We start from the raw sequence: 144,179 nt of genomic DNA on the forward strand, positions 1-144,179 counted from the left end.
CAGTGTGATTAACATGACACACCACTAGTAGATCAATAATACAGTGTGATTAACGTGACACACCACTAGTAGATCAATAAAACAGTGTGATAAACATGAACCCCCCTAGTAGATCAATAATACAGTATGATTAACATGACACACCAGTAGTAGATCAATAATACAGTGTGATTAACATGACACACCACTAGTAGATCAATAATACAGTGTGATTAACATGACGCACCACTAGTAGATCAATAATACAGTGTGATTAACATGACACACCACTAGTAGATCAATAATACAGTGTGATTAACATGACACACCACTAGTAGATCAATAATACAGTGTGATTAACATGACACACCACTAGTAGATCAATAACACAGTGTGATTAACATGACACACCACTAGTAGATCAATAATACAGTGTGATTAACATGGCACACCACTAGTAGATCAATAATACAGTGTGATTAACATGACACACCACTAGTAGATCAATAATACAGTGTGATTAACATGACACACCACTAGTAGATCAATAATACAGTGTGATTAACATGACACACCGCTAGTAGATCAATAATACAGTGTGATTAACATGACACACCACTAGTAGATCAATAATACAGTGTGATTAACATGACACACCACTAGTAGATCAATAATACTGTGTGATTAACATGACACACCACTAGTAGATCGCTAATACAGTGTGATTAACATGACACACCACTAGTAGATCAATAATACAGTGTGATTAACATGACACACCACTAGTAGATCAATAATACTGTGTGATTAACATGACACACCACTAGTAGATTACTAATACAGTGTGATTAACATGGCACACCGCTAGTAGACCAATAATACAGTGTGATTAACATGACACACCACTAGTAGATCAGTATTACAGTGTGATTAACATGACACACCACTAGTAGATCAATAATACAGTGTGATTAATATGACACACCACTAGTAGATCAATAATACAGTGTGATTAACATGACACATCACTAGTAGATCAATAATACAGTGTGATTAACATGACACACCACTAGTAGATCAATAATACAGTGTGATTAACATGACATCACTAGTAGATCAATAATACAGTGTGATTAACATGACACATCACTAGTAGATCAATAATACAGTGTGATTAACATGACATCACTAGTAGATCAATAATACAGTGTGATTAACATGACACACCGCTAGTAGATCAATAATACAGTGTGATTAACATGACACATCACTAGTAGATCAATAATACAGTGTGATTAACATGACACATCACTAGTAGATCAATAATACAGTGTGATTAACATGACACACCACTAGTAGATCAATAATACAGTGTGATTAACATGACACACCACTAGTAGATCAATACTACAGTGTGATTAACATGACACACCACTAGTAGATCAATAATACTGTGTGATTAACATGACACACCACTAGTAGATCAATAATACAGTGTGATTAACATGACGCACCACTAGTAGATCAATAATACAGTGTGATTAACATGACACACCACTAGTAGATCAATAATACAGATTGATTAACATGACACACCACTAGTATATCAATAATACAGTGTGATTAACATGGCACACCGCTAGTAGATCAATAATACAGTGTGATTAACATGACACACCACTAGTAGATCAATAATACAGTGTGATTAACATGACACACCACTAGTAGATCAATAATACAGTGTGATTAACATGACACACCACTAGTAGATCAATAATACAGTGTGATTAACATGACGCACCACTAGTAGATCAATAATACAGTGTGATTAACATGACACTGCTAGTAGATCAATAATACAGTGTGATTAACATGACACAACACTAGTAGATCAATAATACAGTGTGATTAACATGACGCACCACTAGTAGATCAATAATACAGTGTGATTAACATGACACACCTCTAGTAGATCAATAATACAGTGTGATTAACATGGCACACCACTAGTAGATCAATAATACAGTGTGATTAACATGACACACCACTAGTAGATCAATAATACACTGTGATTAACATGACGCACCACTAGTAGATCAATAATACAGTGTGATTAACATGACACACCACTAGTAGATCAATAATACAGTGTGATTAACATGACACACCACTAGTAGATCAATAATACAGTGTGATTAACATGGCACACCACTAGTAGATCAATAATACAGTGTGATTAACATGACACATCACTAGTAGATCAATAATACAGTGTGATTAACATGACACACCACTAGTAGATCAATAATACAGTGTGATTAACATGACACACCACTAGTAGATCAATAATACAGTGTGATTAACATGACACACCACTAGTAGATCAATAATACAGTGTGATTAACATGACACACCACTAGTAGATCAATAATACAGTGTGATTAACATGACACACCACTAGTAGATCAATAATACAGTGTGATTAACATGACACACCACTAGTAGATCAATAATACAGTGTGATTAACATGACGCACCACTAGTAGATCAATAATACAGTGTGATTAACATGACACTGCTAGTAGATCAATAATACAGTGTGATTAACATGACACACCACTAGTAGATCAATAATACAGTGTGATTAACATGACACACCACTAGTAGATCAATAATACAGTGTGATTAACATGACACACCACTAGTAGATCAATAATACAGTGTGATTAACATGACGCACCACTAGTAGATCAATAATACAGTGTGATTAACATGACACACCACTAGTAGATCAATAATACAGTGTGATTAACATAGCACACCACTAGTAGATCAATAATACAGTGTGATTAACATGACACATCACTAGTAGATCAATAATACAGTGTGATTAACATGACACACCACTAGTAGATCAATAATACAGTGTGATTAACATGACACACCACTAGTAGATCAATAATACAGTGTGATTAACATGACGCACCACTAGTAGATCAATAATACAGTGCGATCAACATGACACACCACTAGTAGATCAATAATACAGTGTGATTAACATGGCACACCACTAGTAGATCAATAATACAGTGTGATTAACATGACACACCACTAGTAGATCAATAATACAGTGTGATTAACATGACACACCACTAGTAGATCAATAATACAGTGTGATTAACATGACACATCACTAGTAGATCAATAATACAGTGTGATTAACATGACACACCACTAGTAGATCAATAATACAGTGTGATTAACATGACACACCACTAGTAGATCAATAATACAGTGTGATTAACATGACACTGCTAGTAGATCAATAATACAGTGTGATTAACATGACACCACTAGTAGATCAATAATACAGTGTGATTAACATGACACACCACTAGTAGATCAATAATACAGTGTGATTAACATGACACCACTAGTAGATCAATAATACAGTGTGATTAACATGACACACCACTAGTAGATCAATAATACAGTGTGATTAACATGACACACCACTAGTAGATCAATAATACAGTGTGATTAACATGACACATCACTAATAGATCAATAATACAGTGTGATTAACATGACACATCACTAGTAGATCAATAATACAGTGTGATTAACATGACACACCACTAGTAGATCAATAATACAGTGTGATTAACATGACACATCACTAGTAGATCAATAATACAGTGTGATTAACATGACACACCACTAGTAGATCAATAATACAGTGTGATTAACGTGACACACCACTAGTAGATCAATAATACAGTGTGATTAACGTGACACACCATTGCCTCCTTGTGGTCTTCAAGGAGAAGTTGAAGAAGATGAGAGGAGAGGAGGATGTACACTATTGAAGCCAACGAACAAGAGGAGCAGAAGAGACTCCAACCTGACAGCTGGAAGAGAGAACCAAGTCGGTGAGGGGAGGACACACACCAATTCAATATCTAACTAAATGTCTGTTGTAGTTACTGGTAAAGAGATGATGAGCTGTAGTAACAAGGTGAGGTAGATCTCTTACTGGTGCAGATAGTTGTAGAGACTGGTTCACTCTGTTCCCCATTGTTCAGCACAGTTGAGATGCTGACAGTGAATTCAGTACCAGGTTGCAGGTTTGAGAGAGTTTTGTGTTAGTCTTAGTATTCGCTGCGCTGGTCTCTGTTCCTGGTCTACAGTAGGATATGAGGAAGCGTTGTGGGACTTTCTCAATTCCTCCAGTCTTTGTCCAGCTGAATGAAGGAGGTCTCTCCCAATCGTCTGTCAACTTTTAAATCTCTAGGTGGAAGATTTGTTTTAAGAATATTTTCACTTTGATAGATGAATCCATAACAATGTCTCTCTTAAAACAAGACTAAAAGCAAACTCTTTACCTGTGAATAGAGACCCGGAGACATGGATAGCCAGGGGCTACATAACCCCATCGCTATTGACATAGTAATGTGTGTAACGTATGAACTGAGATCGCTGGTTAACTTGTGTCTCTCCACATTGCTAACGGAGCAGGGAGGGGGAGATGAGTGTGTGTTTTCTCTTACCAAATGCTGCCTGCAGCCAGTGATGTTCTTCTCCATCACAACTACCATTTATCAATCGCTCATTAAATAGCTAACAATTCTCAAAAGTAAATAGACATGTAGTCTGACAGTATGGGTAGGCTACAATATTGCTGTGCAATGAACATGACATAAATTAGCATTAAGGCCCGATGGGGTGTGATATCAGGCCAATATAATGTACCATGGATAAGGGCTGTTCTTAAGCACGACACAACGCTGAGTGCCCGGATATAGCCCTTAGCCGTGGTATATTGGCCATATACCACAAACCCCCGAGGTGCCTTATTGCTATTATAAACTGGTTGACAACATAATTAGAGCAGTAGAAAGTAATGTTTTGTCATACACCTGGTATACAGTCTGATATACCACGGCTGTCACCCAATCAGCATTTAGAGCCCGAACCAGCTAGTTTATAATAGCCAATTAATCCCAGAGCTGGAACCAGCTAGTTTATAATAGCCAATTAAGTCCAGAGCTGGAACCAGCTAGTTTATAATAGCCAATTAATCCCAGAGCTGGAACCAGCTAGTTTATAATAGCCAATTAATCCCAGAGCTGGAACCAGCTAGTTTATAATAGCCAATTAATCCCAGAGCTGGAACCAGCTAGTTTATAATAGCCAATTAATCCCAGAGCTGGAACCAGCTAGTTTATAATAGCCAATTAATCCCAGAGCTGGAACCAGCTAGTTTATAATAGCCAATTAATCCCAGAGCTGGAACCAGCTAGTTTATAATAGCCAATTAATCCCAGAGCTGGAACCAGCTAGTTTATAATAGCCAATTAATCTCAGAGCTGGAACCAGCTAGTTTATAATAGCCAAATAATCCCAGAGCTGGAACCAGCTAGTTTATAATAGCCAATTAATCCCAGAGCTGGAACCAGCTAGTTTATAATAGCCAATTAATCTCGGAGCTGGAACCAGCTAGTTTATAATTGCCAATTAATCTCGGAGCTGGAACCAGCTAGTTTAAAATAGCCAATTAATCTCAGAGCTGGAACCAGCTAGTTTATAATAGCCAATTAATCCCATATATACTTATACGCCTATAACGGTGTTATACTTATACACCTATAACGGTGTTGTACTTATACACCTATAACGGTGTTATACTTATACACCTATAACGGTGTTGTACTTATACACCTATAACGGTGTTATACTTATACACCTATAACGGTGTTGTACTTATACACCTATAACGGTGTTATACTTATACACCTATAACGGTGTGATACTTATACACATATAACGTTGTTGTACTTATACACCTATAACGGTGTTATACTTATATACCTATAACATGTTATACTTATACACCTATAACATGTTATACTTATACACCTATAACGGTGTTATACTTATACACCTATAACGTTGTTATACTTATACACCTATAACGGTGTTGTACTTATATACCTATAACATGTTATACTTATACACCTATAACATGTTATACTTATACACCTATAACGGTGTTATACTTATACACCTATAACGGTGTTATACTTATACACCTATAACATGTTATACTTATACACCTATAACGGTGTTATACTTATACACCTATAACATGTTATACTTATACACCTATAACGGTGTTATACTTATATACCTATAACGGTGTTGTACTTATATACCTATAACATGTTATACTTATACACCTATAACATGTTATACTTATACACCTATAACGGTGTTATACTTATACACCTATAACGGTGTTATACTTATACACCTATAACATGTTATACTTATACACCTATAACGGTGTTGTACTTATACACCTATATCGGTGTTGTACTTGTACACCTATAACGGTGTTATACTTATACACCTATAACGGTGTTATACTTATACACCTATAACGGTGTTATACTTATACACCTATAACATGTTATACTTATACACCTATAACGGTGTTATACTTATACACCTATAATGTTGTTATACTTATACACCTATAACGGTGTTGTACTTATACACCTATAACGTGTTATACTTATACACCTATAACAGTGTTGTACTTATACACCTATAACGGTGTTGTACTTATACACCTATAACGGTGTTGTACTTATACACCTATAACGTTGTTATACTTATACACCTATAACAGTGTTGTACTTATACACCTATAACGGTGTTGTACTTATACAACTATAATGGTGTTGTACTTGTACACCTATAACGGTGTTGTACTTATACAACTATAACGGTGTTGTACTTATTCATCTATAACATGTTATACTTATACACCTATAACGGTGTTATACTTATACACCTATAACGATGTTGTACTTATTCACCTATAACAGTGTTGTACTTATACACCTATAACATGTTATACTTATACACCTATAACGGTGTTGTACTTATACACCTATATCATGTTATACTTATACACCTATAACATGTTATACTTATACACCCATAACGGTGTTGTACTTATACACCTATAACATGTTATACTTATACACCTATAACGGTGTTGTACTTATACACCTATATCGGTGTTGTACTTATACACCTATAACATGTTATACTTGTACACCTATAACGGTGTTGTACTTATACACCTATAACGGTGTTGTACTTATACACCTATAACGGTGTTATACTTATACACCGATAACACGTTATACTTATACACCCATAACGGTGTTGTACAAATACACCTATAACATGTTATACTTATACACCTATAACGGTGTTATACTTATACACCTATAACGGTGTTGTACTTATACACCTTTAACGGTGATGTACTTATACACCTATAACGGTGTTATACTTATACACCTATAACGGTGTTATACTTATACACCTATAACGGTGTTGTACTTATACACCTATAACGGTGTTGTACTTATACAACTATAACGGTGTTGTACTTGTACACCTATAACGGTGTTGTACTTATACACCTATAACGGTGTTGTACTTATACACCTATAACAGTGTTGTACTTATACACCTATAACAGTGTTGTACTTATACACCTATAACGGCGTTGTACTTATACACCTATAGCGGTGTTATACTTATACGCCTATAACGGTGTTGTACTTATACACCTATAACGGTGTTATACTTATACACCTATAACGGTGTTGTACTTATACACCTATAACGGTGTTGTACTTATACACCTATAACATGTTATACTTATACACCTATAACGGTGTTATACTTATACACCTATAACATGTTATACTTATACAACTATAACGGTGTTGTACTTATACACCTATAACGGTGTTGTACTTATACACCTATAACGGTGTTGTACTTATACACCTATAACATGTTATACTTATACAACTATAACGGTGTTGTACTTATACACCTATAACGGTGTTGTACTTATACACCTATATCGGTGTTGTACTTGTACACCTATAACGGTGTTATACTTATACACCTATAACGGTGTTATACTTATACACCTATAACGGTGTTATACTTATACACCTATAACATGTTATACTTATACACCTATAACGGTGTTATACTTATACACCTATAACGTTGTTATACTTATACACCTATAACGGTGTTGTACTTATACACCTATAACGTGTTATACTTATACACCTATAACAGTGTTGCACTTATACACCTATAACGGTGTTGTACTTATACACCTATAACGTTGTTATACTTATACACCTATAACAGTGTTGTACTTATACACCTATAACGGTGTTGTACTTATACAACTATAATGGTGTTGTACTTGTACACCTATAACGGTGTTGTACTTATACGACTATAACGGTGTGTTACTTATTCACCTATAACATGTTATACTTACACACCTATAACGGCGTTGTACTTATACACCTATAGCGGTGTTATACTTATACGCCTATAACGGTGTTGTACTTATACACCTATAACGGTGTTATACTTATACACCTATAACGGTGTTGTACTTATACACCTATAACGGTGTTGTACTTATACACCTATAACATGTTATACTTATACACCTATAACGGTGTTATACTTATACACCTATAACATGTTATACTTATACAACTATAACGGTGTTGTACTTATACACCTATAACGGTGTTGTACTTATACACCTATAACGGTGTTGTACTTATACACCTATAACATGTTATACTTATACAACTATAACGGTGTTATACTTATACACCTATAACATGTTATACTTATACACCTATAACGGTGTTATACTTATACACCTATAACGTTGTTATACTTATACACCTATAACGGTGTTATACTTATACACCTATAACGGTGTTATACTTATACACCTATAACATGTTATACTTATACACCTATAACGGTGTTATACTTATACACCTATAATGTTGTTATACTTATACACCTATAACGGTGTTGTACTTATACACCTATAACGTGTTATACTTATACACCTATAACAGTGTTGTACTTATACACCTATAACGGTGTTGTACTTATACACCTATAACGGTGTTGTACTTATACACATATAACGTTGTTATACTTATACACCTATAACAGTGTTGTACTTATACACCTATAACGGTGTTGTACTTATACAACTATAATGGTGTTGTACTTGTACACCTATAACGGTGTTGTACTTATACAACTATAACGGTGTTGTACTTATTCATCTATAACATGTTATACTTATACACCTATAACGGTGTTATACTTATACACCTATAACGATGTTGTACTTATTCACCTATAACAGTGTTGTACTTATACACCTATAACATGTTATACTTATACACCTATAACGGTGTTGTACTTATACACCTATATCATGTTATACTTATACACCTATAACATGTTATACTTATACACCCATAACGGTGTTGTACTTATACACCTATAACATGTTATACTTATACACCTATAACGGTGTTGTACTTATACACCTATATCGGTGTTGTACTTATACACCTATAACATGTTATACTTATACACCTATAACGGTGTTGTACTTATACACCTATAACGGTGTTGTACTTATACACCTATAACGGTGTTATACTTATACACCGATAACACGTTATACTTATACACCCATAACGGTGTTGTACAAATACACCTATAACATGTTATACTTATACACCTATAACGGTGTTATACTTATACACCTATAACGGTGTTGTACTTATACACCTTTAACGGTGATGTACTTATACACCTATAACGGTGTTATACTTATACACCTATAACGGTGTTATACTTATACACCTATAACGGTGTTGTACTTATACACCTATAACGGTGTTGTACTTATACAACTATAACGGTGTTGTACTTGTACACCTATAACGGTGTTGTACTTATACACCTATAACGGTGTTGTACTTATACACCTATAACAGTGTTGTACTTATACACCTATAACAGTGTTGTACTTATACACCTATAACGGCGTTGTACTTATACACCTATAGCGGTGTTATACTTATACGCCTATAACGGTGTTGTACTTATACACCTATAACGGTGTTATACTTATACACCTATAACGGTGTTGTACTTATACACCTATAACGGTGTTGTACTTATACACCTATAACATGTTATACTTATACACCTATAACGGTGTTATACTTATACACCTATAACATGTTATACTTATACAACTATAACGGTGTTGTACTTATACACCTATAACGGTGTTGTACTTATACACCTATAACGGTGTTGTACTTATACACCTATAACATGTTATACTTATACAACTATAACGGTGTTGTACTTATACACCTATAACGGTGTTGTACTTATACACCTATATCGGTGTTGTACTTGTACACCTATAACGGTGTTATACTTATACACCTATAACGGTGTTATACTTATACACCTATAACGGTGTTATACTTATACACCTATAACATGTTATACTTATACACCTATAACGGTGTTATACTTATACACCTATAACGTTGTTATACTTATACACCTATAACGGTGTTGTACTTATACACCTATAACGTGTTATACTTATACACCTATAACAGTGTTGCACTTATACACCTATAACGGTGTTGTACTTATACACCTATAACGTTGTTATACTTATACACCTATAACAGTGTTGTACTTATACACCTATAACGGTGTTGTACTTATACAACTATAATGGTGTTGTACTTGTACACCTATAACGGTGTTGTACTTATACGACTATAACGGTGTGTTACTTATTCACCTATAACATGTTATACTTACACACCTATAACGGCGTTGTACTTATACACCTATAGCGGTGTTATACTTATACGCCTATAACGGTGTTGTACTTATACACCTATAACGGTGTTATACTTATACACCTATAACGGTGTTGTACTTATACACCTATAACGGTGTTGTACTTATACACCTATAACATGTTATACTTATACACCTATAACGGTGTTATACTTATACACCTATAACATGTTATACTTATACAACTATAACGGTGTTGTACTTATACACCTATAACGGTGTTGTACTTATACACCTATAACGGTGTTGTACTTATACACCTATAACATGTTATACTTATACAACTATAACGGTGTTATACTTATACACCTATAACATGTTATACTTATACACCTATAACGGTGTTATACTTATACACCTATAACGTTGTTATACTTATACACCTATAACGGTGTTGTACTTATACACCTATAACGTGTTATACTTATACACCTATAACAGTGTTGTACTTATACACCTATAACGGTGTTGTACTTATACACCTATAACGTTGTTATACTTATACACCTATAACAGTGTTGTACTTATACACCTATAACGGTGTTGTACTTATACAACTATAATGGTGTTGTACTTGTACACCTATAACGGTGTTGTACTTATACGACTATAACGGTGTGTTACTTATTCACCTATAACATGTTATACTTACACACCTATAACGGTGTTATACTTATACACCTATAACGATGTTGTACTTATACACCTATAACAGTGTTGTACTTATACACCTATAACATGTTATACTTATACACCTATAACGGTGTTGTACTTATACACCTATATCATGTTATACTTATACACCTATAACATGTTATACTTATACACCCATAACGGTGTTGTACTTATACACCTATAACATGTTATACTTATACACCTATAACGGTGTTGTACTTATACACCTATATCGGTGTTGTACTTATACACCTATAACATGTTATACTTATACACCTATAACGGTGTTGTACTTATACACCTATAACGGTGTTATACTTATACACCTATAACACGTTATACTTATACACCCATAACGGTGTTGTACAAATACACCTATAACATGTTATACTTATACACCTATAACGGTGTTATACTTATACACCTATAACGGTGTTGTACTTATACACCTATAACGGTGATGTACTTATACACCTATAACGGTGTTATACTTATACACCTATAACGGTGTTATACTTATACACCTATAACGGTGTTGTACATATACACCTATAATGGTGTTGTACTTATACAACTATAACGGTGTTGTACTTGTACACCTATAACGGTGTTGTACTTATACACCTATAACTGTGTTGTACTTATACACCTATAACAGTGTTGTACTTATACACCTATAACGGCGTTGTACTTATACACCTATAGCGGTGTTATACTTATACGCCTATAACGGTGTGGTACTTATACACCTATAACGGTGTTATACTTATACACCTATAACGGTGTTGTACTTATACACCTATAACGGTGTTGTACTTATACACCTATAACATGTTATACTTATACACCTATAACGGTGTTATACTTATACACCTATAACATGTTATACTTATACAACTATAACGGTGTTGTACTTATACACCTATAATGGTGTTGTACTTATACACCTATAACGGTGTTGTACTTATACACCTATAACATGTTATACTTATACAACTATAACGGTGTTGTACTTATACACCTATAACGGTGTTGTACTTGTACACCTATAACGGTGTTGTACTTGTACACCTATAACGGTGTTGTACTTATACACCTATAACGGTGTTGTACTTATACACCTATAACGTGTTATACTTATAAACCTATAACGGTGTTGTACTTATACACCTATAACATGTTATACTTATACACCTATAACGGTGTTGTACTTATACAACTATAACGGTGTTGTACTTATACAACTATAACGGTGTTGTACTTATACACCTATAACAGTGTTGTACTTATACACCTATAACAGTGTTGTACTTATACACCTATAACATGTTATACTTATACACCTATAACATGTTGTACTTATACACCTATAACGGATGTATAAAGGGTGAAATAACAGCTCCGTCTGAAGGTTGCATTGCCAAATGCAAAAACATAACCCACTATGTGAATTCTCAAAAAGCTGTGCTTTATAAATAGTGACATAATGCATGCTAACTAATGCCTAATGTATGTAAGTACGCAACACAAGAATGCAGGTGAAGTTACATTTTGGGTGGCACAATTTTACATAATTGTGTAGTGCAAGTACACTGGACAACACATAGCTCATTGCGTTTTTGCGTTGTAAACTTGCATAATTCGTCTAATGCTTTCATTGCAGAGCCAACAGGTTCCATTGGAGCCTCTGTTTCCTTTGATAAGGGGTCTCCAGCCCTCTCCTCTGGTCCCTGCATGAAGGCTCTGATGTCAACAACAGTTTGACATGATTGTCACAAACACTGTCACAAAGTAGCATTGTTTTACTCTTTATGGACTGAAATACATTTAAAAATGAAATGAAGATCAACAATATAATAATTACCAGAGCATATTAATGTTCCTTGAATAGTTCATGTTGAATTGTCTACATGCACAGTATATCTTAACTTTTAACAATCTTTGCCATTCTCCCTGGCACCGTTTTGACGGTAGACTGAGGGTCACTTTCAATGACACGTTAACTGTTTGATCAACAACAGTAAACAATTGACTAATTACAAAACACGTTAGAAACGCATTAGAAACAATAAATAAGATGAAATACCTATCATGAAGGTCAAGTTGTAGTAGTAAATGTAACAATCACTTTAACAATCAACTACATATAGTTCATGTTAATGTCAAATTATTTATCCCATACAAACCTGAGAAGCCCACCCGGTGCCATTTCCTCTTGACTGACTAGATGGACTTTCCATGCCAGTTCTCTGCTAACATTGAGTGTAAACAGAGCTCTAGAAACTGTAGAGTATGAAATGTGTTCCTTTAAAACAGGTTGGGTTCATGAGACTTTGTACCACCATAAATGTTATCTGTTATGGTTAACTCATTTTTCTCCCTCACTAATCCCTCTCTGCTTCCAGTCAATGGAATTTTCCCTCTAGGTGGCGGCAGAGTGACCTTTGTGGGCTTTGTGGAGCTAATGGGTCAGAACTTAGATGTTGGCAGACCCAACAAACATGATAGGAGCAGTGGTGACCCGTCGTTTTTTTGGAGGGGGGGCTTACCTGTTTTGCATGTTATTCAAAACAATATCCCATAAAACACAGGTGGAAAAAATGCTACTTAAATATGATCCCCAATTAGAGACAATGATAACCAGCTGCCTCTAATTGGGAATCATACCAAACACCAACATAGAAAAACTAAACTAGATCCCCACATAAAATAATAATAACTAGAAAACCCCCCAGTCACGCCCTGACCTACTCTACCATAGAAAATAAGGGCTCTCTATGGTCAGGACGTGACAACCACGAATGACCGCCGTGCCGCCTTCCTGTTCAAGTGAGCACAGCACAACAAGGTGAGCCCAAAAATGACTTGCATGCTGCTGCATAAATAATGTAATATGCCAGGGAGATATGTATAGTGTAGCTAAGAAAGTAACACTAAGTGTATGTTGTGTAGTAAGCTGTTAGTATCCCATGTGCCCCACCCTAATCGTTTGGTCTATTTACCCCTCTTAATTTTGCCTACTGTTCTGACTTGGTGGTGCACATGTAGCCTATAACCTGTTTTAGAGAAATGTAATCATAAAATGTTGCTTTCATTGTCTGCTTATATGCCTCCTTTATTTATCCTATGGTTCTGACTTGGTGTAGAGGGAGAACACTGTAAGAATGGCCCATGTTCTGAATTACGTCGCTGTACATTTCAAAATTGCTGAACAAATAGTTATATTGATTACGTCCATCCTAGCTCGCTCATTAATGTCTTAATCGAAATTACAGATTGTCTCTTATCGTCCCCTTATGCCATAGTTTGTACATCTCAATTGTCATTAGAAACCACATTTGTTTAAGCAAGTCAGCCTTATCAGCTATGTTTTTTAAATGGCAGTAAATGAGGCTGAATTAACTGTTTCACTGCCAGACAAGGCTCTGCTGATAGCCAGGTGTAGCAGTTGTAAGATGTTGGGACAGCTTTATGTAGGCCCTAACAGTTTGTGTGTACCGTTTGTTACTGTTATAGTGCAATTAATGTATTGTTTAGTGGTGTGTTGTGTGGTGTCTTTGCTGGCATGCAGCCCACTTCTTTTTCTTTTTTTTGCCCCACCAAGATTTACCTGTTAATTTCCCCACTGGATAGGAGTGAATGGATGCTTTCAGAGGTATGGAGTCAACATGCCTGTTTAAATCTGTTGTCAGTGTAGAATCACCTAATATCAAAGCAATTCACTTATTTCCTCTCTCAACCTGCTCTTCCTCTACTTCTCTTCTTCTCTCACTCACTTTCATACATTTGTGGGTGTATTTGTTCTTACTGATTTTCATTGCTATAGAAACAATCCCTAACAATACTTAATATCTGTTTTAATTGCATAACTTACATTCTAATAATACATTTATTTTTAAAGCAACTTTCATGCATTTTGTTGATAGCGCTACGCCATATAGTCAATTAACAAATATTGATTCATTATTTAAAGAAAAGGTCTGTGGTATGATTATATAATATAAGGTAGATTAGGAGGGGGGATTCATCCTACTGTATCATACAAATATTTCAAGAGTATTAAAATATTCATTCTAATATTTTTATTAACTTAAAAAATATCTATGAGGGAATGAAGTAAAATAAACGTAATCTCAATTAACAGTTTTTATTTAAAAAGTCCTTCAAGGATAAGTGGTATACATCATTGTTGGTATGATGATGAGTAGATTAATCATAGGATAATCATAGGATATGATACATGTATTTTTCTACAATAAAATAATGCTGAGATTTTGAAATGAGGTATATAAAAAGTATTTCAATGATAAATGTTGTACATTTGATGTTAAGTAGGTGATGAATCATTGGTTATGCATTTTTCTAAAGTAAAAGAATAAAGATATTTTTTTATGAAATCAGATTTGTATACATTCTTTACATTTGACAAATCTGAGAAAAATAAACAAACAATGGAATAATTAACTTGTTACATGACGGAAATGAATATTTTAACATGCATGCAACTAAAGTAGCCCTTAAAGCAACTTCATTTCATAAGATGAGGACTAAGATGGTCTCTTCTTACAAACATACAAAGCCTTTCACAATGTACAGTATGTATGCATCTGTTTCAGAGGCTTTTTGTAAAGGTGTAAAACATAGCATTACATATAGAATCACATCTCTATGGATGTAAATCTCTAATGGACAATATTTACAGTCTGCACTGATCTATGGATCCCTTTAGTCCATCACTGGGCTAGTCCTTCAAAGACTGTATGAATGATATACAAGATTAAACTAAATTAAACCAAAGATAATATAGAACATCTAAGATCAAACAAACAAAATGACCTTTCTTTCATAATTAGTTACACGTCTCTCTTGTAGGTATATCCTTGTTTCATTATATTCATCCCAATGAGCATAATCTTCATTCAATTCTAATACAGCTGTTTATACAAATTATGTGAATATATTTTTCTAATGTTGAGATTAGACTTCATACTCCAGTCAAAGTCAACTAGTAGTCAACACAGTGATTATAATCTCTACCAGGCACAGCAAGAGGAGGACTGGCCACCCCTCAGAGCCTGGTTCCTCTCTAGGTTTCTTCCTAGGTTCCTGCCTTTCTAGGGAGTTTGTTCTAGCCACTGTGACTCTACGTCTGCTTTGCTTGCTGTTTTGGGTTTTAGGCTGGGTTTGTGTATAATTATCTGCTGATGTAAAAGAGCTTTATAAATACATTTGATTTAATATAATATCATTTTTAATTTTTTTAATCATCATTTTTAATGATATTTTTTAATATAATATCTGAGTTAGACTGACTAACAAAATCAAAAGGAGACCCCAGCAGATAATTCAACCATAATAGTTTAGATAGCTGGCCGCTAAACTAACTTAGCAATCTAAAAATGTTTTGCTGACATGGGCTAAATGACTGACTATCAGTGACTTACATAACCAGAGAAAAACTGTGGATGCAAAACCAAATTTCTAAATTGCACCTTGTGTATTCTACTATTCTAACTGGCAACTTAAAACACGTAGAACCTGATGGGCAGGGATTCTGCTGTCCTAGTGACAGTAATAAACTGCTTCCACCATTGGGATGACAGGACAAGTCCTTCAGCATGATTCTTATGCTCATTTGGGGGTTTGGATCTGTTTTATATTCTGCTTTCAGCACCCATTATCCAGGAATAAATGTCCTTCTGGAATGACCGTTCCCAACCATTGTACTCAGAGCATTAACTGGTGTATGCATCTGCAATCAAGCTGTTTCTGACACTGAAAATTCATTTCTCCGATTTCACAGACTCCCACAAGCTTTCTGTCCACTTCAGGAAATGTGTAATGTCATCATTACTCTGGCATTTTATTAAGTCTTGCATCAAGCTCTTTTTTAAATCATACACAGCCTCACTGTATCCAGCATTGACTGGAGCCATAGGTGGAGTCCCATGCCAGAGGCCTGGGATGTAGCAGCTGCTTGTGTCTGGATCATACTCCATCACATCAGTGAACTTGGTGATATTCTCCTTCTTCTCCATTCTGGCTGCTGCCTGGGTCATTTCATTCAACTGTTCCAACAACTTCTTCCGCTCTCTCATGTTGTTGTCATGAGCAGACATGTCTGACACATTCTGGTGCACAAAATGACATACTGGCTTCTTCCCCAATTCCTTCATCCTGAGGAAGGTATGAACAACAATCTGTAGAATGTCTTTCATCTCTGTGTTGTTCTCCATGGACATGCTGATAATTGTGACATCACTGAGTCCAATCACCAGTGTTGCCAGTTCATTGTCATGTTCATAGCTATCATCTAGTTGAGACAACTCTGGTGATTTCAACCCCTCTGTGTCAATGATCATGATGAAGTCACATTTCAGCTCCTCCTTGAGTTCTTTGTTGACTTTAATCAGTAGCATGAAGGCCCCTCTGGTGCATCTTCCACTGCTGACAGCAAACTGGACCCCAAACATGGTGTTGAGGAGAGTGGACTTCCCAGTGCTTTGGACCCCTAAAACTGAGACAACCAGGATCATGCTGTTAGAGTCCACAAGAGTATGAAGCTGAGTCAGAACAGCTGAAATCCATTTCAGAGGGATATTTGATGCATCTCCATCCACAAGCTCAATGGGGAAACCATCCAACAGCATCTGAGCACACAATCCAGGGAGATGCTCCATCTGTTTCCTTTGAGGACTGTCTTCAGGGAGGGAGCAGGCAGCTTCATATAACTGGCCCAACTCACGCAGGAAGTGTTCAAGACCTAAGGAACAATCAGATAATTGCTTATCCAAATCTTTAATGTCGTCTTTTCTCTCCGGAGAATATTGGCAAAGATCTTTGTACCGGTCCCTTAAACCAGACAGGTTCTTCGGTGACAGATTGTCCAGATTTATCCGCATCCATTTGAGGAAATAGGAACGCTCCGCTCCTGAACCTGACAATCCTGAAATGAAGCTTTCCATTGCATCTGACATGTCACATGTTTGTTGCTTCTCTCTCAGCCCTTTCTCCTTTTTCTTCAGAGAGCTCTTGTAGTGTTCAATGTCTTGATCCCCTTGTTTTCTCTGTCTACATCTCTCTTTCTCCAACTGGGAAAGCTCTTTCCAGATTTTCCCTTGTAAGGGTAGTTGTTTGTCTTTGAATTTGACTGTGTCTGTGATGTTGCTGGTGATTTCATCTGCCATCTTCCTGGCACTCTGACATTCATTGCGGTCTTCATCAACCAGAATCCCACTGTGACGAGCTATGTCAGTCATGTTTTCCACTGTCAACCAGTTTTGAGTATTTTCAATGATGGCACCAACAGATGATTGCAGGGTTTTGACAAATTCTGCATCGTTTTTCTTTTTCTTCACAATCACATTTTGGTCATTGATACTGCAGTTTGTGGTCATTTCTTTCAATGTGTCTACTCTGAACGATTTTCGTTGAGAGTTGACGACTAGAATTAACTCTGCTTTTGTGTTTTTGCTTTTCAACAAATTGAGATCTGACTCTAAATCATCAGTGAAAATGTAAACTGCAGCTGATGTTTGACACAGAAAGGAGAACTGTTTTTCAAAGGACCTGATGTCTCCTCTGAGATTGGCCACCACCACAGGCTCTGTGAGCATGTCTATGTTTCTGTTCCCACATGGAAGGTACCAGCTGATTTCAACCAGACCATCTGAGATTCTATGAGGGATGTCACCACATTCCATATCATGATGAACAAATGTGTCATGGTACTGCTGAGGGTTACTAAGCAACTTGTTCAAGATCTGAGACTTAGACACTCTAATCTCCCCTAACCTAACAAAGGACACCATAGGAATATCAGAGAGTACAATTCTCTCCACCACAAAAGCCTTTGTGGATGTTTGGGAAGAGAGTCTAAACTTCTTCACTATGTCCCTCAAGGCCCACAGCATCAAAGTGATTTGTTCTGTGTCACAGTTGGGCAGCAGCAGAGGAACAGCAAACTGACACATGGACATTTTCTGGACCATCTCCTGCTGCAGGAAACTGTCTGAGCACAGAAACAGGGCTGTAATCAGGTCCAGTGGATTAATCACATTACTGTTATCAGAGTCACTTTTTAGATTGTCAAAATGGTTTGTTCCCCAAAATGAACCACCTGTATCAGTGGACATACATTTGACACTCCTAGCATTCAGATTTGCCATCATTAATTTCTTAAGGAAGGCCCCTGGAATTGACTGCATAGTGGTAAGAGGTTCATCTGATGTAGTATCAGCATTTATCTCAAGGACAGTACTTAACGTCAGCTTGTTTTCATTATGATCTTCTAGTCCAGTCTTTGACAACACCTCCATCAGGTAGGATCCTGTAGATAGAAATGAAGATCAGGAAACAGGAAATGATCCAAGGAATCACCATCATATATTTCTCATCAGGGAAGATACTGTACCTTTACATCCCATATTGACACATCTGCTATGATTAGTTAATTTACATTACAGTAATTTACAGTTGAAGTCGGAAGTTTACATACACCTTAGCCAAATAAATTTAAACTCAGTTTTTCACAATTCCTGACATTTAATCCTAGTCAAAATTCCCTGTCTTATGTCAGTTAGGATCACCACTTTATTTGAAGAATGTGAAATGTCAGAAAAATAGTAGACAGAATTATTTCTTTCAGCTTTTATTTCTTTCATCACATTCTCAGTGGGTCAGAAGTTTACATACACTCAATTAGTATTTGGTAGCGTTGCCTTTAAATTGTTTAACTTAGGTCAAACATTTTGGGTAGCCTTTCACAAGCTTCCCACAATAAGTAGGGTGAATTTTGGCCCATTCCTCCTGACAGAGCTGGTGTAGCGGCGTCAGGTTTGTAGGCCTACTTGCTCGCACACACTTTTTCAGTTCTGCCTACACATTTTCTATGGGATTGAGGTCAGGGCTTTGTGACGGCCACTGCAATACCTTGACTTTGTAGTCCTTAAGCCATTTTTCCACAACTTTGGAAGTATGCTTGGGGTCATTGTCCATTTGGAAGACCCATTTGCGATCAAGCTTTAACTTCCTAAATTATGTCTTGAGATTTTGCTTCAATATATGCATATAATTTTCCTTCCTCATGATGCCATTTATTTTGTGTAGTGCAGCAGTCCCTCCTGCAGGAAAGCACCCCCACAACATGATACTGCCACCCCCGTGCCTCACGGTTGGGATGGTGTTCTTCGGCTTGCAAGCATCCCCCTTTTTCCTCCAAACATAATGATGGTCATTATGGCCAAACAGTTCTACACTGCTCAAAAAAATAAAGGGAACACTTAAACAACACAATGTAACTCCAAGTCAATCACACTTCTGTGAAATCAAACTGTCCACTTAGGAAGCAACACTGATTGACAATAAATTTCACATGCTGTTGTGCAAATGGAATAGACAACAGGTGGAAATTATATGCAATTAGCAAAACACCCCCAATAAAGGAGTGGTTCTGCAGGTGGTGACCACAGACCACTTCTCAGTTCCTATGCTTCCTGGCTGATGTTTTGGTCACTTTTGAATGCTGGCGGTGCTTTCACTCTAGTGGTAGCATGAGACGGAGTCTACAACCCACACAAGTGGCTCAGGTAGTGCAGCTCATCCAGGATGGCACATCAATGCAAGCTGTGGCAAGAAGGTTTGCTGTGTCTGTCAGCGTAGTGTCCAGAGCATGGAGGCGCTACCAGGAGACAGGCCAGTACATCAGGAGACGTGGAGGAGGCCGTAGGAGGGCAACAACCCAGCAGCAGGACCGCTACCTCCGCCTTTGTGCAAGGAGGAGCACTGCCAGAGCCCTGCAAAATGACCTCCAGCAGGCCACAAATGTGCATGTGTCTGCTCAAACGGTCAGAAACAGACTCCATGAGGGTGGTATGAGGGCCCGACATCCACAGGTGGGGGTTGTGCTTACAGCCCAACACCGTGCAGGACGTTTGGCATTTGCCAGAGAACACCAAGATTGGCAAATTCGCCACTGGCGCCCTGTGCTCTTCACAGATGAAAGCAGGTTCACACTGAGCACATGTGACAGACGTGACAGAGTCTGGAGACGCCGTGGAGAACGTTCTGCTGCCTGCAACATCCTCCAGCATGACCGGTTTGGCGGTGGGTCAGTCATGGTGTGGGGTGGCATTTCTTTGGGGGGCCGCACAGCCCTCCATGTGCTCGCCAGAGGTAGCCTGACTGCCATTAGGTACCGAGATGAGATCCTCAGACCCCTTGTGAGACCATATGCTGGTGCAGTTGGCCCTTTGTTCCTCCTAATGCAAGACAATGCTAGACCTCATGTGGCTGGAGTGTGTCAGCAGTTCCTGCAAGAGGAAGGCAATGATGCTATGGACTGGCCCGCCCGTTCCCCAGACCTGAATCCAATTGAGCACATCTGGGACATCATGTCTCGCTCCATCCACCAACGCCACGTTGCACCACAGACTGTCCAGGAGTTGGCGGATGCTTTAGTCCAGGTCTGGGAGGAGATCCCTCAGGAGACCATCCGCCACCTCATCAGGAGCATGCCCAGGCGTTGTAGGGAGGTCATACAGGCACGTGGAGGCCACACACACCACTGAGCCTCATTTTTACTTGTTTTAAGGACATTACATCAAAGTTGGATCAGCCTGTAGTGTGGTTTTCCACTTTCATTTTGAGTATGACTCCAAATCCAGACCTCCATGGGTTGATAAATTTGATTTCCATTGATCATTTTTGTGTGATTTTGTTGTCAGCACATTCAACTATGTAAAGAAAAAAGTATTTAATAAGAATATTTCATTCATTCAGATCTAGGATGTGTTATTTTAGTGTTCCCTTTATTTTTTTGAGCAGTGTATTTTTGTTTCATCAGACCAGAGGACATTTCTCCAAAAAGTACGATCTTTGTCCCTATGTGCAGTTGCAAACCATAGTCTGGCTTTTTTATGGCAGTTTTGGAGCAGTGACTTCTTCCTTGCTGAGTGGCCTTTCAGGTTATGTCAATATAGGACTCGTTTTACTGTGGTTATAGATACTTTTGTACCTGTTACCTCCAGCATCTTCACAAGGTCCTTTGCTGTTGTTCTGGGATTGATTTGCACTCTAGGAGACAGAAGGCGTCTCCTTCCTGAGACGGCTGCGTGGTCCCATGGTGTTTATACTTGCATACTATTGTTTGTACAGATGAGCGTGGTACCTTCAGGCGTTTGGAAATTGCTCCCAAGGATGAACCAGACTTGTGGAGGTCTACAATTTTTGGGGGGAGGTCTTGGCTGATTTCTTTTGATTTTCCCATGATGTCAAGGAAAGAGGCACTGGGTTTGAAGGTAGGACTTAAAATACATCCACAGGTACACCTCCAATTGACTCGAATGATGTCAATTACTCTATCAGAAGCTTCTAAAGCCATGACATTTTCTGGAATTTTCCAAGCTGTTAGGCACAGTCAACTTAGTGTTTTTTTTTTACTTCTGACCCACTGGAATTGAGATACAGTGAATTATAAGTGAAATAATCTGTCTGTAAACAATTGTTGGAAAAATTACCTGTGTCATGCACAAAGTAGATGTCCTAACCGACTTGCCAAAACTAGTTTGTTAACAAGAAATTTGTGGAGTGGTTGAAAAACAAGTTTTAATGACTCCAACCTAAGTGTATGTAAACTTCAGACTTCAACTGTAGATAACTAGTCAGTTTGACACCAGAGATAATACTTAAGTAGGTTACTTCATTACAACATTCACTTAAAATGAATCTTACAAATAGCAGTGTTGGGTGATATGGAAAGCCATATTCAATAAATTATATAAAAATACTCGTAGGAAAGGTTTTCATCTTTAGCTCAAAATCTGTGGATACTATTTGACTAGAAAGGTTCTAAATGTTTGTAAAACATCACAGCACAATTAAAAAATATATGACACATGGAAACCAAACGAGGGTGGTCTATGGTGATGGGTGGGATGGGCTGAGAGTGGCTGAGGGGTGGGATTAAAGAGCTTATGTTTGGTCATGTATTATGTTGATTGCTGTATATAAAAGTATCAGGTATGTAAAATGTATATGTAGAATGTATATGTAAAATGTATGTATACGTAGCAGAAAAGCTGTAAAAAAAAACAAAAAGATGTCCTCCGAAGAGGTGGGTGGTGGATGGGTTAACATGCTGACCAGACCGGACACGTCACGTGCGCGAGCGTCGGACTTTTTTTTTAGAAATCCATGTTATTCAATTATTGCACCCACACTGCTCGAGCGTCAGCGACGCCTAGGGCTAAAATTGTCACGCCCTGGCCTTAGTTATCTTTGTTTTCTGTAATATTTTGGTTAGGTCAGGGTGTGACAGGGGGGATGTTTGTGTATAGTTGTCTCGTCTGGGGTGGTTGTATGGTATAGGGGGTTTTGGTAGAGTGTATGGGTTTGTGTTGAGTGTAGGTGTCTAGGTAAGTCTATGGTTGCCTGAATGGTTCTCAATCAGAGACAACTGTCATTCATTGTCTCTGATTGGGAGCCATATTTAAGGCAGCCATAGACAGTAGGCTTTTGTGGGTAATTGTCTATGTGTAAGTTGCCAGTGTCTGCACTTATTGTTTGTTATAGCTTCACGATCGTTTGTTGTTTTTGTAGTAGTTTGTATAGTGTTCGTTTTTCGTCTTCATAATAAAAGAAGATGTATTTCTATCACGCTGCGCCTTGGTCCTCTCTTCCAAGTTACGACGATCGTGACAAAAATAGAACTCCTTTCTATTTCTGACGCAGATCGTGCTGCAAGTCTTGCCTCTCCCATCTCCTCATTGGTTTATAGAAGCAGGTACCCACGTGCCATCTCCTCATTGGTTATACCCACGTGGGTGATTGAAAGACGAAATGTTTTGCCGGTTGTCGTGGTAATACTATGAACGTTTAGATGCCAATCCCCATATAAGTTCAAAGATGAAAAAGCCTGGAAGGAGGAGAGATGACTAGAAACAATTCGGTTGGCCGTTTTATGTGTGGATTAATTGTCGGAGTAGAGGGCCTTGTGCATTTCAGGTAAAATAACTCAATGTTTATATCACAGGACAAATTAGCTAGCAACAGCATGCTAGTTCAATAGGACAAATTAGCTAGCAAGAGCAAGCTAACCAGCTAAATTGCCATACTTCTTGCAACTATAGGGGGTGCTGTTCCGCATTAGCATTTTTTGGTCTCCAAATTAAACGGCCTATTGCTCAATTCTTGATCGTACAATATGCATATCCTTACTAATATTGGATAGAAAACACTGTCTAGTTTCTAAAACCGTTTGAATTATGTCTGTGGGTGACCCAGAACTCCCTCTACAGCAAAAATCCTGACATGACTTGCGAAGGTCTGAGAATTATCCTCTGATCTGGGTTCAGTTTTAAAGCCTGTGTATATCCTATGGCTGGAATTGAACTGCACCCGCCTTCCCCTGGATGTCAGTAACCAATGAGAAGTGGAATGGTCTGTCTACGTAGCTGTCCGAGGTTATAAAGCCGGATGGAACGAGAGTACCTTTCTTTGTCTCGTTCGTCATGGCGCCTGGCAAGAAGTCAGGATGAAATTTTGGAACGCTCAGTTATCGACCAGAGATGTATTGTAAGGAATTGTATTAGATATTGGTAACTTGTTTTGACAACTTCTCAACATTAGCTATGGATGACATAATATACACACTCCCTCTTTCTATTGGACATATGCTGGACTCATTGGACACATGCACGACACCCACAACTCCCCTCCCCCATGACAATCACTCAGACACACACAACTCAGGGTTGGAGCTCCAGACAAAGAACTATGTCAAGAACCAATGGAACGTCGACACCGGGTACGAGCAGGACTACCCACGACCCAGATCGACCAATCGGAAGGCCAGACGACAAGATCAACCTACTTTGCTTGTTGCCTATATAATCTGTATGTACTGCTTAGAGCGGCCTCTTCTCCGACGATTTCATAAGAATCTGACAGAAAGGGGCCGTGCACGTTTTTGCCTGATATCTTTACACTTGAATAAAACGGCCTTATTATAAAATTATCCACCTCGTCCTATGTCTCCACTTGTTCTCCTGTCTCAAGTAAACGTTTTATCAACAGTATCCGTCTGTAATTTAATTAAATATAGGTGTTAGAAACATCATAACGATGTTATTTGAAACCGATTTATATCAGTTTATGCGAGTATAGTGCTATTTTTCTGAATTTCCTTTGTATCTAGTTTGAGGATTTGGACATGTGTGTGCGACATAGCTAATGGTAGCAGCTAGTTCCAAAGGTGAAGAGGACGTTTTACAACAAAGCAACTATTCTTTTGAAGAAAAGACACATTGCCCAAGATACTGATGGAAGCTCGTCCAAAAGTAGGAACTATTTATGATGTTATTACGTATTTATGTGGAAAAATGTCATAGTGTTTGCGCTCCACTTTTGCAGGCACTGGTCTGGCTGCAACGCACACTATATGTCTAGTAACGTTAATTTAAAAAATCTAACATAGCGATTGCATTAAGAACTAATTTATCTTTCGATTGTTGTCCAACTTATATTTTTTAGTCAAGTTTATGAATAGTATTTTTATAAGAATAGGCGCTAATCCAAAATGGCGCCGGCCAGAATACATGCAATGTTTGTAGTGATTACATAGTATAACCACGATTTATGCTGCTAAATATGCACATTTTCGAACAAAAGCTATATGCATTGTGTAATATGATGTTACAGGTCTGTCATCTGATGAAGTATATCAAGGTTAGTCAAATTATATATCTTTTGTTGGGTTGTTACGATCGCTAACATTTACAGCTGGTAAATGCGGTTGTGATTCTGGCTATTGTGGTACGCTCATATAATGCTATATTGTGTTTTCGCTGTAAAACACTTAGAAAATCTGAAATATTCTCTGGATTCACAAGATCTGTGTCTTTCGATTGCTGTAGGCTGTCTATTTTTCTGAAGTGTTTTAGGATGATTCTTTTGGTAATTGACGTCGGTCTCTGTAATTATTCCGGCTGCTTCCAACGCTATTTCAGATTGCAGCTGCAATGTAGAACTGTGATTTCTACCTGAAATATGCACTTTTTTCTAACAAAAACTATCCTATACCATGAATATGTTATCAGACTGTCATCTGAAGAGGTTTTTTCTTGGTTAGTGGCTATCAATATCTTAGTTTAGCCGAATTGGTGATAGCACCTGATGGAGTAAGAAACTGATGGAGTTAGAAAAGTGGTGTATTTTGCTAACGTGTTTAGCTAATAGATTTACATATTTTGTCTTCCCTGTAAAACATTTTAAAAATCTGAAATGGTGGCTTTATTCACAAGATCTGTATCTTTCATCTGGTGTCTTGGACTTGTGATTTAATGATATTTAGATGCTACTATCTACTTGTGAAGCTATGCTAGCTATGCTAATCAGTGTGTGGGGGGGTGGGGGGTGATCCCGGACCCGGGGTAGAGGCTCGTTAGAGGTTAATGCTTTTCGACCTGTCCCCAAATTAATGTCATTGGTTCAGAGTTTGTTTTGATATTTTAACCTGCGTGTCGTGATCAAGTTTGGTGGAGGGGTACAAAATACATTTATGCACGATGGCGCACGCGCGCAGCCAGTTTGGGTTCCGTGTAATAAACATCTTACTTTTTACATTTTTTATAATTAGGGTACATCCTTACTTGTAATGATGGTTGTTGACACCAGTTGACTTTGCCTTCCATCTTCCAGCACAGTGCAGACAGTGACAGAGTACTGACTACCACCTTGCAGGTCAGAGAGAGTGATGCTGTGTGAAGACGTGGTAGTGGTGTGTGGTTCTGTCCCTGGACAGTGGTAGGAGATCTGATAATGATGTTGGGTTTGGTCCAATCCTGGTGGCAGGCTCCAGCTAACAGCAGCTGATGTGGCGGCCACTGAGTCAACAGTCAGCTGGTCTGGAGCAGGGGGTACTAAATGAAAATACATTATTGTCAGGGCTACAGTTTAACTCCAGAAACATATTACAGGAGTGTTATACGCAGGTTTTGGGGTTTTGCTCATTTTTGTTTTTGAGGTTGGTTCTGTTTGGGTGTGGTTTGACCTGATTGAGGGAGCGGTGAGATACACAATGGGGGGAACCATACAGTACCTTTCTCGTCAATGATTTTGAAAAAACTTCTACTTTAAAACTGGAAATCAAATGATGCTCCATCACTAAAACAGTGGATGAATGAAATGTATTATTATTTAAATATTGAAAAGGTGTGGGCTCCAGAGAAAAGTAGAACAGTGTAATTTGAGGCCATATAGCATAGAGTGCTACATGCACTGTAACGTTCCAGGAGATGAAAGGGGAGGGGTTGTGAGACATACATGATGTGTATGGGTGGGAACATGTGGGTCTGAGCAGGTGTGATGTCATTGATCTTTGTTGAAATTTCTGTGCGTCTGTTTATTGTATTTTGTTTCGTTGTTATTGTTTGAGAAAATACACTGAACAAAAATATAAAGGCAACATGTAAATTATTGTTCCCATGTTTCATGAGCTGAAATAAAAGATCCCAGAAATGTTCCGTTGCACAAAAGTCGCATTTTTCACAATTTTGTGCACAAATTTGTTTGCATCTATATTAGTGAGCATTTTTTCTCCAAGATAATCCATCCACATGACAGGTGTGGTGTATCAAAAAGCTGATTAAACAGTATGATCATTACACAGGTGCACCTTGTGCTGGGGACAATAAAAGGACACACTAAAATGTGTAGTTTTGTCAAACAACACATTGCCAGTTGTCTCGTGCTTTGAGGGAGCGTGCAACTGGCATGCTGACTGCAGGAATCTCCACCAGAGCTGTTGCCAGAGAATTGAATGTTCATTTCTCTACAATAAGCCGAGACGGCTTATGGTAGAGAAATTAACCTTTGTTGTTTTAGAGAATTTGGCAGTACATCCAACAGGCCTCACAACCGTTGTTTTCTGGGCGAGCGGTTTGCTGATGTCAACATTGTGAACAGAGTGCCCCACGGTGGCAGCGGTGTTGTTGTATGGGCAGACATTAGCTACGGACAACCAACACAATTGCATTTTATTGATGACAATTTGAATGCACAAAACTATCGTGACGAGATCCTGAAGCCAATTGTGAGGCCCATTTTTGTACGGTATCGGTGACCAACAGATGCATATCTGTGTTCCCAGTCATGTGGAATCCATAGATAAGGGCCCAATGAATTTATTTCAACCTACTGAATTCTCATATGAACTGTAACTCAGTAAAAGCAATGAAATTGTTGCATTTATATTTTTTGTTAAGTGTATATATAAAAATGTAATCGTACAAAAAATATAATTACGATGTCACCAACATAGTGTATTATAAGCCGTTTTAGGAGGACATATCCTCCTCCCCCTGCCCTTCCTTCATCCGGCTGCACATCTGACTAATAGCCCATCGAAACTACACATCAACTATATTGAAACTAATAACATAATAGTAACATAATACAAATCCTATTCTGTTCTTTTTAAAAACATCTAGTTGAATAATATTTCTTAAGACCTGCCTAAACAAAATGATGATGGTGTAGTTCACCCAAGTTACAAAATTAAATATTGTTTTCCTTACCCTCTAATCAGTCTATGGAAAAGGTATGACAGCAGTCAATGCTTTGGTTTAGCTTCATTGGCACTGTTGACACATGCTAACATTTTAGCAATTGTTGTACACATCTCATTAAAGTTATGGGACACATATTAGCCTTGTTCACACATCATGTTCAAATCATCTACAAGTGACCTTGTTGAGCTTCACAATCAATGATAGATACAGTACTTTTGGATGATTTGGACATGATACACGTAAAATGCTAATATCGGTCCCATGACTTGAATTGGATTTGAGCCACAAATGCGAAAAAACACTTGCATGTGGAAACAGTGCCAGGAAAACTGAACCAAAGCATGGATTGCTGTCATACTTTCAAATAACGGAAGACATATTTCAGTTTAATGCGTTCAGTTGTACAACTGACTAGTTATCCCCTTTCCCATGTAATTTGGGATAGCAATAAAACCAGATTGAAAACCAGATCAAATAACCCCTTACAACAGGGACTGTGAAGAGACAGACATTCTATATTTTGTTTTGTATTGTATTATGTCTGCCACGTTATTTAATTGTAACATAAATATAGTGCAATATATACTACTTTGTGTTTTGCTTCCTGTTTGGACCCCAGGAAGAGTAGCCACTGCCTCAGCAGCAGATAATTGCAGATCCTAATCAGAACTAATAAAATACTAAGACCTTCATAACACAGCCAAAGGATTATTGTTGCCGTAGCACATATGAAATGTTTTTATTAGGCTGTTAGAATGTTGACGGCCCAAACTGGGATGCCTCGAGTCCCAACGGTTCTAGTGTTAATTAAGGAGCCTTCAGACATGTACTGTTCAGAAATGTACTGACACTGGAACTGCACTGTACAACCCCGAAAGAAAAGAGAACCCCAGTAGTTACCTGTCTTCCAGATTAACCACAGTAGTTACCTGTCTTCCTGATTAACCCCAGTAGTTACCTGTCTTCCAGATTAACCCCAGTAGTTACCTGTCTTCCTGATTAACCCCAGTAGTTACCTGTCTTCCAGATTAACCCCAGTAGTTGCCTGTCTTCCTGATTAACCCCAGTAGTTACCTGTCTTCCAGATAAACCCCAGTAGTTACCTGTCTTCCAGATTAACCCCAGTAGTTGCCTGTCTTCCTGATTAACCCCAGTAGTTACCTGTCTTCCAGATAAACCCCAGTAGTTACCTGTCTTCCAGATTAACCCCAGTAGTTGCCTGTCTTCCTGATTAACCCCAGTAGTTACCTGTCTTTCAGATTAACCCCAGTAGTTGCCTGTCTTCCTGATTAACCCCAGTAGTTACCTGTCTTCCAGATAAACCCCAGTAGTTACCTGTCTTCCAGATTAACCCCAGTAGTTGCCTGTCTTCCTGATTAACCCCAGTAGTTACCTGTCTTCCAGATTAACCCCAGTAGCTACCTGTCTTCCAGATTAACCCCAGTAGCTACCTGTCTTCCAGATTAACCCCAGTAGCTACCTGTCTTCCTGATTAACCCCAGTAGCTACCTGTCTTCCCGATTAACCCCAGTAGTTACCTGTCTTCCCGATTAACCCCAGTAGTTACCTGTCTTCCCGATTAACCCCAGTAGTTACTTGTCTTCCCGATTAACCCCAGTAGATACCTGTCTTCCCGATTAACCCCAGTAGATACCTGTCTTCCCGATTAACCCCAGTAGTTACCTGTCTTCCCGATTAACCACAGTAGTTACCTGTCTTCCCGATTAACCACAGTAGTTACCTGTCTTCCCGATTAACCACAGTAGTTACCTGTCTTCCCGATTAACCACAGTAGTTACCTGTCTTCCTGATTAACCCCAGTAGTTACCTGTCTTCCAGATTAACCCCAGTAGTTGCCTGTCTTCCTGATTAACCCCAGTAGTTACCTGTCTTCCAGATTAACCCCAGTAGCTACCTGTCTTCCAGATTAACCCCAGTAGTTACCTGTCTTCCAGATTAACCCCAGTAGCTTCCTGTCTTCCAGATTAACCCCAGTAGTTACCTGTCTTCCAGATTAACCCCAGTAGTTACCTGTCTTCCAGATTAACCCCAGTAGCTACCTGTCTTCCAGATTAACCCCAGTAGCTACCTGTCTTCCAGATTAACCCCAGTAGCTACCTGTCTTCCAGATTAACCCCAGTAGCTACCTGTCTTCCAGATTAACCCCAGTAGTTACCTGTCTTCCTGCTTTCTTTATCTGATGGAGGGTGGTATCATGTCCTTTGTGGTTTGTCTCTGCACACTGACTACAGATCAGCATCTGGTCTGTCCTGCAGAACACCTCCAGAGAACTGTAGTCATGTTGGCAGAGTTTCTGCACCAGGTCTCCAGTCACATCCACCAGTGTGTGTCTCTTTAGTTTAGGTATTGTATAGTGCTGTCTGATGTGGGTCTCACAGTAGGACACACTGCAGGTCTGACAGAACTTCACAGCTTGGACCTCAGAGCAGATATCACAGGGTACCTCTCCTGGCCTGATGGGAATTGGAAATAACAGTTATTAAATACATCGATCAAAAGAACCTCATCCATTCAGAAGCTCCAGGTGGTATCTGATTTTAAGTACCTTGGCATCATACTTGATTCCAACCTCTCTTTCAAAAAGCATGTGAAAAAGGTCATTCAGATAACCAAATTCAACCAAGCTAATTTCCGATTTATACGTAATTGTTTGACTACAGAGGTAGCAAAACTGTACTTAAAATCTATGATACTCCCCCACTTAACATACTGCTTGACTAGTTGGGCCCAAGCTTGCTGTACAACATTAAAACCTATTCAGTCTGTCTACAAACAGGCTCTCAAAGTGCTTGATAGGAAGCCCAATAGCCATCATCACTGTTACATCCTCAGAAAGCTTGAGCTCCTGAGTTGGAAAAATCTTGTGCAATACACCGACGCATGTCTTGTATTCAAGATCCTAAATGGCCTGGCTCACGCTCCACTCAGTATTATTGTTAAATGGAAACCCCAAACATATGGCAGCAGATCCACAAGGTCTGCCATGAGAGGTGACTGTATAGTTCCCTTAAGGAAAAGCACCTTTAGTAAATCCGCATTCTCTGTAAGAGCTTCCCATGTCTGGAACACACTGCCATCAGACACACATAACTGTACCACCTATCATACTTTCACAAAATGCATGAAGACATGGCTAAAGGTCAATCAGATTTGTGATCATAATCCCTAGCTGTGTATTGCCGCTTTCCATGTTGTCTGTAGCTTGTGAGGTGTGGAAACACTTTGTTGCTTTTATGAATTTTGTCTTGCTGCTTTTTGTTCTATGTTGCTCTGTCTGTATGTTACGTCTTGCTTGTCCTATGTTGCTCTGTCTGTATGCTATGTCTTGCTTGTCCTATGTTGCTCTGCGTGTGCTCACTGCTCAATGATTGTCTATACTGTAATTGTTTTTAATAACCTGCCCAGGGACTGCGGTTGAAAATTAGCCGTCTGGCTAAAACCGGCACTTTTACTGAAACGTTGATTAATGTGCACTGTCCCTGTAAAAACACAAATAAACTCAACTCAAACTCAAACACATAATGGCCTGATAATATAACACATGGTAACCTACCTATAACTATCTGTTATCATGATAATATAACACATGGTAACCTACCTATAACTCTATGCTATCATGATAATATAACACATGGTAACCTACCTATAACTCTATGCTATCATGATAATATAACACATGGTAACCTACCTATAACTATCTGTTATCATGATAATATAACACATGGTAACCTTCCTATAACTGTTATCATGATAATATAACACATGGTAAACTACCTATAACTATCTGTTATCATGATAATATAACACATGGTAACCTTCCTATAACTATCTGTTATCATGATAATATAACAACACATGGTAACCTACCTATAACTATCTGTTATCATGATAATATAACACATGGTAACCTACCTATAACTATCTGTTGTCATGATAATATAACACATGGTAACCTACCTATAACTATCTGTTATCATGATAATATAACACATGGTAACCTACCTATAACTATCTGTTATCATGATAATATAACACATGGTAACCTTCCTATAACTGTTATCATGATAATATAACACATGGTAAACTACCTATAACTATCTGTTATCATGATAATATAACACATGGTAACCTACCTATAACTATCTGTTAACATGATAATATAACACATGGTAACCTACCTATAACTATCTGTTATCATGATAATATAACACATGGTAACCTACCTATAACTATCTGTTATCATGATAATATAACACATGGTAACCTTCCTATAACTGTTATCATGATAATATAACACATGGTAAACTACCTATAACTATCTGTTATCATGATAATATAACACACGGTAACCTTCCTATAACTATCTGTTATCATGATAATATAACAACACATGGTAACCTACCTATAACCATCTGTTATCATGATGTGTATTTGTGCTTTAAATTAAGTCACAGATCTTTTATTTCATGAGGTCAGCATTTTTTACAACAGTGGCCTGTATTTACAGCTGGGTGCACATCATAATCTCACCCTTTGTTTTGTAGAGAGACCCCTCCTTTGAAATGAAGAGGGTATTCCATGGATCGGTCAGTCTTCATTGATAGAATACCAGAGGAAATAGACTCTGCTCTCTCTGATTGGCCCCTAGTAGTACAAGACAGACACACAAAACACACAAAAAATGAATAAAACACTAAATACTAAACACACAAAACAAATACAATAAACATTTATTATATTCCTCTCTTCCACATAATTATGATCTGAATCACCATGATGTGATATTTAGCTTCTCTTATTCTAGCCAACTACATAAAATAACAATCATTATAGGAACTTATTGACTTTTCCAGGTAGAACATAGAACGTGGAATCTAACTCTTCATTTTACTGTAAGGTCCCCTCCTTGAAACTAATAGGGATATTCATTGATCTGTTACTCTTCATTAAAATATACAACCAGAGGAAAGAGACTGCTCTTAAAACGTTGCAGCGTCATAGGATGCCACCTTTCCAATAAGTCAGTTCGTCAAAAATCTACCCTGCTAGAGCTGCCCCGGTCAACTGTAAGTGATGTTATTGTGAAGTGGAAACGTCTAGGAGCAACAACGGCTCAGCCGCGAAGTGGTAGGCCACACAAGCTCACAGAAAGGGAACGCCGAGTGCTGAAGCACATAGCACGTGACAATTGTTTGTCCACGCTTGAAACACTCACTAATGAGTTCCAAACTGCCTCTGGAAGCAACGTCAGCTCAAGAACTCTTCATCGGTAGTTTCATGAAATGGGTTTCCATGGCCAAGCAGCCGCACACAAACCTAAGATTACCATGTGCAATGCCAAGCGTCGGCTGGAATGGTGTAAAGCACACCGCCATTGGACTCTGGAGCAGTGGAAACGCGTTCTCTGGAGTAATGAGTCACGCTTCACCATCTGGCAGTCCGACAGACAAATCTGGGTTTGGCGGATGACAGGAGAACGCTACCTGCCCCAATTCATCGTGCCAACTGTAACATTTGGTGGAGGAGGAATAATGGGCTGGGGCTGTTTTTCATGGTTCGGGCTAGGCCCCTTAGTTCAGGTGAGGGGAAACCTACAGCATACAATGACATTCTAGACGACTCTGTGCTTCCACTTTTGTGGCAACAGTTTCGGGAAGGCCCTTTCCTGTGTCAGCATGACAATGACTCCGTGCTCAAAGCGAGGTCCATACAGAAATGGTTTGTCGAGATTGGTGTGGAAGAACTTGACTGGCTTGCACAGAGCCCTGACCTCAACCCCATCGAACACCTTTGGGATGAATTGGAACGCAGACTGCGAGGCCTAATTGCCCAAAGTCAGTGCTCGACCTCACTATACTCTATGTGGCTGAATGGAAGCAAGTCCCCGCAGCAAAGTTCAAACATCTAGTGGTAAGCCTCCCCAGAAGAGTGGAGGCTGTTATAGCAGCAAAGAGGGGACCAACTCCATATTAATGCCCATGATTTTGGAATGAGATGTACTTTTGGCTATGTAGTGTATCTACCTCAAATATCTCGTACTTCTGCACATTGATCTGGTACTGGTACTCCCTGTACACAGCTCCACATTGATCTGGAACTGTTAATCCCTGTATATAGCTCCACATTGATCTGGTACTCCATGTACAGTGGATTGGGGAAGTATTCAGACCCCTTGACTTTTTTCGTTACAGCCTTATTCTAGAATTGATTAAATAGTTGTTTTCCTCATTAATCTACACACAATGTCCCATTATAACAAAGCAAAAACATTTTTTTAGACATTTTTGCAAATGCATTAATAAAAATAAAAATAAATATCACATTTACATAAGTATTCAGACACTTTACTCAGTACTTTGTTTAAGCAACTTTGGCAGGGATTACAGCCTCGAGTCTTCTTGGGTATGATGCTACAAGCTTGGCTAACCTGTATTTAGGGGGTTTCTCCCATTCTTCTCTGCAGATCCTCTCAAGCTCTGTCGGGTTGGATGGGGAGCGTCGCTGCACAGCTATTTTCAGGTCTCTCCAGAGATGTTTGAACGGGTTCAAGTCCGGGCTCTGGCTGGGCCACTCAAGGACAGAGACTTGTCTCGAAGCCACTCCTGCGTTGTCTTGGCTGTGTGCTTAGGGTCATCCTGTTGGAAGGAGAACATTCGGCGAAGTCTGAGGTCCTGAGCGCTCTGGAGCAGGTTTTCATCAAGGATCTCACTGTACTTTGCTCCGTTCATCTTTCCCTCTACCCTTACTAGTCTCCCAGCCCCTGCCTCTGAAAAAAATCCCCACAGCATGATGCGGCCACCACCATGCTTCACCGTAGGGATGGTGCCAGGTTTCCTCCAGACGTGACACTTGGCATTCAGGCAAGAGAGTTTAATCTTGGTTTCATCCGAGCAGAGAATCTTGTTTCTCATGGTCTGAGTGTCCTTAAGGTGCCAAACTCCAAGCGGGCTGTCATTTGCCTTTTATTGAGAAGTGGCTTCCATCTGTCCACTCCACCATAAAGGCCTGATTGGTGGAGTGTTGCAGAGATGGTTGTCCTTCTGGAAGGTTCTCCCATATCCACAGAGGAAGTCTGGAGCTCTGTCTTAGTGACTATCGGGTTCTTGGTCACCACCCTAACCAAGGCCCTTCTCCCTCGATTGCTAAGTTTGGCCGGGCGGCCAGCTCTAGAAAGAGTCTTGTTGGTTCCAAACTTCTTCCATTTAAGAATGATGGAGGCCACTGTGTTCTTGGGCACCTTCAATACTGCAGAAATGTTTTGGTACTCTTCCCCAGATCTGTACCTCGACACAATCCTGACTCGGAGCTCTACGGAGAATTCCTTACATGCTGACCACACCACTCACGTCGCATCGCGAGAGCGAGCGTTGCAAAATAAATGTACACATTCAATCATTGCACCCACACTGCTCGCATGCGCCAATGAGCGTCTATATTGCCAGGTGCTAAAATAGAAGTCAGTTCTATTTGTGAAGCTCATCGCGCTGCAAGTCCTAACTCTCCCATCTCCTCATTGGTTTATAGAAGCAGATACCCATGTGCCATCTCCTCATTGGTTATACCGACGTGGGTTTCTGAAAGATGAACTGAGGTTGATCGGTCGTCATGGTAATACTAGATGCCAATCGCAATAAAAAGTCAAAAGAAGAAAAAGCCTGGAAGGGGGAGAGATGACAAGAAATGATTCGGTTGACCATTTTGTGTGGATTAGTTGTCGGAGTAGAGGACCTTGTGCATTTCAGTAAAATAACAACTCAACGTTTATCTCAGGACAAATTAGCTATCAAAAGCAAGCTAGCTAGCTTGCCATAAATGTTTAATGCTTTTTGACGGACAACGGAATGAGTCTGTATACTTTCCAAATGCACTGTATATATATATTGTGTATTTTATTTTATTTCTCGTGTTACTACTTTATTTTATTTGTTGTTTTTAGTATTATTTTCAAACTGTATAGCTCGTAAGCAAGCATTTCACGGTAAAGTCTACACACGTTGTATTCGACGCATGTGACAAATAACATTTGATTTGCACTACCACTGGCCCTTGATTTCTCCACAGTTATTTACACCAACTATATTGATTAGAATTAAAGGAATTAAAACATCTCATCATGCTTAGAGTCATTATAGGGGCAGCAGGCAGCCTAGTGGTTAAAAGCATTGGGCCTTTAACCGAAAGGTCGCTGGTTTGAATCCCCAAGCCGGCAAGGTGGAAAAATATGCTGTTCTGCCCTTGAGCAAGGCAGTTAACTCCCAACAACAACTGCTCCCTGGGCACCGCTGACGTGATGTTGATTAAGGCAGCCCCCCGCACCTCTCTGATTCAGAGGGTTAAATGTGGAAGACACAATTCAGTTGAATGCATTCAGCTATGCAACTGACTAGGTTTCCCCTAAAATAAAATGTTATATTTACTATGCAGTAACTCAATATCTTTCATAGAAATCATATGAACATATTATTATATATTTGAGAGGTGTTTTGTATTTCTGGTCAAAATCCTCACGTTAATCTATTACATAATTATAGCATAGGATCTAAAAGTATTCAACAAGAACACAAACACACCTCATATACTGACAACTGCAATGGAAACAGACATCATGAGAAGTGCTACACATGCTTAATTGGACACACCCACCTCTTCATTTCAGGGTCCATGGTCTCATCAAGATCCTTGTTTGGTGACACAACTTTACGTCTTTTTTAGGGATGGCTCCACCCTCAGCCCCCTGATGATAACTCATTATAACTCTCAGGGAGGAGGTCTCACAATCCTGAAGAGGACTGGTCTGGTCCCAAATGAATCTGTAAATAAGATGAGTAAACACCATTATATTAAAACGTTTAAATACAAAAGCAGAGTAGGCCTACTGTTGGCCTGCAATGCTGGGGATTTAAATTGACATTGTAATGACATTCTGTAAAGCATTTTGTACCGAATGCAATTGTGAAAAACACTAAGGGCGGAATGTTCTTATTTATTTATTATTATGTAAAATAAAATAAATTAAAAAACGATTTAACCCAGCAATGTGGCATAATTATAGTGATCATGTAATCAGGTTATTTCGTTGTCTTTTTCGTGTCGGTCTTCATTTAGGATATTGAATTATGCCTTGGCTGGACACGCCCCAACCTGGTCATGGCTAGACGGGATACAGTTTATGCCAATTTGACATCAAAAGTAAATTTGTGCATTTTAGTTACCCCTAACCCTTTTCTTAACTTTAACCTAATTTCCCCAACCTACTACGCCAATTATACTAACCTGCGAAGTAATTTCTCCTATCCTGCTAGGAAAAGTAAATCCTGTGGTCAATTCTGACATAAACTGTATCCCTTCTAACCAAAAGGCCTCAACGTGCCCCAACCATAGAGAATGTTAGAGGCCAAAACGCTGTATCAGCATGGGCAGCGCTTCGAGCATTTTAATGTAGTCAACTGGGTGGGACTTCCAACTTCATTGGCTTACCCTTCCTGGTGACCGTGTTGGAGTCATGTCCAGCCGGGTCATCAGGAGGGACCAGCCAGTCCTGAAGAAGAAAATGTACTACTTAAAAAAAGAGAGACAGCAAGGGCAGTGCCAGTGATGTTATCTCTATGGCCAAACGCAAAACCAAAGTGGCTGCCTTTTTAGGAATCCATTTTGTCAAGGTTGGATGGGAGTAATAGGCTCTGTCCAAAATCTGTATTGCCTACTACTTACTAAAACGACATAATGTGTACTACTATATACTATTTAGAAACGTACTATTTGCTAAACATGTATGCAGTAAGCACCAAATAACAACTCCTAGACTCACCTTTCATTTGGGTACAGTGCGTCCTACCTCAAAAGTGTGCAGCGAATTATAGCCGAAATTTGTACAACATCATTGCATTTAAAGTATACTCCATTTCCAAATTTCACATATAAAACGTTATATTTTCGCATAGCTAAAATGCCTACTATTTACACCGCAAGTATGGGTATTCGGACATAACAGATGAGAAAAATGTAACGGGACTCAATTAGGCCTATGACCGCCTATCAAAGTTCGGGAAGAAAAACATGTATACAATACACACGATTGTCTATTGTTTCTTTCCTCACAATCAACTCTTATTTTAGGATAAATATATTAATATATCTGCTAAATAGCTTAAATCTCAGCGTCAGGTAGCTGTGTAAAAGAGAACACTTTTCGTGGTCTTCCTTGTGCGCACTGGGCTTAGTGGGGTACTAGATTTTTTACTTGGCATTTAATTAGAAAGAATTTGAAAAATCGGGCCTGTATTATATATGTTTCGTTGGATAATAATCGACTCACAAAGAATCTTACACCTGACTTTCATATTAAAAACATGAACCTACCATTTCTCCTGCTGTCTTGCAAGTCGAACAACCTGACGGGTGAAGCCACAGAAAGAGAGAAAAGTTGTCGAATTTACTTTCAGTTTCTAACAGGAAAAAACTTCAGGAATAGGAATTGACACAAAGAAACAGAACAAAATATAGCATTTAGTTATTTAAGAACCCTCATTTGTCATAAATTAATATTCAATTGTTGAAGTTGATTTACTTTGTATAATCTGTGTAAATCATTAGAATGTGTCCACAGATAGTCCTTAGACGAACTGTGAATCAAACACCAAGCAACCAACCAGCAACCAACCAGCCAAAATAATGACAGATGGGAATGTTACAGACTCAGTGTACACAGCATTCCCCTTGTTTTACTACTTCCCTCTCTCAGCCTCTCGAGAACATCTCATTGATGTAGTGGCTTGTTCTCCAGCATTAAACAGGAACAGGCAAAACAGAGACACTAGTCAAAGTCAGAACATTGACTGATATATTAATGTAGACTAAATATCAGCACTGTTAACTATTGACTCTCATTGAGTCCTGCATCTATTCACTACAGCTTCCACTGTAGTTCCCTCCACTGCCATCAAAACTGTACTTTCAACACCAAATGATGTGATTATATTGGAGACAGGTTTATAGCAGTGACAGTCATCTCTTCATTTACTCATAGTATTTATATGTAGAAGCCATATCAGACAGGGAAACTAATTGTTTTCACTTTATGATAGAAGATTCAGATTTGTCTGCCTGCCTGTGGAGCTCTTTACTTAAATTATTAGTATTGTATTGTGATCACAACTAGGTATTTTGCTCAAATAGAGATATAATAAAATTGTATTTTCTTTGAAAAGATGGGCCTGGCTGAGAATATAACATTCAGTGTGACCCTGTTTACTAAAATTTTCTGGATTATCTTGTGTCCAGAACAAAACGATGTATTTTCCTCAACTAGAGATTGAAATAAATGGTGTTTCAGAAAAGTAACATAATTAGGCCTACAGTATCACAGAGAGGTCAAACAGGTGTGGCCTGAGGCCCATGGACCGTGACTGAGTACACCCTGGCCTGACATCTGGACGTGCCTGGCCCAATCCCACCTAGCCACACTCTACCTCATACCTGCCTGTGTCTTCCCCTCAAGAGAGAGCATGACTAAGACCATTGTACACCATATGCACTGGGGGTAGAGAATAAACAGTAGTGTTGCTGTGGACACTGGATAATCTGACTAACACACACGTGTTTGACCTCTCTGTGATACTGTATTCCTACTTATGTTACTTTTCTGAGTTAGTTCAGGTATCATTCAATGTCCCGTGTTACATTATTTTTAAGAAACACAATTTATTTCAATCTCTAGTTGAGTAAAATAAGTAGTTGTGTTCTGGTGACAAAATAATCCAGAAGAAAACAGCAAACAGCGTCACACTCAGGCAGAAAAGTGAGAACAATCAGTTTCCCTGGCTGATATGGCTTCTACTTAGAAATACTATACGAGTAACTTAATCGATGACATTCACTGCTGTAATCCTGTCTCCAATATAATCACATCATTTACACAGACCCACCGCAGACCTTGGTCTGAAAAGGCATTCCATGGTCTGTTTGGTCAACGAGCTCAATGTATTCCAAACCCTTGTGGTGACCAGATGATCTCAAGTAATGTAGGTAGCCTAGTAATCTATGACCTTCTCTGGTATGTTCTATTGTGATCTGGAACTCGTTGTTTCCCTGTTTACTACTCAAAGATATTTTACTTATGAAGTCAAATACGAAATTAACTGCAATACACTGGTCTCGAGCATATTAGCATAACTAGGCTACACAGAACCAAGGTGAACCCATTGTAAAACGAGGCTTTTCAACATATTAAAATGTGTCCCAGTCCAACATGCCTAGCTCTGCCCACTGGGGCGTGGCTTACAGAGAGCTCTCTGAAATAAGAGCTCGTATCGTCGTCTTCCATCGGATCGAGTTATCTCATCACACCGGAGTCTGCAGCTTAAACATCTCCCATCCACAACACCCAACCTGGTTATGTTTTCATTGGTTCTCAGAGCAGCTCATATCCACCGGGTGATGTCTTGAGGAATACTGACTAATCAGCTGTTATTCATGATATGCAGCCAGGTGATGCAATCACAAGTTGCAGTCTTTGGAACTCACACCAATCACGTTAGTTCTGCCCTAATGAGATTGACTGAAGATAAACTCAACTGAGCAAGAAATATGTGATGGGAGACTTGTGATTCATTAAGCATCTGACCCATTTCAGTTGAGAGAAAGGTAATGTTCCAGGTCAGCTGTTTTTGCAGTCTTGTTGAGCACATTATCTGATGTCACAACACCTGGAGAAGAGTTTTCAGCAACCCCATTCATATGATATAACACTCTTCTGAGACATTCACGTAACTGCTAAAAATATTATCAGGAACGCCAACAATTTCTTTTACTGTTAATAGAGTCTCAAACATGGCTAAATAACAGTTGGCAAGTACAATCAAATCATCATCTTTTATTGTATTTTTTTGCCAGTCAGCTTGCAGGCACCAAGCCCTGTTACAAGGAGTAGCTAGAGCATGGTGAGCCAAGGAAAGCCCCACTGGCCAACCCCTCCCTTACCTGGACGGCGCTGGGCCGAACCCCAGGCTGTAGTGGTGCCTCACTGCGGTGCAGTGCTTTTGATGGATGAGCCACCCGAGACTCAGCCCAAATCATCTAGTAGATTAAAACCAGTTCATTGAATAACACGATCCATTTGAGATGATTTGGGTATGACATTTAAAACACGCTCAACAGAGGAGATTGACTTGCAAGGGGATTGATCCTAAAATACAGTTTTTGTTTTATGTGTCTAGTTTAACAAAACCAGTGTGAATTGCACTCATTCTCCATAGACTGCTTTCAGGGTAAGAAAACACAATTCTAAATAAAAAAAATCTGACCTACTCTATAAAGGGTGTATGAAGGGTGAAATAACAGCCCCCTCTGAAGGTTGCACTGACAAATGTTTGTGATATTTTTGTGATGCAACTACACTAGACAACCAATAGCTAATTGCAGATAGCTAATTGCAGATAGCTAATTGCAGATAGCTAATTGCAGATAGCTAACTGCATTCTGGCAACGCTCACCTCCATAATATCGGAGGTGCATAAAGATGGCGGCCCCCATGCACTTACCACAACTTCCTTGTTTGCTAAGTTCTCTGTATTGTACATTGCTCTCCGTTACTCTTTATTTTCTATGGTCATTAGCAGAGTATACATGATCCCAATTTTAGCTCCCAGACGGCTGCAATTTGAAAAAAACAAAAAAGTAGATTGTGCTGCTTTATAGGCACATTGAACCATGTCGCACGCCGTAGTTTAAAAACTATATGAACAGAGCTAAAACAATGACTTCATATCTGAATTATGCCACCCTTTTGCACGTTCACCATTGGTCTAAAGCTTTGCTTGCAGAGCCTATTGCTTCTTCAACAGGTTCCATTGGAGCCTCCATTTGCTTTGTTAGTACGTCTCCAGCCCTCTTCCCTGGTCTCTGCTGCACGAAGCTCATTTAACCTTGAGACCATGGAAGATAGATCACAGTGTCTAGATTCCACATATTCCAGCATTCATATTACTGACATTACAAAGTACAGTACATGATAGCATGTACAGTGTATGTTATAATACCTGACCATATAATCATGAAGCCATTTGAACACATGATAACTTTACTATGTCTTCTATGATTCTGATTAGGTAAAGCAACGATATGTCTAAAGTATTTTAACGTATTAAGAAATATTATGTTATTTCTAAATACAAGACTCTGACCAATAGTTTTATTTATGAGGGAATAAAGTAAAATGAACTTAATGTCAAAACAGTTTTTATTCAAAAAGTCCTTCAATGATAAGTGCTGTACATCTTTGTTCGTATGATGATAGGTAGAAAAGTCATAGAAATGTGGTACATGCATTTTTCGTCAATAAAATAATGCTGAGATTTGTAAATTAAAATATAGGTGTATACATTCTTTACATTTGACAAATCTGAGACAAATAAACAAACAATAGCATAATTAACTTGTTACATGATGGAAAGGCATACATGCAACTACAGCAGCCCTTAAAGCAATATAACTCAACTATATAAGATGCGCTCTAAAAAGAAAATGTTCCTGGAAGATCCTTTAGGGGTTCTTCAAATTGAAACTGTGGGGGATACCCTATAAGTTCTTTGAAGAACCTTACAAAAGCATTTCACAATGTACAGTATGTATGCATCTGTTTCAGAGGCTTTGTTGTCATGGTAATCTGAACATAGAATTACATGTAGAATCACATGTCTATATTTCTATATAAAACTCTAATGGACCATTCACAATAATAATATGTACATACTGCATGGTTTTTGGATCCCTTTTAGCCCATCATTGGGCTGGTCTTTCAAAGACTAAATGAATGATACATACAAGACAAACTAAATCAAACCAAAGACAATACACAATATCAAAGATTAAGCAAAGAAAAAGGACCTTTATTTTATGTTTAAAGAGTTTCACTTCTAAGAATGTTTATCACACTGAACATCGTATTCATTCAATTCTGATTAAGATCTTTATACAAATAGTGTGATCATGTAGTATGATCATATCTTCTAACATTAACATGAAAGACTATACTCTAAATCAAATGATATTTGTTACATACCCGTGTTTAGCAGATGTTATTGTGGGTGTAGCGAAATGCTCCAGTCCAGGTGATATAGATTTGTTAACATGAAAGACTATACTCCAGTCCAGGAGATGTAGTACTGTTAACATGAAAGACTATACTCCAGTCCAGGTGATATAGTGCTGTTAACATGAAAGACTATACTCCAGTCCAGGTGATATAGTGCTGTTAACATGAAAGACTATACTCCAGTCCAGGTGATATAGTGTTGTTAACATGAAAGACTATACTCCAGTCCAGGAGATATAGTGTTGTTAACATGAAAGACTATACTCCAGTCCAGGTGATATAGTGCTGTTAACATGAACGACTATACTCCAGTCCAGGTGATATAGATTTGTTAACATGAAAGACTATACTCCAGTCCAGGTGATATAGTGTTGTTAACATGAAAGACTATACTCCAGTCCAGGTGATATAGTGCTGTTAACATGAAAGACTATACTCCAGTCCAGGTGATATAGTGCTGTTAACATGAACGACTATACTCCAGTCCAGGTGATATAGATTTGTTAACATGAAAGACTATACTCCAGTCCAGGAGATATAGTGTTGTTAACATGAAAGACTATACTCCAGTCCAGGTGATATAGTGATGTTAACATGAAAGACTATACTCCAGTCCAGGTGATATAGTGTTGTTAACATGAAAGACTATACTCCAGTCCAGGAGATATAGTGTTGTTAACATGAAATACTATACTCCAGTCCAGGTGATATAGTGCTGTTAACATGAAAGACTATACTCCAGTCCAGGAGATATAGTACTGTTAACATGAACGACTATACTCCAGTCCAGGTGATATAGTGTTGTTAACATGAAAGACTATACTCCAGTCCAGGTGATATAGTGTTGTTAACATGAAAGACTATACTCCAGTCCAGGTGATATAGTGCTGTTAACATGAAAGACTATACTCCAGTCCAGGTGATATAGTGTTGTTAACATGAAAGACTATACTCCAGTCCAGGTGATATAGTGTTGTTAACATGAAAGACTATACTCCAGTCCAGGAGATATAGTACTGTTAACATGAAAGACTATACTCCAGTCCAGGTGATATAGTGTTGTTAACATGAAATACTATACTCCAGTCCAGGTGATATAGTGTTGTTAACATGAAAGACTATACTCCAGTCCAGGAGATATAGTACTGTTAACATGAAATACTATACTCCAGTCCAGGTGATATAGTGTTGTTAACATGAAATACTATACTCCAGTCCAGGTGATATAGTGTTGTTAACATGAAAGACTATACTCCAGTCCAGGAGATATAGTACTGTTAACATGAAAGACTATACTCCAGTCCAGGTGATATAGTGTTGTTAACATGAAATACTATACTCCAGTCCAGGTGATATAGTGTTGTTAACATGAAAGACTATACTCCAGTCCAGGAGATATAGTACTGTTAACATGAAATACTATACTCCAGTCCAGGAGATATAGTGTTGTTAACATGAAAGACTATACTCCAGTCCAGGAGATATAGTGCTGTTAACATGAAAGACTATACTCCAGTCCAGGTGATATAGTGCTGTTAACATGAAAGACTATACTCCAGTCCAGGAGATATAGTGTTGTTAACATGAAAGACTATACTCCAGTCCAGGAGATATAGTGTTGTTAACATGAAAGACTATACTCCAGTCCAGGTGATATAGTGCTGTTAACATGAACGACTATACTCCAGTCCAGGTGATATAGATTTGTTAACATGAAAGACTATACTCCAGTCCAGGTGATATAGTGTTGTTAACATGAAAGACTATACTCCAGTCCAGGTGATATAGTGCTGTTAACATGAAAGACTATACTCCAGTCCAGGTGATATAGTGCTGTTAACATGAACGACTATACTCCAGTCCAGGTGATATAGATTTGTTAACATGAAAGACTATACTCCAGTCCAGGAGATATAGTGTTGTTAACATGAAAGACTATACTCCAGTCCAGGTGATATAGTGATGTTAACATGAAAGACTATACTCCAGTCCAGGTGATATAGTGTTGTTAACATGAAAGACTATACTCCAGTCCAGGAGATATAGTGTTGTTAACATGAACGACTATACTCCAGTCCAGGTGATATAGTGTTGTTAACATGAAAGACTATACTCCAGTCCAGGTGATATAGTGTTGTTAACATGAAAGACTATACTCCAGTCCAGGTGATATAGTGCTGTTAACATGAAAGACTATACTCCAGTCCAGGTGATATAGTGTTGTTAACATGAAAGACTATACTCCAGTCCAGGTGATATAGTGTTGTTAACATGAAAGACTATACTCCAGTCCAGGAGATATAGTACTGTTAACATGAAAGACTATACTCCAGTCCAGGTGATATAGTGTTGTTAACATGAAATACTATACTCCAGTCCAGGTGATATAGTGTTGTTAACATGAAAGACTATACTCCAGTCCAGGAGATATAGTACTGTTAACATGAAATACTATACTCCAGTCCAGGTGATATAGTGTTGTTAACATGAAAGACTATACTCCAGTCCAGGTGATATAGTGTTGTTAACATGAAAGACTATACTCCAGTCCAGGAGATATAGTACTGTTAACATGAAAGACTATACTCCAGTCCAGGTGATATAGTGTTGTTAACATGAAATACTATACTCCAGTCCAGGTGATATAGTGTTGTTAACATGAAAGACTATACTCCAGTCCAGGAGATATAGTACTGTTAACATGAAATACTATACTCCAGTCCAGGAGATATAGTGTTGTTAACATGAAAGACTATACTCCAGTCCAGGAGATATAGTGCTGTTAACATGAAAGACTATACTCCAGTCCAGGTGATATAGTGCTGTTAACATGAAAGACTATACTCCAGTCCAGGAGATATAGTGTTGTTAACATGAAAGACTATACTCCAGTCCAGGAGATATAGTGTTGTTAACATGAAAGACTATACTCCAGTCCAGGTGATATAGTGTTGTTAACATGAAAGACTATACTCCAGTCCAGGTGATATAGTGTTGTTAACATGAACGACTATACTCCAGTCCAGGTGATATAGTACTGTTAACATGAAAGACTATACTCCAGTCCAGGTGATATAGTACTGTTAACATGAAAGACTATACTCCAGTCCAGGAGATATAGTGATCTACAGCAGATATGACAACTTCACCTTCCGTTCTATATCAGCCTGCTGGTAGCTGTCAGTCAGTGATGTCACTATCCTTAAAGCCATCCCTGATTGTCACAGGTGGAGCCTCTGATAAACAACAGTTCCTTTCTTTAAAGCTACAGTTTGATATTTGGGAAGCTGTTCAATGGTCATTTCAGTTTTCTGTATTTACCCAGTGGTTGAATATAAATGCCTCATGACCTGAACTGTCTGTCTTAATCATAACCCAAAAATTAATGTTTTATTTCCATAGCCCCATCCTTCAGCTGACTATCAAAACGAGTGGCGGGGGCCCCATTTTGTTGTTTTTTAAATCACAAATTAATTTGGAATTGCAAGATTCGCTATTTATTACAATAGTTCTTGATTGAATTGACTGTATCTTGGCTTTGTGTTGCTGTGTTGTCACATTCATGCTTGGTGAGTTATTTCTGGTTGAAATGTCTGAAATCTTTGATTGGCCAATTCTATGTATAGGTCAAGAATCATGATATCGTTTCCCACTTTATTTCATGTTGAATGCGTTTTTCAAGCTCTTCAATGCGTCATCACTTGTTAATGTCTTCCAGTCCTCTGGGATATCAGCAGGTCGTGCATTTGTGTCTTTAGCAATTCTCTCATTGAATGTGGTCATCACATACTTCCAGTAGTCTGTAGCCTTAATGCTGGGATCTCCAGTTATCATCCAGTCAGGGTAATATGTCTGGTAGTCCTTGTAGGGGTGAAATTTGCCTTCAGTCAGTTTTGTCTTGAATTGTCTGTCACTAATCACAGAGGATGAACATATGTCAGTTCCTAACACAGCTGTAAACAAATTCCTCCAACCACAGACTCCTTGTGGACGGTGAATGGAGGTAAAGTGTTGGGTATGCTCCTTACCTCCTGCTTCACATGGTGCACTGCAGAAGGGACATTGCTCTCCACATCCAAACAGACTGGTGAACATCTTGTCCTGAGGCTTGAATGGCAGAGATCTTAGTCTCTCTTCGATGTCTCCATCCTTGTCATACTTAGGTGCCAGTGACTGCTCCATTTCCTCCACAAACTCTGTGATGTAGTCAGCAAACTGTTCTGTGTTTGCAGTGTTCAGAATCATAATGGAATCCAGAGCATCCTTTGGAAAGACAAGCTTTTCTTCAAGGGCCCTGCAGATGTTATGAATAAAAGTCTTGATATTTTTTATAGGGCTATGTGTTTTTTTGATGTTAGAAATTGTATCAGTGATTATCTTGACTATCTCTGAAAGATGTTTGTTCTCCAATTTCTCTAGACTGCGGTCCTTAGAGAGTTGATTGGAAATTTGGTCAAACAGCCAGTCCTTCACAAAGTTTACATACTGGTTAATGTACTCTCTATATTGCTCATATTCTCCATCCATCAGGAGCTGTTCCAAAACAGAGAACTGGAAAGCCCCTCTTGTGCTGTAATCCTTTGACCCTTCACCTGTCTTCACTTCATCAACCACATCAGGACCAATCATTTTGGTCACATAGTCCTGTACAGCTGGCCGTAAGAGCTTTGTGAACTCCTCAGCTTTCTTTAGGCACTGGTCTCGGTTATGAAACAAGTCTATGAACTCAGTAAGGTACTTGTTCTTAGACTGTTCCAGACATAGTCGTGGGTCGTTGACTGCAATGAAATCATCATGCTTCTTCTGAAACTCTCTGGCTGCTATGCCACAGATGTGCAGCTTTAGATCCACCTCACATTCCTCACTTACTTTAAGTTTGTTGTTTTGTTGCCATGTTTCATCAATTATTCTAAGCAGCTCTTTGATGTAAGTATCATGGTAATCTGTTTTGCTTTTCACCTTCTGTGTTATAAAGTCCTGACACTTCGTTATTATGTTGTCACACAACTGTTGCATTTTCTTCGTTTGGTCTAGATCCCAGAACTTTAAAAAGCCTATAAACTTCTGCCACCTCCCTGATTCCACAATAAGGGCTGTCTTCCCACAATCAACCAACTTGTTTTCATCCAACATACTTTTGACATGAGCCGGCCTTGTAGATAAATGGTCACGTAAAATGTTGAAGGCATCATCAGCAACATTTCTTCTTCTGAGTCCTCTGAATTTGATCTCAGACAGAGTTTCCTTCCACATTCTTTCAAACTCTTTTCTGAGGGCCTCATCTGATAAATCAGATTTGTTCTGTCTACAGGTCTGCAGCAAAGCCAGCACCATGTTCTCCATTGTATTTGCCTGTGAACTCTTGATGTCATCCAGTTGGGCCATTCCCTCTCTGATTTCAACAGCTCCATGTAGAACGTTACTCACTGTGTTTTCTGTCTCTCGTCTCAGTGTTTTAGCACTGGCAACAAAGCCTTCCCTGTATTTTTCCACCAGATTGACATGGCCATCTTGCTTTTTAAAGTATGTAATTAGATTGTTTTGGATTTCCTTTTCCCCCACTGACAGCTTATCCGATGCTTCCCTCATCAGGTCATTAAGCATTTCTCTGATGGTGATCTGGGGATTAAGAACTGTCATGCCAAAATTAGACATTTTTGTTTCAGCACCCACCATCCATTTATACATCTTTTTCTGGAAGGCCCATTCCCAACTATTGTACTCAGTGCATAATTTGGAATATGCATCTGCAACCAAGCTGTTTCTGAAATTAAAGATGAAGTTCTCTAATTTAACAGACTCCCACAAGCTTTGTGTCCACTTCATGAAATGTGTCAAATCATCATTTCTCTGACAGTTTTTAAAATCTTGCATCAAGCTCTTTTTGAAGTCATACACAGCCTCACTGTAGCCTGCATTGACTGGAGCCATAGGGGGAGTCCCATGCCAGAGTCCTGGGATGTAGCAGCTGCTTGTGTCTGGATCATACTTCATAACGTCAGTGAACTTGGTGATATTCTCCTTCTTCTCCATTCTGGCTGCTACCTGGGTCATTTCATTCAACTGTTCCAACAACTTCTTCCTGTCCCTCATGTTGTTGTCATGAGCAGACATGTCTGACACATTCTGGTGCACAAAATGACATACTGGCTTCTTCCCCACTTCCTTCATCCTGATAAAAGCATGAACAACAATCTGAAGAATGTCTTTCATCTCTGTGGAGTTCTCCATGGCGATGTTGATGATAGTGACATCACTGAGTCCTATCACCAGTGTGGCCAGTTCATTGTCATGTTCATGGCTGTCATCTAGTTGAGCCAGCTCTGGTGATTTCAACCCCTCTGTGTCAATCACCATGATGAAGTCACATTTCAGCTCCTTGAGGTCTTTGTTGACTTTAATCAGTAGCATGAAGGCCCCTCTGGTGCATCTTCCACTGCTGACAGCAAACTGGACGCCAAACATGGTGTTGAGGAGAGTGGACTTCCCTGTGCTTTGGACCCCTAAAACTGTGACCACCCGGATCTTGCTGTTAGAGTCCACAAGAGTATGAAGCTGAGTCAGTACAGCTGATATCCATTTCAGAGGGATATTTGATGCATCTCCATCCAGAAGCTCAATGGGGAAACCATCCAACAGCATCTGAGCACACAATCCAGGGAGATGCTCCATCTGTTTCCTTTGAGGGCTGTTTTCAGGGAGGGAGCAGGCAGCTTCATATAACTGGCCCAACTCACGCAGGAAGTGTTCAAGTCCCAGGGAACAGTCAGATAATTGCTTATCCAAATCTTTAATGTCGTCTTTTCTCTCCGGAGAACATTGGCAAAGATCTTTGTACCGGTCCCTTAAGCAAGACAGGTTCTGCCGTGACAGATTGTCCAGATTTATCCGCACCCATTTGAGGAAATAGGATCGCTCAGGTCCTGACCTAGACAATCCTAACATAAAGCTTGCCATTGCATCTGACATGTCAAATGTATATTGTTTCTCTCTCAACTCTTTCTCCTTTTTCTTCAGAGAGCTCATGTAGTGTTCAATGTCTTGATCCCCTTGTTTTCTCAGTCTACATCTCTCTTTCTCCAACTGGGAAAGCTCTTTCCAGATTTGCCCTTGTAAAGGTAGCTGTTCATCTTTGAATTTGACTGTGTCTGTGATGTTACTCGTGATTTCATCTGCCATCTTCCTGGCACTCTGACACTCATCACTGTCTTCATCAACCAGAATCCCACTCTGACGAGCTACGGTAGCCATGTTTTCAACTGTCAATCTGTTTTTACTTTTTTTGATGATGTCATCCACAGATGACTGCAGGGTTTTGACAAATTCTGCATCATTCTGCTTCTTCTTCACAATCACATTTGTTGGGTTGATATTGTAGTTTGTGATAATTCTTTTCAATGTGTCTTTTCTGAATGTTTTTCTTTGAGAGTTGACGACCAGAAATAACTCAGCTTTTGTGATTTTTCCTTCCAAAACCTTGAGATCTGCCTCGAAATCATCAATGAAAATGTAAACTGCAGCTGATGTTTGACACAGAAAGGAGAACTGTGTTTCAAAGGACCTGATGTCTCCTCTGAGATTGGCCACCACCATAGGCTCTGTGAACATGTCATTGTTTCTGTTCCCACATGGAAAGTACCAGTTGATTTCAACTAGACCATCTGAGATTCTGCGAGGGACATCACCACATTCCATATCATGATGAACAAATGTATCATGGTACTGTTGAGGGTTACTAAGCAACTTGTTCAAGATCTGAGACTTGGACAAGCTACTCTCTCCTATCCTAACAAAGGACACCATAGGAATATCAGAGACAACAATTCTCTCCTCTTTGAACGACTTTGAGTCTGTTTGGGAAGAGGGTCTAAACTTCCTCACTATGTCCCTCAAGGCCCACAGCATCAAAGTACTTTGTTCTGTGTCACAGTTGGGCAGCAGAAGAGGAACAGCAAACTGACACATAGACATTTTTTGGACCATCTCCTGCTGCAGGAAACCATCTGAACACAGAAACAGGGCAGTTATCAGGTCCAGTGGATTAATCTTATTGGTGTTTTCAGAGCCACTTTCCAGATTGTCAAAACTGTCTACTCCCAGAAATGAAACACCTGCATCAGTGGACATACATTTGACACGCCTAGCATTTAGATTTGCCATCATTAATTTCTTAAGGAAGGCCCCTGGAAGTGACTGCATAGTGGTAAGAGGTTCATCTGATGTAGTATCAACATTTATCTCAAGGACAGTACTTAACGTCAGCTTGTTTTCATAATGATCTTCTAGTCCAGTCTTTGACAACAGCTCCTTGAGACTGGGTTCTGTAAATAGAAAGGATGTTTTGGAAAAAGCCAGGATCTAGGGATCTGGAGAATTCACCATCATATTTCTCATCAGGGAAGATACTGTAGCTGTTTAAAGAGTAATTCTGATAACTAGTTAAAGTTTAATAAACTTTGACACCAGACATAATATTTAAGAAGGGTAATTCCTTACTTGTGGTGAGGATTGTTGACACCAGTTGACTTTTCTTTACATTTTCCAGCACAGTGCAGACAGTGAGAGAGTACTGAGTACCACATCGCAGCTCAGAGAGAGTGATGCTGGGTGAAGATGTGGTAGTGATGTGTGGTTCTGTCCCTGGACACTGGTAGGATATCTGGTAATGATGTTGGGTTTGGTCCAATCCTGGTGGCAGGCTCCAGCTAACAGCAGCTGATGTGGTGTCCACTGAGTCAACAGTCAGCTGGTCTGGAGCAGGAAGTACTAAGGGAAAATACATTATTGTCAGTGTTACAGTTTAACTCCAGAAATATACTACAGGAGTCCACATTCATCCCTACCGGGACAGGGATCACTAGGGGAGGGGTTTAATATAGTTAATAGTAGCTGATGTGGTGTCCACTGAGTCCACATTCAGCCCTACCGGGGCAGGGATAACTAGGGGAGGGGTTTAATATAGTTAATAGTAGCTGATGTGGTGTTAACTAAGTCAACATTCAGCCCTATCGGGGCAGAGATAACTAGGGGAGGGGTTTAATATAGTTAATAGTAGCTGATCATTTGTAGCCCTGTTGACTTCCATTCTACTGTTAATATTCCTCTATAGGAGAATATCCCACCTCTACTACTTAGTCACTACTCACTACTTCTATCACACTAGCCTACATGTTATAACACTAGTGTCTAACAATTACAAACACTACTACTATTACACTAGCCTACATGTTATAACACTAGGCTCTAACCATTTCAATTCTAAACTTCTTAGACTACCATAAAAATACTTTTACAGCTGAAACAAGACACAATTTCTCTTCAGGAAAAAGGTTCAGATTTGTCCGATTATGCCCCCCAGAATTGAAGTGAGTCGTACAGTTGGTTGTACGTACTTGTACAGATGGTTGTAGAGAGAAGTTTGCTCTGTTTCCCATTGTTCAACACAGTTGAGACACTGATGGTGTACTGAGTACCAGGTAGCAGGCCAGAGAGAGTTCTGTAGCAGTCTTTAGAATTGGCTGAGTGGGTCTCTGTTCACGGGCTGAAGTAGGATATGTCAAAGCGTTGTGGGAGTTCCTCTGTCCAGTGTCTGTGTTCTTTTGCCCATCTTAATATTTTCTTTTTAATGGCCAGTCTGAGATATGGCTTTTTTCTTCTTCTTTGGAACTCTGCGTAGAAGACCAGCATCCCGGAGTCTCCTCTTCACTGTTGACGTTGAGACTGGTGTTTTGCGGGTACTATTTAATGAAGCTGCTCTTGAACTCTCTTGAACTTGCAGACGTGTTGCTGTGCGTTTTGTTGCCAACCTTACTTTGCTACCTGACAACTTTACGGTTTTTACTTTTTAATTACCGTTTATATTTTGCTGTGTTGCTGTGCGTTTTGTTGCCAACCCTACTTTGCTACCTGACAACTTTACTGTTTTTACTTTTTAATTACCGTTTATATTTTTCGTTTTTTCCCTCAACTTTTTTTCTCATTCAACCTTTTCACTCCGGACGCTTTATCTGGACATGGTTCGTCAGCATCTTCAACAGCCAAAGCTAAGTAGTAACATTAACATGATGCCTTCTAATTGCAGTCGCTGTACTCATAATATACAGGAGAACGATCGCCTTACGGCGAGGATAGCTGTGCTGCCAGCCCAGCTTCAGACGCAATCGTTAGGTAAGGGTAATTTCAGTGTAGGAAAGGATGAAACAGCGTCTGTGCCACCAGTAAGTACAGATAGTAGTATAAATCCCCTCGCACAGTCCCCGCAGCAGGACAACTTTCTCATGGCTTCTGGAGGGAAATGCTGTAGGAATGCTCAACCGGTATCGCTCATTCAGCCGACAGAAACTTTCAACCGGTTTTCCCCATTAAGCAGCGAGTCGGAGTCTGAGGCCGAGTCTTCTCTTGTCTCTACTCCTCCCGTTACGGGGTCTGAGAAGCCGAAGCTTCCCACCATTAGCTCTGACAAATTGAAAACCCTAGTCATTGGCGACTCCATTACCCGCAGTATTAGACTTAAAACGAATCACCCAGCGATCATACACTGTTTACCAGGGGGCTACCGACGTTAAGGCTAATCTGAAGATGGTGCTGGCTAAAGCTAAAACGGGCGAGTGTAGAGAGTATAGAGATATTGTTATCCACGTCGGCACCAACGATGTTAGGATGAAACAGTCAGAGGTCACCAAGCACAACATAGCTTCAGCGTGTAAATCAGCTAGAAAGATGTGTCGGCATTGAGTAATTGTCTCTGGCCCCCTCCCAGTTAGGGAGAGTGATGAGCTCTACAGCAGAGTCTCACAACTCAATCGCTGGTTGAAAACTGTTTTCTGCCCCTCCCAAAAGATAGAATTTGTAGATAATTGGCCCTCTTTCTGGGACTCACCCACAAACAGGACCAAGCCTGGCCTGCTGAGGAGTGATGGACTCCATCCTAGCTGGAGGGGTGCTCTCATCTTATCTACCAACATAGACAGGGCTCTAACTCCTCTAGCTCCACAATGAAATAGGGTGCAGGCCAGGCAGCAGGCTGTTAGCCAGTCTGCCAGCTTAGTGGAGTCTGCCACTAGCATAATCAGTGTAGTCAGCTCAGCTATCCCCATTGAGACTGTGTCTGTGCCTCGACCTAGGTTGGGCAAAACTAAACATGGCGGTGTTCGCCTTAGCAATCTCACTATGATAAAGACCTCCTCCATTCCTGCCATTATTGAAAGAGATCGTGATACCTCACATCTCAAAATAGGGCTACTTAATGTTAGATCCCTCACTTCAAAGGCAGTTATAGTCAATGAACTAATCACTGATCATAATCTTGATGTGATTGGCCTGACTGAAACATGGCTTAAGCCTGATGAATTTACTGTGTTAAATGAGGCCTCACCTCCTGGTTACACTAGTGACCATATCCCCCGTGCATCCCGCAAAGGCGGAGGTGTTGCTAACATTTACGATAGCAAATTTCAATTTACAAAAATAAAAAATGACGTTTTCGTCTTTTGAGCTTCTAGTCATGAAATCTATGCAGCCTACTCAATCACTTTTTATAGCCACTGTTTATAGGCCTCCTGGGCCATATACAGCGTTCCTCTCTGAGTTCCCTGAATTCCTATCGGACATTGTAGTCATAGCAGATAATATTCAAATTTTTGGTGATTTTAATATTCACATGGAAAAGTCCACAAACCCACTCCAAAAGGCTTTCGGAGCCATCATCGACTAAGTGGGTTTTGTCCAACATGTCTCTGGACCTACTCACTGCCACAGTCATACTCTGGACCTAGTTATGTCCCATGGAATAAATGATGTTGATCTTAATGTTTTCCCACATAATCCTGGACTATCGGACCACCATTTTATTACGTTTGCAATCGCAACAAATAATCTGCTCAGACCCCAACCAAGGAGCATCAAAAGTTGTGCTATAAATTCTCAGACAACACAAAGATTCCTTGATGCCCTTCCAGACTCCTTCTGCCTACCCAAGGACGTCAGAGGACAAATATCAGTTAACCACCTAACTGAGGAACTCAATTTAACCTTGCGCAATACCCTAGATGCAGTCGCACCCATAAAAACTAAAAACATTTGTCATAAGAAACTAGCTCCCTGGTATACAGAAAATACCCGAGCTCTAAAGCAAGCTTCCAGAAAATTGGAACGGAAATGGCGCCACACCAAACTGGAAGTCTTCCGACTAGCTTGGAAAGACAGTACCGTGCAGTATCGAAGAGCCCTCACTGCTGCTCGATCATCCTATTTTTCCAACTTAATTGAGGAAAATAAGAACAATCCAACATTTATTTTTGATACTGTCGCAAAGCTAACTAAAAAGCAGCATTCCCCAAGTGAGGATGGCTTTCACTTCAGCAGTAATAAATTCATGAACTTCTTTGAGGAAAAGATCATGATCATTAGAAAGCAAATTACGGACTCCTCTTTAAATCTGCGTATTCCTCCAAAGCTCAGCTGTCCTGAGTCTGCACAACTCTGCCAGGACCTAGGATCAAGAGAGACACTTAAGTGTTTTAGTACTATATCTCTTGGCACAATGATGAAAATAATCATGGCTTCTAAACCTTCAAGCTGCATACTGGACCCTATTCCAACTAAACTACTGAAAGAGCTGCTTCCTGTGCTCGGCCCTCCTATGTTGAACATAATAAACGGCTCTCTATCCACCGGATGTGTACCAAACTCACTAAAAGTGGCAGTAATAAAGCCTCTCTTGAAAAAGCCAAACCTTGAACCAGAAAATATAAAAAACTATCGGCCTATATCGAATCTTCCATTCCTCTCAAAAATGTTAGAAAAAGCTGTTGCACTGCAACTCACTGCCTTCCTGAAGACAAACAATGTGTACGAAATGCTTCAGTCTGGTTTTAGACCCCATCATAGCACTGAGACTGCACTTGTAAAGGTGGTAAATTACCTTTTAATGGCGTCAGACCGAGGCTCTGCATCTGTCCTCGTGCTACTAGACCTTAGTGCTGCCTTTGATACCATCGATCACCACATTCTTTTGGAGAGATTGGAAACCCAAATTGGTCTACACGGACAAGTTCTGGCCTGGTTTAGATCTTATCTGTTGGAAAGATATCAGTTTGTCTCTGTGAATGGTTTGTCCTCTGACAAATCAACTGTACATTTCGGTGTTCCTCAAGGTTCCGTTTTAGGACCACTATTGTTTTCACTATATATTTTACCTCTTGGGGATGTAATTCGAAAACATAATGTTAACTTTCACTGCTATGCGGATGACACACAGCTGTACATTTCAATGAAACATGGTGAAGCCCCAAAATTTCCCTCTCTAGAAGCCTGTGTTTCAGACATAAGGAGGTGGATGGCTGAAAACTTTCTACTTTTAAACTCGGACAAAACAGAGATGCTTGTTCTAGGTCCCAAGAAACAAAGAGATCTTCTATTGAATCTGACAATTAATCTTGATGGTTGTAAAGTCGTCTCAAATAAAACTGTGAAGGACCTCGGCGTTACTCTGGACCCTGATCTCTCTTTTGACGAACATATCAAGACTGTTTCAAGGACAGCTTTTTTCCATCTACGTAACATTGCAAAAATCAGAAACTTTCTGTCCAAAAAAGATGCAGAAAAATTAATCCATGCTTTTGTTACTTCTAGGTTAGACTACTGCAATGCTCTACTTTCCGGCTACCCGGATAAAGCAATAAATAAACTTCAGTTAGTGCTAAATATGGCTGCTAGAATCCTGACTAGAACCCAAAAATTTGATCATATTACTCCAGTGCTAGCTTCCCTACTGTAACGGTCGTCCTCCTCCTCTTCGGAGCCTGGCGGACGGCTCTGCAGGCTCATGGAAGACGGGCGGCTTTGCAGGCTCAGTACAGACGGGCGGCTTTGAAGGCTCAGTACAGACGGGCAGTTCATGCGGCGCTTGGCAGACGGACAGTTCAGACGGCGTTGGGCAGACGGGCAGTTCAGGTGCCGCTGGGCAGACGGGCAGTTCAGGCGCCGCTGGGCAGACGGCAGACTCTGGCCGGCTGAGACGCACTATAGGCCTGGTGCGTGGTACCGGAACTGGAGGTACCGGGCTAAGGACACGCACCATCAGGCTAGTGCGGGGAACAACAACAGGGCACACTGGACTCTCAAGGCGTACTATAGGCCTGGTGCGTGGTACCGGCACTGGTGGTACCGGGCTGAGGGCGAGTACGGGGAGAAGGAACAGTGCATACAGGGCTCTGGAGACGCACAGGAGGCTTGATGCGTGGTGCCGGAACTGGAGGCACTGGGCTGGAGACACGCACCACAGGGAGAGTGCGTGGAGGAGAAACAGGGCTCTGGAGACGCACTGGAAACCTGGTACGTGGTGTAGGCTCTGGTGGTACTGGCCTGGAGCGGGGAGGTGGCGCCGGAAATACCGGACCGTGCAGGCGTACTGGCTCCCTTGAGCACTGAGCCTGCCCAACCTTACCTGGTTGTATGCTCCCCGTCGCCCGACCAGTGCGGGGAGGTGGAATAACCCGCACCGGGCTATGTAGGCGAACCAGGGACACCATGCGTAAGGCTGGTGCCATGTAAGCCGGCCCGAGGAGACGCACTGGTGGCCAGATATGTAGAGCCGGCTTCATGGCACTTGGCTCAATGCTCAATCTGGCCCGGCCGATACGAGGAGCTGGTATGTACCGCACCGGGCTATGCACACGTACAGGAGACACCATGCGCTCTACTGCGTAACACGGTGTCTGCCCGTACTCTCGCTCTCCACGGTAAGTACAGGGAGTAGACGCAGGTCTCCTACCTGACTTCGCCACTCTCCCTTTTATCCTCCCCCCAAGAAATTTTTGGGGTTTACTTTCGAGTTTCCTACCGCGTCTTCGTGCTGCCTCCATTCGCCGGTATCCCTCCTCGCACTGCGCCAGAGAATCCCAGGCGGGCTCCGGCACTCGCCCTGGGTCGATCGCCCACCTGTCGATCTCCTCCCACGTAGTGTAGCCCAGATCCTTCTCCTGCTTCCGAGCTAGCTCCTCAAAACGCCGCCTCTCTGCTTTCGCTGCCTCCAGCTCAGCTTTGGGGCGGCGATATTCTCCTGGTTGAGCCCAGGGTCCCTTTCCGTCCAATATTTCCTCCCAAGTCCACGAGTCCTGGTTTTTAGGTCGCTGCTGCTGGTTCCTCTCACGCTGCTTGATCCTATTGAGGTGGGTGGTTCTGTAACGGTCGTCCTCCTCCTCTTCGGAAGAAGAGGAGGAGTAGGGATTGGACCAAAGCGCAGCGTGATAGTTTGACATAATGATGTTTATTAAAGTAAAGACGAAAACCGAAAACACTTCAACAAACTACAAAATAACAAACGAACGTAGACAGACCTGAACTATGAGAACTTACATATAACACGAAGAACGCACGAACAGGTACAGACTACAACAAACGAACGAACAAACCGAAACAGTCCCGTGTGGTGCAACATACACAGACACGGAAGACAACCACCCACAAACAAACAGTGTGAACAGCCTACCTTTATATGGTTCTCAATCAGAGGAAACGTCAAACACCTGTCCCTGATTGAGAACCATATAAGGCTAATTACCAATGACCTAAACATAGAAACACAAAACATAGAATGCCCACCCCAACTCACGCCCTGGCAACTAAACACATACAAAAACAAGAGAAAACAGGTCAGGAAATTGACACCTACACTGGCTTCCTGTTAAGGCAAGGACTGATTTCAAGGTTTTACTGCTAACCTACAAAGCGTTACATGGGCTTGCTCCTACCTATCTTTACGATTTGGTCCTGCCGTACATACCTACACGTACGCTACGGTCACAAGACGCAGGCCTCCTAATTGTCCCTAGAATTTCTAAGCAAACAGCTGGAGGCAGGGCTTTCTCCTATAGATCTTCATTTTTATGGAATGGACTGCCTACCCATGTGAGAGACGCAGACTCGTTCTCAACCTTTAAGTCTTTACTGAAGACTCATCTCTTCAGTAGGTCATATGATTGAGTGTAGTCTGGCCCAGGAGTGTGAAGGTGAACGGAAAGGCTCTGGAGCAACGAACCGCCCTTGCTGTCTCTGCCTGGCCGGTTCCCCTCACTCCACTGGGATTCTCTGCCTCTAACCCTATTACAGGGGCTGAGTCACTGGCTTACTGGTGCTCTTTCATGCCGTCCCTAGGAGGGGTGCGTCACTTGAGTGGGTTGAGTCACTGACGTGATCTTCCTGCCTGGGTTGGCGCCCCCCCTTGGTTTGTGCCGTGGCAGAGATCTTTGTGGGCTATACTCGGCCTTGTCTCAGGATGGTAAGTTGGTGGTTGAAGATATCCCTCTATGGGTGTGGGGGCTGTGCTTTGGCAAAGTGGGTGGGGTTATATCCTTCCTATTTGGCCCTGTCCGCAGGTATCATCGGATGGGGCCACAGTGTCTCCTGACCCCTCCTGTCTCAGCCTCCAGTATTTATGCTGCAGTAGTTTGTGTCGGGGGACTAGGGTCAGTTTGTTATATCTGGAGGACTTCTCCTGTCTTATCCGGTGTCCTGTGTGAATTTAAGTATGCTCTCTCTAATTCTCTCCTTCTCTCTTTCTTTCTCTCTCTCGGAGGACCTGAGCCCTAGGACCATGCGTCAGGGCTACCTGGCATGATGACTCCTTGCTGTCCCCAGTCCACCTGGCCTTGCTGCTGCTCCAGTTTCAACTGTTCTGCCTGTGGCTATGGAACCCTGACCTGTTCACCGGACGTGCTACCTGTCCCAGACCTGCTGTTTTCAACTCTCTAGAGACCGCAGGAGCGGTAGAGATACTCTTAATGATCGGCTATGAAAAGCCAACTGACATTTACTCCTGAGGTGCTGACTTGTTGCACCCTCGATAACTACTGTGATTATTATTATTTGGCCATGCTGGTCATTTATGAACATTTGAACATCTTGGCCATGTTCTGTTATAATCTCCACCAGGCACAGCCAGAAGAGGACTGGCCACCCTTCATTGCCTGGTTCCTCTCTAGGTTTCTTCCTAGGTTTTGGTCTTTCTAGGGAGTTTATCCTAGCCACCGTGCTTCTACACCTGCATTGCTTGCTGTTTGGGGTTTTAGGCTGGGTTTCTGTACAGCACTTTGAGATATCAGCTGATGTACGAAGGGCTATATAAATACATTTTATTTTATTTGATTCAGCCTTGGACCAACGGAAAGTGAAGGAGGTCGCTCCTGACTGGTTTATTTGTAAGTCCCTGGGTGCTGGGACCACTAGGAAGAAATATAATATGTTTGATGAAACAAAATATAGGATAGGCCTATAGCTAATGTCTTGTTTGGACATCACATGAAAAACTACATCCTTAGAAGCACATAAACAAAAACAAACTCAAGTTACTGTACCAGTAAATACAGATGCTGAGACCCGTCTGCTTTGTCTGCCATCTTCTCCCTCTGTAGTCACACTGAACTGGTACTTTTTACCAGGCTGTAGTCCATCTATTTCAACATTACACCCATCTTCCACCCTCAGGCTCCTCTCTTCTCCATCACATTCCCAGGTCACGCTGAACTTCTGTGGTCCCGTCAGTCCTTCAGGAGAAGCCCAGCTCAGAGACACAGAGTCTGACGTCACTGACAGGAAATGGATGTCAACAGGAGGGGGCAGCACTTCTAAAGAAATAATGGAAGATGAAAAATAATTACTTTAATTGCCCCGAAACACACTAAAAAGAAAAATAAATATTAATCAAACAATCATTATGGAATAAGAATTATTAATCGAAACACATTCATCTTCCTCTTTTAATGGTCTTACAATTGTATGTATGTTGTTGAACACAATGTAAAGGTCTCAAAATACACTTTTTGGGTAATTCTTGATTGTACACCTACCGTCAACTGAGGCCAGCTTTAGTCTTTGACATTGATCTCTATCAAAAGTCTTGAAAACAGAGTAAGAAGCCATTATTTTGATGAAAAACACAGTTGTTTCTTTGCAGAACATACGATGAAAAAGCTTGTTTGACTATGAACATCATTATTATCAAATGTAATATCTTCTTTAAAGAGCATCATCAGGTACAAGAAAAGAAAACAGAACCTACCTGTCTTCCAGCTTGTTTTATCTCTTCAATGATCGTGTCATGACCTTTGTGCTTTGTCACTGAACACTCCAAGCAGATCAGCATCTGGTCTGTCCTGCAGAACACCTCCAGAGCTCTGTGGTGTTCCTGACAGAGTCTCTCCTCCAGGTCTCCAGTCACATCCACCAGGGTGTGTCTCTGTAGTTTAGGTACTGTGTAGTGCTTCTTAACGTGGGTCCCACAGTAGGAGAGAGTGCAGGTCTGACAGAACTTCACAGCTTGGACCTCACAGACATCACAGACCACCTCTTCTGGCCTGATGATGCTAAGTCAATTACATACATTAAAACTTAAACATTAAAACATAACAAAATACATGACCTTATTAGATTTACCAAGCAACTTTAAATTTCACAAGAAAAATGTACTTTATATACCTGTCAAACATGTACACTGTATATACAAAAGTATATGGACACCCCTTCAAGTGAGTGGAGTTGCTGACAGGTATATAAAATCGAGCACAGTGCCATGCAATCTCCATAAACAAACATTGGCATTAGAATGGGCTTACTGAAGAGCTCAGTAACATTCAACATGGCACTGTCATAGGATGCCACCTTTCCAAAAAGTCAGTTAGTTAAATTTCTGGCCTGGTAGGTGCCCCGGTCAACTGTAGGTGCTGTTATTGTGAAGTGGAAACGTCTAAGAGCAACAACGGCTAAGACGCAAAGTGGTGGGCCACACAAGCTCACAGAACGGGAATGCCTAGTGCTGAAGCGTGTTGCGTGTAAAAAACGTCTGTCCTCGGTTGCAACACTCACTACCGAGTTCCAAACTGCCTCTGGAAGCAACGACTGCACAATAACAGTTCATCAGAAGCTTCATGAAATGGGTTTCCATGACCGAGCAGCCGCACACACAACCTGATCAACCTGATCAGGCACCGTGTTATGCCGTGAGGTGCATGGTGTCCCCGGTGAGCAGACATAGCCCGGTGCAGTACATAGCAGCGCCTCGTATCGGCCCGGCTAGAGTGGGCATCGAGCCAGGTGCCATGAAGCCGGCTCAGCGCATCTGGTCTCCAGTGCGTCTCCTCGGTCCGTGGTACATGGCACCAGCCCTACGCATGGTGTCCCCGGTTCGCCAGCACAGCCCAGTGCGGGCTATTCCACCTCGCCGCACTGGCCTGGCTACGGGGAGCATTCAGCCTGGTAGGGTTGGGCAGGCTCGGTGCTCGAGACCTGTAGTGCGCCTCCATGGTCCGGTCTATCCGGTGCCTCCTCCACGCACCAGGCCTCCGGTGGCAGCCCCCCGCACCAGGCTGTCTCTCTGTCTCCTCACTACAGGTGCTTCCTCCTGTCCAGCGCCGCCAGCGTCTTCCTCCTGTCCAGCGCCGTCTGAGTCTTCCTCCTGTCCAGCGCCGCCTGAGTCTTCCTCCTGTCCAGCGCCGCCTGAGTCTTCCTCCTGTCCAGCGCCGTCTGAGTCTTCCTCCTGTCCAGCGCCGCCTGAGTCTTCCTCCTGTCCAGCGCCGCCTGAGTCTTCCTCCTGTCCAGCGCCGCCTGAGTCTTCCTCCTGTCCAGCGCCGCCTGAGTCTTCCTCCTGTCCAGCGCCGCCTGAGTCTTCCTCCTGTCCAGCACCGCCTGAGCCGCCCTTCAGTCCAGAGGCGCCCTTTATTAGGGTCCCCAGTCCAAGGTCGGCGGCGAGGGTCGCCGCTCCAAAGACGCCACTTAAGCGGGCTAAAACTATGGTGAAGTGGGGTCCACGTCCCGCGCCAGAGCCGCCACCGCGGGCAGATGCCCACCCAGACCCTCCCCTATAGGTTCAGGTTTTGCGGCCGGAGTCCGCATTTTTTGGCGGATTATTTGTTATTTGTTTTCTTCATTATTTTTGGTTAGGTCAGGGTGTGACAAGGGGGATATATGTTTTTTGTCCTTTCTAGGGTTTTTGTATGTTTATGGGGTTGTAACTAGTCTAGGTGTTTTTATGTCTATGATTGCCTAGATTGGTTCTCAATTAGAGGCAGCTGTTTATTGTTGTCTCTGATTGGGAACCATATTTAGGCAGCCATAATCCTTGAGTATTTCGTGGGTGATTGTCTATGTTAGTTGCTTGTGTCAGCACTATTCTTATATAGCTTCACGTTCGTTGTTTGTTGTTTTTTTGTATAGTTCGTTCAGTGTTTACTGTTTATTAAATTCATGATGAACACATACGACGCTGCACTTTGGTCCTTCTCAACTCTTTCTACAGACGACGATCGTGACAAACATTCAATGTCAAATGAATGGGGACAAGGCCAGTATCCAAGTGCATTGCTAGAAGCCTAGCCTACCCCACTTGGTGATTTCAGTCTTAATGTGAGCAATGGGTCTGGTAACCTCTCTTGTAAAGGGCATCAAAAGCTGGTATTACTTCTGAAGTAGAGATCCTCAGAACAGCTGACAGGTGGTTTGTTAAATTTGACCTGTGACGGGATGTCTTGTAGTTCATGGCTGAGAAAGTTTGTTCACACACATATGTGGACCCGAATAAAACCAGCATCCTCTGGGTGTGATTTTTCATGTCCGGAAACAGTGTTTCATTCAGTGAGCCATAAAACTGGTATTTTGTGTCTGTTATACTTCTCCTTCAAAGCACTGTGACACTGGATGTCAATGAGCTCCAGTTGTGTGTCAGGTGGTGCTTTCTTGCTGTCGAAAGACAGGGGGCATGATACAATCTCCAGCTCAGTCTCAATCTTGCCAAAGTCTACTGTATGTCTCAGTGCAGCACTGCAATGTGGGTGCATTCAGTGCGGCCAGTGTCGGGAAATGAGCGAGAGATCGGGGGCTCATTTGTCTGGAGAACATACCTATCTCCCTTCTCAGTTCTCACACGGTGAAATACTTTCCCCAGGCTTAGCCAGCGCACATTTGAATGGTACAGCAAGTCCTGGTGCTCTGCCTCTATGTCATTGAGCAGCTGAATGAACTGACGATGGTAAAGCCTCATTACCCGTTTAAAGTTGTACAACCACTTTGACAACATTTTCCAGCTTTAACACACTTTTACACAGGGCTTCCTGATGAATAATACAGTGAAGAAATATACATTCCTCAGAGTTAGGGCTTGCTTCTTTTACATTGTCTTGTAATCTTTTTATTAGGCCAATGTTTATACCGGTTAGAATTGGTGATCCATCTATTCTGACATTTGCTCCATGGTAGATTCATTTTTTCCAAGCATGCAGACACCCTGTTAGCATGCTTGCTTGAAAAATGACGATTGAGATTATATTCCTTAAAGAAGAATGGACAGCAAAATACTTTTTAATAATATTGGACATAAGGCAGTATGGTATGTCTGATATGCCAAGAAAGTGTTGACGTTTTTAACCTGTTGGGGGTGCAGCCCGACACCGGTACACTTATGACAACATCCAGCTCAAAGTGCAGGGCGCGAAATTCAAAAGATATGTTTTTAAAATATTTAACTTTCACACATTAACAAGTCCAAGACACCAGATGAAAGGTGCACATCTTGTGAATCAAGCCAACATGTCCGATTTTTAAAATGTTTTACAGGGAAGACAAAATATGTAAATCTATTAGCTAACCACGTTAGCAAAAGACACAACTTTTCTAACTCCATCAGTTTCTTACTCCATCAGGTGCTATCACAAATTCGACCAAATAAAGATATAAATAGCCACTAACCAAGAAACAAATTCATCAGATGACCCACCCTACTACTTCCGGACTTGGAGAGTCCGGTCGCATTCCGCTTCGCTCCACAGGTAGTATCACATTTCACTTCATTTCATTACAGTACAACGGTTTGATTTGTTTGATCTTAGCTAGCTACATAGCCGTCTTTGTATCAAAGATAATTGTGTAGTTTAGAGCGATTTTCTAGGTTAGCTAGCCAGCTATTTTCGTCCTTTTAACGTAACGTAACGTAATCAACACTGCTAGCTAGCTAGTTAGCTACCGAATAGCAGCACTGTAGAATCTATTACATTCAACGGAACAACGGAACGACTTGATTAGTGTAGTGTTAGCTAGTTACACAGTTGTCTTTGCTGTCCTTGTATCTAAGATAACTGTGGAGTCTAGAGTAATTTTCGGTTAGCTAGCCAGCTATTTTCGTCCGCCGCGCTGCCGTTCCCCTACCTAGTCAACACCGCTAACACTGCTAACACTGCTAGCTAGCCAACTTCTATCGAATAGCAGCACTGTAGAAACTATTACATTACAACGGAACGATTTGATTAGTGTAGTGTTAGCTAGCTAGTGTTAGCTAGCTACATAGTTGTCTTTGCTGTCCTTGTATCTAGGACAATTGTGTAGTTAGAATAATTATCTGGCCAGTTACCGAGGTTACCTAGCCAGCTATCGAGGCTACCTGGCCAGCTACACTTTCAAACAAAGTCAACAACGCAGCCACTGCTAGCCAGCCTACTTCAGCAGTACTGTATCATTTTAATCATTTTAGTCAATAAGATTTTTGCAACGTAAGCTTAACTTTCTGAACATTCGAGACGTGTAGTCCACTTGTCATTCCAATCTCCTTTGCATTAGCGTAGCCTCTTCTGTAGCCTGTCAACTATGTGTCTGTCTATCCCTGTTCTCTCCTCTCTGCACAGACCATACAAACGCTTCACACCGCGTGGCCGCGGCCACCCTAACCTGGTGGTCCCAGCCCGCACGACCCACGTGGAGTTCCAGGTCTCCGGTAGCCTCTGGAACTGCCGATCTGCGGCCAACAAGGCAAAGTTCATCTCAGCCTATGCTTCCCTCCAGTCCCTCGACTTCTTGGCACTGACGGAAACATGGATCACCACAGATAACACTGCTACTCCTACTGCTCTCTCTTCGTCTGCCCACGTGTTCTCGCACACCCCGAGAGCTTCTGGTCAGCGGGGTGGTGGCACCGGGATCCTCATCTCTCCCAAGTGGTCATTCTCTCTTTCTCCCCTTACCCATCTGTCTATCGCCTCCTTTGAATTCCATGCTGTCACAGTTACCAGCCCTTTCAAGCTTAACATCCTTATCATTTATCGCCCTCCAGGTTCCCTCGGAGAGTTCATCAATGAGCTTGATGCCTTGATAAGCTCCTTTCCTGAGGACGGCTCACCTCTCACAGTTCTGGGTGACTTTAACCTCCCCACGTCTACCTTTGACTCATTCCTCTCTGCCTCCTTCTTTCCACTCCTCTCCTCTTTTGACCTCACCCTCTCACCTTCCCCCCCTACTCACAAGGCAGGCAATACGCTTGACCTCATCTTTACTAGATGCTGTTCTTCCACTAACCTCATTGCAACTCCCCTCCAAGTCTCCGACCACTACCTTGTATCCTTTTCCCTCTCGCTCTCATCCAACACTTCCCACACTGCCCCTACTCGGATGGTATCGCGCCGTCCCAACCTTCGCTCTCTCTCCCCCGCTACTCTCTCCTCTTCCATCCTATCATCTCTTCCCTCTGCTCAAACCTTCTCCAACCTATCTCCTGATTCTGCCTCCTCAACCCTCCTCTCCTCCCTTTCTGCATCCTTTGACTCTCTATGTCCCCTATCCTCCAGGCCGGCTCGGTCCTCCCCTCCCGCTCCGTGGCTCGACGACTCATTGCGAGCTCACAGAACAGGGCTCCGGGCAGCCGAGCGGAAATGGAGGAAAACTCGCCTCCCTGCGGACCTGGCATCCTTTCACTCCCTCCTCTCTTCATTTTCCTCTTCTGTCTCTGCTGCTAAAGCCACTTTCTACCACTCTAAATTCCAAGCATCTGCCTCTAACCCTAGGAAGCTCTTTGCCACCTTCTCCTCCCTCCTGAATCCTCCTCCCCCCCCCCCCTCCTCCCTCTCTGCAGATGACTTCGTCAACCATTTTGAAAAGAAGGTCGACGACATCCGATCCTCGTTTGCTAAGTCAAACGACACCGCTGGTTCTGCTCACACTGCCCTACCCTGTGCTCTGACCTCTTTCTCCCCTCTCTCTCCAGATGAAATCTCGCGTCTTGTGACGGCCGGCCGCCCAACAACCTGCCCGCTTGACCCTATCCCCTCCTCTCTTCTCCAGACCATTTCCGGAGACCTTCTCCCTTACCTCACCTCGCTCATCAACTCATCCTTGACCGCTGGCTACGTCCCTTCCGTCTTCAAGAGAGCGAGAGTTGCACCCCTTCTGAAAAAACCTACACTCGATCCCTCCGATGTCAACAACTACAGACCAGTATCCCTTCTTTCTTTTCTCTCCAAAACTCTTGAACGTGCCGTCCTTGGCCAGCTCTCCTGCTATCTCTCTCAGAATGACCTTCTTGATCCAAATCAGTCAGGTTTCAAGACTAGTCATTCAACTGAGACTGCTCTTCTCTGTATCACGGAGGCGCTCCGCACTGCTAAAGCTAACTCTCTCTCCTCTGCTCTCATCCTTCTAGACCTATCGGCTGCCTTCGATACTGTGAACCATCAGATCCTCCTCTCCACCCTCTCCGAGTTGGGCATCTCCGGCGCGGCCCACGCTTGGATTGCGTCCTACCTGACAGGTCGCTCCTACCAGGTGGCGTGGCGAGAATCTGTCTCCTCACCACGCGCTCTCACCACTGGTGTCCCCCAGGGCTCTGTTCTAGGCCCTCTCCTATTCTCGCTATACACCAAGTCACTTGGCTCTGTCATAACCTCACATGGTCTCTCCTATCATTGCTATGCAGACGACACACAATTAATCTTCTCCTTTCCCCCTTCTGATGACCAGGTGGCGAATCGCATCTCTGCATGTCTGGCAGACATATCAGTGTGGATGACGGATCACCACCTCAAGCTGAACCTCGGCAAGACGGAGCTGCTCTTCCTCCCGGGGAAGGACTGCCCGTTCCATGATCTCGCCATCACGGTTGACAACTCCATTGTGTCCTCCTCCCAGAGCGCTAAGAACCTTGGCGTGATCCTGGACAACACCCTGTCGTTCTCAACTAACATCAAGGCGGTGGCCCGTTCCTGTAGGTTCATGCTCTACAACATCCGCAGAGTACGACCCTGCCTCACACAGGAAGCGGCGCAGGTCCTAATCCAGGCACTTGTCATCTCCCGTCTGGATTACTGCAACTCGCTGTTGGCTGGGCTCCCTGCCTGTGCCATTAAACCCCTACAACTCATCCAGAACGCCGCAGCCCGTCTGGTGTTCAACCTTCCCAAGTTCTCTCACGTCACCCCGCTCCTCCGCTCTCTCCACTGGCTTCCAGTTGAAGCTCGCATCCGCTACAAGACCATGGTGCTTGCCTACGGAGCTGTGAGGGGAACGGCACCTCAGTACCTTCAGGCTCTGATCAGGCCCTACACCCAAACAAGGGCACTGCGTTCATCCACCTCTGGCCTGCTCGCCTCCCTACCACTGAGGAAGTACAGTTCCCGCTCAGCCCAGTCAAAACTGTTCGCTGCTCTGGCACCCCAATGGTGGAACAAACTCCCTCACGACGCCAGGACAGCGGAGTCAATCACCACCTTCCGGAGACACCTGAAACCCCACCTCTTTAAGGAATACCTAGGATAGGATAAAGCAATCCTTCTGACCCCCCCCCCCCCCCCCGCCCCCCTTAAAAGATTTAGATGCACTATTGTAAAGTGGCTGTTCCACTGGATGTCATAAGGTGAATGCACCAATTTGTAAGTCGCTCTGGATAAGAGCGTCTGCTAAATGACTTAAATGTAAATGTAAATGTAGATGACAGTCTGATAACATATTTATTGTATAGCATATGTTTTGTTCGAAAAATTTGCATATTTCATGTATAAACCATAGTTTACATTTCAGCTACAATCAGAAATTGCACCGAAAGCAGCCATAATATTTACAGACACCAACGTCAAATAGCTAATTACTCATCATAAAACATTTCTGAAAAATACATAGTCTGCAGCAATTGAAAGACAGGCATCTTGTGATTCCAAACAATATTTCCGATTTATTAAATGTTTTACAGCGAAAACAAAATGTATCGCTATATTAGCGTAGCTACAATAAACAGAAACAATTGGGCGCCCACGGCCAGTTCACATGCACGACAGATATATGAAATAACATCATAAAATGGGTCTTACTTTTGCTGATCTTTCATCAGAATGTTGAAGAAGGTGTCCTCTGTCCAGATGAGTCGTTGTTTGGATTCAGAATGGCAAATTTCCCTCTTCAATTAGCATTGGCACTAGCCGAGTGGCACAAATTTCTCCAACGTAAACACAGTCAGAGGACGGAACACGGCAAAACTCCCGAAAAAATTTCAATAATCTGATTAAACTATATTGAAAAAACATACATTACGATGATATGGTCACATGTATCAAAAAAAATTCAATCCGGAGATGTTAGTCGTTCGTTACGGCAGCAAAACAGAAGTCAATCCCACTTCCTTCAGAGTACCGGAAGTGGACGGTCACGTCAAAGAAATAGTTTTTTTTCCACCACAGACCAAGATGAGCACAAAAATTTCTTCTCTCACATCCTCTTTACACCAATAGGAAGGCGTATGGAGTGTAAGTAGACTCCTAAGTGTCAAGACCATGTATAGGCATCAAGTTGAAAAGAGCATCGATTTCTGACATTTCACTTCCTGGTCAGGAAAAGTGCTGCAGAAGGACTTCTGTTTCACTCAGAGAAATAATTCCAACTGTTTTAGAAACTAGAAAGTGTTTTCTATCCAAAAATAATAATAATATCCATATTGTACAAGCAAGATTTGAGTAGGAGGCCGTTTGAAATGGGCACGATTTCACTGGCTACTCAACACCGGGCACAATATGACAACAGCCACTTCAAGTGCAGGGCGTGAAATTCAAAATATATTTTTTAGAAATATTTAACTTTCACACATTAACAAGTCCAATACAGCTTTTGAAAGATAAACATCTTGTGAATCCAGCCAACATGTCCGATTTTTTTAATGTTTTACAGCGAAAACACCACGTATATTTATGTTAGCTCACCACCAAATACAAAAAAGGACAGACATTTTTCACAGCACAGGTAGCATGCACAAAACCAACCTAACTAACCAAGAACCAACCAAACTAACCAAGAAACAACTTCATCAGATGACAGTCTTATAACATGTTATTCAATAAATCTATGTTTTGTTCAAAAAATTTGCATATTTGAGCTATAAATCAGTTTTACATTGCAGCTACCATCACAGCTACCGTCAGAAATGGCACCGAAGCAGCCAGAGTAATTACAGACACCAACGTCAAATACCTAAATACTCATCATAAAACATTTCTGAAAAATACATGGTGTACAGCAAATGAAAGACAGGCATCTTGTGATGCCAGCCAATATTTCCGATTTCTTAAGTGTTTTACAGCGAAAACACAATATAGCATTATATTAGCTTACCACAATAGCCAGAAACACAAGCCATTCCCCAGCAGCAAAAGTTAGCGATCGTAACAAACCAGCAAAGGTATATAATTTTTGACTAACCTTGATAAGCTTCCTCAGATGACAGTCCTATAACATCAGGTTATACATACACTTATGTTTTGTTCGAAAATGTGCATATTTAGAGCTGAAATCAGTGGTTATACATTGTGCTAACGTAGCATCTTTTTCCCACAACGTCCGGATATTTTTCTGGCACTCACATATTCTGACCAAATAACTATTCATAAACATAACTAAAAAATACATGTTGTATAGGAAATGATAGATACACTAGTTCTTAATGCAATCGCAGTGTTAGAATTCTAAAAATAACTTCATTACGATATGCAGTTTACGTTATGGCGAGAGCGTGCCCAAAACCTGGCCGCAAACTACTAGTACAACATGTTCGACAGATATATGAAATAACATCATAAAATGGGTCCTACTTTTGATGATCTTTCATCAGAATGTTGTACAAGGGGTCCTTTGTCGGGAACAATCGTTGTTTGGATTTAGAATGTCCTCTTCTCCAGCACGGAAAGCTAGCAAAGTGGCGCTAAGCTCTCCTTCGTGAACAAACGCAGACAACGCAACACGCCTAACGTCACGAAAAAAATTCAATAATCTAATAAAACTATATTGAAAAAACATACTTTACGATGATATTGTCACATGTATCAAATAAAATCAAAGCCCGGAGATATTAGTCGTCTATAACGACAGCTGTACAGAAGGCAAAACCAGGTCCCTTCACGCGCTCTCCAGAAAACAGGAAACTGGTGACACGTTATACAAAGAGCATTTATTCGACCCCAGATCAAGTTATACACTCAATTTCTCCTCTCACTGCCTGTCGACATCTAGTGGGAGACGTATGAAGTGCATGTATACTGATATATATCAAGGACATTTATAGGCAGGCCCTAGAACAGAGCATCAATTTTAGATTTTCCAATTCCTGTCAGGAAGTTTGCTGCAAAATGAGTTCTGTTTTACTCACAGATATAACTCAAACGGTTTTAGAAACTAGAGAGTGTTTTCTATCCAATAGTAATAATAATATGCATATTGTACGAGCAAGAATTGAGTACGAGGCCGTTTGAAATGGGCACCTTTTATCCGGCTACTCAATACTGCCCCTGCAGCCCAAACAGGTTAAACACATGACATTCAGAGTCCACTTTTCTCATTTTCGCAGCACTCATTTTTCACGTCAAAAGTCGTCAAGCAATGAAGTGGCTATGATTAGGCTGGACACATGACATTATTAACAACGCTTTTTTCAGATGAAAACTAGTTCATTGCATCCGCAGTTGAGCCCAGTTTCATAATATTACCTACGGTCCCAACTGCTTGCCTTGGGTTCGAAGTAATCACAAAAAAACAGGCCTTATTTTAGGGCATTTTTCACCCTGCCAGCTCCTATTCGTTCTATTGAGCACCGTTGAGTACTCTCTGGCATATGATTACACGGGGTGCTTTATATAATTAACATTCAACTATTTATTTATTCCATATTTTCCTCATTGTTTCTGTGATCGAAAAAAATACAATTAACATTTAAATTAAATTCTTTAAGAGTCCTGTGTAGTATTTTAAGCATTAAAAACTTTGTGGCTGGAACCTTCCAAGTGGCGCAGTGGTTTAAGACACTGCATTGCAGTGCAAACTGCGTTTCTATAGACGCTGGTTCGAGACCCGTGCCGGCCGCGACTGGGAGACCCGAGGCGACGCACAATTGGCCCAGTGTCGTCCGAGTTAGGGGAGGGTTTGGCCGGCTGGGAAGTCCTTTTCCTATTACGCTGTAGCAAATTCTGTGGCGGGCTAGACGCTGACACGGTCACCAGGTGTATGGTGTTTCCTCTGACACAAATAGTTTTTTTGTGGATGTGTATAATTTGTATGTATAAAATGTATAATAGTCATATTTAAAATGACTAAATCGGGTCATTTTGTATACCTTTATTTAAATTTGCATCGGGCTGCTTCTGTTAAGATGCTGGCAAAGTCGGCTGAATTCCGGTAGACGGAAACGACCCAATGTACTTGGGCCGATTCTGGGCAGTCATTCATTTTGATTGCGGGCCGAGTACGACACCCAATTCCGGGCCAATTCCTCATTGCTAGCTGGGATCACTCCAGTCAGAAGAGGCTCGGCAAAGGTTAGTTTCAATTAATTTGCTATGGCCTCGAGCTAGCGTTCCAGCTCAGCCGTTTTGCCGTTTTTCAGCCTTGTGTGAATTTGGACTCGTTCTATTGTCCAGCCTACTATGCGCATGCGACTGAGCGCATTCTGAATCTGACTGTAGGCCCAAATATAGAGTGTGCTGTCAGGCTACAGCGCCATCTATTGGAGGTTGTTTGTATATAATGGAATGAGTAATTTTAGGCCAAATATTCGTAACTCAAATACGCAGACTTTACTTTGCCCCCCTTGTTCTAGACGATTAGGTGCTTCCAACTTTGTGGCAACAGTTTGGAGAAGGCCCTTTCATGTATCTGCATGACAATGCCCCCATGCACAAAGCGAGGTCCATACAGAAATGGTTTGTCGAGATTGGTGTGGAAGAACTTGACTGGCCTGCACAGAGCCCTGATCTCAACCCCATCGAACACCTTTGGGATGAATTGGAACTCTGACTGAGAGCCAGGCATAATTGCCCAATATCAGCGCCCGACCTCACTAATGCTCCTGTGGTTGAATGGAAGCAAGTCCCCACCGCAATGTTCAAACATCTAGTAGAAAGCCTTCCCAGAAGAGTGGAGGCTGTTATAGCAGCAAAGGGGGGACCAACTCCATATTAATGCCCATGATTTTGGAATGAGATGTTCGACAAGCAGGTGTCCACGTACTTTTGGTGATGTAGTGTATGTCATACAACTCCATGTAATAATGCATGTGTTGTTGGTTTACCTTCCATCCCTGGTTTGGTCTCCATCATCACTTGGGTCTATGCTTGAATTCAATGACTGGTCATTCTGGACATTCGTAGACATATGACTAGCTGTACGTAGCTGGAGATGATTCAAATTGTTCCTGTAAATAAATAAAGTTTTCTTCACAGTTGATCCGGTTGCTGTTGGATCCTAACTACTATCTCCTACTGTTGTGCCCTTGCTCAAGCACACAACTTCTCCGTGGTCACTGCACAGCGGCTTGACCCTGCGCTCCTCTCAGTGTGTGTGTGTGTCTGTGTGTGTCTGTGTGTGTGTGATGCAGTGGCGTGTATTTATGGATGCTTCCCCCAAAAATGTACCCAAAATAAATTTTAATATATCAAATAATGTATCTTTCGTCTCTCTGTAATTCATAATTTTCCTTCAATTTGCAAGAGGCTGAATGTATGTCACAGGAGAAAGCATCTGAGTGAGCGAAACAGCGCACCTCTGTCTCTGTATGTATAGCCCATCTATCTGATGCTGTCTGGTCAAAAAGAGTATGACATTGTTGCCACCTGTAGTGTTGAATGCAAGGGAAGCCAGCAAGCATTTGGCCTCCCTTGATATATATTTTCTACGATAATAGCCAATCAGTGTTGAACTAAACTGAGTGAGCTCAGCTGTGAATGGTGCTGGCAAACCCCAAAAAAGTGTGAAGGGAAGGCGGTTTGGATTAGGCTTTACACCAATCACATCAAACCAAACGTAATTTGACAGAAAAAACACTTGAATTGTTACATCTCGTTGTGTTGTTGTCCTCCGATGGCTAGTTAGCTAATTAAAATTGTCCGTTTCCTAAGTTAGCCATGGACGGAGATATGGATTTAGACTTTTGGTTTGACTTAATTCTCCGTATTGGCCAATGATTATAACGGCGATTCTGATCCAACCATTAATTCATACATTGTTGTGCCCCTGGCCTGAGAGGATGGAAGTTCAATATGTAGCTAGATGTAGAAGGCTAATGTTAACTAGCTTGCTAATCATTTCCCATAAAAGGAAGCTAGGCTAGCGAGAAATGATTTTAGCCAGGTAGCCTAGAACAACAAAAACTGAACGTGTGTACTGTATGACATACTCATAGGAAAGAAAGTAGGATGGCATGGACGTTTCTTTACCAGTAGGATGAGTCAACATGTTTTTCTACTTACGCACACAAACACTCACACACAGAGAGAAATCAGAACCATGGACAGCCACATGATATTTAGCTTACGTTGATTGGACTAAATAGTTTTTTAATCTTTTAGTTGTCACTGTATTAAACTAAGCATAGCTGATTTGATGATGTTTAAATGTTAAAGTTGAAATGGTGCTGGAAGAGTGAAGGCAGCTACCGTTTTCTTTGCGACTTCCAGTTAATTACTTAATCCATTTTAGAATAAGGCAGTAACCTAACAAAATGTGGAAACATTCAAAGATTTTATTACTTTCCGAATGCACTGTATCACGGAGGCAAGGCATATGAACTAATGGGTTATACAGCAAACAACACAATTATTACAACACAGTAAATTGTAATTATAACATAGCTTTTCTTTCCTTGCTCGTGATTTTAAATCAGTAGTTAGGATCCTTTAGCTAAAGGATTGCCAGCGCTACTGTTGTGGGTGGGGTTAGGAAACAAGCAGAAGATACATTTGTTGTCTTATGTGGAGTGGTGAACAAATATGGACTACTTAAAGCTACAATATGTAATTTTTTGGGCGACCTGACCAAAATTCACATAGCGATGTGAGTTATAGACATAGTGTTCCCGTTGAAAGCAAGTCTAAGAAGCGGTAGATTTGTTCTACGTGTGCCATTTCTATGCATTGTGAAGTTTTGTTTTTGTATATTTTACTTTTGGTTTTGTACACCAGCTTCAAACAGCTGAATATACAATATTTTTGGTTATGGAAAAGTTATTTCACCAACAATGCCTTAGTGTACGTCATGGAATTTTGAGTCAAATACATACTTGTCACGCCCTGACCATAGAGAGCCATTGTTTCTCTATGGTGTAGTAGGTCAGGGCATGACTGGGGGGTGTTCTAGTTTATTATTTCTATGTGGGGTTCTGGTTTATTTTTCTATGTTGGTGATTTGTATGATTCCCAATTAGAGGCAGCTGGTAATTGTTGTCTCTAAAGGGGGATCATATTTAAGTAGTGTTTGTTCCCACCTGTGTTTGTGGGATATTGTATTTTGTGTTTTGTGCACCACGTAGTCACGTATCTTTGTTAGTGTATTGATTTATTTGTTTCGTTATTGCTAAGGTTAACTTTTTTAATAAATATGTGAAACTCAACATCCGCTGCGCCTTAGTCCGTCTCTACACACGACCATGACAGAACTTATTATTTAAAAATTATTTTGAAGTTGGTTTTGTAGCATAAACTGGGAATTTGATATTTTTCACTGATATTATGATTGTCTGTTTCATATCTGCAAAGTAGTTTAAAACGCTGTCAGTTCCACTTTAAATAAGATGTTTATGGACATTTTACTGCAGTTTAGGCTGGTCAACTTCGCCTAGCAAAAGTGGTAGTGTAGTCAGCTAGACATAGTCAGGCTGCTCCTTTGCTACAGTATGCAGAGGGAAGTGAGACAGATGAGCCGCATGTACCTGAATGACAGACTGTCAAGAGGAGAGAAGAGCTACGGTAAAACTAGACAGACTTCACCTGTCAAGAGGAGAGAAGAGCTACGGTAAAACTAGACAGACTTCACCTGTCAAGAGGAGAGAAGAGCTACGGTAAAACTAGGCAGACTTCACCTGTCAAGAGGAGAGAAGAGCTACTGTAAAACTAGACAGACTTCACCTGTCAAGAGGAGAGAAGAGCTACAGTAAAACTAGACAGACTTCACCTGTCAAGAGGAGAGAAGAGCTACTGTAAAACTAGACAGACTTCACCTGTCAAGAGGAGAGAAGAGCTACAGTAAAACTAGACAGACTTCACCTGTCAAGAGGAGAGAAGAGCTACGGTAAAACTAGGCAGACTTCACCTGTCAAGAGGAGAGAAGAGCTACGGTAAAACTAGGCAGACTTCACTTGTCAAGAGGAGAGAAGAGCTACTGTAAAACTAGACAGACTTCACTTGTCAAGAGGAGAGAAGAGCTACGGTAAAACTAGGCAGACTTCACCTGTCAAGAGGAGAGAAGAGCTACGGTAAAACTAGGCAGACTTCACCTGTCAAGAGGAGAGAAGAGCTACTGTAAAACTAGACAGACTTCACTTGTCAAGAGGAGAGAAGAGCTACAGTAAAACTAGACAGACTTCACTTGTCAAGAGGAGAGAAGAGCTACTGTAAAACTAGACAGACTTCACTTGTCAAGAGGAGAGGAGAACTACGGTAAAGAGCTGCGCACTTCGCCTGCCAAGAGTGAAGGGCAGAGAGAAGGACACACAGTGCAGTCATCATACAGACTTAAGATATGTGCACTTAAAGGAACTTAATTTATTTTACGCGCACTTTCCTCTCTGAGTTACGTGTATTCTGCCTTTGGCTTAATTTCTATAGAATTGCACCACCCCTGTGCATCTGGAGACTATGTATAAATGGAGCAAACCTGTTGTTTGCATGATGTGGTAAAACCACTTTCTGTTGAGTTTTCACCTAACTTTGGCATAAGTAGGTAAAGTAAACAGCCTTGCATAAGCCTTAGCTTGTACGAGCCGGAACGACTCATAAGAGCAGGAGCCTATCTCCTGTTTCTGTAGTGTGAGTCAGCTTGATGTACACCTCTGGACAGGACACTAGTCTATCGCAGGGCCTTAGCCCAACTATATCTCCTTCCTAATGAGTGCCAAGCGGAGACGATACAGTCTATGGTATGACTAGGCCGGGGATCGAACTCCCAACCTTCCCACGAGCAATGCAATGCAACTCGCTGCACAATTTGATAATTATTATAATGGAGAACTGGATTGTGCATTGTGGATAACCCAAATACTGCATATTGGTATCTACACATACAGTATGTATTTCACGTCATATATTGTATACAAAAATATAAACGCAACATGCAACAATTTCTAAGATTTTGCTGAGTTACAGTTCCTATAAGGAAATCAGTGAATTTAAATAAATGCATTAGATCCTAATCTATGGATTTCACATGATTGGGAATACAGATATGCATCTGTAGGTCACAGATACCTTAATAAAAAAAAAGGTAGGGGAGTGGATTAGAAAAAAGGTCAGTATCTGGTGTGACCACCATTTGCCTCATGCAGTGCAACACATCTCCTTCACATAGAGTTGGTCAGGCTGTTGATTGTGGCCTGTGGAATGTTGTCCCACTCCTCTTCAATGGCTGTGCAAAGTTGCTGGATATTGGCAGGAACTGGAACACGCTGTCATACACGTCGATCCAGAGCATCCCAAACAAGCTCAATGGGTGACATGTCTTGTAAGTATGCAGACTATGGAAGAAGTGTGGCATTTTCAGCTTCCAGGAATTGTGTACAGATCCTTGCGACATTTGGCCGTACATTATCATGCTGAAACATGAGGTGATGGTGGCGGATGATAGCACGACATTGGCCCCCAGGATCTTGTCACAGTATCTCTGCGCATTGAAATTGCCATCAATAAAATGCAATTGTGTTCGTAGCTAATGTCTGCCCTTACCATAACCCCACCGCCACCATGTTCACAACGTTGACTTGAGATAACCATTCGCCAGGGTTACTTTCTAAATGTAATCTGTTACAGTTACTAGTTACCTGTCCAAAATTGTAATCAGTAACGTAACATTTGGATTACCCAAACTCGGTAACATAATCTGATTACGTTCAGCTACTTTTAGATTACTTTCCCCTTAAGAGGCATTAGAACAAGACAAAAATGTATTTTACCAATTGACGACATCTATTGCAGGATAAATCAATGCTAAAGTTTACATTGCTGGCCATATATGGATGTTCAATTTTACTTTATGGGTTGGTTAATTAGGCTTCTTCTAACCCATCGCTTTCTAATACATATTATAATATGATTAAGTTATATCTTTACATTAAAAAGCAAAGTCTATCAGAATTTCAGTCATTCCAATAAATGTTATACTCCTTGATCTTCCAGAATAGGACCTGGAAATAAAGAAGTATAGATTAGCCACATTGTTTTCCCTGAGCAAAACCCCAAAACTAAGGACTTATTAGCCAGCCCTACTCTGTTGTTTATGATGTGGTTGTCATGGAGGACTGATTGGGCTCATTGATATGAATTGAAAAATAAATGCTGCGCTCATGGAATGGCTTTGAGCACTACTGAAAAGTGCTATTTACATGTGAAGAATGAATGCCATATACTGCATTTGCTATAGGCCTATTGTTTACCTTTTAGTTGGTGACACTTTGATATCTTGATAATATGGAGCTGTTTAAAGGGCAAATCCACAGATGAAACAATTACAAAATGGTCGCCCCGCCTCTGTTTCGGTAAAAAGCTGAGGGATGGGCCTGGAGAAATGTAACCACTCTCAGATTAATAGACAGCGCTATGGATGCAAGGACTGACCATACATGATTTCAAAATTATTGTTTTAACCAGGTTATGAGGCTGTACGGTGTTTGTTTACATTTATAATGTTTACAAACATTGGAGGAAAACAAGCTTATATTTTGTGTTCTCATAGTGTGTGACAGTTGAACTAAGCTCATGAGGCATTTTTAAGTTATATTCTTCAAGAATCCATGGGTGTAATTTATAATTCCAAAAATAGATGTAGCAACTACAGATTGCCCCTTTAAGTGTATCAAAAGTGTGCGAGTTTGAGCATGTGTCCATTAGGCCTATAGATTTTTAAAAATGTATCAGCATGAATTAGATTGACTCCCCAACCCTGCCGTTCGACCACACAATGCCATACACAACGCCGGTTGGATGTACTGACAAATTCTCCAAAACGACGTTGGAGGTGACTTATGGTAGAGAAATTAACATTACATTTTCTGGTGGACATTCCTGCAGTCAGCATGACAATTGCAAGCTCCTTCAAAACTTGAGACATTTTAGAGAGGCCTTTTATTGTCCTCAGCACAAGGTACACCTGTGTAATGATCATGCTGTTTAATCAACTTCTTGATATGCCACACCTGTCAGGTAGATGGATTATCTTGGCAAAAGAAAAATGCTCACTAACAGGGATGTAAACAAACTCTTCACATGCTACAGGGAGACAGGACGGACAGCTAATCGTCCTCGCAGTGGCAGACCATGTGTAACAACACCTGCACAGGATCGGTACATCCGAACATCACACCTGCGGGACAGGTACAGGATGGCAACAACAACTGCCCGAGTTACACCAGGAATGCACAATCCCACCATCAGTGCTCAGACTGTCCGCAATAGGCTGAGAGAGGCTGGACTGAGGGCTTGCAGGCCTGTTGTAAGGCAGGTCCTCACCAGACATCACCGGCAACAACGCCGCCTATGGGCACAAACCCACCGTCGCTGGACCAGACAAGACTGGCAAAAAAGTTCTCTTCACTGACGAGTCGTGGTTTTGTCTCACCGGGGGTGATGGTCGGATTCGCATTTATCGTCGAAGGAATGAGCGTTACACCGAGGCCTGTACTCTGGATCGGGATTGATTTGGAGGTGGAGGGTCAGTCATCGTCTGGGGCGGTGTGTCACAGAATCATCAGACTGAGCTTGTTGTCATTGCAGGCAATCTCAATGCTGTGCGTTACAGGGAAGACATCCTCCTCCCTCATGTGGAACCCTTCCTGCAGGCTCATCCTGACATGACCTTCCAGCATGACAATGCCACCAGCCATACTGCTCGTTCTATGCGTGATCTCCTGCAAGACAGGAATGTCAGTGTTCTGTCATGGCCAGCGAAGAGCCCGGATCTCAATCCCTTTGAGCACGTCTGGGACCTGTTGGATCGGAGGGTGAGGGCTAGGGCCATTTCCCCCAGAAATGTCAGGGAACTTGCAGGTGCCTTGGTGGAAGAGTGGGGTAACATCTCACAGCAAAAACTGGCAAATCTGGTGCAGTCCATGAGGAGGAGATGCACTGCAGTACTTAATGCAGCTGGTGGCCACACCGGATACTGACTGTTACTTTTGATTTTGACCCCCCCTTTGTTCAAGGACACATTATTCACTTTATGTTAGTCACATGTCTGTGGAACTTGTTCAGTTTATGTCTCAGTTGTTGAATATTGTTATGTTCATACAAATATTTACACATGTTAAGTTTGCTGAAAATAAATGCAGTTGACAGTGAGAGGACGTTTCTTTTTTTGTACCATTCAAAGGTTTGGACATACGTACTAATTCAAGGGTTTTTCTTTATTTTTACTATGTTCTACATTGTAGAATAATAGTGAAGACATCACAACTATGAAATAACACATATGGAATCATGTAGTAACCAAAAAAATGTTAAACATATCAAAATAGATTTGAGGTTCTTCAAAGTATCCACCCTTTGCCTTGATGACAGCTTTGCACACTCTTGGCATTCTCTCAACCAGCATTTCAATTAACAGGTGTGCCTTGTTAAAAGTTAATTTGGGGAATTTCTTTCCTTCTTAATGCGTTTGAGCCAATCAGTTGTGTTGAGAGGGCAGCTTGATGAAAACTAGTCAATATTCAGGTCCCCAAGAAAGTAGACCTCTTTTTTTACATCACATACACTATCAAGCATTTCACACACATTATTTAGATACTGACAATTAGCATATGGTGGCCTATAGCAACTCCCCACAATTATAGGCTTTAGATAAGGCAGGTGAACCTGCAACCACAAAATTTAAATAACACTTGACATGAGATTTTCTCTAAGCATTATAGGGATATGGCTCTGAATATACAGTGCCTTCAGAAAGTATTCATACCCATTGACTTATTCCACATGTGTTGTGTTACAGCCTGAATTCAAAATGGATAAAATATATATATATATATCTCACCCAGCTACAAACAATACCCAATAATGACAAAGTGAAAACATGTTTTTAGAAATGTTTGCAAATGTATTGAAAATGAAACACATAAATATCTCATTAACATAAGTATTTACACCCCTAAGTCAATACTTTGCAGAAACACCTTTGTCAGTGATTACAGCTGTGTCTTATTGGATAAGTCTCTAAGAGCTTTCCACACCTGGATTGTTTGTCCATTATTCTTTTCAAAATTATTCAAACTCAGTCAAATTGGTTGTTGATCATTGCTAGACAACCATTTCCAGGTCTTGCCATAGACTTTGAAGTAGATTTTTAAAAAACTGTAACTCGGCCATTGAAAATTACTGACACCTTGGTAAGCAACTCCAGTGTAGATTTGGCGTTGTGTTTTAGGTTATTGTCCTGCTGAAAGGGGAATTAATCTCCCAGTGTCTGGTGGAAAGCAGACTGAATCAGGTTTTCCTCTAGGATTTTGCCTGTGCTTAGCTCCATTCTGTTTATTTTTTATACTGAAAAACTCTCCAGTTCTTAACGATACCAAGCATACCCATAACATGATACAGCCACCACTACGCTTGAAAATATGGAGAGTGGTACTCAGGCATGTGTTGTATTGGATTTGCCCCAAACATAACACTTTGTGTTCAGGGCAAAAAGTGATTTTCTTTGCCACATTTATTGCAGTATTACTTTAGTGCCTTGTTGCAAACAGGATGGATTCTTGGGATTTTTTTTTATTTGATTCTGTACAGGCTTCCTTCTTTTCACTCTGTGAATTAGGTTGGTGTTGTGGAGTAACTACAATGTTGATGCATCCTCAGTTTTCTCTATCACAGACATTGAACTCTAACTGTTTTAAAGTCACCATTGGCCTCATGGTGAATTCACAGAGCGGTTTCCTTCCTCTCTGGCAACTGAGTTAGGAAGGATGCTTGTGGTGACTGAGTGTATTGATACACCATCCAAAGTGTAATTCATAACTTCACCATGCTCAAAGGGATGGTCTTTGTGGTTGAATCTGTGTTTTGAAATTCACTGCTTGACTTAGGGACCTTACAGATAATTGTATGTGTGAGATGAAGTAGCCATTAAAAATCATGTTAAACACTATTATTGCACACAGAATGAGTCCATGCAACTTATTATGTGACTTGTTTAGCACATTTTTACTCCTGAACTTATTTAGGCTTGTCATAACAAAGGGGTTGAATACCTATTTACTCAAGACATTTCAGTTTTCCATTTTTAATCAATTTGTACAAATTTTGAAAAACATAATTCCACTTTCACATTATCTCAATTTGAAGTTCAGGCTGTAACACAACAAAATGTGGAAAAAGTCAAGGGGGGTGAATACTTAATGAAACTACTGTATCCAGCAACACCTCCCCCCCGCATTCCTGTCTCATCTATAAATGTTATATCCTTGTATTGCTACTGCTGTATTATCAAAGGAATTATCTAAGTGAGTCTCAGAAATTGCTAATATATGAATGTTATCTGATGTTAGCAAGTTATTGATTTCATGAACCTTATTTCTAAGGCTACATATATTAATATGGGCTATTTTCAGCCCTTTCCTGGGTAGCTTATCAGAGATAGACATAATATAGAAAAGTACAAACAAAGCAAGAGAAACAAATATTCAGCAGTCCATTAATCAGTTGGTGTGTGTGTGTGTGTGCTGCGGGGTTGAAGCTACGAACCCATAGGCTTGGATCTCTCATCCCTTACAGGCTTTTGTGAGGGAGGGTGGACAATGAGCCTGTCATATCAGATGTAAGCAATGTCTCCACACGCACTGGCAGTTTTCATGGCTGGGATAACTTCTTTCCTCTTCTGGCGCACAGCTTCAGGATAGTCCTTGTTGAGGAAAATGTACGTTCCTCTCAAGTTCTTGGCTCTTTCCAGAACAGCTACCTTTTCATTGAAACTCTGAAATTTGACCACTATCGGGCTTGTCACCTGGGACTGTGGTGGGTTTTCCAGTCCTGTTGGTGCACTCCACCTCAATCTTCCTGTAGTCCATCTTCAGTTTCTCTGAGATAATTTCCCTCTCTTTGTCCACTACAACATGGTTCCGACATTGGTCGTTCCTCGAGATAATCTGATTTCTTCATCATTGTTATCATGGATTCACATACAGAACTGGTGTCCTCTCTCAAAGACTTAAATATTGCTGTCATTTTTACGTTCTCCTGCTAAACTCATCGATCTGACCCTGGGAGAACTGCAAACTGTTCTTCAGGTCCTGGACCTCTTTGTAGCAACTGATAATGTTGCTCTGTCGATTCCCTCTCCCAGCACCACCGCTCCGTTGCCTATGGAGCTGGGAGGTGCTGCGCTCAGGGAGGCCGGAAGAGGGTGGTGCTGTGTACCATCTGTGGCCGCAGAGGTCACACTGCTGGTCGGTGCCGTGTTGGTTCCTCTAGGGGTCGAGGCAGCAGGCTGGGCACTCTGGCGTTGCCCCAGGTGAGCCTGCACCACTCTCATCCAGAGCCCTCTCTTGTACACCTGTTTGTGCATGTTTACTTTCCTGAGTTTTCCCCGCTTTTCCAGCACAAGGCGCTCGTCGATTCAGGCGCGGCTGGGAATTTTATCGACAGAGCATTCGCCCATAGGTTAGGGATCCCTATTGTTTCAGTGGTTAGGCCTTTCCCAGTTCACGCTCTGGACAGTCGACCATTAGGGTCTGGGGTGATTAGGGAGGCTTCCATTCCCTTGGGCATGGTGACACAGGGGGGTCAAGAGGAGAGAATCAGTCGCTTCCTCATTGACTCTGCTGCGTTTCACGTGGTACTAGGCCTTCCCTGGTTAGCTGACCCCACCATTGACCCCTCATGACCCCACCATTTCATGGCAACAGAGGGCTCTCACTGGGTGGTCGCGAGAGTGCTCAGGGAGGTGTTTAGGGGTTTCCGTTTACGGTGGAAAGTCCAGACCAGGTCTCCACCGCGCGCATTCCCCCTGGAAATGCCGATTTGGCTTTCGCCTTCTCCAAAAAGAAGGCGACTCAATTACCACCCCATCGACGGGGGGATTGTGCGATAAATCTCCTGGTAGACGCCGCACTTCCCAGGAGTCACGTGTATCCCCTTTCACAGGCGGAGACGCCGGTTATGGAAACATATGTCTCTGAATCCCTGCGTCAGGGGTACATTTGGTCCCCCACTTCACCCGCCTCCTCGAGTTTATTTTTTGTGAAGAAGAAGGAGGGAGGTCTGCGCCCGTGTATTGACTACCGAGGCCTAAATCAGATCACGGTGAGGTACAGTTACCGCTACCTCTTATCGCCACTGCAATTGAGTCAATGCACGGGGCGCCCTTCTTCACCAAACTAGATCTCAGGAGCGCTTACAACCTGGTGCGTATCCGGGAGGGAGACGAGTGGAAGACGGCGTTCAGTACGACCTCAGGGCATTATGAGTACCTCGTCATGCCGTACGGGTTGATGAATGAATGATCCATCAGTCTTCCAAGCCTTTGTAGACGAGATTTTCAGGGACCTGCACGGGCAGGGTGTAGTGGTGTATATTGATGACATTCTGATATACTCCGCTACACGCGCCGAGCATGTGTCCCTGGTGCGTAAGGTGCTTGGTCGACTGTTGGAGCATGACCTGTACGTCAAGGCTGAGAAATGCCTGTTCTTCCAACAGTCCGTCTCCTTCCTAGGGTACCGCATTTCCACCTCAGGGGTGGAGATGACCGCATTTCAGCCGTGCGTAATTGGCCGACTCCCACCACGGTAAAGGAGGTTCAGCGGTTTCTAGGGTTTGCCAATTACTACCGGAGGTTTATCCGGGGTTTTGGTTAGGAAGCGGCTCCTATTACCGCACTGCTGAAGGGGGGACCGGTACGTTTGCAGTGGTCGGCTGAGGCGGACAGGGCTTTTGGTCACCTGAGGGCTCTGTTTAGCTCGGCTCCCGTGCTGGCCCATCCGTATCCCTCTTTGGCGTTCATAGTGGAGGTGGACGTGTCCGAGGCTGGGATAGGAGCCGTGCTCTCTCAGAGCTCAGGTACGCCACCGAAGCTCCGACCCTGTGCCTTCTTCTCGAGGAAGCTCAGCCCGGCGGAGCAAACTATGATGTGGGGGACCGGGAGCTGTTGGCTGTCGTCAAGACTCTGAAGGTGTGGAGACATTGGCTTGAGGGGGCTAAACACCCTTTTCTCATCTGGACTGACCACCGCAATCTGGAGTACATCCGGGCAGCGAGGAGACTGAAAAACATGGCCAGGCAAGGTGGGACATGTTTTTCACCCATTTTGTTTTCACCCTTTCTTACAGACCAGGTTCCCAGAACATGATGGCAGACGCACTGTCCCGGCTGTATATAAACAGAGGAGCGGCCCATGGATCCCACCCCCATACTCCTGGCCTCCTGCCTGGTGGCACCGGTAGTGTGGGAGCTGGACGCGGACATTGAGCAGGCGTTACGTGCAGAGCCCGCTCCCGTCCAGTGTCCCGCTGGGCGTCTGTACGTTCCGTCTGCTGTCCATGACCGGCTGATCTATTGGGCCCACACGTCACCCTTCTCTGGTCATCCTGGGATCGGTTGGACGGTGAGTTGTCTGAGTGGGAAGTACTGGTGGCCCACTTTGGCTAAGGACGTGAGGGTTTATGTTTCCTCTTGCTCAGTGTGCGCTCAGTGTAAGGCTCCTAGGCACCTGTCCAGAGGTAAGCTACACCCCTTACCCATTCCACAACAGCCATGGTCGCACCTGTCGATCGATTTCCTGACCGATCTCCCCCCAACACAGGGAAACACCACGATCCTGGTTGTTGTGGATCGTTTCTCTAAGTCCTGCCGTCTCCTTCCTCTGCCCGGTCTCCCTACGGCCCTACAGACTGCGGAGGCCTTGTTTACGCACGTCTTCCGGCACTACGGGGCGCCTGAGGATATAGTGTCTGATCGGGGTCCCCAGTTCACTTCGAGGGTCTGGAGGGCGTTCATGGAACGGCTGGGGGTCTCGATCAGCCTTACCTCTGGTTTTCACCCTGAGAGTAACGGGCAGGTGGAGAGAGTTAACCAGGATGTGGTTAGGTTTCTGCAGTCTTTTGGCCAGGACCGGCCAGGGGAGTGGGCGGCGTTCGTGCCCTGGGCAGAGATGGCTCAGAACTCGCCTCGCCACTCCTCCACTAACTTCTCCCCCTTCCAGTGCGTACTGGGGTACCAGCCCAGCCCATGCTCCTTGGCATCAGAGTCAGACCGAAGCTCATGCGGTGGACGACTGGTTCCGGCGCGCGGAGGAGACATGGGACGCATGTTCACCTTCAGCGCGCTGTGCTGCGCCAGAAAGCCAGCGCAGACTGTCACCGCAGTGAAGCCCCGGTGGACCGGGTCTGGCTCTCAACCCGAAACTGCCGGAAGCTGGGTCCGCGGTTTGTAAGGCTGTTCAAAGTCCTGAGGAGCCTGAACGAGGTGTGTTACAGGTTACAGCTCCCCCCCGATTACCGTATTAACCCCTCGTTCCATGTGTCTCTCCTCAGGCCGGTGGTGGATGGCCCGCTCCAGGAGTCTGAACATCAAGGGGGCCCCGGCGTACGCCGTTCGCTCCATACTGGATTCGAGGCGTCGGGCGAGGGGCCTTCAGTACCTCGTGGAGTGGGAGGGGTACGGTCCGGAGGAGAGATGCTGGGTTCCGGTGGAGAACGTGTTGGACCCTACAATGCTGCGGGAGTTCCACCGTCTCCGTCCAGACTGCCCCGCACCTCGCCCTCTGGGTCGCCCCCGAGGACGGTGTCGGAGCGCAGTCAAGGGGGGGGGGTACTGTCACGACTTCCGCCGAAGTTGGTTCCTCTTCTTGTTCGGGCGGCGTTCGGAGGTCGACGTCACCGGTTTTCTAGCCATCGCCGATCCACCTTTGATTTTTTCCATTTGTCTTGTCTTGTTTTCCTACACACTTGGTTTCAATTCCCTCAGTATTAGACGTGTATATAACCCTCTGTTCCCCCCCATGTCTGTGTGTGGAATTGTTTGTTGTTTCGTGTATGTGCACGCTAGCGCTGGGTTATGTCAACCCATATTGTGTTTAGTGTTCTTAGTGCCGGGTGTTTTGTTCGCCAAAATAAAAGGCTCCTTTGGCTACCCAACTTCTGCTCTCCTGCGCCTGACTCCCTTACAGCCAGTTACGCATACCTAACAGGTAGGAAAAGTCTGATAAGGTCACGCAGCTTCTGCTTAAATAAAATGTATGACCTTACTTCTCTTTTTGAGCTGAGTCCTCCTCCTCCGTATCCATTGACTGGTGACTATTTTCTGATGCATAACTCAGAGTCGGTGACTCTGCACTCTCCAGAAGGACACTGAAAGTAGAGTAATTCATAACTTTGAGGAGTAGAAGCATCAAAAGTCAACCAATTAGCATTGATATCAACTTCAACAAAATTTCATAAAGTAGGGGCATATTTGACCGGCAGATTTGGTTAGGATTAGGCCTTAGAGATCGAAATGGCTTAAGTTTAGGATCAAGGTTAGGTTTTTTGACCAAGAAGGAGAGTGATGGAGTGCTGCATCAGATGACTTGGCCTCCACAATCCCCCGACCTCAAACCAATTGAGATGGTTTGGGATGAGTTGCACCACAGTGTGAAGGAAAATCAGCCAAACAAGTGCTCAGCATATGTGGGTTCTCCTTCAAGACTGTTGGAAAAGTATTCCAGGTGACTAACTCATGAAGCTGGTTGAGAGAATGTGTGTGCAGAGCTGTCATCAAAGCAAAGGGTAGCTACTTTGAAGAACCTCAAATATAAAATATATTTTGATTTGTTTAACACTTTTTTGGTTACTACATGATTCCATATGTGTTATTTCATAGTTTTGATGTCTTCACTATTATTCTACAATGTATAAAATAGTAAAAATAAAGAAAAACCCTTGAATGAGTATGTGTGTTCAAACTTTTGACTGGTACTGTATATATAAAGAAATTGTGCGTATTTAATTTCCATAATTAACAAATAATATGTGTAATAATGTAGGCAGTTCATGAGAAGGATTGTTACCTATATCCAGGATTGCCATTACAAAAATCCAATTTTTGGCAAGCAATTATTATTTTAGCAAATAATTATTTGGATTCATCCTATATTGTCCCTAACTCATTACCCCATTGAAACAGATGTGGGATACATACACATAATCATACACACAAATCCTTTTTCCCCCACAAACAACCACAAGCTCAGATGTTGAACAGTTGTTCCATCCCCGAGCCCAACTCAAGAAAGGACTTGATGTGCGAATGCATATACATTCGGCGTATGCCGTTCGCTTGAGAAGGCATTGAGAACATTGAGAAGGCATTGAGAACATTGAGAAGGCATTGAGAACATTGAGAAGGCATTGAGAACATTGAGAAGGCATGCAAAATGTTGCAAAAACTGGCAAAAAATGTAAGATTTGATTATTAACCAATGTCATGTCCAAGCTGATGGACATCAGATACACTCCCTTCCCCTGAAACTCACATACTCTGGTCGCCCGTTGTAATCGTTTTCCAAAGCATCTCTGTGCAATCAGACCTATGATTATTTTGAGCCAACAGGGCAATAATTTGCCCGCTCTCTAATTGTCAAAGTGTGAACCCCTCCCCATGGGTTACTGCAGCTAGAGTTGCCAGCACTGCCACTACCTGGGTGGGGGCACCCCATCGGAATCCCCAACGGCTAGGTACAAGGTCGTCAAGGTTCTCATTAGCAGCTTTGAAAAATTCCTTGTATATTATGCTCACCAATCAGGGGGCTTTGTACGACCAACCCTGCCAGGCAGGCTCAGAGTCTTGAGGGGGCGGTGCTACTTTAGTGGGTCACTGACCACATGAATCCTTCTGTTTTAGCTGCATATAGGCTACTTATAGTAGGCCCATAAAACAGATAAGGACTTCTCCTTATTGTATGGGTCGCTCTGGTGGATGTCTAGGGTATATGGTTGGGGACCACTCAATCATGATAGGACAATAAATTATAAATCTATTTCATTTATTTATTTTAAAATGTATATCCCATATCGACACAAAATTGAAAGCTCTCTCTCACAACCCCTGCTCTCAGACTGTCACACCCTGGCCTTAGTTATCTTTGTTTTCATTATTATTTTAGTTAGGTCAGGGTGTGACATGGGGAATGTATGTGTTTTGGTTTGTCTAGGGGTTTGTACGTTTAATGGGTCAGTGTCTTGTCTAGGTGTTTTTATGTCTATGGCTGCCTAGATTGGTTCTCAATTAGAGGCAGCTGTGGTTTATTGTCTCTGATTGAGAGCCATATTTAAGGCAGCCATAGGCATTTGGGTTTTGTGGGTAATTGTCTATGTTGAACGTTTGTTGCTTGTCTATGCACTTACGTCGTTAGCTTCACGTTTGTTGTTTAGTGTGTATTCAGTGTTCGTTTTCGTGTTTTTTCCCTTCTCTAAATAAAAGAGAATGTATTTTGCACACGCTGCGCCTTGGTCCACTTCTTCCACTCAAGACGATCGTGACACAGGCACACATTCAATTGTTTCCATACAGAGCTGGTGAGTCTGTTGCTAGGTAACTAGATAATGTTAGCTAATTGTTTGCTAGCTGGTTTAAGCTAATTTAGGGATTGAATGCCATGTAAAAAAAATTGTCATTAAAATTAGTACTTCACATAAACACTCAGAGAACATTGAACTATTAGTTTTAGGTCAATGGTGACTTGCTTACCTTGAAATAAAGCTTAAAATTGTGTTAATTAGGAGTTTTTTTATTCTGTCTTCATAGCTAAAGTTAGCTTGCTGTTCTCAACCTCCTGAAATATCTAGCGCGATCTTACAGAAGAAACAACCTACAGTCCTTCCAGGATTTAGTGATTCTGCGTTCACAATTTTTCATTGCAAAATCAAACATTTGCTGCATATTATGCGAGGGCTTGCAAATTTAAACAATCACGCACTATTACCGCATAAAACAGTAAAATCACTGCAATATTACTGTATAATACTGTCTCACAATTTTAACCAATCACCACACTTTGACTGCATAAAATAGTTAAATCAAGCATCACGTCAACAAACGTTTTCCCTTGTCAGCGCATTTTTGTGACAAATAGCACAAAATCATTATAAATTGCCATGCAAAATGTAATTATTGCCGAAGCAGAATCAAACATTTTGGCCTGGAACTATGACAAAAACAAACTGTGAAATCCTGGGGGGACTGTCATAACAAGGCGAATGGGGACTTCTTGTGGCGGACACACAATGAACAAAACACTTTTCTATAGACCTGAATAGTATAATAACAATATAATTGGTCTGCTATATTCTACGGCACAACTTTTGCTTGTAGTAGACAATAATTGGTTAATACATTAATTAGTGACATCAAATTAGATAAAATGCCATAAATAAAATGTATTCTCACCCCTCTTTCTGAGTCAAGTCTTCCTCCTTGAATACAGGAGGGTTACGCATTGATTTGTCACTCTTCATTGATAGATAACTGGAGGTTGGTGACACTGGTCTCTCCAGATGGACCCTGAAAGCAACAAAAGACCGTCCCACAATTCACTTGAACATACAATAAACATATACAGTACATGATACACATGTCACACAACAATACTACTCTGCATAGGTTGTACTGGTTTACCTTTCATCCTTGCTTTGGTCTCCATCACTTGGGTCTACGCTCAAATTCACTGACTGGTCACTGTGGTCACTATGACTAGCTGTACATAGCTGGAGATGCTTCATATTGTTGCTGTGAACATAGAAAGATGCTCACGAATGTGTTTACTGTTATTTCAATGCAACTATTTTATAAAACATTGAACTGTGACTCAACTGTGTATTGTAAGGTAATCAACAACAACAAAAAAGGATCAGATAAACAACTAATTAGAAGTAGAAGCACCTTAGTTCTCCGTCACTCTCCGGTGTTCTAGTGGACTCACAGCTGGGTGTAGGAAAGTCTGTTTTATACACATGGACACTGTGAACAGAGAAGATTTTTACTGCAGCTTTAGTGTTTGAGAACCTTCTGATAGTGAACCAGGGGTTGGAACGGTTCAGGGAACAGAACCGAAAACCGTAAAGGAACAAAAACATTTTTGAGGAACGTAACCAAAACTGGGAACGAAAGTGATTTTTACTGTTCCGGAACAGAACCATTATTTTAAAATCATGGGATCCGGTTAATAACGTTCTTTTAAATTTGGGAGGAAAAATGCCATCAAACCGTCTATGAAAAGCACTTACTCTGTCACACAGACACTTCTCCTTGCCTGCCTGCCAGCTTGTTTTTAGGCTAGTTAAGGACACTTAAGTTATCTTGTTTCACTTTGGATTTAACAGAAAGGTAAGACTTATTTTGAATTCTGGTGCCGCTGCACACACAAGCTTGTTAGCTAGCTCTGGTCCAGGGCATTGAGTTAGCCTCAGCGTTGAGCCGATTCTTGGGACATTCAAAGTTCCTCCATATTATTCGTTCCTCCGTAGCAAGGTACAGTGCCTTCAAAAAGTATTCACACCCCATGACTCATATGTTGTGTTAGCCTGCATTTAAAATGTCAAGGTGGAATTTGTTTTTAAACATTTTTACAAATGAATTAAAAATTAAAAGCTGAAATGTCTTGAGTCAATAAGTATTCAACCCCTTTGTTATGGCAACGCCCAAATAAGTGAAGGAGTACACATTTGCTTAACAAGTCACATAATAAGTTACATGGACTCACTCTGTGTACAATAATAGTGTTAAACATAATTTTTTATGACTACCTAATCTCTGTACCCTACACATATAATTATCTGTAAGGTCCCTCAGTCAAGCAGTGAATTTCAAACACAGATTCACCCACAAAGACCAATGAGGTTTTCCAATGCCTTGCAAAGAAGGGCACCTATTGGTTTGTGGGTCAAAATAAAAGTCAGACATTACATATCCCTATGAGAATGGTGAAGTTATTATTTACACTTTGGATGGTGTATCAATACACCCAGTCACTACAAATATACAGGTATCTTTTCGAACTCTATCGCCAGAGAGGAAGGAAACCGCTCTGTGAATTCACCATGAGGCCAATGGTGACTTTAAAACAGTTAGAGTTCAATGTCTGTGATAGAGAAAACTGAGGATGCATCAACATTGTAGTTACTCCACAACACTAACCTAATTGACAGAGTTAGAAGAAAGAAGCCTGTACAGAATAAATAATATTCCAAAACATGCATTCTGCTTGCAACAAGGCATTAAATACTGCCAGAAATGTGGCAAGCAATTCACTTTTTATCCTGAATACAAAGTCTTATGTTTGGGGCATAAATATGCCACTCTCCATATTTTCAAGCATAGTGGTGGCTGCATCATGTTATGGGTATGCTTGCAATCATTAAGGACCGGGGAGTTTTTCAGGAAAAAAAAGAAACCTGGTTCAATCTGCTTTCCACCAGACACTGGGAGATTAATTCACCTTTCAGCGGGAAAATAACCTAAAACACACAAGGCCAAATCTACACTGGAGTTGATTACCAAGAAGACAGTGAATGTTCCTGAGTGGCCGAGTTACAGTTTTGACTTAAATCTATGGCAAAACTTGAAAATGGTCTAAAGATGTTCAACAACCAATTTGACAGAGCTTGAAGAATTTTGAAAAGGATAATTGGAAATGTTGAACAATCCATGTGTGGAAAGCTCTAGATACTTACAAAGACTCACAGTTGTAATCGGTGCCAAATGTGCCTCTACAAAGTATTGACTTAAGGGTGTGAATACTTATGTACAGTGCATTCGGAAAGTATTCAGACCCTTTGAATTGATTAAATACTTTTTTTCTCATCAATCAATCTACATAATGACAAAGTGAAAACAGGTTTTTAGAAATGTTTGCAAATTTATAACAAATAAAAAACAGAAATATCTTGTTTACATAAGTCTTCAGACCCTTTGCTATGAGACTTGAAATTGAGCTCAGGCGCATCCGTGATGATTGGAGTCCACCTGTGGTAAATTCAATTGATTGGACATGATTTGGAAAGGCACACATGTCTATATAAGGTCCCACAGTTGGCAGTGCATGTCAGCGCCAAAACCAAGTCATGAGGTCAAAGGAATTGTCCGTAGAGCTCCGAGAGAGTATTGTGTCGAGGCACAGATCTGGGGACGGGTACCAAAACATTTCTGCAACATTGAAGGTCCCCTAGAACACAGTGGCCTCCATCATTCTTAAATGGAAGAAGTTTGGAACCACCAAGACTCTTCCTAGAGCTGGCCACCCAGCCAAACTGAGCAAATCATGGAAGAAGGGCCTCGGTCAGGGAGGTGACCAAGAACCCGATGGTCACTCTGACAGAGCACCAGAGTTCCTCTGTGGAGATGGAAGAACCTTCCAGAAAGACAACCATCACTGCAGCACTCCACCAATCAGGCCTTTATGGTAGAGTGGCCAAACGGAAGCCACTCCTCCGTAAAGGGCACATGACAGCCCGCTTGGAGTTTGCCAAAAGGACTCTCAGACCATGAGAAACAAGATTCTCTGGTCTGATGAAACCAAGATTGAACTCTTTGGCCGGAATGCCAAGCGTCATGTCTGGAGGAAACCTGGCACCATTCCTACGGTGAAGCATGGTGGTGGGAGCATCGTGCTGTGGGGATGTTTTTCAGCGGCAGGGACTGAGAGACTAGTCAGGTTCAAGGGAAAGATGAACGGACCTCAGACTGGGGTGAAGATTCACCTTCCAACAGGACAACGACCCTAAGCACACAGCCAAGACAATGCAAGAGTGGATTCGGGACAAGTCTCTGAATGTCCTTGAGTGGCACAGCCAGAGCACGGACTTGAACCCAATCGAACATCTCTGGAGAGACCTGTAAATTGCTGTGCAGCGACGCTCCCCATCCAACCTGACAGATCTTGAGAGGATCTGCAGAGACGAATGGGACAAACTCCCCAAATACAGGTGTGCCAAGCTTGTAGCGTCATACCCAAGAAGACTCGAGGCTGTAATCAATGCCAAACGTGCTTCACGTAAAGGGTCTAAATACTAATGTAAATGTGAACTTTCAGAGGTTTTTTAATACTTTTTTTTGCTAAACATTTGCTAAAATGTCTAAAAACCTGTTTTTGCTTTGTCATTGGGGGATATTGTGTGTAGATTGATGGGGGGGATAATGTAATCCATTTTAGAAAAAGGCTGTAACATAACAAAATCTGGAAAAAGTCAAGGGGTCTGAATACTTTCCGAATGCACCGTAAATTTGTTATTTCTACAGTTGCAAAAAAAATCTAAATAATGTTTTCACTTTGTCATTATGGGTATTTTGTGCAGATGCGTGAGAACAAAAATAAATGTAATAAATTTTGAATTCAGGCTGTAACAACAAAATGGGGTATAAGTCAAAGGGTATGAATACTTTCTGAAGGCTCTGTATCTAGCTAGCATAGAATGATGTAATTCAGTGAAGTAATGATAGGCCTACTACTAATATCCTGAACACATTATAATGCATGTCATATCATGATACCGAGCACTTCAAGGCAGGACCCCTCTCTCTCACTCTCTCCCAATCCTGCAAAATGTACGTCAAACTTGTCTGTCATTCAAGGATATAAACAGCTAGCTTGCCCGGTCCATACAAAGCTGCTCTATCTGCACTGATTCGAAAAAAACGATTGGAAAATAATTTTGTATCCTACCCCTGTGGTGAACACATAGAGTATTAGTTTGATAGAAATTAGGGGAAACTGAGTTCCACCATTATCTGACTGGAAACAGCATACATTTGAAATTTCATTTTCATTTTCAAAATGCATTTTTCAATTTAATCTATTACTATACCTTGTAATGTCAGTAAATACTATAATAAACGGTTATCCTGATAATTACTATAATAAACAGTTGTGCTGATAATTACTATAATAAAACAGTTATCCTGATAATTACTATAATAAACAGTTATTGTGATAATTACTATAATACACAGTTATCCTGATAATTATTATAACACACAGTTATCCTGATAATTACTATAACACACAGTTATCCTGATAATTACTATAACACACAGTTACCCTGGTAATTACTATAACACACAGTTATCCTGGTAATTATTATAACACACAGTTATCCTGATAACTACTATAACACACAGTTATCCTGATAATTACTATAACACACAGTTACCCTGATAATTACTATAACACACAGTTACCCTGATAATTACTATAACACACAGTTACCCTGATAATTACTATAACACACAGTTATCCTGATAATTACTATAACACACAGTTATCCTGATAACTACTATAACACACAGTTACCCTGATAATTACTATAACACACAGTTATCCTGATAATTACTATAACACACAGTTATCCTGATAACTACTATAACACACAGTTATCCTGATAATTACTATAACACACAGTTACCCTGGTAATTACTATAACACACAGTTATCCTGGTAATTATTATAACACACAGTTATCCTGATAACTACTATAACACACAGTTATCCTGATAATTACTATAACACACAGTTATCCTGATAATTACTATAACACACAGTTACCCTGATAATTACTATAACACACAGTTACCCTGATAATTACTATAACACACAGTTATCCTGATAATTACTATAACACACAGTTACCCTGATAATTACTATAACACACAGTTACCCTGATAATTACTATAACACACAGTTATCCTGATAATTACTATAACACACAGTTATCCTGATAACTACTATAACACACAGTTATCCTGATAATTACTATAACACACAGTTATCCTGATAATTATTATAACACACAGTTATCCTGGTAATTACTATAACACACAGTTATCCTGATAATTACTATAACACACAGTTATCCTGCTAATTACTATAACACACAGTTATCCTGCTAATTACTATAATACACAGTTATCCTGATAATTACTATAACACACAGTTATCCTGGTAATTACTATAATAAACAATTATCCTGATAACTACATCAGATTGCATCATTAGTAGTGAAATGTGATCCAATGGACGGACACACACACACACACACACACACACACACACACACACACACACACACACACACACACACACACACACACACACACACACACACACACACACACACACCCCTACCTCATATCAGGGTCCATGGTCTCATCAAGATCCTTGTTTGGTGACCCATCTTTCTGTCTTTCTTTAGGGATGGCTCCACCCTCAGTCCCCTGATAACTCATTATAACTCTCAGAGAGGAGGCCTCAGAATCCTGAAGAGGACTGGTCTGGTCCCATATCAATCTGTAAATAAGAAGAGTTAACACCATTATATTAAAACGAGTAGACCTACTGTTGGCCTGCTGTGCTGGGGATTTAAATTGACATAATGACATTCTGTAAAGCATTTTGTACCGAATACAATTGTGAAAAGCACTAAAGGCTGAATGTTATATATTTTTTTATTATATTTTTTTTTATAAAAAGATTTAACCCAGCAATGTAACATAATTTTAGTGATTATGTAATTAGGGTATTTAGTTGTCTTTTTCGTGTCAGTCCTCTTTTAGGAAATGGTGTTATGCCTATGCTGGACACCAAACCGACCCCACCTGGTCATGGCTAGATGGTAGACAGTTTATGTCAAATTGACGTCAAAAGTTAATTTAGCATTTTAGTTAAACGTAAACCTTTCTTTAACGTTAACCTAATTTTCCCAACCTACTACGTTAATTATACTAACCTGTGGAGTCATTTCTCCTAACCTGCTAGGAAAAGTCAATCCAGGTCAATTCTGACATAAACCTAAACGCCTCAACCTGCGCCGACCATAGAAAATAGAGGCCTCTAGTGGCCAAAAGGCTGCATTAGCATGGGCAGCGCCATTGAGGACTTCCACCATTTTAACGTAGTCAACTGGGTGGAACTTCCAACTTCATTGGCTTACCCTTCCTGGTGACCCAGTTGGAGTCATGTCCAGCCGGGTCATCAGGAGGGATCAGACAGTCCTAAAGTAGAAAATGTACTACTTTAAAAAGGAGATAGCATCAATGGTGCTGCCCCTGCTGTCTACCTCTATGGCCCAACGCAAAACCACGTTTATATGAATCCATTTTGTCATGGTTTGCTGGGAGTCATAGGCGTATCCGAAATCTGTATTGCCTACTACTTACTATAACGACATAATGTTTACTACTAATCGTATTACATAATAATTAGAAACGTACTGTATACAACAAATGTATGCAGTAAGCAACAAATATGAACATAAATTACTAGACTCACCGTTCATTTGGGTACAGTGCGTCCTTCCTCAAAAGTGTGCAGCGAATTATAGCCGAAATGAGTATAACATCCAGGCATTTAAAGCATACTCGATTTTCCAAAATTCACATATAAACTATATTTTCACATACCTAAAATGCCTATCATTTAGAATGCAAGTATGGGTATTCGGATACGCCCATTGTACAAATGTAACGGGACTCAATTAGGCCTATGACCGCCTATCAGTTTGGTAGAAATGCACTGTATGTATACAACTCACACGATTGTCTATTATTTATTTCCTCATAAGCATCTCTTATTTTCGGATAAATATATTAATATATCTGCTAAATCTCAGTCAGCGTCTGGTAGCTGTGTAAAAGAGAACACATTGGTCTTCCTTGTGCGCACTAACCATTATGCTAGTTGGCCTAGTGGGGTACTAGATTTTTTTACTTGCCGTTTATTAGAAATAAGTTGAAAAATTGGGGCTTCATTAAAAGCAAGTTTCGTTGAGTTAAATAATAATTGAGTCCCAAAGAATCTTACACCTGACGTTCATAATAAAAATATTAACCTACCATTTCTGCTGCTGTCTTGCAAGTCGAAAAACATGAGGTGAAGACACAGAAAGAAAAAAGTTGTCGAATTTACTTTCAGTTTCTAACAGGAAAGATTTTCGACAAACAACTCCCGCTTAGAAAACGTAGACCTGTTTTTTTTAAAGAGGCAGAATATGTAGTTATAATATTTGAAATGTTTGTGGTGTCAAATATTGATAGGGTCAAATTAATTAAAAACATCTGGAAATAACACGACACACCTGATACATTTTGGCATTGGCATACGCCGCAAACTCTATAAATAAAATATTTATTGTGCATTAAAATGATTTCATGATGTGGGAATGTGTCTTCAGCTCGTGGTTATTAAATGCAGTGAAAATACAAACAAACGTAGATCAGAAAACATTATACAGTATTCTAATCGGGTTTTCGGCGTTCCAGTGACAGTTGTAATTACTCATTTGTTCCTCAGAGGACTTTGTAGAGCTGATGGGTCCTGAGCCGCTACAGCAGACAGCAGAAATGAAAGGAGTGAAAAGACGCTATCAGAGGTGGAGACCATAGCCACGGGAAGTAGGGTTGGGGGTGCTGCGATGTTTCCCGGTGGGTGGGAGGGAGGTGTTTACAGAAATAGAAAGAAACTGAACAAAATACGGCATTTAGTTATTTAATAACCATCATTCATCATACATTAATTTTCTATTGTTGAGGTTGGTTTATACTTTGTCTAATGTGTGTAAATCATTAGAATGTGTCCATTAGATAGTCCTTAGACGAACTGTAAATCAACCACCCAACCAGCAACCCAGCAACCAACCAGCCAACCAGCAACCAACCAACCAGTCAAAACAATGACAGGTGGTAATGTTACAGATTCTCATTGTACACAATTGGCATGCTGACTGCAGGAATTTTGCCAGATAATTTAATGTTCATTTCTCTACCATAAGACCTTCTCTAACGATGTTTTAGAGAACATGGCAGTGTGCCGAACCGGCATCACAACCGCAGACTACATGTAACCACGCCAGCACAGGACCTACACATCCGGGTTCTTCATCTATATGGATCGTCAGAGACCAGCCACCTGGACAGCTGATGAGTTTTTCCCCACAAAGGACTTTATTACAGACATATTTATGAAAAACTAATTCTGATTGGCTGGGCTGAGCTGAGCTTCCCAGTGGGTGGGCCTGGCTCCCAAGTGGGAGGTCCAATGCCCTCCCAGGCCCACCCATGGCTGCGCCCCTGCCAAGTCATGTGAAATCCATATATTAGGGCCTAATGAATTTATTTCAATTGACTGATTTCCTTATATGAACTGTAACTCAGTAAAATTGTTGAAATTGTTGCGTGTTGCATTTATATTCTTGTTCAGTATTATAACAGCTAAACTTTACCCATCCACCTCTCCTTTTCACAGCCTGATGTAACACATGATGTAAAACTGCATTTGATTCAAAAGCTTTCCTCCCCAGAATGGTGTTTCCTACTAAACTCTTTCCAACTCCAGTCTTCCCCATCAGAACAATCCGGACCTCATGTTCTGTTGGATGAGTATAACCTTGATGTTCTTCCTGTTAGAACATTTACAATCAGAATTTTTCAGTAAAATAGTTTTCCCTCCACAAAGTGAGTGGAACAAGGGATGTTCACAGTGTGAACAGACAAGATAATAGGTTTCAGTAAATAATGTTTATTAAAACAGTGTTATGGGTTTAGGGTTACACAGTGTTATAGGATTAGGGTTACACAGTGTTATAGGATTAGGGTTACACAGTGTTATAGGATTAGGGTTACACAGTGTTATAGGATTAGGGTTACACAGTGTTATAGGATTAGGGTTACACAGTGTTATAGGATTAGGGTTACACAGTGTTATAGGATTAGGGTTACACAGTGTTATAGGATTAGGGTTACACAGTGTTACAGGATTAGGGTTACACACAGTGTTATAGGATTAGGGTTACACAGTGTTATAGGATTAGGGTTACACAGTGTTATAGGATTAGGGTTACACAGTGTTATAGGATTAGGGTTACACAGTGTTATAGGATTAGGGTTACACAGTGTTATAGGATTAGGGTTACACAGTGTTATAGGATTAGGGTTACACAGTGTTATAGGATTAGGGTTACACAGTGTTATAGGATTAGGGTTACACAGTGTTATAGGATTAGGGTTACACAGTGTTATAGGATTAGGGTTACACAGTGTTATAGGATTAGGGTTACACGGTGTTATAGGATTAGGGTTACACAGTGTTATAGGATTAGGGTTACACATAGGGTAATACAGTTAGGCTACCAATACAGTCAATATCCACCAATCAGCATGCGTTAAATTCCCATGTCCAAATCATCCCAAAATGTCTAAAACTGATTGTGTAGCTCAATCAAGTAACTTTAAGATGACTTATTAAAACGTGCGTGTTTGGGGGATATCGACTTAGGCCTAGGTATGTTTTGTTCCAGAGTGAAGACCCAAGACACATCTAAAAGACTACCTTGGACTGGATTATCTGACGCAATCATCTTTTAGAGATTTTTTAGGAAAAGATGCATTGGAACTCACAGCCTAGACTTTCATTTTTGTGTAATTTCTGCCTATTGCCTTTACCTGGTGGTGATGTTCTCATTGGGTCTCAGAACAGCTCATATACACCAGGTGATGACCTGAGGATTACTGACCAATCAGCTGTTATTCATGACATGCTGCCAAGTGGTGACCTGAGGATTACTGACTAACCAGCTGTTATTCATAGATACAGCCAGGTGATGACCTGAGGAATACTGACTAATCAGATGTTATTCATAGATACAGCCAGGTGATGACCTGAGGAATACTGACTAATCAGCTGTTATTCATAGATACAGCCAGGTGATGACCTGAGGAATACTGACTAATCAGCTGTTATTCATGGGTACAGCCAGGTGATGACCTGAGGAATACTGACTAATCAGATGTTATTCATAGATACAGCCAGGTGATGACCTGAGGAATACTGACTAATCAGATGTTATTCATAGATACAGCCAGGTGATGACCTGAGGAATACTGACTAATCAGATCTTATTCATAGATACAGCCAGGTGATGACCTGAGGAATACTGACTAATCAGATGTTATTCATAGATACAGCCAGGTGATGACCTGAGGAATACTGACTAATCAGCTGTTATTCATAGATACAGCCAGGTGATGACCTGAGGAATACTGACTAATCAGCTGTTATTCATAGATACAGCCAGGTGATGACCTGAGGAATACTGACTAATCAGATGTTATTCATAGATAAAGCCAGGTGATGACCTGAGGAATACTGACTAATCAGATGTTATTCATAGATACAGCCAGGTGATGACCTGAGGAATACTGACTAATCAGATGTTATTCATAGATACAGCCAGGTGATGACCTAAGGAATACTCTGCTTTACACCTCTGAAGCCCCCCAGTTATGTGACATACTGTGTGTGTATTAATATTCTTTATGGATCCCCATTAGCTCTTGCCAAAGCAGCAACCAATCTTCCTGGGGTCCTGTTTAAATGAAGGCATTGAATACAATTTAAAACATTAAAATACATTTTACAACACACCAAATGTGTGCTCTCGGGTCACCACTCTACCACAGCACAAAATCCATATGTACGTGTGGTCCCGTGTGGCTCAGTTGGTAGAGCATGGCGCTTGCAACGCCAGGGTTGTGGGTTCATTCCCCACGGGGGGACCAGGATGAATATGTATGAACTTTCCAATTTGTAAGTCGCTCTGGATAAGAGCGTCTGCTAAATGACTTAATTGTGTGTATGTGTGTATGCTTGTTTGTACCTCTGTGTGTGTCTCTTCACGGTCCCCACTGTACCATAAGGTGTATTTTTATATGTTATTTCTATCTAATTCTACTGCCTGCATCAGTTACCTGATGTGGGATAGAGTTCCATGTAGTCATGGCTTTATGTAATACTGTGCGCCTCCAATAGTCTGTTCTGGACTTGGGGACTGTGAAGAGACCTCTGGTGGCATGTTTGTGCGGTATGCATGGGTGTCTGAGCTGTGTGCTAGTAGTTTAAACAGACAGCTTGGTGCATTCAACATGTTAATACTTCTTACAAAAACAAGTAGTGAGGAAGTCAATCTCTCCTCTACTTTGAGCCAAGAGAGATTGACATGCATATTATCAATGTTGACTCTGTGTACATTTAAGGGCCAGCTGTGCTGCCCTGTTCTGAACCAATTGTAATTGTACATGGCTAAATAAAAGTTACATTGTAAGCCCATCATCTCAAAGTATATATTTTTAAAGCCCAATGCTTTACACCTCTGAAGCTCTCCCATGTAATGGTATATTTTCATAGAGCTGTATGGGCAGAGGAGACTGGTGGGAGGAGCTATAGGAGGACGGGCTCATTGTAATGGCTGGAATGGAATCGATGGAACGGAGTCAAACATGTGGTTTCCATACGTTTGATGTGTTTTATACCGTTCCTTTTAAACCATTCCAGCCATTACATTGAGTCCATCCTCCTATAGCTCCTACCACCAGCCTCCTCTGGTACGGTGTCATTGAATATCCTTTACTGAATCAAAGTGTATCGATGTGAACAATCCCTCTGTAAATATTGATGTACATGTTTACTTTCTGCATTTCTTTTTACCGTTTATGTTGATATTTTTACTGGGACAAAGGTAGATATTCACAACTACATAGCCTCTATAGCTCATGAAGCATTGTGGGGATACATAGATACATTGTTGTTCACTAGTCCTGTACCTAACTAGTGCATAAATAAAACATGGAATGGAATCCTGAGTGTATCCGTTATCAGTATAATGAAAACATGGACTGGACTTGAAGTAATGTTCACTTGTTGGCTACACTACAGTAGTTATCAGTATTATGAAAACATGGACTGGACTTGAAGTAATGTTCACTAGTTGGCTACACTACAGTAGTTGTCAGTATAATGAAAACATGGACTGGACTAATGTAATGATCATTGTAGACTACACTACAGTAGACACATAAGTAAGAGTGTCTTAACAAATCAAGGTATCTGTCCAGCACTGCCTCAGTACTGTCATAATATAATGCTGGTGGCTGCTGTATCATGCTAGCATCCGGACTGGGATATGTTCCAGGTAGCTTCCGAGAATAATATTGACGAATATACTGAGACGGTGACTGCGTTTATAAGGAAGTGTATAGGAGATGTTATACCCTCTGTGACTATTAAAACCTATCCTAACCAGAAACCATGGATAGATGGCAGCATTCGAGGAAAACTGAAAGCGCGAACCACCGCATTTAACCATGGCAAGGTGACTGGGAATATGACAGAATAGAATGATAAATCAGTTGATTTAGGATAGACTACTTACAAAGGTACACCATCAGCATGTGATTTAGTTGATCATTTTCTTGTCAATCATTTTTAATGAAATTTTAGTAAACAATTGTAGAGTTGAGTTCGTTTCAGACAGTCTATAGACTGTAGTATACACCGCTCCACCATTTTAGGCCATATGTATCTGACGGAGAACAGTGATTCATCAACCTCACAAGTAGCCTAGTAATTCATTAACACTTGACCCATTTAATCAAGAACAAGTGACGTTTCAGATCCTCTTTATTTTACAGTTACGCTACGAACTTATCAGATCTCACAGCGCCTGGAGAAGTATTTATCACGTCAGGAAACCCATTCATGTAACATAGCAATCTTGGTAACGCTTCATTTTAAGGGGTTCATATTATAGTATAAATATATATGTAAAATTATTGTAATTAATTGTAAAAATTCATAGTTACACTGTAATAACAACATGCAACTGGTTATAATTGCAGTCTGTAAGTACAGGGATATAACAATGAATGCTTCTTACAAGGTTGACCATATTGCAGCCACACTGGAGGTCACGAGTCATGATGGCAGTCAGAGTCCATGTGACCGTTTAGTCACGGAAATTAGGCTTCTCTAAGCTCTGATGTTGCTAATGGTCATTAGTGGCCTACCAAACTTGCTAACTGCCTGGTACTCAGCACTCTATTGTCCCTCTAATCACATCAATGCAAATTTAATCGAAAATCTAAGAAAAAATACTTGATGAGCCCATGCTCATGTTGCTCAACATTTCTACAGGCTATGAAATTGCGTGAGAAAACAGTGATGTTAAAAAGAGGAGGATCCCATCAGTTTTCTATAGGCTAGGCATACTGTATTTATTTCTCAACTTGCCTAATATTAAGCACATTGCTTCGCTTTACAGCAGGAGTATAGTCTACCTGGCTGGCAAGAAAATGAACCGCGTCCTCCATTCGCTATTTCAGTGCATAGATGACATGTATTGTTTTACCCCCGCCCCTGTTTGAGACAGGTGCATGATAATGGTCCATTCTAATTCAAAACAAATTTCACACATATTTTTTTGTATATGTAAAGACAATATTAAATCAAAAATAGTCTGATGGGTGACAACTTGTGAATTCTATATTATTACTTGTATATATCTATATATACACTACCGTTCAAAAGTTTGGGGTCACTTAGAAATGTCCTTGTTTTTGAAAGAAAAGCACCTTTTTTGTCCATTACATAACATCACACATATAAAACAAAAAAATGTCTGAGTGACCCCAAACTTTTGAACGGTAGTATATATATATATATACAGTGGGGAGAACAAGTATTTGATACACTGCCGATTTTGCAGGTTTTCCTACTTACAAAGCATGTAGAGGTCTGTAATTTTTATCATAGGTACACTTCAACTATGAGAGACGGAATCTAAAACAAAAATCCAGAAAATCACATTGTATGATTTTTAAGTAATTAATTTGCATTTTATTGCATGACATAAGTATTTGATACATCAGAAAAGCAGTACTTAATATTTGGTACAGAAACCTTTGTTTGCAATTACAGAGATCATACGTTTCCTGTAGTTCTTGACTAGGTTTGCACACACTGCAGCAGGGATTTTGGCCCACTCCTCCCTACAGATCTTCTCCAGATCCTTCAGGTTTCGGGGCTGTCGCTGGGCAATACGGACTTTCAGCTCCCTCCAAAGATTTTCTATTGGGTTCAGGTCTGGAGACTGGCTAGGCCACTCCAGGACCTTGAGATGCTTCTTACGGAGCCACTCCTTAGTTGCCATGGCTGTGTGCTTCGTGTCGTTGTCATGCTGGAAGACCCAGCCACGACCCATCTTCAATGCTCTTACTGAGGGAAGGAGGTTGTTGGCCAAGATCTCACGATACATGGCCCCATCCATCCTCCCCTCAATACGGTGCAGTCGTCCTGTCCCCTTTGCAGAAAAGCATCCCCAAAGAATGATGTTTCCACCTCCATGCTTCACGGTTGGGATGGTGTTCTTGGGGTTGTACTCATACTTCTTCTTCCTCCAAACACGGCGAGTGGAGTTAGACCAAAAAGCTCTATTTTTGTCTCATCAGACCACATGACCTTCTCCCATTCCTCCTCTGGATCATCCAGATGGTCATTGGCAAACTTCAGACAGGCCTGGACATGCACTGGCTTAAGCAGGGGGACCTTGCGTGCGCTGCAGGATTTTAATCCATGACGGCGTAGTGTGTTACTAATGGTTTTCTTTGAGACTGTGGTCCCAGCTCTCTTCAGGTCATTGACCAGGTCCTGCCGTGTAGTTCTGGGCTGATCCCTCACCTTCCTCATGATCATTGATGCCCCACGAGGTGAAATCTTGCATGGAGCCCCAGACCGAGGGTGATTGACCGTCATCTTGAACTTCTTCCATTTTCTAATAATTGCGCCAACAGTTGTTTCCTTATCACCAAGCTGCTTGCCTATTGTCCTGTAGCCCATCCCAGCCTTGTGCAGGTCTACAATTTTATCCCTGATGTCCTTACACAGCTCTCTGGTCTTGGCCATTGTGGAGAGGTTGGAATCTGTTTGATTGAGTGTGTGGACAGGTGTCTTTCATACAGGTAACGAGTTCAAACAGGTGCAGTTAATACAGGTAATGAGTGGAGAACAGGAGGGCTTCTTAAAGAAAAACTAACAGGTCTGTGAGAGCCGGAATTCTTACTGGTTGGTAGGTGATCAAATACTTATGTCATGCAATAAAATGCAAATTAATTATTTAAAAATCATACAATGTGATTTTCTGGATTTTTGTTTTAGACTCCGTCTCTCACAGTTGAAGTGTACCTATGATAAAAATTACAGACCTCTACATGCTTTGTAAGTAGGAAAACCTGCAAAATCGGCAGTGTATCAAATACTTGTTCTCCCCACTGTATATATATACATTGCATTCGGAAAGTATTACACCTTTGAATTTTTTCAAATTTTTCCACAATGGATTGAATCTTGTTTTTTCTCATCAATCTACACACAATACCCATAATGCTTTTGGTGTATATTCTTATGTATAGTCATGCGCTAAAAACAGATATGCTACATTATCATCGGTCAATAAGTCACGGACAAAACCACAACCACTGGCCAGAGCATATGGATTAAATTCACGCTTTCCTTTGGAAGCCAATAAAGAATGCATGTTCAGTTTGATTTAGCATCCTTCATCTACAGTGTGAAAAACATACCTGACTTTCAAAACATGGTAGGCTGTGTAAGTGTGAACACAACCCACACGCTCCTGTAGTGCAGTTTAAAGGGATAGTTCGTCCAAATGACAAACTGACACATTGGTTTCCTTACCTTGTAGTGTAACAGACTAGATTTAAAGGGATAGTTTGTCCAAATTCACAGGCATTCCTGTTATCACCCCTTTAATCCACTGCTTCCCTGCTTGATCATTCCGGCTGCTCGACACCACCTTACACTTCCCCATTTGCTTCACTCTGAGAGCTTTTTCCTTCTGCGCCATGTTCGGAGGTAGAAAGTGCCGAGGAAGGGCAAGATAAGACGTGAGGGGAGCATGGAGGTGAGGAGGAGCATAAAGTGGTTCTGAAGTTTAGGGAGGAAGGGGGAGTAGGGGCGATGAGTCTGATAAGGTTGACGGCTGTGATAAAAAAGTTGATAGGGGAAGTTGTCAAGCAACTTGCAACAAGGAGTGGAGTTAGGGTAGATAACCCATCTACACTTCAAGGACCAGGTACTGCCAAATAAAGTAACCATAGGGTATATGAGTTATTATGTGAAGGCTTATGTACCGAAGCCTTTAAGACGTTATAAATGCCAGAGGTTGAGGCATTTGGCAACAGCCTGTAAAGAGAAAAAGAGATGTGCCAAGTGTGGAGGGGAGAATGAGTATGGGAAATGTGGGGATCGTGTACAACCAAAGTGCTGCAGCTGTGGGGCTGCTCATAGTGTGACATATAGTGGGTGTGAGGCTATGAAGAAGGCAGTGGAGGTGCAACAAGTGAGAGTGGAGTGAAGGGTGTCTTATACGGAAGCAGTGAGGGTGGTCCAGGCCCAGAGAGATACAGGTTCAAGAGAGAGATGGGTAGGAGCATCTAGACCGGGGATTACGGGGCAGGTGGGTGGCGATATGGTCTACATAGATAAGAGAAAGCTGGTGACGTTCATAGCAGGAGTTATCAACAGCACTGCTGAAGTAAAGTCTAAAACGGAGAAGATTAAGCTCATAGTGAAAGCTGCTGGGAGACATCTGAGTATGACAGGGTTGACATGGGAAGAGGTTGGAGATTACCTCATCAGCCGAGGGTGGAGTCATGTATCACTGGATCTTAGTTATGGTGGTAATACTACAATGGAATGCTCCAAGCCTGTTGGCTAATGGACAGGAGTTCATGCAGTTCATTGTGGATATGCCAGCTAAGGCTGATGTGATTTGTGTGCAGGAAACATGTCTCAAACCGAATGTGTAGTTTATAATACAGGGATAAGTAGTGGTTCGTAGGGACAGAGATGTAGTGGGAGGGGGGGATGTGCCACCTTCATGAAGCAAGGACTTCCCTACAGGATGCTAGGCAGAGGTATTGAACAGGAATATGTGGTGGTGGAGGTGTGGTTGAGAGGAGGGATGATAGTGGTAGTGAACTACTATAATCCGTGTCAGGTATTGGACCTAGAAGTGCTGGAGAGGGTGGAGGGCCAGGATAGAAGTAAGGTCATGTGGTGCGGGGATTTTAATGCCCACCACAACAAGCTCTGGGGGGGAAACGGATGGATGAAAATGGACAAGTGATGGAAAATCTGAATGGAAATGAAAGATCTGAAGGGCCTGACTGATGGCTGAGGGACCAGGATGGATGCAGCCAAAGGGAAAGAGTCTGCCTTGGACCTCACTCTGGTTTCTAGTGCGATGGCAGGAATCTGTGAGTGGGAGGTATGGGAGGAGTCGACAGTAGGGAGTGATCATTACTCCATAGTATGCACAGTAGGCCGGAGGGAGGAGGAGGTGTCAGTGGATGGAGGAGGCAGGTGGGTGTTTTAGAAGAGCAAAGTGGGATCCGTTTCAGGAGCTGAGTGAGCAGGTGATGGCTCAGGTGGATATGAGAGGGGAAGTGGATAGTATGGGTGAGCACAGTGTTAGTGGGGGCAGCTACTGAGGCTATACCTAAGAGTTCAGGAAGGAGGAGGAAAGCAGTCCCGTGGTGGACGGAGGAGTGTGGGGCAGCGGTGAGGAGTAGGAACAGGGCATTTAGAGTACTGAAAAGAACGCATAACTTCCAACATCTGATTCAGCATAAACAGGCCCAGGCCCTAGTGAGGAGAACTATCCGTCAGTCTGATTCAGTATAAACAGGCCCTGGTGAGGAGAACTATCCATCAGTCTGACTCAGTATAAACAGGCCCAGGCCCTAGTGAGGAGAACTATCCATCAGTCTGATTCAGTATAAACAGGCCCAGGCCCTAGTGAGGAGAACTATCCATCAGTCTGATTCAGTATAAACAGGCCCAGGCCCTAGTGAGGAGAACTATCCGTCAGTCTGATTCAGTATAAACAGGCCCAGGCCCTGGTGAGGAGAACTATCCATCAGTCTGATTCAGTATAAACAGGCCCAGGCCCTAGTGAGGAGAACTATCCATCAGTCTGATTCAGTATAAACAGGCCCAGGCCCTGGTGAGGAGAACTATCCATCAGTCTGATTCAGTATAAACAGGCCCTAGTGAGGAGAACTATCCATCAGTCTGATTCAGTATAAACAGGCCCAGGCTCTGGTGAGGAGAACTATCCGTCAGTCTGATTCAGTATAAACAGGCCCAGGCCCTGGTGAGGAGAACTATCCATCAGTCTGATTCAGTACAAACAGGCCCAGGCTCTGGTGAGGAGAACTATCCGTCAGTCTGATTCAGTATAAACAGGCCCTGGTGAGGAGAACTATCCATCAGTCTGATTCAGTATAAACAGGCCCAGGCCCTAGTGAGGAGAACTATCCATCAGTCTGATTCAGTATAAACAGGCCCAGGCTCTGGTGAGGAGAACTATCCGTCAGTCTGATTCAGTATAAACAGGCCCAGGCCCTAGTGAGGAGAACTATCCATCAGTCTGATTCAGTATAAACAGGCCCAGGCTCTGGTGAGGAGAACTATCCGTCAGTCTGATTCAGTATAAACAGGCCCAGGCCCTAGTGAGGAGAACTATCCATCAGTCTGATTCAGTATAAACAGGCCCAGGCCCTGGTGAGGAGAACTATCCATCAGTCTGATTCAGTATAAACAGGCCCAGGCCCTAGTGAGGAGAACTATCCGTAAGGCAAAGAGGTCATGTTGGCTTCGTTTCTGTGACACAATTGGAAGGGCGACACCTGTGGGAGAAGTGTGGGGGATGATTAAAACCTGTTGAGGATAGAGGGCGCTATTTTCACTTTGGGGGAAAATCGTGCCCAATTTAAATGGCCTCGTACTCTATTCTTGCTCGTACAATATGCATATTATTATTACTATTGGATAGAAAACACTCTCAAGTTTCTAAACCCGTTTGAATTATATCTGTGAGTAAAACAGAACTCATTTTGCAGCAAACTTCCTGTCAGAAAGTGAAAAATCTCAAATCGAGGCTCTGTTCCAGGCCCTCCCTATCATTTTGCTTGAGATTTATGACTATACATGCACTTCATACGCCTTCCACTAGATGTCAATAGGCTGTGAGAGGTGAAATGGAATGTATAGGTATTTCTACGGTGAAAAGAGGCCTCTTGGAATGACAGGACCCCAATTTCCTCTGTTCAGGATGACGCGGGATGGACATCAGCTTTGGCTTCTGAAAAGCTTTCCCTATAGACGTGTAATATCTCCGGCTTTGATTTTATTTGATAAATGTGACAATATCATCGTAAAGTATGTTTTTTCAATATAGTTTAATCAGATTATTGCATTTTTTTCGGGAGTTTTGGCGTGTTCCGTTCACTGCGTTTGTTCACGAAGGAGAGCTTAGCGGCACCTGGCTAGTTTTGCTTGCTAAATCGAGAGGGAAAAAGGCTGTTCTAAAACCAAACAACGATTGTTCTGGACAAAGGACCACTTGTACAACATTCTGATGGAAGATCATCAAAAGTAGGACCCATTTATGATGTTATTTCATATATCTGTCGAAAATTGTTTACTATTAGTTTGCGCCCAGATTTTGGGCGCTCTCTCGCCATAACGTAAGCTGGATGTCGTACTGAAGTTATTTTTAGAATTCTAACACGGCGATTGCATTAAGAACTAGTGTATCTATCATTTCCTATACAACATGTATTTTTTAGTAAAGTTTTTGAATAGTTATTTTGTCAGAATAGGTGAGTGTCAGAAATAGATCCGGACATTCTGGGAAAAATATGCTACATGTTCACAATGTATAACCACGGAATTCAGCTCTAAATATGCACATTTTCGAGCAAACCATATATGTATTGTGTAATATGATGTTATAGGACTGTCATCTGATGGAGTTTGAGAAGGTTAGTGAAAAAATGTATATCTTTTGCTGGTTTATTCGCTATGCTAACGTGCCTAACGAATCAATGCTGTTGTTTGGTTGGCTATTGTAGTAAGCTAATATAATGCTATATTGTGTTTTCACTGTAAAACACTTAAAGAATCGGAAATATTGGCTGGATTCACAAGATGTTTGTCTTTAATTTGCTGTACACCATGTATTTTTCATAAATGTTTTATGATGAGTATTTAGGTATTTCAATTTGGTCTCTGTAATTGTTCTAGCTGCTTCGGTGCTATTTCCGATTGTAGCTGCAATGTAAAACTATGATTTATACCTCAAATATGCACATTTTTCGAACAAAACATAGATTTATTGAATAACACGTTATAAGACTGTCATCTGATGAAGTTGTTTCTTGGTTAGTTTGGTTGGTTCTTGGTTAGTTTGGTTGGTTTTGTGCAAGCTACCTGTGCTGTGAAAAATGTCTGTGCTTTTTTGTATTTGGTGGTGAGCTAACATAAATATACGTGGTGTTTTCGCTGTAAAACATTTTAAAAATCGGACATGTTGGCTGGATTCACAAGATGTTTATCTTTCATTTGCTGTATTGGACTTGTTAATGTGTGAAAGTTAAATATTTAAAAAATAATAATAATTGAATTTCGCGCTCTGCCTTTTCAGTGGAATGTGGGAGGAGTTCCGCTAGAGGAACCCCTGTCCTAGACAGGTTAAGAGGATGAGTGGGTTCAGAGGGGAGTGGGATTATCCAGTGTTGATGAGTTGGAAGGATGTGGCAGTAACAGATGAGGACAAGGCAGAGATGATGGCTGAAGCGTTTGTCCAAGTGCATAGCTCTGCAAATTTGTCACAGGAGGGGCAGAGGGGGAGAGAGAGAATGAGAGAGGAGAATCCTAGAGTGCTGGATAGGAGGGAGGATGTAAATGATGCGTTGAATGATCCATTTACCATGGCAGAGATGAAAATGGCAATAGGTACGGCTGGGTTAACTTCACCTGGGAAAGATGAGGTGTGCTATGTTATGTTGGCCCATCTTAGTGATGAGGCACTGGATAAGGTATTGGTGTTGTACAACAGAGTGTGGGAGGAGGATGAAACTACCAGGCAGCTGGAAGGAGGCAGTAGGGGTACCAATCGGGAAGCCAGGGAAGGACCCAAACGAGGCCAACAAGCTATCGGCCAATAGCCTTAACATCACATGTATGTAATATTATGGAACGTATGATAACGGAGAGGCTAACTTACTTCCTGGAGAGCAAGGGGTTAGTATCGCCACATCAGACTGGGTTCAGGAAGGGTAGGGGAACAATGGACCCAGTGCTCTGCTAAGAAGCAGAGGTCAGGAAGGCTCAGGTGAACAAGGAGTCTGTTGTAGCTGTCTTTTTTGATGTGGAGAAGGAGCATGATATGATGTGGAAGGAGGGGTTGTTAATCAAGCTTGATATTATGGGGGTAGGAGGAAGAACGTACAACTGGATAAAGGATTTCCTGTTTGGAAGGTCTATCCAGGTGAGGGTGTGGAAGTCTCTATCAGGCAGCTGGTGGATAATGGTATACCACAGGGGAGCGTGATTAGTCCTCTGTTCTCAATCACAATCAATGATGTTAACTCTCAGGGACAGATGGATATTGGGAGGTCGTAGAGAAAACTCAGACAGTGTTCTTTACCAGGAGGAAGGTGGGAGATGAGGTATGCTTGAGGTTATATGGGAGAAACTTGGAGAGGGTGGGGGCTTTCAGGTTGCTTGGGGTGTACTTTGACACTAGACTGACCTGGGCAGAACACATTGAGAGTTGTGGGAAAGTGTAAGAAGGTACTAAATGTGATGCGCTGTCTGACGGGAAGGAGTGGGGGGCTGGGTGTGCCTCATTGAAGACCATGTATGTTGCATTGATCTGATCTGTAATAGACTATGGCAGTATAGCGTATGGTTCGGCAGTCCGGACATCATTGGAAAGGCTAGATGTCATTGAGGGACAAGGACTCAGAATATGTAGTGGGGCGTTTCGGACGTCCCCAGTGGCTGCACTACAGGTGGAGATGGGGGAAATGCCATTGCAGATTAGGAGACAGCAGCTGGCAATGAATTATTGGGTCAACCTACAGGGACATGGGGTATCTCTTCCTGCTAAAGGGATTTTACAGGCATGCTGGGAACATGAGCGAAGACAGAACACGAGCTTTGGGTGGGTGGATAATACCCAGGCAAAAGAGATGGGAATGTACAAATAAAGGTTAAATTAAAACATAAAAAAATAATAATTATGGAAGGGAGTTTAGTCCAACGGTAGCTATTCCTGTAAATCCACCATGGCTACTCCCACCTCCAGTAGTTGATCTAGAAGTGTTGGAGAGACTACAGGAAGATAGGGAGGGTGTTGATCCATCTGACTGGTTTAAGAGACGTCTTGATACGTGCTACAAACCCATGGCTGGAGTAAACAAATGGGTAAACAGATCATATTTACATGGGTCCCAGCTCATGTGGGAGTGGAGGGGAACGAGGCAGTTGATGTACTGGCTAAACAAGCACTAAGTAGTGGGGATGTTGATGTGGTAGTTTCCATGAGCAGGGCAGAGGCAAAAAGCATGACACGGACAGTGATGGTGGAGAAATGGCAGGAGCAGTGGAATAGAGATACTAAGGGCAGGCATTTATTTCAAATACAGAAGAAAGTTGGGGAAGGGAGAACTGCAGGAAGGGACAGAAGAGAGGAGGCTATATTTACAAGATGAAGGGTGGGACACAGTCAGTTGAATAAGACCTTACATGTGATAGGAAAGCTTCCAACAGGAACATGTGAGTATTGCCAGGAAACAGAGACAGTGGAGCATGTATTGATACAGTGTGGACATTATTGGAGGGAAAGAGAGGATGAGATCTAGTATGAGGGAGAAGGGGGATACAGGAAATTAGTTTAAAGAGTACATTGAGTAGAACGTCATTAGATATAGTCTCAAATATTTTGTTATCTTTTTTTTAAGAGCAACGGGGCTGGCAGGTAGGATTTAGTTGCTCCCTGTCTCTGGCCCACACTCCAGTACAGTAGGTGGCGGTAATGCACCCTAACGTTGGATGCCAACCGCTGATAAACCCCACCGAAGAAGAGGTTCAGCTGGTGCCTAGCCAAACTCGGCTAGTCGAACGGAACGAGTGCGCTCGTATAGTCTCTTATAAAAGACCTTCGCTTGAAAACCGAGAAGAAAGCGGCAATAGTCATGTTTGTCCATTTTGAGACGCCGTAACCTGTACTTTCTCAAAATAGTCAGAAATGAATCTAACATAACTCAAGAAATCTGTCATTCATTTTGATGTTTTTGCGAAATTTTACAGCTAACTAAGATGTATAGTGCAGTACTTTTCAATGAAAAAAAGTGTATGAAAACGAGTCGTCTCTAGTTGGACGACAACAAAGAGCTTATTGTAGAGTCCTACTGTTGACCAATCACCGAGAAAGGGGTGTACATAGACTTCGGCTCTGAATTTCGCCTTGCCTCCAGGAAATGTTTTGTGTGCCCGAACATCCGAGAAACCCTCGCCAACGTCCAAAACGTCAGAAAATGTCGTCATAATATATGCACGAACTTTTCCGAACTGTTTCGGCTGGGAAGCGTGCGGACGCCTTAGTTATTATTATTATAGGCTATGGTCAGCGGTGAAAATTGGTCTCGTCTCTGAAGTCAAAGCCGCAGTTTGGGTGCATTTTGGTTTTAAACCAAACGGCAAAGGAGAGCCTCGTACTCTTGACGAGGCCGTTTGCAGGTTATGTCGGATTGTTTGTGTCAAAAGTGGAAACACGAGTAATCTAAAACATCCTACTGTTTTTCTGAGTTTATATCGGCAATGGATACTACTACTCTGATCCATCATGTGAGTCTGCTCTGCTGTAAGTCATTTGCACTGGCATTGAAATCTACATTCAAAGTTTGAATTCCTTACGTTTTGGAATTGTAGGCTTCGATGTGTTTTCCCCCATGACTAAATTACCCAGTGTCGATTTCTCTCTCTCAATTTCACTCACTTCCATGCTGTGCATTTCGCATAGGCCAGTGGTATACCACGACAATCTCTGTAGAGTTGTTTTCCTACATTTCCATGCTGCCCATCCATAGTACTCGATATTTAAATACTTGTATAAATATTTTTCTCACTTTTTTTTTTAAAGAACTGCACATTTGGTGACACTTGCAAAATTGAGCCCGGTATATCGAGTGCACGCATGCCACGCCGGGGTAGGTTACTGGGCGGTCAGTAGAACGAGCGCACCCAGATTAAAAGACCAGCCCTCAACAGAGTGTAGGCTACTGCTACGCGTAGATTATAATGGTCAGTCGTGAGAATGGATCTTGTCTCTAAACCCAAAGTCAAATCCGCAATTTGGGTGCATTTTGGTTTTAAGCCAAACGAGAAAGGAGAGCCTCAGAATATTGATGAGGCGGTTTGTCGGTTATGCCGGAGGATTGTTTTTGTCAAAGGAGGAAACACGAGTAATCTAAGACATCACCTGCGACTACGACACCCAGATATATTTTCTGAGTTTATATCGGCAACGTCTGGGCATGGGTACTATTTTGAGCCATCAGGTGAGTCTACATTCAAACGTTTTTAGAATTGTAGCCTATGCTTTTTTTTAGACATATTATTGTCGATTTTTTTTTCTCTCTTTCACTCGCTGTCATGCATGATGTGCATTATATACAACTCAATACTTGAAGATGATTTGCTAACGCACCAAACGCCTGAATATGATTGGTCAACCAGCGATGTCAGTCAAACTCTGTCCTCGATGAGAAAGAAGTATCGGATATCGCCATTAAGGGTCACTGATATCGTACACATTAACTTGTTGTTCGTCGGATATGTTGCTGAATTTGTTGGCAATTAAGTAAAATATACAGACGCGGTGTATTCTGTAAACATTCTAAATTGGTAACTATTGTGTGTAAATCGATAACCGTTTAGAATTTCATCATCGGGAGGCCTAATCTTTAGGCTAAATCGAGGTATCCAGGTAAACCTATTTCACTGTGCCAACTAGCACATTTGAGCCATTGAATGATGGATCTAGTCTCAAAGAAACGAGCTACATCCACAGTCTGGGTTCATTTTGGTGTTAAACCAAATGATAAAGGGGAGCCTGAAAATAAGGAGGAGGCTATTTGTCGGTTGTGCCGAAGGATAGTTCCGTGCAAAACTGGGAGCCCGACCAACCTGAGATCACATTTAAGGGTTCACCACCCTGATGTGTTTTATCAACTCATGTATGGTGATGGTGGTGTTGGAGCCTCCATGCGTCAATCATCAGGTGTGTAATAAGCAAGTTATTTGCACCGTGTGTGTGTTGGGAATTGACAAGGACCTCCCCATACGATATTATCACTATATGTAACGGATGTGAAATGGCTAGCTAGTTAGCGGGTACGCGCTAGTAGCATTTCAATCAGTTACGTCACTTGCTCTGAGACTTAAGTAGTGTTGCCCCTTGCTTTGCAAGGGCCGCGGCTTTTGTGGAGCGATGGGTAACGACGCTTCGTGGGTGTCAGTTGTTGATGTGTGCAGAGGGTCCCTGGTTCGCGCCCGTGTCGGGGCGAGGGGACGGTTTAAAGTTATACTGTTACATTGATGCTGTTGACCCGGATCACTGGTTGCTGCGGAAAAGGAGGAGGTTGAAAGGGGGGTGAGTGTAACGGATGTGAAATGGCTAGCTAGTTAGCGGGTACGCGCTAGTAGCATTTCAATCAGTTACGTCACTTGCTCTGAGACTTAAGTAGTGTTGCCCCTTGCTTTGCAAGGGCCGTGGCTTTTGTGGAGCGATGCAATGTAACAGTATAACTTTAAACCGTCCCCTCGCCCCGACACGGGCGCGAACCAGGGACCCTCTGCACACATCGACAACAGTCGCCCACGAAGCAGCGTTACCCATCGCTCCACAAAAGCCACGGCCCTTGCAAAGCAAGGGGCAACACTACTTAAGTCTCAGAGCAAGTGACGTAACTGATTGAAATGCTACTAGCGCGTACCCGCTAACTAGCTAGCCATTTCACATCCGTTACACTCACCCCCCTTTCAACCTCCTCCTTTTCCGCAGCAACCAGTGATCCGGGTCACGGCACCAATGTAACAGTATAACTTTAAACCGTCCCCTCGCCCCGACACGGGCGCGAACCAGGGACCCTCTGCACACATCGACAACAGTCGCCCACGAAGCAGCGTTACCCATCGCTCCACAAAAGCCACGGCCCTTGCAAAGGAGGAAAAGGAGGAGGTTGGAAGGGGGGTGAGTGTAACGGATGTGAAATGGCTAGCTAGTTAGCGGGTACGCGCTAGTAGCATTTCAATCAGTTACGTCACTTGCTCTGAGACTTTAAGTAGGGTTGCCCCTTGCTTTGCAAGGGCCGCGGCTTTTGTGGAGCGATGGGTAACGACGCATCGTGGGTGTCAGTTGTTGATGTGTGCAGAGGGTCCCTGGTTCGCGCCCGTGTCGGGGCGAGGGGACGGTTTAAAGTTATACTGTTACATTGATGCTGTTGACCCGGATCACTGGTTGCTGCGGAAAAAGGAGGAGGTTGAAAGGGGGGTGAGTGTAACGGATGTGAAATGGCTAGCTAGTTAGCGGGTACGCGCTAGTAGCATTTCAATCAGTTACGTCACTTGCTCTGAGACTTAAGTAGTGTTGCCCCTTGCTTTGCAAGGGCCGTGGCTTTTGTGGAGCGATGGGTAACGCTGCTTCGTGGGCGACTGTTGTCGATGTGTGCAGAGGGTCCCTGGTTCGCGCCCGTGTCGGGGCGAGGGGACGGTTTAAAGTTATACTGTTACATTGAAAGCCGCGGCCCTTGCAAAGCAAGGGGCAACACTACTTAAGTCTCAGAGCAAGTGACGTAACTGATTGAAATGCTACTAGCGCGTACCCGCTAACTAGCTAGCCATTTCACATCCGTTACACATACATAGGTGCCAATACGATATGTATTGCGATTCAATGTCCAAACATATTGCTCACTGTCTGCTGCAGAGGGGCAAGAGAGAGCCATGAACATGAGTTTTGATCAGTCATGGAAAGTCCTGAAATAAATAAGCGCTGATGTTGTTTTTGCTCATCATTTTTCTAAACATGGAGAACAAGCTATGAAGAAATAATACTGGAGTTTTGGTGCAGGTACAACTGACTAGTGCAAAAAAATATTGCGATATTGTTAAAAAAAAATATATGCAATATATTGTCAAATAATATCTCTATGTAACTGTATATAATTCCCCCCACTAATAGTGTGTGTGTAACAGAGGGACTGCAGTCTGCTTGCTCATATTTTATTTCTGGGGGAAGAGAACAGAGGTGTCCTGCTGCCAGGCTAATTCCGGTGTGCATTTTCCTCCATCCACAGTCCAGACAGCTTCTACTAATTCCCTCTCCACCTCTACCCAGGTTCAGAGCAGAGTCACCACTACAACAACGACAACGGCTCCCAAGGCAACTTCGGCAGTGGCCATGGTAACTTCGGCGGTGGCCATGGTGGCCACGGTAATGACAGACCGCTTCACTTCATCCCAGACACGGTGGTCTGCGGTGAGCCATGGTTGGAGGGCGGTGACCCCCGTGCGGTGGGCTCCATCCCCCCGTGCCTCAGCCTGCGGAGGTGGGGCAGTGGGCCTGTGCCTGGGGGGTCAGCCGAGGAGGAAGAGGCGGGGGTGTTTGCCAAGACCCTGTCACTGCATCAGGGGTGGACGTTTGGACCTTTCGTAGGAGAGTTGACCCGCGGCCCTCTGAGTTGCCTCAAATACGCCTGGGCTGTGAGTATGAACCGATAGATATTAGCCTGGGCTGTGAGTATGAATGGATAGATATTAGCCTGGGCTGTGAGTATGAACCGATAGATATTAGCCTGGGCTGTGAGTATGAATGGATAGATATTAGCCTGGGCTGTGAGTATGAACCGATAGATATTAGCCTGGGCTGTGAGTATGAACCGATAGATATTAGCCTGGGCTGTGAGTATGAACCGATAGATATTAGCCTGGGCTGTGAGTATGAACCGATAGATATTAGCCTGGGCTGTGAGTATGAACCGATAGATATTAGCCTGGGCTGTGAGTATGAACCGATAGATATTAGCCTGGGCTGTGAGTATGAATGGATAGATATTAGCCTGGGCTGTGAGTATGAATGGATAGATATTAGCCTGGGCTGTGAGTATGAACCGATAGATATTAGCCTGGGCTGTGAGTATGAACCGATAGATATTAGCCTGGGCTGTGAGTATGAACCGATAGATATTAGCCTGGGCTGTGAGTATGAATGGATAGATATTAGCCTGGGCTGTGAGTATGAACCGATAGTATTAGCCTGATCCACCATCCTGACTAAATCACTGTGTAGAATAAGTAAGCGGTGTAACTGAATATTGTAGTGACCCTGGTTTATAAGCGCGGATATCGACTCTGCCACTTCAGCATGCCATTGTGACACAGTCGATGACACAGTCGATGGTGCGCCGGGCCTCTGGCCAGAAGGTTGACGGTTCGAACCATACTCCCTGCCGGTTTCATTACAACATGGAAGCTGTGGAACAGAATATGTTCAGGGCCTTCAGAAAGTATTCATACCCCTAGACTTATTCCTCATTTTGTTGTTATAGCCTGAAATCAAATAATACCCCATAATGACGAAGTGAAAACATGTTTTTAGACATTTTAGCAATGTATTGAAAATGAAATACAGAAATATTCACACCCCTGAGTAGAAGCAAATTTGGCAGCGATTACAGCTATGAGTCTCTAAAAGCTTTCCACACATGAATTGTGCAACATTTGCCCATTATTATTTTCAAAATTCTTCAAGCTCTGTGAAATTGTTTGTTGATCATTGCTAGACAACTATTTTCAGGTCTTGCCATACATTTTGCAGTTTGGGGGACGTTAAAATGTGTTGCTCGTGTGAGGGGGTGTGTATGAATGTGGGTACACAGACGTTAAAATGTTTTGCTCGTGTGAGGGGGTGTGTATGAACGTGGGTACACAGACGTTAAAATGTGTTGCTCGTGTGAGGGGGTGTGTATGAACGTGGGTACACAGACGTTAAAATGTTTTGCTCGTGTGAGGGGGTGTGTATGAACGTGGGTACACAGACCCACGAGCCACTGCAGCCCCTCATGATGACTTTCCTGCTATAAAATATGGAGACTGGTACTCAGTAATGTGTTGTATTGAATTTTCCCCAAACATAACACGTGTTCAGGACTAAAAGTTAATTAATTTGCCACATTTTATGCAGTATTACTTTAGTGCCTTGTTGCAAACAGGATGCATGTTTTGGAATATTTTTATTCTGTACATGCTTCATTCTTTTTACTCTGTCAATTAGGTTAGTATTGTGGAGTAACTACAATGTTGTTGATCCATCCTCAGTGTTCTCCTTTCACAGCCATTAAACTCTGTAATTTTTTATAAAGTTACCATTTGCCTCATGGTGAAATCCCTGATCGGTTTCCTTCCTCTCCAGTAACTGAGTTAGGAAAGATGCCTGTATCTTTGTAGTGACTGGGTGTATTGATACACCATCCAAAGTGTAATTAATAACTTCACCATGCTCAAAGGGATATTCAATGTCTGCTGTTTTTATTTTAACCTATTTACCAATAGGTGCCCTTCGCGAGGCATTGAACTATTTACCAATAGGTGCCCTTCGCGAGGCATTGAACTATTTACCAATAGGTGCCCTTCGCGAGGCATTGAACTATTTACCAATAGGTGCCCATCGCGAGGCATTGAACTATTTACCAATAGGTGCCCATCGCGAGGCATTGAACTATTTACCAATAGGTGCCCTTCGCGAGGCATTGAACTATTTACCAATAGGTGCCCTTCGCGAGGCATTGAACTATTTACCAATAGGTGCCCTTCGCGAGGCATTGAACTATTTACCAATAGGTGCCCTTCGCGAGGCATAGGAAAATCTCCCTGGTCTTTGTGGTTGAAATTCACTGCTCGACTGAGGGACCTTACATATATCTATGTGTGGGGTACAGAGATGAGGTAGTCATTCCAAAATCATGTTGAACATTTATTGCACACAGTGAGTCCATGCAGCTTATTATGTGACTTGTTAAGCACATTTGTACTCCTGAATTGTAGGCTTGCCATACAGCTGTAATTTGTAAAAAGGTCTAAACATAATTCCACTTTGACATTATGGTGTAATGTGTGTCGGCCAGTGACACATCTCCATTTAATCCATTTTAAATTCAGGCTGTAACAACATTTTGAAAATGTCAACGTGTGTGAATAGTTTCTGAAAGTGTTGTAAGCTGTGTAACAGAATTATTATTATTTTCTTTACAATATTTAACTAGGCAAGTCAGTTAAGAACAAATTCTTAATTACAATGACGGCCTACCGGGGAACTGCCTTGTTCAGGGGCAGAACGACAGATTTTTACCTTGTCAGCTTGGGGATTCGATCCAGCAACCAAATGACGTTGGCGGCGGCTTATGGTAGAGAAATTAACATTCAATTATCTGGCAACAGCTCTGCTGGACATTCCAGCAGTCAGCATGCCAATTGCACGTTCCGTCACCTTGACATCTGTGGCATTGTATTGTGACAACTGCAAATTGTAGTGGCATTTTATTGTCCCCAGCACAAGCTGCACCTGTGTAGTGATCATGTTGTTTAATTAGCTTCTTGATATGCCAGACCTGTCAACTGGATGGATTATATTGGAAAAGGAGAAATGCTTGCTAACAGGGATGTAAAACACATTTCTGCACACATTCTTTTTTAGAAATAAGCTTTTTTTGAGTATGGAACATTTCTGAGATCTTTTATTTCAGCTCATGAAACATGGGACCAACACAACGCGTTTACATTTTTGTTCAGTATAGTCTTGATAGATATAGGCTGACCTATACACTGTAAACTACATGCAAATGTGGTCAGTTTGGTCTACAAATCAGCTAATAGTTGATTCTCTCTTGTTCCCAGATCAAAGAAAATGATTCCTACTACTTCGTAGATGCCTCGGATGAAAACAAATCAAACTGGATGAGGTGAGAAGTTATGTTTGAAACAATGATGTCTGCATTTAGTCTTTCAGGTTGTTAGCGATCTGTTTAACCTTTTTCCAACATGTATTCCTTTAGTGATCTAATTAGTTAACCCAATGAATATATCAGTGTCATTTATTTAGTCATTTATGTTTCTAATGTCCGAACAGACATCCCTACTTCATATTTATCTCATATCTATGTGAATATCATCTTTAGTCAAGATATACATTTAGGGCTTGTTTCCAGGACAGATTAAGCCTAGTCCTGGACTAAAAAGCAAGATCAATGGAGATTCTCCATTGAGAATAATTTTTAGTTCAGGATTAGACTTAATCTATGTCTGGGGAAAGTGCTCCATTGGCTATGCAATGTTAATTTCACTGCATTGTCATGTCTCTCATCCCTGTTCAGGTATGTAGCGTGTGCTGCCTGCGAGGAAGAACACAACCTGACGGTGTTCCAGTACCGCGGTCAGATCTTCTACAGGGTCTCCCAGCCCATCCCTGAGGGGACAGAACTCAAGGTCTGGATTGGCCAGGAGTACGCTGCCATGCTGGGTCTAGGGATCGGTACGTTTGGTGATTGGGAGTTGTAGCGCAACGGAATTAACGTTATTAGGTGTTTTACTTGATAACAATTGGAGCTTCCTAGTATTCATCCCATGTGACGGAAAAGTACGTTTTGGGGTAATAATTATGGAATTACGCTGTTATCTTGTAGTAAAAGGGAGCTGATCAGGGAGCTGCAAAATAAAGCATTACCTATATTTTGACTCACACGAACACTGTTATTAAACACAATATTCTCTCTCTTACTGTCACTCTCACAGGTGAGAACATCAAGTGTGAATTCGGCGACAAGGAAATCCTACTGCGGATCTTCCGTGACATCCAGGTCGTGCCAGTGGGCGGAACTAGCAGTCTCCCAGACACCAATGGCTCTTACAGCTGGTCAGACAACAGCCAATCAGGGAGCCCCCTGCCAGTCATCAGTGATGTCAGTAGCGGGTTACAGACTGATACAACTGACCCCACCCCTGTCCTCAACCCACCTCAAAACACCAATCAGACGGGACTGGCAACAACCGTGAAGTATGACTTTGTGAAGGGTGCTGAGATACTGTTGAGCCCTTCTCAGCCCAACAGCCCCGTATGGGAGTTCTTTGGGTTTGAGCCGGACCCCAACGGCCAGCCGCTGGACAAGGACAAAGTCATGTGCAAGCTGTGTGGTCAACACGTGGACTACAGTGCTACTTTCACCCACCTGGAGAACCACCTGGTCCAGATGCACCATATGAAGCGCCGGGACGTCATCAAGGATGGCAACAAGCCCTGGGTTTCGTCCTCGCGCTTCAGGCCTTACCACACTACGGGCGGCAGAGCACCTCGTTCTAGCAGCCCCTCAACCCACAGAACCACCAACAACAACTACAGTAATGAGGACTGGACTTGGAGTGGGAACGGCAGTTCAGCAGTGACCGATACTGTAACAGCGGGTTCGACCGCTACACCGGGACAGAGAACGCTCTCTAACTTCCTGACCAATCAAACCACCACAGCCATCACTAACTTCCTCATCAAAGACTTGTTGCCCCCAGATACAGTGGAGGGGGAGGGCTTCAAGCAGCTGATCCAGACCCTGCTGCCATCCTGCAAGGAGATTCCTTCAGCTTCTCTACTGGAGGAGGTGCTGAGGGACGTCCACACCAAGGGAAGAAAGAACTGGGCCAAGCTGCTGACCAACCGCACTGGGTTTAATGAGGAAGACATTTCCAAGCCTAATATTCCAGTTCAATTCAAACCCAGCTCCTCAACAAGACAAGCTGCCCGTTTCCACTCACAGACCCAGAACCAAGTATCTCACCACGTAGCTGTTAGTGCTGACGTGTGGTGTCATGACTGGCAGGGAGACCAGGAGAGATACGCCACCCTGTGGGCCCATTTCATCAACGCTGACTTCACTTCCCATAACCTGGCTTTGGCCACGCAGCGTCTGGGTGAGACAGGAACTGGGGATATGGATCTGAGCATGGTCGAGGCTACAGTGAGGTCCATGGCTCAGGAGTGGGACATCGCTCAGCCCAGTTTCATCCTGCTTGGGGGCGAAGAGATGGAAAAGACGAAGGTAGGTGCGAAGAAGAGAGAGAGAAGTGGAGAAGGGGTTGGTGAAGGTGCCCGTCACCACCACCCGAACTCCACCACATTCCTGGAGATGGAGGACTCCATATCCTCTGATGATCTCTCAGGTCTGGAACGAGCGATCGAACGAGCCAACTCCACCAGCGAGGAGTCCCACTCTCCACCCATACCCTGTTTCTTCACAGCTGTTCAGAGCTGCATAGAGGAAGTCATGGGTCATTCCATCATCTCAAAGAGCCTCAGTGTATTCCAACATCTTCTCTACAGCCTCTTCTCCCTCCATGATAAAGACATGGTAACTCTTCACCCAGCCAGGAAACTGATCTTAGACCTACAGAAGCAGGAGACGGCTGAGCTGAAGGCTTGGGCCTATGGGAAACCAGGCTGGAATGGGCTTTACAGTGTGGTTAAGACGCTCCTCCGCTATCAAAACATGATCTCTGAGACACTAAAACAAATAGACAGTGAGATCCAAACTGGACAAGACACAGGAAGTCCCACTGACTTGGATTCAGGGGCGACTGCCGCTTTGAAAACCGCTGACAAACATGGCACAAACTCCACTTCCGCTGCCTGTGCTAACTCTGACACCACCGACAGCTCCAACTCATCGGTACCCGTCCCTCCCAAACGATCTGACTGGAAGGTGTTGGAGGATCTCTCCTCCATGCTGAAACCCCTAGACGTGGCCTGCCGTACCCTGGCCAAGGAACCGTTCCCCAGGCTCTCGCTGGTCAAGCCCATCCTCACCGGCCTGCTCGGCCGACATTTCGCCCCCCACCCCCGCCATCGCAACGACTCCACCATCTTGAAGGAACTCAAAAAGAAGATAAGGTGGGGCCTTTCCCGCCGGTACAACGACCCCCAGATCAACCAGCTGTTGTGTGTAGCGTGCGTCCTGGACCCCCAGTTTCACGGCCTGGGCTTCATGGACGTCAGAGAGCAGGCGACCACCTTCGCCTGGCTGAAGAAAGAAGCCGTCCGGATCGTAGAGGAGGACCGGAGGAGGGCCGAGGCAGCGTCTCCAGGGGTCAGGAAGAGGAAGAAGAGGGGATCCTCCTCGACCACCTCATCAGGAGAGATGGAGGGAGACGTCCTGAGAAGAAGCAAAAGGCTGAAGGAGATCACCCCGGTCAGTTTCAAAGAGAGAACAGAGAGTGATTCAGACGAGGAAGCCACCGGTAGCTCTGTGAACGACGACAGTGAGAGTGATAACATGGAGCCGAAACTGGAGCCCACCTCCCAGCAGACCGGCATGGAGTTCCTTCTAGGGGACCTATTCGGCTCCCAGTCCCAGAACAAGCAGCCCTCAGTGGAAGAGACAGTGGACATTGAGCTGTCTGTCTTCAGAGCAGAGAAGGGGGCCACCCTGGGCGTGGAGCCTTTACAGTGGTGGAAAGCTAGATCAGGACAGCTCCCCCTGCTGGCCAAAGTGGCACGTGCCTACCTGGCTGCCCCGGCTGTCGCAGGCAGTGCGGTCCAGATGTTCCTGCAGGATGGAGGAGGGGTGATACAGAGGAAGAGAACCAATATTCCTCCAGAGGGCCTTGACCAGATGCTGTTTCTGCACCATAACGGTCTGACCGCGACCACACAGGGTTACACAACGGTCTGAAAGGATGAACACAACTTGCTGACTGTCACTCAATACATAGATTTAACTATGGGGCTTCTGTCTCTCTCTCTCCAAGTTGATGATGGACTTTGAAGACTATCACTCAATCTCTGAAACTTGAAAGACTTTCCTTTCTTGGTTAAAATGTTGGACTGTTAAACATGTTACTGTTGTGTGTTTTCAGTATGTAGAGAGAAGTCCCTTTTCGGTTAGTGCCTTATCATTCTTTGAACTGTTAGCATAACTGCTGTACACATGTATTTAAGTTTTAAAAACTGTTTTACTGTATGCATATACTGTTGTTTAAGCTAGTTTACTGTCCGAAGTCTGATGGGACTCTTACTTCTGAACCTATTCATTTCAGTTTTAGGAAAACTCTAGATTTATATTTTTTACATTTCAGAATTTTATATATACATAATTGGTTAACCAACAAGGTTGAATTTTCATAGTGTCTGTAGGATTAATTTACTTCTGAGAAAAACACTATATAAAATATATTGCAGCTGAAACAAATGAAGATGTATTGGTTTTGTGGAGGAAATCAGACACAGGGGATTATGGCAAAGCTGTAGACCTAACAAGAAATTGAACATGTAACTTTTATAGTCTTAACTGTTTAATCAAATGTTCCAAGGCTTAAATGTTAGAATAGTGAACCAACACATTTGTAATCCTAAACGTGTTCACATAATCAGTTCTTCATCCTGTACAAGGCTTTGTGTTTGCATGTTAGAATGACTGTTCTTTATGAAAGAAACTTGAAGTATATCTGATCAGTTTGTATGGTCATACAAATAGCATTTATCCCTGTACATTCTTACTGTCAATGGCTTTTGGGTATTTGTAAGTAAACTTTGTTTTAGAGAGATGTTTCAATGGGTCTTTTCATTGACACTCATATCAGGGTTTACTTCAGCCAACTGTTAGCATGGAGGAGTAGTAGCTATGGGTGAATTCATTCGTTAAACGCTGTAGCAAAACATTTTGCAACTAAAAGGGTCCGTCCCTGTCCCTGTTTAATATATAATTTATTTAACAAAAAAACATTTGCTTCTGTTTGGTCTTCACCTGGGAGTTACTGGTGTTGCCATAGTTGTGATGTCATTGCTGGTCTGGCCATGGAGGTGACTGGTGCTGCTACTATGTGTTTAGCTGCTACAGGTGAGACTTGTCAGGGATTTACTAGTGTTACTATGGGTTTGGATACTATACTGGTGCTATGGGTGTTGCTGTGGATGATACCACAGCCATGTAAACTAGTCACAGAGGATGTTGTTTCACTGTTTGGCCTGTAGATGGTGCTGTGACTCTACCAGGAGTTGTGAACCTCACTACAGGTACTTGGAACAAGGTCAGAGGCTGTCCCACTCCCTGGTTGGCTACAATCAATAAAAACAGACCTGGGACTTGTTCTTCCTGCTGACACACTGCATTCTAACAACAGTTCCTAGACCTGTTCTTGCTGCTACAGCACTCCCTGGCCCTGACAAGCTACAGTCTAACAACTGGTCCTAGACCTGTATTCCCTGATACAGCACTCCCCGGCCCTGACACAAGCTGTGGTTTAACAACTGGTCCTAGACCTGTATTCCCTGATACAGCACTCCCCGGCCCTGACACAAGCTGTGGTTTAACAACTGGTCCTAGATCTGTATTCCCTGCTACAGCACTCCCTGACACAAGCTGGTGTCTATGGCGTGTACTACTAGACACTGACAAGTAGTTTATAAGACGGGAACACGTTTTCTTCTTTCAACACCAAACTCTGCTCTGACTTCTTCATTGTGATCCTCCTGTTCTGCTGGAACTGTCTGTGTCTCTGACTCCGTCTCACCGTGTCACAGCTGTGGTTATCCAGTTGGTTCAGACCTGTAAAACTAACCCGACACAGGTCACCTGAACGAAGGCGGTTTGGGTTTGACCTGTCCTAGTCTTTGCCTCCAATCCAGATGACAGTTAAACTTTGACCTTGACCCCGGGGGGGGTGGACGGTTCGACGCCGTGCTCAACATTAAGGTGAACAGTGAGGTGTGCCTGCGGGCGTTCACCAAGGAGACATGGAACACTTGTGGCGCGTCTTCCTGGACTTGGGCTCTGTAACGTGGGTACGGCGATGGAGGGTGAGGCGGTCGGGTCGGAGGAATCCCTTGCCGCGGTCGGGATAGACGTAGGGCGTATCCTCTGAGTGGAGCTTCAGGTGATGGGGTGTCTTGTTGCAGTCCTCAAAGGTGTGGTCACGGTCCTCCATGTGGTGGACCTAATACAGGGAACAATGTTTTTGAGTTTCTCACGGCGCCCATTTAGCTATTCTCATCGCCAGTTCTTTTATACGGCAATATTTTTTAAAGAATTTCAAAAACAACCATTCTCAAAGCATACCTATAGTATACCTTTGTGTGTAGTATTGTTTAGAGTAATTACAGGAGTCCGCATCTCTCCTACACTTCCTCAAACCCTTATGAACAGTGTTTCCTACCTATATGTATACTGACAGCAAAACCAGGGACCAGTCCTCTCAACCTAACTTGACTGACCTTGTGGTTATGCAGAATCCTTGCTGTCCTGAAGGCCTTGAGACACTTCACACACAGGAAGGGCCTTGTGTCACCAGCTGATGACTCGGATCATACACTGTTCTGAAGCTCTGGGGACACGGGCGAGGTTGCTCACTCAGGTGGCACAGGACGTGCGCCTTCATCATACCGGCGGTCGCAAACGTCTTCTCACAGTACGGGCACGGAAACGGCTGCTCTCCCGTGTGCTTGCATCCGTCGGAACGGAAGAAGGTGCGCGGGCAGGCGGAGCCCCCCCCCCCCCCCCCTTGGTGTAGTAGTTTGTCAGGTTCCTGTCGCAGGCGGAGCCCCCGCCCCCCCTTGGTGTAGTAGTTTGTCAGGTTCCTGTCGGCCAAATGAAAGTGATAGAATGGGTAGGTTGGCACTCAAAGTTGGCACTCCAAAGAGCTCACTCTTACCACAAGCTGAAATCATGTTTTGCTACGTCTACCCAGTACCTACCTGTCTGTGGAAGGTCTTGTTGCAGTCGGAGCAGGAGTAAGGCTTCTCTCCCGTGTGGACACGTAGGTGCATCATCCTGCTATCCTGAACAGACTGCATGTGTGGTGGAGGCTTGATCCACTGCCTCAGTATGGTGGATCTGGGTCTGCTTTGGTATCGATGTGGTCTACATGTGACCTGTTGTTGTTGGGGAAGTAAGGCAAGTGTCAACATTGGCAATAACTTGAACCGATTTTTTTCTCCTGACTTGTTATGGGCTACATTTCATAAATGTACCCCCAAACTTGATCAAAATACCTTTTATTGTGTGTTCGATTACAATCAATTATACAGCAGTAAGCTACACACATATTGGACAATATTTTGTATGTTATATTGATTCAGTGTGTGTGGAATGAACTACCTGTGTCTGTGCCATCGTTGTCGTAACTGACATCTTCATTATCAGCTCCTTCCGCCGCTAACTGAAGTACTCTGCTCTCTCCGTTCTCGGTACTGGACCTTTCACCGTAAGAATAACGTCGGCGACCTGACTTTGACAGCTTGGCTGCAAAAAACGCCGGTAACGTTTTTTGCAGAGAACCCATACAACGAGCCAACGGCACTTCAGAGATGGACAGAAGTAAAGCCACGACTTCCTCTGTTGACATATGTTCAGGTGTAAAACTAGATCGCATCAAGTCGATCACTTCATCCACCGTTCGACTCGGAATAAAATTGTAACTAAACGTGGTTTCCTCCATTTCTACAGCTGTTGTGAAACTCAGGATATTGGGTGTACATCGGTAGTTTCAACTCTGCCTACACGAGACGAAAACCTTGAATACCAATCTTTATCAGGCTAAATTGACATGTGATCGCCAACTAGTTTGTTTTGGACTGCGTGACTCAATTTGACCGGAAACCAGTTTGTTTTCAATGACGACTTCCGGCATGACGTACTATGCCATTACTTGTTATGCTTAGAAATCAGGACACAATAATGGATAATACATTTTATTGAAAACTATCCAACAAAACATACTGATGGAAAATATGGGATTACTGTAAAACATAAGTATAAAAAATATTTTATTATAATTTTACATTTTCACTTATTCCCTTTAAACAATTAGAAATAAGACATTTCCTGTTTCCCTTGGCTCAGGAGCCTCATGTAATGTCCCCTACATTTTGGCCTCAGCCAATGTGATGGCAGCACCGCCGGCCATATCCTCCCTCTGATTGGTCAGTTTCCTGCAGTGGTAGAAGATGTTGATTGGATGGATGAACGCCAGTAGAGTGAGGAGAGTCAGAGCGATGTTCACCTGAGGAGGAAAGACGACAAAGACAGCCCTTTTGAGAGAGTAGCATTAACCGTACTGGTCTGCAAAGTAGGCTAACTGCATGTTACACTGTTATTATGTTATGAGCTGTGAGGTTCAACAAAGACATTTCCATATTTACTTTTTGGCAAGTACAATACAGTACATCTACTAATCTCGTCCACTCTGCCTGCTCTCTCACGATAGCAACTGAGCCTGGGGATGAGGTTAGTCATCTAGTGACCGTATGTTTGTATAACCCACTCACATAGAAGGGGTCTCCACCTAGGGCTCCTTTGACCAGGGCGAAACAGGGGTACTGCAGCAGTGACACCACGGCAGACAGAGACATCACCAAACCATACAACTTCCCAAAGTGGACCCCAGGAAAACTGTGGTGAGAGAGGGCAGGAAGGAGAAAAGAAAGGAGAGCCGGACATCAACTGAGGGAAGTATGAATGAGTAGCACTCAGTCGCCTTCCTTTATTGTAAACTTTAGTCTTTGAACTGTATTTTCACATTTTAAAATGTCAAGTCTTGTCTATTTATTTCCCTTGTTCCTTCTTCTATAATCTACCTTTTTATTTCCTTCCTGTCAGATCTCACTATTAATCTGCCACTCTGCCCCCCACTATTAATCAGCCACTCAGGCCCCACTATTAATCAGCCACTCAGGCCCCACTATTAATCTGCCACTCAGGCCCCACTATTAATCTGCCACTCTGCCCCCACTATTAATCTGCCACTCTGATCCCACTATTAATCTGCCACTCTGCCCCCACTATTAATCTGCTACTCTGACCCCACTATTAATCTGCTACTCTGCCCCCCACTATTAATCTGCCACTCTGCCCCCACTATTAATCTGCCACTCTGCCCCCACTATTAATCTGCCACTCTGCCCCCACTATTAATCTGCCACTCTGACCCCACTATTATTCTGCCACTCTGATCCCACTATTAATCTGCTACTCTGACCCCACTATTAATCTGCCACTCTGCCCCCCACTATTAATCTGCCACTCTGCCCCCCACTATTAATCTGCACTCTGCCCCCCACTATTAATCTGCCACTCTGCCCCCCACTATTAATCTGCCACTCTGCCCTCACTATTAATCTGCCACTCTGCCCTCACTATTAACCTGCCACTCTGCCCCCACTATTAATCTGCTACTCTGCCCCCACTATTAATCTGCCACTCTGCCCCCACTATTAATCTGCCACTGCCCCCCACTATTAATCTGCCACTCTGCCCCCCACTATTAATCTGACACTCTGCCCCCCACTATTAATCTGCCACTCTGCCCCCACTATTAATCTGCCACTCTGCCCTCACTATTAACCTGCCACTCTGCCCCCACTATTAATCTGCCACTCAGGCCCCACTATTAATCTGCTACTCTGCCCCCCACTATTAATCTGCCACTCTGCCCCCCACTATCTGTCTCTTTATCCCTCTTTCACTCACGCGATGCTGACGAAGGCTGCGTTGCCTCCGTAGAGGAAGGAGCGGTTGAGGACCTGCAGGATGAAGGTGAGGTACTGGAGAGGGAGGAGAGGAGAGGAGGCGCAGATGGAGAAGAGGAGGCACTGGAGGGAGGTGAGGAAGAGGGAGAGAGAGGAGGAGCGCAGGTCTGCCTCCTTATCTGTTTCTCCTATAGAGGGAGGAGGTGAGAGAAAGGTTGGGTGAGGATGATGATGGACACACACACACCAGAACCATGGCCATGCTCATTAGGCATGAAATAGGATAAAACATATATATACTAGACTGAAACAGGAGGTAGGCCTACTACCTGAACAAATAAGCATACCCATTTTCGTCTTTAATTGCTTAACATTTAGCTATTTTGTGCTCTATTGAACACCATCATGTTGTTGCTAAGCTAGAGCCATGTCACCCACCTGGAGCCAGAGGCTTCCCCTTGTGTCTGTCCATGATGAGGCCGTTCCAGGGAGCACAGAGGACCCCAAACAGCTGGGTGAAGGCAAAGGCATTGGTGTACTGACTCACTGAGAGAGAGAGAGAGAGAGAGAGGGGGGAGAAAGAGAGAAGGGGGGAGAGAGTATTTAGATTCATTCAGTGAACCTATGCTTTGGTGTGTGCATGCGTGTGTGTGCATGCGTGTGTGTGGTTTACCCAGGGCTGAGTCGTTGTCGGCCAGCCGGTTGAGCATGGGGTTCAGTGTTCCGATGAAGAGGTAGTGTCTCAGCTGCATGACAGACAGCCACACCAGATGCCACAGGAAGAACCACGACTGCACACAGCTCCTGAAACTGGCCACTGAGAGAGTGTGTGTGTGTGTGTGTGTGTGTGTGTGTGTGTGTGTGTGTGTGTGTGTGTGTGTGTGTGTGTGTGTGTGTGTGTGTGTGTGTGTGTGTGTGTGTGTGTGTGTGTGTGTGTGTGTGTGTGTGTGTGTGTGTGTGTGTGTGAGAGAGAGAGAGGAAAAACATTTGAGTCAACAAAATGCACCTTCCATTCCCCGGCCAGATTAAAGATTGTAGTTGGCCAAACGACACCTTTCCCAGAGTCTTCCGACTGCTGCCCGTCATCAGACTGTAGGGGCATGTCGTCGGTCTCCGCTGGCCCCTCCCCCTCTGATGTCATCCCCGTCTCTCGCGTCTTCTCAATCTCCTCTACGTTGTAGCTGTTGGACTTTCCAGGGTTCACGCTGTTGAAAAGGAGGCAATCAAATGTGTTTATCATCAGGGTCACCCATCTGATATGAATGCATGTCATTGAGACTAACCTAATAAATCAATACCATTTGTTAAATGCCAAACACAAATAATTATTAATAATTATTTAATTTCGTTTTGCATTTATCTATGAACATGTACAGGACTTTTTCCTGCCCAAGTAGTCTGACAAGGAAACACTCCATGGTCTGGAAAACCCCCAGGCCCTCTGCGAGTCGTAGTTCTCTAGGTAACAACTACAACCCCCATACATACTATGGCATTATGTATCATAGGGCCTGGTCAGATTAATACTGTCATGTGTGGGAGTTGTAGTTCTGAGCCGTAGGTGAAGCCCTCAGGGGGTGGTGTGGGTGGGAGTTGGATGTAGTTCTCACCCATAGGTGAAGCCCTCAGGGAGTGGGTAGGGAATGTGGGTGTTGGGCATGAGGAAGAACGTCCTGAGGAGGTGGATGACACTGCAGACGGAGAGAATGAGGAAGGAGGAGCGGAGGGAGACCCCTCCTTCATACATCACCTGAGACGGAGGGAGGGATAATCAGAGCCACCAATGGATAGCTATTAAACGACCATGACTACATATAATAAAAAATATAATCAATATATGGGATATATCTACAATATATACAAATATAATCAATATATGGGATATATCTACAATATCTACAAATATAATATTATATGGGATATATCTACAATATATACAAATATAATCATTATATGGGATATATCTACAATATATAATCAAATTCATCTGTTTTATACACTTGGCCTTTTTAAGGCAGTTATCATTTTTCTCTCAGAGAGAGGCCTCTGTCCTGTAGGCTACAGTATGTGTGAGTTCTGTGATACCTTGATGATGAGGAAGACAGCCGAGGAAGAGTCGAAGGCTCCATTATAGAGGGTGATGATGGTGGAACGATGGGAGCCAAACAGGTTCCCAACCTATAGTAGCGAACAACAGTTCAACAAGTGTGGACATTCATCAAAGAAGAATACATCCACCCATAGGGTACACAGTATAAATACAGTATCCATATAGTACACAGTAGAAATACAGTATCCATATAGTACACAGTAGAAATACAGTATCCATATAGTACACAGTAGAAATACAGTATCCATATAGTACACAGTAGAAATACAGTATCCATATAGTACACAGTAGAAATACAGTATCCATTTAGTATACAGTAGAAATACAGTATCCATATAGTATACAGTAGAAATACAGTATCCATATAGTACACAGTATAAACACAGTATCCATATAGTATACAGTAGAAATACAGTATTTACTGAATAAATATCAGTTTTATGTGTCAGACAAAATAGTGTGTGACATACACCTGTTACACAGATGTATTGAATACTGTTTGTACTGTCTAGAACTGTGTTGAAACTGAGGAGTCATGGCATGCTGCTGTACCTGTATGTTTGTGATGAGGAACAATATACCTCCCACTGCGATGAAGGACAGGGCTGGGAACAGCAGCATGGACAGAGCTATTAGAGAAAGAGATAGAGAGATAGAGAGAGAGACAGACACAGAGACAGCATAGGTCAAGTTCAATCTCTACTCATCCAACATTCTACACTAGGAATGTGCTCTTCCTAATGCTTTTGCAGGGTCCCAGTCCATCTGGTCGTACTGCTGCTCTAGTTTCTGCTGGTCTGCCTGATGTCCCGGACCTGCTGTTTCAACCCTCTCTCTCCTTCTCCCGGTGTCTCTCTCTCTCGACCTGTCTCTCGACCTCTGAATGCTCAGCTATTAAAAGCCAACTGACACTTACTCCTGAGGTGCTGACCTGTTGCACCCTCTATAACCACTGTGATTATTATTTGATCCTGCTGGTCATCGATGAACGTTCGAACATCTTGAAGAACGATTTGGCCTTAATGGCCATGTACTCTTATAATTTCCACCGGGAACAGCCAGAGCCTGGTTCCTCTCTAGGTTTCTTCCTAGGTTCCTGCCTTTCTAGGGAGTTTTTCCTAGCCACCGTGCTTCTACATCTGCATTGCTTGCTGTTTAGGGTTTTAGGCTGGGTTTCCTTACAAGCCCTTTGTGACATCTGCTGATGTAAATAGGGCTTTATAAATACATTTGATTGATTGTCTTTGTTCATTTATCAAATACACAAATATCAAGAGCTGTTCTGATTGAATAACAACCGTTATACTGTACAGTCTATGTTCACCTGAACTGGAGAAGGCAACCATCAGTGTACCAGTGGTGTAGAGACATCTGAGGGAAAACACAGAGCAGAGGTAGATAAAGAGGTGTCACACAGTGGGTTATGGTCTGTTAAACTTTAGTCGGTGACACATTTCTCACTGGGTCAGAAGACAACCTCAATAAACCTGTAGAACTTAGATTAAAATATGCATACACATTCTACAAAAACAATGACTGAGTAAACCAGGAATGGACCCTTACCTTCCCACCCCCTTTTGACTCAGTGACTCACTCACTCTCTCTCGTCTAGGCGACGGTCTAGGTATAAACTTACTGAAGAATTGTAATTAATTGACTATGTGTAAATAAACTCTGTGGATGTCCTGGAAATACTGGTCAGAGGTCAGGACCTAGTTATATTCTTTAAATGTTAACATTGTAAGAATTATTTGCAATGGATATGCCATATATCACATTGACCAGGGCAGGAAAAACTCTGGGCCCTAGTAATGAAGCCTGGATTTCTGTAGTTTAAAAAAGACTCACATTCCCAGAAGCCTCGTTGCCATGGTGCCGAAGCGGTCGAAGATGAATCCGTTGGGAAGCGTGAGGAAGTTGTTCATAAAGGAGGTGACGGTGAAGACCAGGGAGAACTGTTCATCCTGTCCACTACAGTCTGAGAGAGAGAGAGAGAGAGAGAGAGAGATGGAGGGATGGGGAGAGAGATTAGGGATGATGAAGACCAGGGAGAACTGTTCATCCTGTCCACTACAGTCTGAGAAAGAAAGAGATGGAGGGATGGGGAGAGAGTTTAGGGATGATGAAGACCAGGGAGACCTGTTCATCCTGTCCACTACAGTCTGAGAAAGAGAGATGGAGGGATGGGGAGAGAGATTAGGGATGATGAAGACCAGGGAGACCTGTTCATCCTGTCCACTACAGTCTGAGAAAGAGAGAGATGGAGGGATTGGGAGAGAGATTAGGGATGATGAAAACCAGGGAGAACTGTTCATCCTCTCCACTACAGTCTGAGGAAGAGAGAGAGAGAGAGAGAGATGGATGGATGGATGGATGAGGAGAGAGAGTGTGGGGGAGGGGGGATGGGGAGAGAGATTAGGGATGAAGACCAGGGAGAACTGTTCATCCTGTCCACTACAGTCTGAAAAAGAGAGAAATGGAGGGATGGATGGATGGATGAGGAGAAAGAGTGTGGGGGAGGGGGGATGGGGCAGAGTGAGAGATGAATACAGAAAGAGAGGAATATAGAGAGGGGGAGAAAGATAGAAGTCCTTCAGTTTTCTAGTATGAACTCCTTAGATGTGCTTCATATTCTATTCCAATCTATTCTATTCTATGTCATATTGAACTGAATAGCATTGAACTACTCACCTGTTTCCACTGTACTGTTGGGTCCAGTAGTCAGATTGACACAGAGGTCAGTGAAGTATCCATCTGTCTTCAGGACGAAGACCAGCGATGCCCAACCGAAGACCACGCCGGCGAAACACAGACACTCCACCAGCCCTGTGGCCAGGGTCAGTCTGTAGCGCAACCCTACCCCTCCCCCCTCGCATCCCAGCATCCTCGCTGATTAACAGACTGACTGCCTGACTGCCTGGCTGGCTGACTAGCTACCTGCCTGGCTGACTGAGTCCTTGCTCTGACTGGCTTGCTGGCTGACTGACTGACTCCCTGCCCTGACTGACTGGCTGGCTGCCTGTTTAACTGTCACTCAAAGGACTGTTCTTGTTGTCTTATTAATGTGAGGTTAATGGGTGACTGTATTCAAAGAGACCCTTTTTCTATCCTCTGACTCTTATGTCTTACTTTTCTATATGTCCTCCCTCGCTCTCTCCCTCTCTCTCTCTCTCTCTCTCTCTCTCTCTCTCTCCCTCGCTCTCTCTCTCCCTCTCTATCCCTCTTGATAGTTGCTTTGAGTATTTGAGAGCGACTGGCTGAAAAGTAGCTGTATCACTAGAAAGGAGTGCTGGGTGGGAGAGATAAGGCGTGGCATTCCAATTCAAACTGCACTATCAGAAAATATACTGGTTAACTCCCCTTCTTCTCAATCAATGGCTGTTAGAGATAACACGTTTTATGACAGGTTTCAAACACCTAAGACTTGAAGTGACCATAGTAGAAATAATAGCAGTAGAATTTGAGTTCATAGCACACTAACATGAGTTGTCATAATAGTAGGCCTAGTGGTTAAACCCACGAGGAGTGGGACGTTTCTCAACCTGGATGTAAACTGATGAACGGTCGCTCTCACAGCCCCTCTGTCTATAGATGTGTTTCTCTTCCTCTTTCTTTCTCACTTCCTCTCCTTTCGCCCTTCCTTGTTGTTCCACTTTGTGTTTATTTCCCTCTCTTTTCTTCAGTGTGTAACTCATGACTTTTGTTCATTCCTTTGTTGCCATTTCATAAATGATCCTGTCATTTGCTTTGAGAGAGAGGCGATTGTTCATCTTCCCCCTAAAATATACACGTGAAGAGGCATCACAACACGTGTCAGGTGTAATAATGCAATAACAATTAATAATAATAATGCATAGTGCACATCAAACACTTTAAGGATAAATAATTATAATACAAGTTCGGAAATCGGAATAATACAGCCTAGGGACTATCGGCTACGGTCTAATGCGTAGTAAATCCGCTAATGGTATGAGAATGTGTGCTGAGCTGTAGCCTACATTACAGTGCGGGAAGACTACAACAGATAAAGTACACTCGCCATATAACGGTAATCCACATCAGATTAGCTACAGACTAATCCGCCATGCGGTCATTGCATTACTGTGTTTTCTTTGCGTGCAATCTGTAGTATGGTGCCAAAACGCCTCAAAATAGACAGTAAAATAGTTCGGTTATAACGGGACGTTGGCCAGTGTAGGACACTGTGCTGTCATAAAACAATAAAAACGTGTATGGCTATGGTAGAGCAACTTTTATGACAATTATTACACTGGCCACAGTTCAACCATGCAGCATTAATCATAAATCGTAGGCTATGAAAACTATGCCATACATAGGCTGTAGCCTATACATTCAGATATTAGCCTATATACCAGCTACTCACTTTGTTTAATGTCGATCCTCTTGTTGATTTGTGGTAGAACTCTAAACAGACACCTCTTCACCATTACGCGCAGGCGCCGCGTTGTGCCTGTCCATTCGCTGTCTGTCTTTCCACCTGCGCTGCATGGTGCACGCGACGCAAGCGTTGGCCAGGCATTGGGGACTAGGCTAAATGACCAAAATATATGTGAGTGGTGAGTTGTCTCCAGTTGCTTACATCTAATTATAAACTGGGTGGTAGAGCCCTGAGTGCTAATTGGCTGAAAGCCATGGTATATCAGACATATACCAGGGGTATGACAAAACATGTATTTTTCCTGTTCTAATTACACTTGTAACCAGTTTATAATAGCAATAAGGCACCTCGGGGGTTTGTGGTATATGGCCAATATACCACCTGTGTCCAGACACTCCGTGTTGTGTTGTGCATAAGAACAGCCCTTAGCCTTGGCCATATACCACACCCCCTCAGGCCTTAAATATACACTCTAAAAGTAGGCCTAGCTACTCACAGCTGTGTGGGATTTCTGATGATAATGTCATTCATTGTAAAAATGGAAATACAAACTTGGAATATGATTTGACAGCAATAATAAAATACATATTCTGGAATTAAAAAGTAACTTGACCAATGAAAGCAGCCATCTCAACCATCAGCATTTTACTCAGAAACTGCCTAGCAACACAGCAGGCTACAATAAAGGCCAATTCACAGAACAGATGTCTACTGTATGTATTGAACTCTTGATTTTATGTGGAATCCCCCTTTGTCAAACTGGTTCAAGTCTTTCCACATAAAACTTTAGATCATATGTAAAACAAGAAGTCAATTACGTCACACACATCAATTACGTCACACACAGGGCACTTCCATCACGTGTGTGTCTTCATGTGAGCTTGGAGGTGTGCACCATGCGAGAAGTGGCGTCCACATAGTGCGCAGGCGAAGGGTCGGACACCCGTGTGCAGCAGTTCATGCCTCCTCAGGTGACTGGGTCTGATGAAGCTCCGCCCACACACGGAGCAGTGATGCATCCTCTCTCTCGTGTGGTTGAGGGCGTGCCGCTTAAGGCAGCTGATGTAGGGGAAACCCTTCCCACAATGTTTGCATACGAACCTCCCCTCCTTCTCTTTACTGAGGGGAGCTCGAGTTCTGACAGTCCCACCATTTCCTCTTTGGTCTCCATGGTGACCAGGCATGACGGTGACGGAGTGTTTCCCCGGGAACGATGCGTAATCGTCTGTGGTCGTTGTCGAGGAGGAAGTGTGTTGTTGGTTTTCTGACGAGTAGGTGAAAAATAGACCAGAGGTGTCTGTGTAGCCACCGTACCCCAGGTTCAGTGCTGCATACTCGGGGTACGTTTGGCCCAGATCCCCCTGGTCGACCTCCAGGCCTGGTTCTCCTCCCGGTAGTGGGTTGAGGTCTGGACATGGGCTCTCTGGCTCCCTCTTGAGGCGGATCTCCTCAACTACTACAGGCTGGTCCTGGTCCAGGCAGTGAGAGCTGCTACTGAGGTCATGTTCCAGAGTTATATGTTCCAGTTCTAGGTGTTCCATAGTTCTATGTTCCTGTTCTATGTGGTGTCCCATAGTTCTATGTTCTACTTCTATGTGGTGTCCCATAGTTCTATGTTCCACTTCTATGTTGTGTTCCATAGAGTCAGTGAGCTCATCTCTACCCCCTGGTGGTGTACTCTGGAACCCCCAGTCCTCCTCAAAACTGCTCTGATCAGTGGGATGCGGTTGCCGGGCGACCAGTGGAGTGGTGGAATGCTCAGGAGCTTACATGCAGGAGAGGGGGCAACACGGGATAGAGAACAGAAGGCAATGTCATCATCATCATCCTCACCACCACCATCATCATCACCACCACCACCATGTAATATTGCATTTTGCTGGCTAGATGTTTGAACTTGGCCTCCCTTCCTCCCTCATTTCATGTAAGCTCTTTCCTTCTCTCTCAGTAGCTAGGTTTACATCCAATTTAATGTGAATATTCTAAAATCTGCATAAGAAAATATGTAAATTTTCCCACCAGTGGTGTGTTTCCACCAAACAGACTTTTTGCGGATTTTTAAAAAAGGAACTCAGTCCGGCTTTCAACTTGAAACAGTAGAATGCACAAGGTGCAGTTAGGAAGTTGGGTAGTACATTATCAGCTTTCCTCTTGTCATGTCAGCCATTGCATGCCTTAGAGAGCTATAAATAACTTGTCAGAAATGTCCAGATCAACTAAAAAAAAATGTTGCTAGGTTTATTTTGTTGAGTCACTCAAATATCACATGAATACACATTAGACATTGCAAAATGTATAGAATTGCAAGAAAATGACCTTTAAAATGGCAAAATATTCTCTGCACCCCATTACAAAATGTGTAGAATTGCAGGAAATAAACTTTAAACCTAAATTATTATGGAGCGAGAATATTTGTCAAACGGCAGTCAAGCATCCCCAGAATCAGACCAATGATATTAATGGGAAAGGAGCAGCACCACCCTGAAGTTCATCATGTTATTTCATCTGTAGCCTAATCAACTGCATGGTTTCCCGAGTCCTAGTGGGACTACACACACAACATATCATCACGTGACTCCAAGTTTACTTCGATATGATGGTTATAATATCAATATTTGCGCATAGAGGCGTTTCAATCGCCAATTCTCGCATAATTCCTTTTACAGACAAAAAGGTTCCAACATGTCGAATGAACAAATTATCTGTTGGCATTTATAAAATTGTTCCGAAACTTTGTTTCCATCACAGCTGTAGTGATAAAAAAAAATTCGGCATGACTTTCCTTGTATAAAAACGGTGGATGGAAACGTGGTTTGTCTCGCTCACCATTCATCCTCAGTTCATTTGGGGCACCACATTCCCCTGGGCCGTCCTCCTCCAGTCTCTCTTGTTTGATGGTAACTGTTACAGTGGTCTGTCAACGGACAGACGGGACACACGGTGATAGTGTGATCAATGCATTGTTAATTGGAGGCGAATTACATAAACACTTACTTGCATGTATGCCTGTGTAATGCATTAATACTTTTATCCTATACTAGCCTATTAGCCTATTTTAGAAAATGTTTTATTAATCCTTATGTAAATTATTATACCATATAATTCAGCTGAAAATAATATCAATACCATGCCCACGATTAACTATTTTACTGCTGATAAAACAAAAAAGTGTAATGTGTAGCGGCTACACTACCTCGTCCGTCCATTGTCCCGCCCGCGCCGCGGGTCCATTACTCGAGTTGCTGCTGCAACCCTGCTGCGTAAAGACTTGGTCGGGCTTTTGTTCTCTGTTGGTTTCTGCATGGAAAGAGAAGAGGCCACATTACTTCATTTTCGACTGTCGATTTAAAAGCACCAAGCATTTAAAATGAAATCCATAAACACGTACGGGGCGTGTGGTGCGGTAGGGAACCCCCGTTCCAAAGTCTCTCGCGCAGCACAGTGCCAACTCCGTCCCCGCCGTGTTCAATCGTAGATGTCTTTTTCCGGTGCCGGTTTTCAACTACTTTCAGCTTTTTCATCAGGATTTCGTTATCGTGTTTTTTCCGTGACAGTTCCCCACGTAAAAACGTGGAGTACTCGTCCACCAGTTTGGTTATCTCCGCCATGGCGGCGGAGGATAGAGCTTCCATGATGGACGACAACTGCGTCTGAAACATTACGGTCCCCGACATTCTAGCTAGAATAGCCTAGCTAGCTAGATATTGATAATGGCAAGTTTTAAAGGGAAAATAACGATATTGATTTTTAATATGTTTAAACACTGTGGCCTGTAAGTGGACACTTGGTTGGGTAGTTAAAGCCCAGCTCATAGCGGTTTACAAATCCCTGTTCCTGTGTCTACAATAATAACAATGCAACATGACGTGATGACGTCTCATTCAATTTACCGTAAGTACATGAGAGAGTTGAATAAACATTTGCGGGCGCATGCTGAGTCCAATTCTGCATCGCCCTATGGGACTCCCGATCACGGCCGGTTGTGATACGGGATCGAACCAGGGTCTGTAGTGACGCCTCTAGCACTGAGATGCAGTGCTGTAGACCGCTGCGCCACTTGGGAGCCACATATATAACCCATTGTGATTGATATTTTGACCATTCAAACTTATCAATTAAACTATACTTTGGACTTTGTTGTTTCACAGTTTAGTTGTATTCTTTATTACAATCAGACAGGTTAACACACACATTACAGTAGGTCTTCACTTTGGCACTGTCCTCCTTTGCCCTGCCTTGAACAGTCAGTGGCATTGTCGATGATGTAGTGTCAATTGTCCTGGATGCATCCTAACAGTCTAAAGATGCTTTCTCTCCTCGTCTCCTCTCCTTCACCGGACAAGTGAAAGCAAGATGGCGAAGGGAAGGCGTCCTACAGAGGCACCTGTCTGTGTCTCAATGTACCCTTTGGCAAAACTATAGTGCACTACTTTTAACCAGGGTCCATCAAAAGTAGTGCACTATGTAGGGGATAGGGCACCATTTGGGACATATACCCTGTTTTCCACCTGTCCAATTTAATCAGATCAATGTTGTCAAAGGAAAGGAGACAAGGAGAGGAAGCGACTTTAGACTATTGAGACGCACCACTGTTGTTGTTGGTTTATCGTCACATCCCCACCAGCCTGTTGCACGTGACCTTTGACCCCGAGTTTGTCACTTCCTGTTTAGCCCTCCTCTGATTGGCTAGAGAGCGGCAGTGGAGGTGGACGTGGAGGGGGTGGATGAAGGTGAGGAGGGTGAGGAGGGTCAGACCCACGTTCACCTGGAGGAGAGGAGAGGTGGGAAGAAGAACACAAAGATTGAGCCCCCCTTGTGCAGAGCCTGTGGTCTATCTGTTTCCCAAAACATCCTCTCCAGTACTCCAGCCATTCTACTTACTTAATGTATTACAGTTCTAGCACATCTGATTCCATCAATCTAGTCATCACCAAGCCCCTCACTTGTTGAAACAGTTGTGCTAGTTCTGGAAT

The 144,179-nt window shown here is 42.3% G+C and overlaps 5 protein-coding genes and 1 pseudogene across 8 annotated transcripts; 1 reads left to right on the forward strand and 5 right to left on the reverse strand.

Annotated features, from left to right (window-relative positions):
* Positions 1-15,624: 15,624 nt before the first annotated feature.
* On the reverse strand, positions 15,625-39,591 carry LOC139579408 (up-regulator of cell proliferation-like). Its single transcript, XM_071408000.1, has 6 exons — positions 39,441-39,591; positions 37,725-37,891; positions 33,612-33,725; positions 31,237-31,534; positions 27,141-27,410; positions 15,625-19,822 (listed from the first exon to the last, which is right to left on the reverse strand). The coding sequence occupies exon 6, from the start codon at positions 19,809-19,811 to the stop codon at positions 17,277-17,279; it is 2,535 nt and encodes an 844-aa protein (XP_071264101.1). The 5' UTR covers positions 19,812-19,822; positions 27,141-27,410; positions 31,237-31,534; positions 33,612-33,725; positions 37,725-37,891; positions 39,441-39,591; the 3' UTR covers positions 15,625-17,276.
* A 7,206-nt stretch (positions 39,592-46,797) lies between these two features.
* Positions 46,798-99,342, reverse strand: LOC139579404 (interferon-induced very large GTPase 1-like). Of its 2 annotated transcripts, XM_071407996.1 has the most exons (12): positions 99,270-99,342; positions 97,564-97,725; positions 92,328-92,405; positions 92,064-92,174; positions 91,836-91,949; positions 88,658-88,759; positions 74,519-74,641; positions 62,231-62,534; positions 62,019-62,067; positions 61,527-61,796; positions 52,669-52,938; positions 46,798-52,493 (listed from the first exon to the last, which is right to left on the reverse strand). In XM_071407996.1, the coding sequence occupies exons 2-12, from the start codon at positions 97,662-97,664 to the stop codon at positions 47,827-47,829; spliced, it is 6,189 nt and encodes a 2,062-aa protein (XP_071264097.1). In that variant the 5' UTR covers positions 97,665-97,725; positions 99,270-99,342; the 3' UTR covers positions 46,798-47,826. The 2 variants fall into 2 exon arrangements, with proteins under 2 accessions (XP_071264097.1, XP_071264098.1); XM_071407997.1 differs by lacking the exon at positions 74,519-74,641 and having other exon boundaries at positions 46,799-52,493.
* Positions 99,343-113,970: 14,628 nt separating this feature from the next.
* On the forward strand, positions 113,971-127,777 carry LOC139579410 (uncharacterized). 3 transcript variants are annotated; one of them, XM_071408004.1, is made up of 5 exons: positions 113,971-115,999; positions 119,537-119,901; positions 123,091-123,155; positions 123,567-123,724; positions 123,985-127,777. In XM_071408004.1, the coding sequence occupies exons 1-5, from the start codon at positions 115,957-115,959 to the stop codon at positions 126,906-126,908; spliced, it is 3,555 nt and encodes a 1,184-aa protein (XP_071264105.1). In that variant the 5' UTR covers positions 113,971-115,956; the 3' UTR covers positions 126,909-127,777. The 3 variants fall into 3 exon arrangements, with proteins under 3 accessions (XP_071264105.1, XP_071264104.1, XP_071264103.1); XM_071408003.1 differs by lacking the exon at positions 113,971-115,999 and adding an exon at positions 116,027-116,696; XM_071408002.1 differs by lacking the exon at positions 113,971-115,999 and adding an exon at positions 116,741-117,418.
* Positions 127,778-130,908: 3,131 nt separating this feature from the next.
* Positions 130,909-139,406, reverse strand: LOC139579411 (equilibrative nucleobase transporter 1-like). Its single transcript, XM_071408005.1, has 13 exons — positions 139,192-139,406; positions 137,499-138,584; positions 136,656-136,785; positions 136,132-136,178; positions 135,360-135,436; positions 134,783-134,875; positions 134,308-134,447; positions 133,751-133,902; positions 133,371-133,514; positions 133,136-133,243; positions 132,699-132,885; positions 131,498-131,621; positions 130,909-131,232 (listed from the first exon to the last, which is right to left on the reverse strand). Exons 2-13 carry the CDS (start codon positions 137,689-137,691, stop codon positions 131,092-131,094), a joined length of 1,536 nt encoding a protein of 511 aa, XP_071264106.1. The 5' UTR covers positions 137,692-138,584; positions 139,192-139,406; the 3' UTR covers positions 130,909-131,091.
* A 428-nt stretch (positions 139,407-139,834) lies between these two features.
* On the reverse strand, positions 139,835-143,214 carry LOC139579412 (zinc finger protein 853-like). Its single transcript, XM_071408006.1, has 4 exons — positions 142,595-143,214; positions 142,400-142,503; positions 142,033-142,120; positions 139,835-140,971 (listed from the first exon to the last, which is right to left on the reverse strand). The coding sequence occupies exons 1-4, from the start codon at positions 142,878-142,880 to the stop codon at positions 140,064-140,066; spliced, it is 1,386 nt and encodes a 461-aa protein (XP_071264107.1). The 5' UTR covers positions 142,881-143,214; the 3' UTR covers positions 139,835-140,063.
* A 117-nt stretch (positions 143,215-143,331) lies between these two features.
* The window catches only part of LOC139579413 (equilibrative nucleobase transporter 1-like), a 10,085-nt pseudogene continuing 9,237 nt past the window's right edge, over positions 143,332-144,179 (reverse strand).

This window comes from Salvelinus alpinus, chromosome 6, assembly GCF_045679555.1.
Source record: "Salvelinus alpinus chromosome 6, SLU_Salpinus.1, whole genome shotgun sequence".
In the NCBI taxonomy this organism is placed as follows: Eukaryota; Metazoa; Chordata; class Actinopteri; order Salmoniformes; family Salmonidae; genus Salvelinus; species Salvelinus alpinus.

What these genes read in the sequence shown, in the direction of transcription:
- LOC139579410 (XM_071408002.1), top strand. Translation starts at nt 117,169, where the DNA reads ATGATGGATCTAGTCTCAAAGAAACGAGCTACATCCACAGTCTGGGTT. An exon ending in GCCTCAAATACGCCTGGGCT is followed by an intron (nt 119,902 to 123,090) that starts GTGAGTATGAAC and finishes TCTTGTTCCCAG; the next exon opens with ATCAAAGAAAATGATTCCTA. An exon ending in CATGCTGGGTCTAGGGATCG is followed by an intron (nt 123,725 to 123,984) that starts GTACGTTTGGTG and finishes TCACTCTCACAG; the next exon opens with GTGAGAACATCAAGTGTGAA.
- LOC139579411 (XM_071408005.1), bottom strand. Translation starts at nt 137,691, where the DNA reads ATGCTGGGATGCGAGGGGGGAGGGGTAGGGTTGCGCTACAGACTGACC. An exon ending in GGTTGCCTTCTCCAGTTCAG is followed by an intron (nt 135,437 to 136,131) that starts GTGAACATAGAC and finishes TTTCTCTAATAG; the next exon opens with CTCTGTCCATGCTGCTGTTC. An exon ending in GCAGCCTTCGTCAGCATCGC is followed by an intron (nt 131,622 to 132,698) that starts GTGAGTGAAAGA and finishes CTCTCACCACAG; the next exon opens with TTTTCCTGGGGTCCACTTTG.
- LOC139579408 (XM_071408000.1), bottom strand. Translation starts at nt 19,811, where the DNA reads ATGGAGGTGTTGTCAAAGACTGGACTAGAAGATCATAATGAAAACAAG.
- LOC139579404 (XM_071407996.1), bottom strand. Translation starts at nt 97,664, where the DNA reads ATGAGTTATCAGGGGACTGAGGGTGGAGCCATCCCTAAAGAAAGACAG. An exon ending in ACCATGGACCCTGATATGAG is followed by an intron (nt 92,406 to 97,563) that starts GTAGGGGTGTGT and finishes CTCTGTTCACAG; the next exon opens with TGTCCATGTGTATAAAACAG. An exon ending in TAAAACAAGCTGGAAGACAG is followed by an intron (nt 62,068 to 62,230) that starts GTAGGTTCTGTT and finishes TCTGTTTTCAAG; the next exon opens with ACTTTTGATAGAGATCAATG.
- LOC139579412 (XM_071408006.1), bottom strand. Translation starts at nt 142,880, where the DNA reads ATGTCGGGGACCGTAATGTTTCAGACGCAGTTGTCGTCCATCATGGAA. An exon ending in CCTACCGCACCACACGCCCC is followed by an intron (nt 142,504 to 142,594) that starts GTACGTGTTTAT and finishes CTTTCCATGCAG; the next exon opens with AAACCAACAGAGAACAAAAG. An exon ending in AAATGAACTGAGGATGAATG is followed by an intron (nt 140,972 to 142,032) that starts GTGAGCGAGACA and finishes CCTGCATGTAAG; the next exon opens with CTCCTGAGCATTCCACCACT.